Source organism: Lepidothrix coronata, unplaced genomic scaffold (genome assembly GCF_001604755.1).
Source record: "Lepidothrix coronata isolate B3197 unplaced genomic scaffold, Lepidothrix_coronata-1.0 Scaffold61, whole genome shotgun sequence".
Taxonomy (NCBI): Eukaryota; Metazoa; Chordata; class Aves; order Passeriformes; family Pipridae; genus Lepidothrix; species Lepidothrix coronata.
The window spans coordinates 1,685,657-1,807,777 of NW_016690241.1; the positions used below are offsets into that span (position 1 = coordinate 1,685,657).

Consider the following 122,121-nt stretch of genomic DNA (forward strand, 5'->3'; position numbering starts at 1 on the left):
CCACAGATCTCCAGAACATATTAGGAAGCATCTTCCTACAAAAATATTAGAAACTATCTTAAATTGCACACTTCTTGAACCTTAAACTAGCTATGGCTTGATTGATATTTCATTAAATGAATGAGAATGAAAAGTAATTAATTGCAGAGACAGCAAAGTATTTCAGTTTTTAAATTATTAAAAAATCATGGTATTTATAAATTACTGTTTATCTTCTGATCTATGACAGTACACCAAAGTCATAAAATTATCATTTTACCTCTCTCTCTCTCTCTGCCTCAAAGCAATATCAGAGCAAAGCATGACTCAACAAGAATATAGCTGGTAAATATAAATGTCTTCAAAAGAGTGAGTGCCACAGGATGCAAGTAACCTGTTTTCAGAGCACTGACTGAATTATGTTGACTCTATTCTAAAAATTTTCATCTTCATCGAAACATAAAAGAGATGGCTCTTGATACTTTTTGCTTACAGCTGAAAATTGAAAAGAATTGTGAGACATCTCAAAGTTATTTCAGGTTACTGGGATTCCAAAAAGTTCTGAAAACTCATAATTAATTAAAGAGCAATTGAACTCTGAAAAGTGATCGTGTAAAAACAGTAAGCTGAACTCAGAGCATGTATACCTTGTATGTTAAATCTTATTTCTCACACTGTAGGGGTTTGTGGCCTTGCATAAATTACATTCAGTTTACCCTGTCACAGTTTCTAAACAAGAAGCTAAGAGAGAAACAAGAGTGAGAAGGAACAAATTCCTTTTGCCTACCTGACCTGTAAACTCAAGAGCTTCAAAAGATATCCACCACTTCTTTCTCATTAGCACTCTTTAGGGATGCAAGTGGAAATAAAATCACTGATGGGCCTTAAAACTAACTTATTTTCATGGCAAGTGTTGGACTTGTTAGCAACCCTATTTCTGATGGCTCCTATTCAGGCAGTCTCTGTAGGCTTTCATCTTCCTGGGACAATTAACAGAGAAAAGCAAAGAAGACTTTAGATTGCTTTTGCCCAGGCAGTTTTCCAGACTTGCCAAAAATACTTCATAAATCCTTGTTCTTTCCTTCTAACTCATTTGTATACCTGTTTGTTCCTGTCAACGACTGATTAGTGATCAGCTTGATCTGATGTCATTTCCAGCACTGATGTTTGGATTTTGCAGCTTCCCCTCTTTGTGGATATTTGTTGTCGCATTTCCCCCCTGCAGGCATTTTAGTCTTTTGTTTCACTTCAGGGTTTTGTTTCTTTGTGCAATCTTAACTGTAGATTGCTTTTTGGGTTAGGCCCTGTCTGTGCTATTCTCCAGATGGCACCGAGTTGTAAAATGACTAAGACATGACTGGATTATTATACGATTTGGTCCTGTCATGTGTGAGTTGTCTCCAATAATATTGCAAGTGTCTAAGGTGTGTGCAGCAATTGTTGCACGCCAGCACAATTCCTACCTGGCAGTGACAGCTGTTGGCATTACAGCTGATGCCCAATGGCTCTGACAAGGAAGAACAATTCTGAAAAGCTGGAGGGGCTTCGGAAAGGCAAGATGAACAGAGATTTTGGATCCCACCAGTGCACTGGATGTATTTCTCTCAGTCTACGTGTTGGTCTACAGTTCATGGATGGAGTCAGAGAAGCAACCACAGTTTGCACTGCCTGAGAGAGTCTTTTCTAACAGAGAAGAAGGGACCATTACAGAAGTTGGTTCCCCATACTAAATAAGGCTCAAACTTGTTGCTCTTTGCGTGCTACATACTAAAATGCTGCAAGAAGCAATGATCATAGTTCAGCTAGTAGAACATCTGTCTCTGAGTCAGTAATTACTGAGTGTCCCCGCACTGAATTTAGGGGTCATTGGGCTGCTGAATGTGCTGTTCTTGTATGAAATATGAAACAAAAATTCTAATCACTTGTTGGCCATTAAACAACTGATGACAGCTTCCATCAGAGATTCACAACAGCTTTGCTTCTCTAACTGTGCCAGGTAATTACATTCTCTCTACCTAAATGAATTTTCAATTACAGAGAGTACCTTTCTCCTCCAAAGTGTTTAGAAATAATGTTATGCACTGTTAAATTATTGCCCTGTCCCACCTCAGAGGCAGCTCAATTTTAGCACAAGACAAAGAGATCCAGGTTCCTACAAGGATGCTCCACACAAGCATTGGCCTGGCCTTAATTCGGCTACTGGATGCTGCGCTTTCAGACATTGCTGTAGCCTCACCCATCCTGTGCAACCTCAACTGCTGGAAGGAAGAGGCCCTACCGAAATCTGCTCATCACTCTCCCTTTATGAGAGCCTGCAGAGGAGCACAGGCTGTTTGCACCAGCAAGCATAACTCCAGCACAGGCGGAGGGCAGTATGGGGCAATGGTATTTGGCCCACCTGAACTGAAGTGTATGAACTGGGGTTTTTTACAGCCTCAGTTCTGAATTTGATTATTCAGCAACTCAGTTCAGGCACAACTATGTCTACTTGCATTGTGGGAGAGGAAAGGTCATTTTACAAGAACACAGGTACATCTGAATATAAAATTATGCCCCATCTGCAAGCATTATAGCCATTCACAGCTGAAGACAAGTGTTTATCTCCTGAGCAGTGTAATCTACATCTATCTTATGTTACCTAACAGGCTCCCATATTCAGTCTGGAAAAAAATCTCCTATATACATTTTCTAAGGGAGAACACAGAAGAAAGAAACAAGAAATATGACCTGTTTGTTAATATCAGTTGATCATAATAGTACATAGAAACTTCCATGTTTGCTTACAAATCACCATTTTGCAGAGAAATAAATAATTCTTTTTTGAAAATGACCAATGACGACGACTCATGCAAAAAAGCCTTCAAGGTAGATATAAAATTGCTAGAGAATCTGCAATATGCTGCACTCTGCAAGCACAAATCCTTCCTACTTCTGCACACCCGCAGCCATCCCTGTTCAGCAGTTCGCTTTCTGCTGTGCAGTTTTGCCTGCAGATTTAGAACTCCAATCATTTTTACCTCAGATGACCTTGGCCCAGCTTAGACAGCATCCTCCAGATTTGACCCCAATGTAGATCTCACTAAAGGAAAGGGTCTGCTCAGTGTCACTGGGATAATAAGACAAATACCCTTAAAGCCTGTAGCTCTGATCCCCTGGCGATCTGCTTTCAGTAATCAGATTCTGGAAAGCTGTTATTGTATGTCAAGTCGGCACTGTTAAGAGTATAAGAAGTGCAGTGTTGTGAGCCTAACAAAGTGAACTAACTGCAGAGCAGTGGTAATAAATGCCGCCTCAAGCCATCTTTTTGAAGAGGCAAAGGCTTATCAGAACCATATTGAACTCATAGGAAAGGGAGGAAAAATATCAAAAGGCACTTTGAAGTCCTTTTTTTATTTTGTTTTTTTGGCACAGTAAAAGGAGATGAAGGAAAGATGTTCAGAGCCATTAAAGCTGTGGGCATGACGTTAGTTTATTACACAGTTATCTCACAAAACTCTGCTGGGTTCTTTCATGGCTATGAATTTTCACATAATACTGAAATTATTAATTCCTACAGCCTACCATTGTTTCTCATTTCATTTTGAGGGATTTGCTTTTACCAACTGATAAAAAATACTAAAATGGCTTGCTTTCTTAATTACAACAGCAACCCTGAAGACAAGGACACATTATAGGAATATGAATTTGGTGTGGTCTAAATGACAACTCCTTTTTCTGGATTTCACATAAGGGAAGAATCTATGAGGCTGGAGAGGTAGGAAAAAGACTGATACTGTGACATCTAATTTAATAAAGTGAGAGAACAGAATAAGGAGATTTTAAAACCAGTGTTGCAGTGAGTGATGTACATCACTGAGTGATGTACTGTGGAGAAGATTTATAATTTGATCTAAGGTTAAACAGACATGAACAAGCCATATTTTGGCATCATCAGGAAAATAAAGGGTTGGTAACCTTAACTGGAGGTCCCATCAACTTTACTTTCAAATTAAGTCCTTATTTCTTCTAAGCACGATCCTTCCTATAATTTTTTATATGAAAGTACAGACTTTGAGTCTTTCTTTCCCCTTCACAACATAAACCAGCAGCATTTGGAACTGATGGCAGTGTAAAAAAATACAGCATGAGAGAGAGGAATCACATCACTCATCATTACAGACATGGAACTGCCTATTTGCTACATGCACATGCTCTTCAGTTTTCCATACTACTTCTCACTGCTTTAATTGCTGGTCATAAATTAGTTCAAAAATCCATACCATGCTCACTGAAAAAAAGGAGAGAGGAATCAGGGTTCTTCTTTGAGCAGTTGCCACTTGCAAAAAAAACCCAACCAAACCAAACCAAACAAAAACCCCAAACAAATAAACAAAAAGACCACCAAAACACAAAAAACCTTACATGTGCATTATTACTGGCTGGAAGATGCCATCAGTAATAAAACTATTACTCACACACACTAACAGACCTCTGTAGACCAGTCCCTCTGTGTAACCTGATTCCTGCTGAATCTATTGCCCTTGCTTTGCCCAGTCCTAATCACCTAATCACTTTTCTGTCATACCTAACCCCCATGTCCTAGACACATTCTTTCTCTTCTGTTGTCAAAATTTGTTTTGTTTTTTTTTTTGTTTCTTCATGAAAAAGGAAGAATTTGCAGTCTGACTTCACTGCAGAGGGCTAAAGGGCAGCATTAGACATGGCAGAGAAGCTGAGGAAGGCAGCACCAAGAGTACTGAAGATTAAAATAAGTTTATGTGTACAATATTAGAAATTATTGTGTAGGCTTAAGTTTAATTGTAACTTGCTTAGAGTTCAGCATGAGTGGGCCCTGCTCAAAAATCAGCATAGGTGAGCTCTAAATGAACTGCCTTTGTTAACATGAATGGCTAAGCAGGGAAGTAAATAAAGACTGGATATCTTCAGATAAGGGCTGAGACCCTGGAGGGCCCCAAGGTAAGAAAAATGATTGGCCTGCCCACATGAGCATGAAGAAAGAATCCAGTGAAGTGTTAGAAGAACCCAGACCACAAATCGCGATTGGACCAAGAGGCGTGTGAAAGGCGCACGAAGAGCAGGTGCACAGACTGAAGGGGTATAAAGTCTCCAGCATTACTTTGTCCAGGGTCCCTCTCCAGAGGCATACAGCTCAAGCATGTGGGTGTGGTAGCTGCAGTGAGAAAAGGCAGGGACAGGAACTATGGCATCAGAGACCACAGGTAGGGGACATTGCTTTGGAACAGGGTCCATGCCAGGACAAGGACAAGGGCTATAACAACAGGCTGGGAGAGCAAGTGGGTTTATAACCACAGGAATACATTTCATCAAGAACTTTAAACTGAAGCCTGGATCCCCAGACCTCCATATTTCTGTGTTTCTAGCAGTTCATTCTGAACCCTGCAAAGGCTGAGGTGTCTTTCTTGGGTATCTATGATGTAGCAGATATTAAAATGGTAAGAGGCCACTACTGCTTCTGTTTACTCAGGTATCTTAAATAGGAGGATCCCTGCTCTAGATCTAAGGATACCACTTTGCTAGGGACCTAGCTGGAAGCTCGTGTGATATGCGTTAGAATATATTGGAGTTTCATCTTTTAGGCATTGATATGGAAATATACCTGGAAAAAAAAAAGTGTTAAAATTAGGACTCAGCCATTTTTATTTAAAACTTATGAAAAACGATGCCTAAGAATTGAATGATCTTCAGCTGAAAACCTGATTCCTGTTTAGATATGCCACTATATGGCATTGTATATCAGGTTCCAATTGAAGCCAGCATCTTCTAAATTCTCTTTAGCCAAAGGGTTGAGTCAGACTCGACGATCCTTTTGGGTCCTTTCCAACTCAGGATATTTTATGATTCTATGAATCCCAGCGAGCCACAGAACAGCGTGACCTCTGTTCCTCCACATCAGTGATAAAAACCATAGACCTCACAAGAAACAGAGAATGTTCAGGCACTTTGACTAGAGGAGCAAATGGAAGAGTAAAGCATGTGTCAGTAATTATTAATTTCTCTTACTTATGCTCAGTTTGTGATATCTGGATCCTGACCTGTCCTTGACAAGCAATCCTGACTGTAAGTTAACCCAACAGAGACATCTTGCAAACACAAAAAGGACACTGACAGATGAGCTCTGGTGCATCTTGTTTAGCAAGTCTTATGATATCCCTGATGCACAGCTGACAATATTGCTGCAATATCTGGAGTCTTACTTTAAATCCCTAATGAAGGTAGCTTTAAGCAAAGGTGCTGCTCTGTGCGGGGTAGCATGAAGCAGAGGCACACATCCTTCTGTCAGTTCTGTCAGGTGGAAAATCATCCTTAGGAATTAACCAGGCACTTAAAATTAGTAGATGTTTTTTTAACATGACCTACCTTTAGCTTTCTGTTGTCCTTGCCCCACTGTGGGTAACAATACCACCTTCTATCACCATGTTGTCATAAAGAAGAATTCCATTAACATTTGTAGATAAGTCAGTTATGAGAGGGGAAAGCATCAGAGAAAAGGCTGTAGGGAATAGTCTTAATGTATCAGTTCAAGGTACACTATAATGCATATAGATCACCACATTTGGAAAAAGGAATGTTAGTAAATGATGCACAAATGATACACAGGCATTGTGTAACCTCCTAATGAATGAGGAAAGGAAAACCACCACATATGAACACGTAAACTAAAAATACGACATAATGCATTTCTGTACGGAAACGGTATGGAACACTGCTCTTCTGCCACTTCCTAATTCTTTATGACATAACTACATGTATTTTTAATGTAGGGTTTTTTTAGGTAACGTCCTTAGCAAAGATCAGTTTAGACAAGTAACACATTTCTGTGATTCAATTCTAGGAACCAACAAAGACCAAGAGGTTTATACATCTCGCAAACCTTACTCCATAACCAAGGGACATAACTGCAAGAGACTCTGGCTTCCATTATCACCATGTTATAACTAGGTCAGACTAAATAAAGCAGTAGATTCAGATTTTAAAGAGTAGTTACAAATTTAATATGAATGAAGGCTAGATAATGTAGCCAAGTGAGAGAAGGGTCACTGAAAACCCACAACGTAATTTTTTTTTTTTATTTTTCAGATTACAAAGTTGAGTAATAAGCCAGCATAAAGATTCCTGCAATAGTAAAGATATGGCAACAAGGTGCCTAAAGGACCCAAATGAGAAGAAAATGCACTCAGAATTTCATGGGATCAGGCAAACTGAAAAAAAAATAAGATGGTCTAGATAAAATAAGACTACTCACAAGCTTTTCCAAATAGCTGTCATCTGGGAAAAAAAAGGGGTGAGGGTTTGGAAGGAGAACAAATAAATGTATTTGCTAATAAGCAGGAACATAATACAGCACCTACTTCCTTAGCAAACCGAATCAGTATTTTTGCAGTCAGGCACCTTTGGCCTGGAAGGATGAGGGGGTTGTTGACACTTTTAATCTACAATAGGGATAGTTTAAAATGCCCTTAGTTTCAAAAAAGCTGTCAGCACAATTTTGTTTTTCACAATTAACCTGGGCAGAAGTGGCATCATGACTAACAGGGGGAAAAAAAATCTTCTTCAGTCCAGTGTACAAAGCTCTAAAAAACACATCAGGTTGTCTGAAAAATCAATCTCTAAAGTGGTGTGTAAACATGAACGAAAACTGACAAAAGCTTCCTCCACAGTAAGCAGTTTGAAAACAATTGTCACAGAGTCTGATGACATTTAAACCATGAAAAAGCCATGCAAGTCCAGGAACAAAACTGAAAATATGTAGAGGCTTAACTCAAAATCATTAAATCTGGTTATTTCTTGAAGAGAAAACCCCGCTTCGGTAGGCCAAAGTTTGAGTGGTTGCAGTGCTTGGAAATAAAACACTTGGTACAAAACTTAGCTGTGGGGACGTGAAGGTGTCGTGGTTTAAGCCCAGCTGAAAATTAAGCACTGCGCAGCTGCTCACTCAACTCCACTCTCTTTCTCCCCTACCCCGGTGGAATGGCTATGAGAATCAAAAGTAGAATTGGTAGGTTGAGATAAAAACAGTTTAATAATTGAAAACAAAGTACAAATAAAAAAGGCGAATATCCCTTTGGCCAGTTCACATCATCTGTCCTGGCTATGCTCCCTCTCAGCTTCTTTTGGGTACCTTGCCAGTGGCAGAGCATCACACATACACAAAATTCTTAACTTAGGATAAACACGACTTAGCAAAAACCAAAACATCAATCTGTTATCAACAGTACTATCATTCTGAATGAAAAACACAGCACTGTACCAGCTACTGAGAAGCAATTAACTCCATCGCAGCCCAAAACAGTATAGAAAGAAACACCTTGATGGAAGGGGAGAGCACTGTCGCGTTATCAGGCAACTGATGTAACACCATCACCACAGAAGAAATAGCTACCCTCCGCCTGCAGCAGTTAATCTGCTTTCATGCTAGCTTTCACTGCGTTCCATCCCTCCCCCAGCCCCTAGGCCGAGCCCAGAGGCTCAGCCCCGCTCCCGCAGGGCCCTTCTGCCTCCCATGACCCGAGGGCAGACGGTGCCGCGGGGGTGTTTCTGCGGGTCACAGGCTGAGGATTCGCCCGAAGGGACTTGCCTCGGCCCAGACAAAGCCACCGTGCTGCGACTGCCAAGCCCGAGCCTGAGCCCCAAAGCCCGGAGCCGGAGCCGGAGCCCGAGCCCCAGCCCACCGGGCACCTGCGGCCCAACTCCCCCGCCGCCCCCACCCCGCTCCGTCCCTCCCTCCCTGCGCCGGCCCCGCTCGGCTCCCCCGCCCCCGCCCGGCCCGGAGGCGGGGCGGGCTCCGGGCGGTGCCTCCCGCGGCGGGGCGGGGGCTGCTCTTTCCGTCGGTGGCCGCCGCCGCAGCATGAGCGGTCCGGGGCTGCTGGGGCCCGGCGGCGGCGCGGGGCTTCCGCCGCTGCCCAAGAGCCTGAGCGGGCTGCTCAACTCCTCGTCCTCGGGCGGCGGCGGCGGACAGGGCGGGCGCTGGCGGGACCTGGAGCGGCTCTACGCGCAGAAGTCCCGCATCCAGGACGAGCTGAGCGGCGGCGGCCGGGGCTCGCCGCGCCCGCCCAAGCCTCCCAACCTGGACGCGGCGCTGGCCCTGCTCCGCAAGGAGATGGTGAGCGGGGCGGGTCTCGGCGGGGCGGCGGCGGCGGACGTGGCGAGCGGCGCCGGGGGGCGCCGGCACCTCCCCGGGCCGGAAGGGCGCCCCGGCCCCGGTGGGCGCGGGCGGCCCGGACTGGGGCAGCCCCGCGGAGCCCGGCCCGGCCCGGCCGCCGCGGGCGCCGTGAAACGCGGCGGTACCGGCGGCGGGGGAGGGTCGGTGCCGGGGGCGGTGGGGCCGCCCCGGCTGCAGATGGAGAGCCGCTTACCGCGCTCGGCGGCACCCACCGGGAACCGGCATCCACCGGGATCTGGCATCCACGCTACAAGGCTGTCATTAAAAAAAAAAACAAACAAGTGTCGGCACTGATTCGATCAGCCCGAGTGGCTGCGATTAGGCGTAGTTTTCTTCAGGACTCTGTTTTGATCCTGCAACGCGGCGTTATTAGCAGCGAAATTCTTCCAGGCGACCTGGCACACCTTTTGATTAAACACTGATTGGGTGTTGGTGCTTTGCTGGTGCAAGCTGCGGCTGTAATGACTAATAATAGCCTCAGCCTTGCGTGCTGAGGATTCTGAAGAAACAATACAAGAAAGACAAGGACCTGGAGAGGTTCTAGCGGAGGGCCACAAAGGGTCTGTCCCATCTCTTTTATGACACAAGACTGTGGGAGCTGGGCCTGTTTAATCTAGAGCAGAGAAGACTGAGAGGGGATCTCATTAATGCATATAAATATCTCAAAGGAGGTTGTTGAGAGGATGGTGCCAGGCTCTTCTTGATGGTGCCCAGTGACAGGATGAGGAGCAATGTCCATAAACTAAAAGAAGTTCTACCTTAGCATGAGGAAGAACTTCTTTACACTGAGAGTGGCAGAGCACTGGAACAGGCTGCCCAGGGAGGTCATGGAGTCTCCCTGTCTGGAGACAGTCAAAACCCAACTGGACACATTCCTGTGTCTCCTGCTCTAGGTGACCCTGCCTTGGCAGGGGCTTGGGCTAGATGATCTCTAGAGGCCCCTTCCAACCCTAACAATTCTGTGAAGCACATAAAATATGATATAGCCAAAAATCTGCATGGTTCAAGACTTTTTCTCAGGCTAAAAAGGTGTTTGAAAACAAGAAGTTCTGTTGAAAGTCCCTTCTGTGAATTTAGAAGGACAGTGTAGTGTGCTGAGATCTTAGTCTGCCACCAGTGTTTCAACAAGTAGTTTAAACACAGTTAGAGATCATTCTTAGAACTGCGTATTAGAATTGCCAGTTTGCATTGAAGCTCAGGAAGGACGGGTTAGTATCGACTGCTGGGGCTTTCTTCTGCAATGCTGTAGGGGGAAATGAGGACATATGGTCTTAGTCGTCTTAAGCCTTTCCAAAAAAGCAAAGATAACTCCTTATAAAACTCTAATCTATTTTTTTCCTAAGGGGAAATCAAATGAGATGCTTCTCGAAGTCTTTTGACAATTAGACTTCCCCTTTAAACATCCTCTTTAATACTCTGTTATCCTTGATGATAATTTGATAAACTACTTCTGACGAAAAAAATACTTCTGAACACATCAAAGACTTTCAAGACTTTTTATGGCCTGTACAAATTAGAAAGACTCTTGACTACTAATAGGTTGCCTTTCATCAAGAAGGTAATAGCACTTTATTACTGATATTGAACACACTTTCTTGCAGCAGTCAAAGATAGAATTTCTATTGAGTAACGAATTTGCTTTAAATTTTCCATAGTGAGCAAGGAAGAAATGCATAGCAGCATCTTTCCAGCATGATCAAGCAAGTAACTGTGTATATAAGTTTTTAAAGCTGAGAAAGTGATGGACTTGGATACTTTGGAGAAGGAGGGAGGAAAGGAGCGGTCAATTCAGGACTGTGACTCAGGAATGCAAATTGTCTGGTATTAAAAACTTTGGGCTAGTGCTATAATTTTGTCAGGCTTTTGCTACCTCAGGGATCAGACTTGAAAGCTGTGAAGAGCTGGAGCCTGCATTTTTCTCAGTAGACTTCTTGTTTCATTGACACTAGTGCAGCAACAGAAAAATAAGATATTAAACATAACCATTTGGTGTTAAGGCCTGTTACGTTAATTCTGCTGAGCAATTTCTGCCTTGAAGTTTGTGCTTGGCAATCAGTAGAATTGAACTTAACAGAAAGTGCTGAAGTCCTTTATGGGGTTGAAACAGGAATGCTGCTGGTGGAAATGCTCCCACTTTTCCTGGGAAACAAAGATGGTCTGTCTCCAGGTTGAGTTTTTTGGCTCAACTCACTCCTAATTGCTCCTTGAACAGTTTTTCACTGCAGTTTTGTCCATCAAACATTTAGCTCTGAGGCACATCTCTCTGGTGGGTCTCATGTTCACATGTCATAGCGTTAAGTCCAGTTTTCCTAAATCTTGGTTTGCGAAGCCTAGCCATGATGATGATGAAGTCCAGTTTCACAGCATCCTTTCTTACCTGAGGTGAGCAGTTTGTTTAGGTTACAAAGGCAAATGGCGATGGGTAAGAAAAGTAGTGTAGATCTGAGGTGGTGGAAAGGCTTATCTTTAACATCTTGGCAGCTAGCACAGTGTTCCATGTCTTGTCCTAAAGTCCTTGCGGTTAGTCTGTGCTTCATGTTTTGGCTTCATGACCTCACCAAGTAATTTCTGCTGTTCCTCAAAGATGCCGTATCCTCCTTTTCTGAGTTGGAGTGGCATCGTGGTGTATGGGAATTTTTTTTCCTCCTCCTACCTTTATAAAAAGGAGCTGTTAGGATAGTTCAGCAATGTCAATGGAAGATCTTCATGCTAGCTTCTTGTGGTTTTCTTGTGTGCTGAGTGTATCTGTCCTTAGAATTTAGACATGCAAGGAGAGATTTTTGAGGTAAGAGTTCTCATTCTGGGTAAAACAGAGTCTCGTGTTCGGGCTGCAGTAAAGGCTACTAACATTATTTCTTTCTTTTTCGTCTTAACATGGGCTGTGGCAAAAACCTCTGATAAAACTGAGGCTTACTGGGAAGAGCTTGTCAGCTTAACACTTACTTGAAAAATTAGGCAGAAATGGCTGTTTCTTGAAAATGTTAAATTGGGTAGTGGCTTTAATTTACTGCAAGACAAAGCCTAGATTTAATTTGATCTGACTTGTATAGGTGACAATATCAAGTGAACTCTCCATTTTGTTGCCAGAGAGGGAGACTACACTGAGTTAAATGACTGGCTTTGTTTCCCTTTCCAGTGCAACATACTGGTTTTGTAGCTGACATAAAGATGCGGGCTACAAGGTAACCTTTTTTTAATGGTGCTCCAAATGTTTAATTAGCTAATGGAGCTAATACCTGAGAAGTTTGAGGACCAAAATATTAGGTGCTTAAATATAAATCAAGCCTATGCTTCAGTGGCACATGGAAAATACTCTGAAGATTTGCAGTCTACAATATATGTCCTTGTCTCACTTCTGCTTTAGTTTTGCTGCTTTCAAGTAGTGTGCTATATTGCACTAGACAGAACTGGTCTTGTCAAGATGCTATGTATGTCAATAGAGAAAAGAAAATTAGAGTAGAAATACTTAGCCAGGAAGTGGAAAACCAGTTAGAGTCCTATTTAAAACTTTTACTCCTGGCCGTTTCAAACAAAAACAGAGTGCCTGTGATATGTGAGAGAGAAAGATGGTGTCAAAGACATGCAGTGTTTCTGGAAAAATACCTCTCTTGCATAATGACAAATATAGACTTTATTCATTTATCTGTAATTCTGCTGGTGGGAGTGAATTGCTTATTGGAAGTTAAGCACGGTGTTGTGATACAGCAACATTTTTAAGAACGCTTGGCATATGTTCTGCACTATTGCATCACATTGTTCCTTGTTCTTTTGTCCAGTTTATCCCATGTAAACGAGGTGTCTGTCACCTTAAAAGATGAATTTTACTTCCATATTTCATAACTGTTCAAGGTGGAAAAAAGCTTGAACCTCTTGTTTAGCAACAAAAGATATATAGCATTACACTGCCAGTAAACAAACAATTGTAATAATGATTGTTTGTTTATTTCTTTGAATTCTTCCCCCTTCAGGTTGGCCTTCGGCAGCTGGATATGTCATTGCTGTGTCAGCTGTATTCCCTGTATGAATCAATTCAAGAATACAAAGGTGCCTGCCAAGCTGACTCTAATGCAGACTGCTCATACGCCCTGGAAAATGGATTTTTTGATGAAGAGGAGGAATACTTCTAGAAGCAGAAAGATTGACCTCCAGGCTGACTGAACTGAGGTTCTTTTGTCCTTCTTTCCCTGTAACACACCTCAGCAAGAACAACTGGAATCTGGATCCCTCTTCCTGAGGAGGAAGACTCAGCTATCCCAAGTTGTGTTAAATTCACTTATTTTAACAGGCTGTCAGTACAAGTTACTCATGCAAATACCACTTGAGGAAAGTGCTGTACTCTTAACTTTTGAAGAGTCCTCAGACATGCTTGACAAGAGTTTTCAATTTAATTTGCAAGGTGGGTGTTTTCAACTTACAAGCATTGGTAGCTTATAACTGGAATTTTAGTTGTAGAAAACAACAGTGACTTCCTGAGTTGTAATAACTTAGTAAGGGGGCAGGGAAGCCTCTGCTGTGATGTAAATAGCTATAGGTGGTGGGTTTTTTTAGGGGGGAGGTCAGTGATATTGATAAATGCATTTTGAACAGGCATCTGGATGCACGCACATCCTCAGCACTACTAAGCTAGTTCTGCTCTTACCGGCTGCATCCAGTTTTGTACTGGGTGGATTGTTTACACAGTTTAAATTTTTTTTTCTCCTTAGGCTAATTTATTCTTAGCTTACAAGCTGTACATGTGATAGTGAATGTTATCAGCAGGGGTTTTTTTTCTGTTGATCTAATTCACTTTCTTGGTACTGCCACTTGGCGTTAACTTTTATACTATTCTCTGGATATCTTGCATCTGCATAGCTCTTTGACCTGCTAAACACTGTTCTGAAATGGTTTGCTTAGCTTTTACTGTACTGCATAGTAAAAGCACAGATTCAAACATAGTCTGTCTGCCACTATGTGGCTTGGAGTAACGTGAACTCTTGTGCAAGTGTTCTTGATCATATGAAGATTAAGGAAACCTCTCATATGACACAATGGGACAAATTGCAATATTTTATACTGGGTGAACTTTGTTTCTGTAAGGTAGACAACAGCTCTTTTTAAAAATGCAAAATAAGTATTTTGAACACATTGCATATGTTAAAACTTTTTATACTAACTTGTTCTTTGAAGTATAACTTATTTTTGTTTTCAGAATTTACTAAAGCACTTAGTTAAGTTGTTATTATTTCATAGTGTGTACACGTAATGCTTAATCAGCTGAGAGTTGCCAACTATGTGAGTCTTCACCCTTCTCTATTTTAAGTAAAATCAACTCCCAATGCGATTTTCATTTCTTAACTTTAATTCTAAAGATTGCTGTAGAGCACAGTGCCTGAATCCTGACACAAGCTAATAATTAAGGGCTTCAATCTCAAAGAGTTTTTGCATGGTTCATGTCTGGTATGTGTACATTTTGCAGGAAGAATTGGAGATCACATTCTGGGGTACCTCCTCTCTTAGTTTTTAGCAGAGGCTAGGATGTTGCAGTGATAAAAGCCAAGAGACTTCTAGGGTGCTTTCCCTCTAAAACTGGCTTATTGCAGTGGAATTCAAAGGCCACAAGAGTAAAGACTGTGCTGTAATTGTGTATGTGTACGAGTTCTTAATCTAGTCTGTGGTGATGGTTGGATTTTTTTTTAATGTTAATTCTGGTCTAATTACTTCACTCACACAAAACTAAACTGAATGATAGGGAAAACACAGATAATCCAGATAGCTACATCTGTACTTAAAAAAGTTGTGTCCCTATGTGTGTATACATGTACATGTACACACATATACACAACTTTATGCTTTGACTAAAGAATGTATCAGCTTTTAATATAATTTGCTGTGCTTTTGGTATTTACATGAGGCTTTTTCTAGTTTGTTGAAGTACTGCTATTTTCTTGCTCTTTCTCCAAAAATAAAAAGCATGATGTTTAGCATAACTTTTTAATGTTGTGTGTATTTTAATTTACCTTTTCAGTGAATCCAAACCCTACCCCCTTTCCCAACCCTCCCATAAGAAAACTAGGACTAGTCATCACCCCTGGACCAAAGCAAGCAATTTTTAAGTTACAGTGGAAAAGGTTCTACCTACCTATATTCGGAATGGAATTTCCTACTGCTCTATCTTAATTGGATTTTACTTGTTTCTGAATTCAACAGAGAAAATTCTGTCTCTACTACTAGAATTAATGATTCTGTATTACAGATCTTTAGAGAATGCCACTCATTAATAGACTCACTGGTGAGAATAGACTTCAGCAAAATTCACAGTACTTTCTCTTACATAAACTTAAAAAGCAAAAGGATTTATCATGCTTGTGATTTGGGCAACATGGAATGTTTAGCTGGTATTCCCTGTACCAAGGGAAGCATAAAAGTCTTAAGGCATCACTCCACAACTTCTGGACTGGAAAACAGCATAGATTACTAGGACTTGCAAAGTTTTCAGCACCTTGTCCCTTTTAATAACACCATCTTGCATGGGAGAGAAGTTGCAGTCTATATTCCTAAGGCAAATTCAAATGCCATGAAGGCTGGCTAGCCAGATGAAGGTTTTAAAAAGAAGAAATTTGTTATTAAGTCTATAAGCAGTTGTTCCAGAGGCAGATTTCCATGCCTGGTGTTGCAGTTTTGCGTTGTATCTCCTTACCGCATTATAATAGCACAGAGCAGGGAAATTGCTCTGAAAGAGGTGTGCGGTGGGAAAGCACAGCTTAAGTTCTGAGTAATTGTTACATGTTTCAAGTTACGAGCTTCAAGTCAGAGTTTGGCTTTGTGCGTGATGGAACAAAGCTGTGTTACTACAAAAGCTTGCGACCCTTGGTCCAAACCACATACCAACACACCTTTCCCATTTTTACTCCATAACCTCACTTTGTCTTACACGTAACTTTTTAAGGTATCTTTTAAGGGTATAACGAAAGAACCTCTTATTCCCTACCCAGTGAACACTGCAGAACTCTTCCAGTCCCACACAGCACAGCCAGTAATGAGCAAGCCCAGGAAAAGACGGTTTTACAAGGAAAGAAGGGCAGTCAGACTCCTCCTGCGCAGAGCTGGAAAACAATTATTGAGTACAGCAGTTCAAAAGGCAATCTGCCATGGGTAACTCTTCACTGGCCTTTCTCCAAAGGGCCTACAGATGTGGTAAAGCAGTTAGAAACAATTGCTAGGTCTCCATTAGCTGTATTTGAGGTTGGGGTTTTGTTTGTTTGTTTGTTTTTAACAGCATACCACCCTCATTCTATTGCTATGACAACTGCAGAGTCATGCTGCCATAATTACATTACAATCTAGTCTCCTGGAAGTAGTCTACAAAAAGAGAAGAGTCTGGAAGAAGTGCTCTACTCTGGAGAAAGTAGGTGCCAAAAAACACAGGTGGCTGATACCATGGCAGACATAACCGGTGAGCATTTAGGTTCAGCTCCAGGTGAATTCACTGTCAGTCCTATTGATTTTCGTGGGGATGGACTTCCAAGCAGGGATCTTTTCCCAAAATCAGAACTGCTGTTTTTTGTCTTGTTTATTTCCATGACCGTGAAAGAGCTGCATGCTATCTCTACTATGATACAAGAGAGACTCAAATACGCACTAAAAATCTACTACTAAAAGGTACTGCTTTAGTGCAGTGAAACACAGTAGGCGATCATAAGAATAACTTGTAACAGTTGTAATAGTGTTGCTTCAAAGAAAGAGTTTTCCGATAAAGGTAGGGCTAAATTGCACTCTGAGTAGTTTGGATGCTTGCTGAAGTTGAGTTTTTAATACAATATTTAGTGTATTTGTGTGAAATTGGAAGACTAGGAGAAGGATGCAAAAATTATTATAGTATTTGTAATTAATTTAGTTTCTAATCATAGGTAACTACATCATTTTACATGACCTTTAAAATAAGTTGATTTTTAAAACTATGTTTACAATTTCTTGTAAATAAGACATTTTGCAAAATTTTAAATGCAAAAAAGAGAGTAGCAAAGCCCCCAGCATCTTTATGAAAAAGTTGATCCACTTGGTATCTATTGACAAACCTAAGGTTTTTGTCATGTTTAGCCTACATCCTAAGGAAAGAATGCTTATGCAGTAACTCTGTCCAGGCATTTTCTGTCAGTCTGTTTGCTATAGACTAGATCTGATAGGACAGAAGTTGGAGAGTTGCTCTGTTTTTACAAACCTTGTAAAAATTTGGAGCTGGAGAAGGAGAGAGACTCACTGCTCCTTCCATGGACAGGATGACAGCACTTTTGGTTTCTATTTGGCCACCAAGCTTCTAGAAAGCGAAGGCTGTGTGGTCAGGCAGCTGCTGACAGCACTGCAGTAGCCAGGGCACATGCTGTGTCTTCCTCAGTGCTGGGTGTTAGCGGGCAGTGTGGGAAGGAGGTGAGTCTTCAGCACATCTTTTGGCCCTTGAGGATGAGAACTAGGGATACGGCAAGGGACCCCAGGAAGATCCCTGATGTTGCCTTCAGGACTAAATGGGATGCTGGAAGGGGAGTGTTATGGGAAGGGATATCACAGTTTCTGGAGGCTGGTGCTTGGCACAGTCTGGTAGGAGATGCTGAGATCCTGGGACACGAATTAAGATCCCATGTTTCATTAGTTCTGCTGCTGACAGCTTGGGAGAGTTTTCATGTCCCTTTTCAACCTGTTTTATGCTGCTTGTCATGTATTTTTAACGTGGCAGTCATTTGTTGCAGGTACATGCTTTTGCTTAACTGGAAAGAATGTGTTTTATTTGCTGTGCTGCCTAGCTAAAGCCATTCATTTTGATTGAGGAATGAGATTGCTCTGAGGGCAAAGGGAACTGATTCTCCCACTGTGGTGTTCAGCTGACTGCTGGAGAGGAATATGAAATGGGAGGATTAATCAGGTACATGTCAAAGGGAACCCTATCAACAGGTCTTTTCTCCAGTGTCAGTTCTGTGTCCTTCAGCCACTTAGAAAGAATTTACTCTTGTTTTTGTGATGCCTGCCTGTAGAAGATACATTACCACAGCAGCCTGAGGTTCATGTTCCGTTTCGTATACCAACTTCACTTTCTCAGAAAACTCCTCAGAAGTACATTTTTCCATCCATTGTTATCTTTGGTTTATTTGAAGTTGCTATATTTACCTCTAGACAACACTGTGCGACCTAAGGAAATAACTTGTTTGTTCTCTTAGCAAAGTAGTTAAAAGGTTTTTCTTATTTGAAAAGTCATCTTCAATTGATTTAAAAATTTCCTGGGAATTTCAAAGCTCCCTGTTGTGCTAGATCTTCCTAACTGCCTGTTCTATGATCCTGGTGACTCAAACTCTGCAGGTAGCTTTACAAACACCAGGGTTGTGCTGTGGCTCAAAGAACTTGGGGGATCTATGCAGATGTGGTCTGTGCAGAGAGACAAGCTCTCCTGAGCTGAGAAGGTCTGGAAGAGCAGAAGTAGCCTCACCGAATCCAGATATGCTCCAGGGCATATTAATGTGGATTGTGAGGCTGGATGTGTGCTGGACTGGCATCTGCAGCTTGTGGGGCAATTGTGCCTTGTAAGGAATGAAGAGGATTAGCAAGGGGTTCTCACTCAGATGACCTGTAGTGAGTTTGGCTATTTGGTTTTAAATGACAGTGGAGCTTTGGAGGGGATGAATATTCACTGCAGAAGTCTCTTTCCTTTAGTTTTTTGGCCCTCTTTCTTTCATCCTTTCTATTTGGGAAACTTAATTAGATGAATGTGGAAACAACCAGCTCTGAGTAATGAAGACCACATCTGATTTCAGAGGAATGTGCTTTTAGCAGGAGAATTTACATTTTTCAGATAAGGTTGGTATGCAATCTAAAAAGACAAAGCCATTTGCTATTGAAATACACAGACTTGTGACTATTTCATCTCTTCTCTGAACTGTTGCCACAGGTTTTAAATGCATTTGTGCTAAGACATTATTAAGATAATGTCATCAAGAGAATGTAGTCTTTCAGAATTCCTCAATTTAATACAGGAGGAGAAATCATATGCAAATCATGGATTATTAGAATTTAGTGACCAAAGCAGACTGTTTGGAATTGTTAGCACATAGCAAGTTCAGTCCTGTGTCAAAACACTGCCTTAAATTCATGTTAGCAGTTCAATCCTCCTTGCAGTGCTAACTATTCTCTTTCAGAAATCACAAGCATTTCTTCCACGAGTCAGAAATCTCCCTGTGATTATCTGATTAGACACATGAGTAAGAGTTCGTGAGAGCCTTTTGGCTCAGGATACCAGGCACTGTCACAAACAATAAAGTTGCCTGTCTGAGCCCTACCAGCTCTTGCTTAAACTCTTCTGACTTGTCAAACAGCAGAACCATTTTAAGTCATTTACAAGAAGGCAATGTAATAAGGTTGTTACTTCAGTTATAAAAGCACCTGGATGACAAGGACATTTTATTGTTTTTTTTTTCTCTCAGTTCAACCCTTTACAGTATCTTTGGTTTAACTGATTCTGGATTTTAATGAAGAGCTGTAGCACTTATTATTTCTATTGAAAACCCTCATGGATATTGGAAAGCTCAAGCATGCAGAGGTGAGCTAACAGGAAGTGATGCAAAATTTTGAACAGGTAAAGTACAAGCTTAAACAGGACCACATTTTAACTTGTTCCATTACTACTAAATAACATCACAGGCTGTTTGTATCATGGAGTAAAATTATTTTTTTATATGCTATGTTACACAAAAGGTAAATGACTGAAATATTAAAATAATTTGTTATAGGGGAAGGACATTTTATCAGAATCAGCTGAAAGAAAAATGATACATCAAATTAGAGTGAAAATTAATTTATCTTAGTACTAGAACATCAAAGCCGTGTTACTGTTTGGTTTTTTTTATCCTATATGAACACAGTATGTCTATATTCTCTCCAAGGGTCTTGATATTCCTTTTTCTTCTGTTAGTATTGTACAAAGCATACACAACCTTGGATTGTATATTTGAATTACCCTTGCTCTTTCTGACTGATACTTAGTCAGAAGTGCTCAGCTTGGAGAAGCATTTCCTTAAATACCTTGGATCATAAAATATAAGCTGTAGAGAGAACAGGATATATAGCACCTATTCACTGTATAGTTTATTCCTCTATTTGTGTGCATTTTTAGAAGAGGAAAGATAGTTATGAACAGAGTTCTAGTGTATTTTGGAGACCATCATTGCACAGTTGCTTGCATAAAGGATTAAACCTTAAGGATAAATGAGAGAAGTATACATTTGCAGTAATCTCTGTGGGGAAGAAGGAATTCTGTTTTATGCATTTCTTTTATCCTGTCTCATGTCCTTTTTTATAGGATTTGCTTGAGGTCTGAGTTCTCATATGTAAATAGGTTTGTCTTGTCTCCAGTGCTTTATGTGGGTACACAATAGGACTTTTTTCCACTTATCACTAGCCAGTCATTCAAAAAGTCCTTTCTGTTACTGTTGCAAATGTAGGTCTGTTCTAGGCTTTCAATGTCCCTTCTTCTCATAGAGAATAAATACTCTTTTCTGTGCTTTCAAATGCGGGTGTGTATGGGCAGAACACATCAATCAGTATGAGAGAAACCAAGCTTATCTCGCTATTACCACAGATATTAATTTGTGTAAGCATCTGCTTGAAAGTATGCTGACTATGAAAATTTACAATTTCTTTTGCGAATTAGGAGTTTGTACAGATGAGTTTATTTTCCAGCAACAGATAATTCACCATGCCCATTCTCTCATTCTCTGTATTAAAGGCTTTCATTTGTAGGCAGTAATCATATTTTTGTTTCAGCTTAATGGTGTGTAAAGCAGTGTGTATGTCCTTACAAGAAGCCTGCAGTAGATGTGAAGAGGTACAGGCTGCCTTATTTAAAACTCTTAAATGCTTTGTGGTCTTGCAGCCAAGGAATTTGTCTGATGGATTTTCATTTTGCTGGCTTAGCAAGGCTGTTGCAGGGGTTAGCAGGGAATTGGAAGCATGCAACTTGGAGGATAAAAGTAGAGGACACTTTCTAAAGATCAAGTCACCATCTTCACAATGGATTCCTCAAGTAAAATCTTATATTTTCACAAAATCATATGGCTCGAATAAATAGTCATAGTTGAAAAATAACTGGGCATCAAATTGCCACTGCATGCAGTAAGAGCTGACAGGTCTCCTAATTTAGGAAAGGAAGCTTAAGTTTGGTCTCTCAGAGCCAGGATCTCTGCCTGCCAGTGAGAACATCTGTCAGGAGTGCCTATCCATCCCAGCGGCTGGCGGAAGGACCAGATGACCTCTGAGTTCACTTCTAGCCCTGTCTGATTATGTGAAAACAAAACTGTTCCCAAGGGAGTGGCAGAGGCAGCTGCCAGCTCAGGACAAAGAGCTGAGCCTTCAGCAGCAGCTGCTGCAAGGAGTTTAGAGGAGACAGCACTTTCCAATATAATGGCATGAAATGACAGATGGCACCTTCCACCCTGCCATTATGGTGAGGAAGGATCTGCGTGAGAGAGCTTCCTGTTTTGCCATCTATTGGGACATGTTGTAGAGGATTAGAAACACCTCTCTGAACTTTCTATCAAAGTGCTTGTGCAGCTGAATTAGATTAGAATCACCACGATGGCATTTTGTTAAATGAAAGTAGCTGAGTAACAATGAGGGAAGAGAGCTGTGGTCTCTACATGTTTCTGATGCTGTTTTATCAGGGGCATGACTCTTTTATTTAAGCTGATACAATCTGTCCTGTTGCGCAGTAATCAAGCTATTGTGGGGAGAAGGTGCCTTTCTCCCAGGTGGCCTTTTCTTTCAGTGTAGGACCTTTAAACAGGCAGAAGCTGTGCTATTTCATACATAGATAAGGCAGAAAATGCACAGGCTGTAAGAACAGGATTGACCTTCCCTCTCCTTCCATCTACACACACACATCATTTAGATAAATTGCACAATTCATTTGACCAGGAAAGTTTTTTAGGGAAAAATCCACTTAAAATGAAAGAAGTGTAAAAATACATTTGAAAAGATGTGTTTTAATACAAACTAACTGTTGTCATGTGGTTGTGTAAAGAAATGAATACCTGCCATTGTGTTCATCCACACCAAAGTTAATATGCTTCTCTAAAGAAAAGGTTTTGAATAATCTGTCCACCATTCCTGAAAAAATTCTTCATGAACCATCAGTATTTTATTTTCCCTTTGCTCTCTCCCAGGACAAAATGAGTAAGAGATGGATTGTGCTTTGCTTACTGTGCAACCCATCAGCCATTTTCACACTAATAAATAGAGAAACGTTCTTTTAGGGAAAGAGAGATTCCTGTTGTTGGAAAGATATATTAGGAGTAGGGTCAATGTAATACATTCCTTAGCCTGTAAAATCAAGCCATTTTTTCTGGTGCTGGTATGTGGCACATTATTATCAGTGGATGCTCTCAATGGAAAATGTTTTCTTCCTAGTTATTACTAGACTTCTGTTGGCTTTTGATTTCTAGTGATCAAAAGAACCCTGTAGTCCTACTGAGAGAAAGAGATGCTATCTCTGCTGTAGCCGACATGATATACATGTGGCTTTGAAAGTTAGAACCAAAGCTTTATACTGGAAGTGAAACACCAAAGAAAGGATCAAAGTTTAGGAGTGATGCATGTATGACAGCATCAGATGGGCTGCAGCATGCCTGGCAGGGAATCACGATAAAGGTAACACCCACAGATGCTTAGAGAGTGAATTAGCAGTTCTGAGGAAAGAGTGCAAGGTGAGTAGAAGTGCTTCTATGTTGCTGAGGTTTTGTTTTCCTGTTTAAGTTTGTGCAATATTATTGAATTTATTTACTTTAAAGGTACCAATGGTTTGTAATTTTAATTTTATGCAAGATCTACCAGTGCTTTCTACCTCAACCGCTTAGACTGTCAAATAAGGCACCTTAATGTTTCTTTCAGATAGCTGAAAGTAAGATCAGTTAATGTGCCAGCTCCCTCTCCTCCAAGTTTTTTAACTAATTTCAGATTTATTTTGGCACACAGCAGCTGCAGTAACTTGAAATTCATGATAAGAGATTAATGATTTGCTGTATATATTCCTAAAAGTCTTCAGATGTGTATGTTATAGAACCGTGTGCCAGCAAGGGTCAGAATTAAAGCTTCCCTTAGTATAACAAAGATTTAAACATGTCACCTTTAATATTCACACTCTCTGGCTCCTGGCATATCTGTTTCATATCTGACATTCGTGGTGTTGACTGACTCCCAACAACCTGCAGCTGAAAGGACTTAAAGCTTTTCATCTTTCTAAGCAGACATGAACAAATTAATCCGCCCCCAAATCCTGTGATGGTGGACATACAATCATTTTATGGAGCCACGTACATGACTTGCTCAAGGTCACCTGCCGTTGTTGGACTTAACAGCCAGGATTAGGATTCAGGTCTTAATTCAGGTCCCCAGTCCTCTGCTCAGATAGCTATGGCACGCACTTCTGTGCAGCTTATGGACAATACTTCTTTTGCCTAAAAATGTCCTCAGAGTTACAGTTAGAGGTTGTAAGAAATCAAGGAGGTCATCTGGATTTATTGCAGCAGCAGCCAGCACAGGTATAAACTCTGTGTGTTCACACTCTTATGCTACAATGTAAGGGAATTTAGATCACATTTTTGCCCGGGGAAAAAAACCCAAACAAACCCAAATAATATCATTGGCAGTGCTTCCTAGCTGCTTTGGAGACCTGCCATTTGTCTATGCTCAAAAAAGCTTTACAAAGGTAGGACAGCAGATCACGTTCAGGAAAAAGATTTTACAAAGCTCCTAATGTTCAGGTCTTCCTTCTAGCCACCTCAGTAATACAGTAAGCATTATTGGAAAGACTAAGAAGGTCCAAACAGCTTTATAAGAGGCAGGAGAGAAAATGGGAATCTTGTTATATACAGCTTTCTGCAAATTGTAAATGCAGAAACCTGTGTTTCAAATTAATTCAGCAACAAAAATCCTATTGATTTTTAGCAGTAGAGGAATGCATTCATTCTGTGTTTTGCCACGTGAATTTTCTCAGAGCTCAGCAAGGCTATTCAGAATAATCCCAGCTTGCAGGACTGTTTAGGTCTTAAAGAGATGTTGCCCTGAAATAATTTGCATTTTATAGCTTTCATGGTTCGTGTATTGAATTGACCTTGATACTGTCACCAAAACAAATATTTTGTGACCCGTTTTTCATCACTAATTTCATTCTGACATTTCTCTAAACTGAAAATGGATGTTCATTTTTAAATCTGTGATTTTACAAAACAAAAATTAATCAAAGAGTGCCTGTATGTTCCTTCCAGTTTTGAAAGCAATAGTGCTTTACTTTTCAACTCCAGATGGCACTGCGGTGCTTAACACCACCCCGCTGGGGAGGGCTGCTGGAATGCAAAAGCAGGCAAGCCCCTGAAAAACAAGGGGTTGCTTGTTTTATGAGAAATCAGCTAAGAGTTTTTCCATGCAGATGTCCTATTTTGCTTTCAGTTCAGTGAAGACTGGGCTAACAAATGGCAGCTTATATGCCTGAGATAGGATTTGTGGAAGAAAGGACTTGCTTGTCTGTACTTGCAGGAGGTCACAAGGGTAGTAGCCCTTGCCTGCACCAGCAAAGCCTAATGCAGCCCACAATACTGCCAAATGAAGGGAGAAGCTCTGCTGTTGCACAGCGCTTTGTATTCATGGTGACTAATCCTATCGCTGTATAACTGGTAATTCTGCTTTATAAAAATGTATTTTCAAGGCTGGACTGCAAACCATTGAAGTAACGAGGTTACTAATATCTTTTCTAGGGAAAGCTGTAGACTTTACTGCTTGGAAGACATCCTTTGCCATGTCATGGCATCACCTGACTATTACAAAAATGTCTACAATAAATAATATTCTTCCTTCATGTTCATCCATTGTAAACCGGGGAATAGGATGTTCAGATATTTGCTAAATGATACACTCACACGCGTCTATACTGCATCTTTTCTTACATATTTTTCTACAGATTCTATCCCCTTAGTTTTATAGCCATTTTAATTTTGTAGAAGTCTACCAGACTCCTGTCTTCTCTTTTAATGCTTCCCAGCTTTCACTGTAATTCTCAGTTTTGCAAAGAAAAATTCCTAAATGCTTGTTACATGACCTATGGACCCAGATGAAGTTCCCAGCTCCCACTGCGCAATCACTAAACCATTGCTCAACCCAAGTCTCAGTAACATCACTGGTTCTTCTGTGCATTTCATATAACAGAGTTCTGGAATTTGCTCCATAGGCCATGATATCCTGTTCAGTTCCAAGCAAAACTCAAAGAATTTACATGGGTTCATTTGCAGTATGTTGTATTTTTAACTGAAGTAAATCCTTTCCCATTAGTTAATGAAGCAACTGAAGACATATAGAAAGGGCAGGCAATTTGTCATACATCTTCCAGCACGGATGACTGTTTCATTACAAAAAGTTTATGGAAAAGAGATGAGCTCGTAAGACAAAAAAGAATAAAAGCGAGAGAGATATGACTGTTTAAAACAGGCAGGACCTTAAAATAGTCTTGGTTCTCTCTGAAGGACCATATGGAACACTTTTCCAAAAGCATAAAAAGTGCACACACCTGCCCCCACACACAGAGGGTGTCCTTAAGCTCCCCCTAGAGTTATAAATTATTAGTGTATTTGCCATGTTAGTTCTGGTAAATGAGTAGCTCTAACACCAAACAATCCTGAATGTCCTACATTACTAACGATGCCTCTGAAGACTGAGAACCTGTACCACACCTGCTTTTGTTCCATAGCTCTGTAGCTCTTAATTGTCTTCTCCCCCTCAAAGTTGTGTAAGGACAGTGGTGGCTCCTGACAGCATAGCTGATATGTTATCAGCCTGTGTGACACAACAGATAAACGTTTCTTCTTTCAGAGCGTGTTCATGTCCTTTCTAGGTCTTCTGAATAAAACTCAGATGTCCTGAAATAAATTCTTTTAAATTCAAAATAAACTTTAATTTAAGAACACTGTCTCCAAGTAAAATTTATATACATTGTATTTATAATTTTGCTGCTGACAAGGTAACATTTACATGTAGTAACTTGCATTACTCACACTTAAATAGGATCCACTCAGCATTAGACTGAAACCAGTGCCAGAGCAAATATCTGAAAAAAAACCCCTTTTGTGTATAACCATGACACATATGATGAAAACAAAAAAATATAAATATCTAACCTAATAAGAACAAACCAAAGCACCGTTGTTACATCATTAGAAAAACAGGATTGGCAGTAGAAACGATGTACATTTTCTGAAGAGACATACAGAGTTGTGGTGGGTTGACCCTGTCTGGATATCAATAAAGCCACTCTATCACTTGCCTCCTCAGCTGCGCAGGAAGAGAAAATGTAAGGAAAGGCTCATGAGTCAAGATAAGGACAGGGAGAGATCACTCACCAGTTACTTCATGGACAAAACAGACTCAACTTTGGGAAACTAGTTTAATTTATTACCAATCAAGAGTCTCACATACTTTAAAAGGCTGCAATTTGGGGTTTTTTGCTTTCTCTTACATGCCCAGGAAGCTATAAAGTGTAACACAAATGACACAAGTGCTGTCAGCCTCTGACCTAATAAAACAGAATCAGCAACCATTTGCTTTTCTGACCAAATAACTTATATAGCACAGGCAGTTGCATCAGACAAACATGTTTGATGTCTTCTATGGTCATAATCCAGACTTACTCTAAACCTGTTGGGAATTAGCTTGTTGCAAAACGTTTTTGATTCATTTTGCAAAACAGAGACCGGAGACAGTATCTGAGGAAAACGAAGAATGGAAGTAATATCTATGGATAGTGCAGCCTTCCAGAACTGAAGTAGGAGAATTAAACATTGGATGGAACGTAATGGAAACTGGTTTGCACAAAAGAAGTGGGTTTGTGTCCTAATTACTGTCCGGTGGAAACTCATTCTGCCAGCTCCTTTGTGGGCCATCTTCCCCTCTCTTTGCTTGCTGATGAAAAGGGTGCAAAACTTTGTTTCTTCACTAATTTAGGCCTAAACATTTTTGTTCATTTGTTTGTTTTTTTAAAGTACTACTCTGTTGCTGAACAGCCTAATATTTCACTTTTTGCTTCTGCTAAACCTGCTGCCAGATGAGGGCTGGGTGTGTGGGATGTGACTTAATATTAAATGCAGAAGTAGCGGTATCCTGAACAACCATGTATGTAGGGGATCAGAGTTCTTTTACTCTCTTTTCAGCTTTCAAAACAAAGCAGCAGCATTTATGAGATCACAGAAAATTTCAAGCCAGTTACAACTATCGTTCCTAGAGATTACTCTAGAACTAGATATTTTATTATTTTGGAGTGTTACATAAACATTCCGGAAAATGCTCTTCATTTTCCCACTGAAGTTTTATTGTGCAATACTTGCCTTTTCTCTAATAAACTGTTTGCACATGTTCACTTGTTTCTTTGAAAATCTGGTTTTGTGGAAATATAAATTTTAGCTTTTACATTTTTCCACTGCTTCCCTTCCTCTTAAGGGGACAATTCATCCTCCTCTTAATGCCAAAATGCAGTGATTGGTAGAAGTGCTGGGTTTTTTAAGTGTATCTGTTTTCTAACAGCCATAGCTATGCAGGCAGATTTATAAAATTATTAGGATGGCGACACGTTCCTATTTTTAATGAGAAAATAAACAAGCTAAGGCTGAAGTTTTATGGCTCATCACAGTAAAGAGCTAAACTTCTGAAGTTTCTCATTTTAACTCATTCTGAAACTGTCTAAACTCACCCAAGTTTTTGTTATCTATCACCTTTTTTATCATTATGAAAACAGTGTCTTTAGAGCCTGCTGGCAGAGATCATTCTTAGAAAATGATAATTATAGTGTTGGTATTTCTTCATATCTGGGCTGACCATTTCACACATCCCATCCCATTTTCTGGAACAAGCAGACCACACCATTTTCCAAAATTAATCCAAAGAAGATGGCAAACCAAGGGAGTATTCGATTCAAGTTCAATGTAACTGCAAAAGAAAACAGAACAAATTTATCACATACCATTTAAGAACATCATAGAAACCATGTGAGAATTCATATTCATTTGCATGTATAAGAAATCACACAGATCTGCATTCCAAAGCCATGCATAAAATTAACATGAAATTTTGATTTTCCAGAAACTCCAAGAATTCTATTTTATGTTTTAATGATTCATGATGAATTGTCTCAAATTCTAATTATGGATCTAATGGATATAACACAGCATATACAAAGGGATAATAGTGAGATGAGGTGCTTTTTCTTTTTTTAATAAAGTTTTTTGTTTCAATCACTTTCTATTAAAGTCTAAAGTTTTAAGCTAGATCTATCAGTCACATCTCTGATATTGATTAAAAATATAGAAAGAATAATGACTTCTGTAACACCTGCAGTCTCTCACACACATTCTATACACATAAAAATAAAAAAAGCAAAAATGTACCTCTAATTGCCTGAGAGTTTGATATCAAGACAAACACTTTTATAAACGCAAGGCACAAAGGTGTGTAGTCATGTTCCCAAATAACAGCTGGGATTAGCAAAAGCTTTCCATAGGTGGACAACAGCAGTGCTTTGAGAAGTAAAATGAAGTCAGACTTTCTTTTCAGCATTTCAGGTGTCATCCACCATAAGGTAATAAAAATGCCAATGAAAAATGAAGTTTGTTCTAAAAGGGAATAAAAGGAGTTGGAAAGAGAGAATGAAGAACAAAATCAATACTTGTCTTCTTTGAAAAGGTCACCAGCAATGAACCCTTTTCATCCAGCATAAGAAAAAATACTAAGGTGAAAACACCATTGAGCTACTAGACTTTTTTTGACACCATATTCCTGTGTTATGGTGGAATTAATGCAGATGTCAAAGACCCTCTCATAACAACTGTAATAGATGAGTTACTACTGAAAAATGAGTTCAACATTTTTACTGACATGTTATAGGCAACATTAGACAATATATGATTTAAATTAAACTCTGAATGTCTAAGAGAAATACTAGTTTTAATCTGCAAGTTTGATGTAAACACTATCACCTGAAAAGTATGAGAATAAATGCATTAACCAACATAAAGCAAAAACCCTCTCCTGCCCTCAAATGTAGTCTTAGAGCACAGATGTGTTTACTCTTTACTGGTCTGTATTTTTGCACATTTGTTTAAAAAAACCCCAAACCAACAGATACAGCTTTTTCCAATTGTTTACTTTTGTAAGGCTCCTTAATGTTGTATCACCTTAATGAATAATAAACCTTGAAGTCCACATCAAATATGGAATAAGGCTGACACCTACATTAATCTTCAAACTATATCAATAGATTAAGGCAAAGATTTCTGAATATTGCCACTTTTCAGTGTTTTCATATCTAATGCTAATCATACCAGTCTGAACTGTAATCAGGATCAAAACAGGCATTTAATTAAATGAAGGCAAATTTGAGAGCATGTGTGTAATAGTGTAAGCATACAGGGTTTGACATAACATTGATTCTGTATGTATTTTTGCAATATGGGCTTGAAAGACTGATGAAGATTTGCAATGCTTAAAAAGTAGACAGTGACATATCATCAATCTTACCTAAAGAAGCTATGCCAAACATTCTATAAAAATCCCATTCTTTGGCATATCTGATTAAGTCATCAGGATCTGTATTTTGGCTTGAATCCTGTAGCTGCAACCACCTGATATAAGCTTCACAGAGCAAACAAAATATGCAGAGCTTTCCATGAATCTAGTAAATGAACAAATAATAAAAGCATTAGTATTGAAGCAGCATAAATTAAAGCATTAGTATGAAATCGGTATTTAAAATATATTTCAACATCTTTACACAAACAAGCTCCATAGGTTTATTATTTTTCTTTAGAATATAATCAAAACTACTTCCGTTGAATCACTAGTTTAGCACATCATCCTTTTAATATCAGTTACGTCAACAGACAAATTACAACGTAGAAAACTGCATGAATAGTTCAATATAGAAGAATGTATACAACTGTGGTTTCTAAAGTCTGATCCATACTTTTCTAAAATTGGGAAGGCTGTTTCATCTACGAATGCAAAACCAAAATTGTGCCAGCTAGGAGAATTATACTATCCAAAATTCCAGTTTAAGGGCAACTCTCCCATTTGGCAAACTCGTTTATATAGCCTTGTTTTTCATTGGGACAATCTCCATTAGAAGAAACTAGTAGTGTAGTTATACCAAAATATTTCTTAGTTAGTAAAGGGTGAGGCGCCAAAAATAAATGGAGCAATACAACCAAACAAAAATATCCTCTGAAATGACTGCAAAAATGATGTTGTGAGGGCCCAAAGTTAGCATGTTTCCACATTAAACAGCTTATAAACTGTGTGTATGTGAGGTGATTTCTGATTTCATAGAGATTTAAAGGCATAAATGAAATTTCTGTGCATGGATTCTATTTTTTCCATTAGAGGTGAGTTATGCCAATTGCATGTACATGCCCAGGCTTAGCTAGTTTAAAATTCAACTCGATTTATTTGAATAGATGACATTTCCACAGATAGAACAGTTCTTCCAGAACCCTCACAGTAAACATCATTACCAGTCCCAGAAACACCAAATTAATAAAAAATATTCAGTGAGATTTATGCTTGAGAGATGAGGTGAGTATATATATCAACATTGCTTAAACTGGACTGGCTAAGAGGCATCAACATGAACCCAGCACACACTTATGCTTGGATAGTTTGCTCTAGATTAGCTGCCCTCTCCTGGGAAATCAATCCTTACAGTAAAACTACACAATTCTGTCAGAAAGTATACACCTGTACACTACAGCCTGGCCAGCCCAACTAAGTTGATTATGTAACTCTGCATCAACAACATTTGAATCTTTTGCTGTAGCTTTGAGAGCATGGTTAATTAATCAGGAAGAAACTCATGAGAAATTAGTACAGTAGGTTTAATTGCCACAGTATTGTTAATATGGTATGTTCTACTCCTATAGCTCACTTCAGAAAGAATTGTTTCCAATTGTTTCTAATTTGAAATTAGATCTTTCTCTTACAATGTAATTTAGCACATCATCCTTTTAACATCAATTAATGTGATAGGCAAACTGGGGGGTTTAGAGAACCGTATGAACAGTTCTATACAGTTCCTTCTCTTCAATGGGTAAACTGACTGCTGTATTTGCTGGTACTGTGACATCACTACTGTGAAGACAGAAACTGTCTTAGTAACAGCTGGAACTTGAGATTTCATGTGTTCTATTTATGATATAACTGGTTCAGCTTGCTGAAATCTGTGGAAGGGCAGGAGAAGAACAATCTCTAAAATTTTATAACTATTACAATCAACTTACAAATCTAAATATATTTTTAACCAAAAAAGTCACAAAGTAGGGGCAGAGCAACTTACATTTATCTTTGTATTGAAAAGAATGTGCCTGTATGCTTGTGCTTTACATAAGACAGCATTAATCAAGATGATAACAGGATCATACTCAATATATTTGTCCACAGGTTTCTGGCAGGATTTCTGAAAGTTAAAAATCAAGAATTAGGGAAAAAAAATAGAAAGCAATAGTTTATGAAATGTTCCTATAATCTTAGCACAACTGCATAAATCCAAACTAGCTATTCAATTCTTTTTAGTCTTTCCTTAATTTTCAATACCTTTTGAATCCATGAAGAAAAATTGCTTCCCCTCTCTTGATACTGCAGTTGACACACAGACTTCCCGTATAAAACATAAAGGTACACTATCGATTTTTACAGGATTCAGATTAACACTGATTATAAACTATGTGAGCATGGACTTAGTTATCATTTTGTGCTCCACAGATGCAAAAAATAAACTACCTTCCCAAGACTCAAGAAATGCACCAGTATCTTGTTAAAGGTTAACTTATCATGCCTCATCTACTGGGTATTTCGTTTGGGTTATTTTTGGTAATTTTTTGGAAAGAAAACTAATTTCCTCTATCACTTCCTTCTTTTCAGAGATGCTTTATCCTCCTATCCTACCTTCTTCTTCCTTTCAAGAAGACAGTAAATGTTTTTTGTTGTTGCATTGTTATTCCATACTGTTGTCTGGATGTTTCAACTGATTTCCCATTATTGAACAAATATCAATATATTCAGAATACTGATAATGTAGTTTTCATACACAGCTATAACCAAAGAGTCAGAAGGTGCCACTAAACAGTGGTAGGACATTAGACCATTACTTCTTCAATACATTTTCTGGTTGCTCCTGTTCCTGCTGGAGAGGTTATTTCACCCAGACCACTGCGAACTGCTTGTCATCAACCTCCTCCTGCTTTACTGAACTACCTGCACAGCTGATCACTCCTTGAGTTAAATGAGAAGGGATAACAAAAGGCTGATACACTGTGAGCAGGAAGGTTAAATAATAGTCTTACAAAAGGCTCACCTAGCAGACCTGAGGGGAGAAATAACTTTTAGCAGAGAGCTGAGGAGCAGCAGCAACCACTTCAGCTCAAACAAGTGCACTTGCAGAAGGGTGCTTGCCTGCAGGTCAGCTTTCTCCTGCTCCCGATCCTCCAGTTTGGCTTCTTGTCTCCTCCAACCTGTCCTCAGCTAATCCTGCTCCCCTGGGCCTTGGCATTAGTTGCCATGCTCAGAGTACAACAGTCCTAGAAATGATCTCTATTTCCATTTTAATGAGTGGATGGCTGTGCGCTGCCAGAAGGACATGTATGCACACCACTTTCTGAAATGCTGAACGGTCAAAAATGCAGCATCAGACAGCACACACCTACAGACAAACTACCAGGAAAGGAAAAAGAGTTTTTTCAGTTTTATAGATTCCTTATGTCTATGGTACAAACAGCAACTAAATATCACGCAGCTGCTAGCTCACTTTTCCCCCAATAGGATGAGGATGAGAATCAGAAAAAGGTGAAATGCATGGGTTGCAATAGGAACAGTTTAATAATTGAAATAAAGTAAAATATAGTAATAATAGTAATGAAATGGAAGATAAGAATAGAGAGAGAGATAAGACCCAAGAGAAAAAAGTGCTGCACAATACAATTTCTTACCACCCACTGATTGAAGCCCAGCCTGTCCCTGAGCAGTGATTAGTCCCTCCCAGCCAACTCCCCTCAGTTTATATACTGGGCATGACATTCTACGGTATGGAGTATCCCTTTGGTCAGTTTGGATCAGCTGTCCTGGCCATGCTCTCTCCCAGCTTCTTGTGCACCTGCTGGCTGGCAGAGCATAGGAAACTGAAAAGTTCTTGATGTGGGGTAACTACTGAGCAACAACTAACACAGCAGAGTGTTATCAGCATTATTCTCATACTGAATCTAAAACACGGCACTGTACCAGCTACTAGGAATAAAATTAAATCAGCCAAAACCAAGAAGTGTCCAAAGTTAATTTTGCCTTGCTATTTAACAGAATTATTATTGTAGAATCTGAGAATGCAAAATTTCATCAGCAAATTGACTCAAAAGTCCAACATCTATATCAAGAAAAACATCCAAACAAATGCATAAATTGAATAGAATGTCTAGGGAATATTACAACCACTAATCAGTGTTTCTTGGTCCACTTCAAGGAAAAATTCAATTCATTTGGATTAAAAAAGAAAATACAGTGTATGACAGTACACAAGTTAGATATAATGAATTCAAAAACTGACTCAATTAACCAAGAGTTTGATAGGTCTAAAATTAAAGTGAGTGAGATGGAAGAAAGGACATAATTAACAGAAGACCACAGCTACAGGATTTAATAGAGTGAAAAAGAAATTGCCCCTTTAATTAAAGGCAGTGTCCTGCTTCATTTCTTTCTACTGGGAAATCATGAACAGATATTTTTATACGTGGTAATTTACATATGTCAAATCTCTGGGTTGATGTATCATGGAAAAGTCCAATTTTTCTAATAGGTTTATTCACACAAGCACTGGACAAGTCCATACAAAATGAGATTATTCTTCAACACAATGAGTGTCATAAAGGTTAGAGGAAGGATATCTGACATACCCTTGGATTTATTATGCTCTCAAATTCTCCTACAACAGAACATTTTTTGACCAGGATCAAAAATCTTTCTGAGTAAAGAATGGTATTTTCAATCGGAGGATCCCAACTGAACACTGATCAAAAAATGTGCAGTTAAGAGGTACTGCAAAACTTTCACTGACAGCTGACATGAATTTTAGACCATTAAAACATATCAGACCAACCCTCTGGGCAAAACCAGTGATACAGAAATTCTACTGCAGATACGTAAGGAGATTGCTACAAATGAATACACAAATAATGGTGTCTTCTGCCCCACAGTTTCTGGCAGCCAAATATGAAATCATCTGCAGCTATAAAAATCACATTTAATTTAGTATTTCTGTCTTCTAGAGCTAGATGAGAACCCTATTCTTAATATATTTTATATTCCCAGTTTACTTTATTTCTATCTGAATCTCTGTTGTAAGATGGAAAAGTCCTTTGTGCATATCCAGCCACCTAGCCAGCATGAGCTCATCCAGGGATTTGTGAGACCTACAAACCACCTCTGCTGCAAAAGACTTGCGTACGCACTGCCACAGACTAATTGGACAAGATGATGTTTGCTATACCGATAGAATATCACAGAATTAACATGCCCTCTAGGATGAATTTTTCTCCAGACCTGGCCTTCTTGATTATTTTTCTGGCTATACTACTAAAACATCTGACGCTAACCTTAAATGCCTAGGAAGGAAACCTGTGACTAGAGCCTGACTTCAGAAATCAGTGCGAGCAAGGGCTGATGCAGTTTAAGTACACATAGGTTTAACCAGATAGTTTTATCTAGTTAAAGTAATGTAACTTTATTGACACTGATAACCACTAATACTGTCAGAGAATATTGGTATGAGCAACTCAGCTCTGGAGAACTGCTTGCACACTTACTTTTAAGAATTCAGTCAGGCAATTTAGAGTGAACTGGAACGCTGGTGCTCACGTCTCATTCCCAGCTGCAGTTCTGCACAGCTGTAGTCAATGGCCTGGGCAGCATGAGTGAAAAAGGCCATTCTTTAACAAACCTGAGCTTTTTCAGTCTTCTCTGGGCTTTCTTGAAGAAATGCCTCAGTTATCATAACCAGTTCTAAAGCGATAGAAGTAACTGGATTTCTCTATGCTTTCAGCCATTTTTCAATTTCTTCCTTAAATATGTAACTGACATCAGAAACAGGAAGTAACTGGTATTTTTTCTTGAAAAAATAGACATTACTTTGACTAAAAGGTATTTTCAGATTATGTTGCAGAAGAGGAAAGGTTAAAGCTGACACCATAAATTCTATTTATACATCTTCTGACTTTGTAAATTTAAGGAAAATTACAAGAGTTTGATACTGACACATGAAAGTCCAACAGATACCATGGTCCCCTAAAAAAGAGTGTTGAAAGTATTTCAATATTCTAATAAATTTAAATGGGTATTAGTTTAGGAACTGTTTGACTAACCAAATATTTAGGAATATTTGACTGTGCTTGTCCATTGTTTCAAAATAAAAAAAAAAAGCTTCCATTTTCACAGTTTAGAAATTTACTTAGTTTCTTTTCAAAAAATAAGCTAGTACAACCACGTTCTTCATAGCATAGTAGATCAGATTCTTTTTGATCAAAGCAATCCAAAACATTTAGGGAAAGCAATATATATTTTAACATCTGAGTTGTATTACGTATAACCAAAAAAAGTACTCATACGTAAAATTACTGATATGTAATTCTAATGTTTATGACCTTTTATAAAACACTACTCAAAAGACATAATTCTTCTTTGTTCATCAAAGATGAAAACTTGCAAACAGCGTTCACAAATGTATGCCCAATACAATAAAGTGTACAAATATTTGAGAAAATACCTACTGTCTCTGAAGGATAAAGTTCCTAAACATTACTTTTTTGGAGTCCAAGCTCCATCCTGATATAAAAATACCAGGAAAACCACACCAGGAATAGGTTTGCAAATCTCTGGACATTAGAAACATCAGTGAAACAGCTTCATTTTAGTTTGACAAAAATATGCTACAATTTTTTGCTGGACTATACATACAGCAAATTTTAATAACATTTACATAAATCTGACATGAACATAGGTCTATTTACATAGGTTCACAGGGCAAATTAGCACAGAGCCATCCTCTTGTGAGGGTGCCCTTAATCCCAATTGCCCCCTTAAACAGTAAAATGTAATTAGCTGTGCTGCTTTCAGGAGAGGGTTCTTTATTAAGGATGCAATTAAGTGTCATAATAGGCTGAAAAATGAAACAGCCTGGTTTCAGATGCATTCCATTTCAGAAAACAAATTAAAAATATTCTTTTATAATTTTTTCCTACATGACACATTTTCCAGTAGAGCTGGTCTGTAAATAGTTATGTAAAATTCGCATACTTTATTTTCCAGGATGATCTTTGTACTCTTGACAGATTTGTTACCTTACCATATAAATGCTTTGCATTCAAAGCATTTACAGTCTCTCCACCTTGCTGCAATAAAAGAGCTTTTCAATTATTTTTTAATTGCAGAAAAGCTAAATGAAGTGTGCACTACTCAGGCAATTTGGCTTTCTTATTACAAAACACAAGGGGGATCCTGACTGAGCTCTACATATTGCAATGAATAATTTTTTCCCCTTTGTTAGAGTCTGGAATGATTTTAACAATTTATTTTTAAATACAACAACATATATATAATTGAAAACCAAATTTTAAAAAAGTTTGCATGCTTTTCCTTCTATTTCTGAGAAAGTGAAGTTTGCTAATTTCCTTCCATATTCATTGCACTTTGCAGAACTTATTCTAGGTTATCCGAATGTGTTCCCACCCCCTGCCCCAGCATTAATATTACAGTAGCAATGTTATCTGAGCAGTATTTTTTTCTAACTCTTCTTAGTGGTTGGTTTGTAATATATTCAGTGAAGATTTGCTGTATTATTTACAGATGAATTAAGTTTTAAGCATTTCAAAATAATTAACAAAAACCTTACCTAGAAAGAACCACATAGGCTTACTTTCACCATCACTTCTCATTTAGAATAGGGTAAGCATCAGTACGTTCACAGATTAGGACTAAAACCAGACCCATGAGCTGAAAAGTGACAGCCAAATGTCACCTTCATTGGAGGCAATCCTAACATGTCTGCACATCCCTACACCCTCTCCTGCCACTCCCCAGTTTTCATGCTGAGAAAAACGTATATTAAACAGGTCTTCCCGAGGAGGTGAGTTTGCTCAGAATTTTATTATCTCTTTTTAGGTGCCTTTAAGTTCTTTTTAAGGAGCAACAGTCCACCTGTCTCTTGTAATGGCACTTCCACAGCCAAGGATACATAGGATGAGAAAAAGGTTCATCCACTAAATGTGAATCTTGAGCAAGAATGAATGTGCAATGCCAGAGGTCTGGGCTAGGCATCTGCTGAAACTGGTTTTGATTAAACAAAACAGATATAAAAAGAAGTTATGGAACTTGAGGAATTTGTAGTAGTTAGCGATCTTGCAGAGCTCTTAACAAAATATATGTCCTTTCCAACCCAAGCTTCATGGTACTGTCCGGAGTTCTATGTTTTACAGAAGAAGGTTCCTTTAGTTTCTTCAGTATCCATTGCAAATTTATTCCCAGAGTGGATAGTAACACTTGTGAGGTCTTTAATGCTTGCCCATGTTAAAATTACAATACGGAGTTCAAAGAAACTTTTAATTATATTAAGAGCAATAACAAATGCTGCAGGTACTAAACAGAAGCAACATTAGGCTGAATTTCCAAATTGTACTCTAATATTGTGAGCTGGAAACACATATTCCCTAATGGAAGCTTTTATTATTTACCTCTGGAAAAAATTCCTTCTTTACTTCAACAAATTAGTAGCAGAATACAAAATTGTGGCATTTTGCTTAGATATTCAAATTTAAATCTTCCACAGGATAATCACATCCAGATCAGGTTAAACACATCCTAGAAATAAATGTAGGGCAAACAGAAGATGCAGTTGGGAGAATTTAGCTTCTTCAACCTTGAGATGATGTTCTAAAAAGTGTTGAATGACAGGGTCATCCTGAGAATGGCAAAGACCTTTTCAGATGCAGATCTATTAATTTATCAAGGATAACTTTAAACTAGCACTGGGCCAAGTCTGTAGGTCAGTATAAAACAGTGATGATCTTGACAGTGTTCTGCTTGTTTCTAATTTTCTGGGGCCCTTTATTTTACTTACCATATGGAACAAATATCGGGTTGTTGGTTGTTTTTTCCCATAATGTGTCAGTATTTTCAGGTACTACTTGAAAATGGGAATGAAACACAAGTGGTTTTTAACAAAAAAAACACCATTGGCCTCACTTTGAGTATCACTATACAATCTTTCTATGAACTTTTCATTTTTTCTTTCTTATGCTCCAATGGAGTAGCTGTACTCAATGCTCTCACTCCACAGAGACAGACGAAAACTGTTCTCAGGCTGAATGATCACATCTTCTAATCTCACCTCAGACCTTCAATTTTTCTTAAATACCTTTAGCTTTTTGTAAGTTTTTAGAGGCCTCCACTCTAAGTTTTATACCTACTTGATATAATGGTGTTTCATGCTGATAAGTGAGATCTACATACATTCTGAAGTGAAGCCTTCTAAGCTATCGTTATTTTCAGGTTAGATTCATAATCAGGAAGATTCATAACACTGACAAAGTCCTTATAACTCTCCCTGTGAAAGTTTGTGAAGGGTATCAAATGACATTCCGTACTTTACTATCTTTTGTTGTCAGCAGCACAGCCTTGCCTGCATGGAGTAGAATGTCTGCAGAGAGTTAGTACAGTGACAAAACTATCCTTACAGATTAAAAGGAAAAAGTAAAACAAGAACTGCTGTATTAGAAACCATGAGGTCTTGGTAGATGGAGACAAACAGTGGTGCTTTCCTGCAATGCACAGATAAAACTGAATTCAAATCTGCTCACTTAAAGGAATCTTTTGATCTTGGCAATCCTCTAATTCTCATCTCCACTTTATAAACCATGAGGTAACATGTTTCTTACTCAAGGGTTTTCGTATTGCCTGTTCCTCATGAGCTCCTACTTTCAGCACTTCCTGGGTGGCCAGAAATTGAGAGAAAATCTTAAAAATGATATGACAAGCACCACATACAAGCTGCTAGGTAACTAGTAACTAGGACTGGAACTGACTGTGGTAACCCACAACATAGCCAGAGGGAAAAGACTGGTAGGAGTAAGTGAAAAATGTTACGTATCTGGACTGGCACGAAGAAAGGTAGACAGGATTCCAAGTTGCTAGGAGTGTGTGATTCTTTGCTTTCTTTTCCTCTGTTCGTTACTCTTTTTGTATGAGTCTGGCAGCTGCGATGAATACAGCAAATGGGACTTAAGTCTTTGACTCTATGTGGGATGCCACAGCTCCAGAAGACCAAGATCTTTGGCCCTCAAATGGTTGAACGCTAAGAGGAATGAGTGCCATCTACTGGCTCCCAGTTTGCCTTAGAGATTATCATTGCCAAATTAATAAACATAACTGATGACCTAGGTTTACAGGATGTGCTAAATCATTCCAGAGGAGGGCCACAAAGGTGATGAGAGGGCTGGAGCACCTCTCCTATGAAGGGAGGCTGAGAAAGTTGGGGTTGTTCAGTTGGAGAAGAGAAGGCTCCAGGAAGACCCTATAAGCAGCTTTCCAGTAGCTAAAGAGAGCCTACAAGAAATGTGGAGAGGGACTTTTCACAACTACATGTAATGATATGACAAGTGAGAATGGCTTTAAACTGAAAGAGGGTAGAGTTAGAAATTCCTTCCTGTGAGGGTGGTAAGGTACTGGCACAGGTTTCCCAGAGAAACTGTAGATGCCCCATACCTGGAAGTGTTCAAGGCCAAGTTGGATGGGGCTCTGAGCAACCTGGTCTAGTGGAAGGTGTCCCTGCCCTTGGCAGGGGCTTTGGAACTAGATGATCTTTAAGCTCCCTTCCAACCCAAAACATTCTATGATCCTATTATACGGCTGCAGGCACAAGGTTTATACTTGTTCTTTTGTATCCAATTTGTCCTTGATTTCAAATACTAGTGTGAGATTCCAGATGAAAGAGCTCCAAAGAAAACAATTTACATTTTTATCATGTACCAATGATGAATTTCACCATGATTTGACCACCAACAATCTGATGCAGATCATATCCACTACTGAGCATGATACATTATCCTAACACAAGAAAAGCAATTAAAAATCAATTTTTCCTTGTAGTGTGCATGTCTAAAGCCAGCAGAAATCCATTTCTATTACTTTGTTTGCCTTTTACCTAAGAAAACTACTGATCTCACCAGTTTTTGAAAAGTCAGAGATTTTTTGTCTATGTTTTCAGCTGCTTTACGCTCTACAGAAACGAGCCATATAAAGTGACTGCTGGGTTGGGAAAAGAGAAAGACATGAATCAGCTCTTTCTACTATAATCAGTGATTTGTACATACCTTGTTTCCACAGCTGCTTCTTGGTAACAAAAGCTGAGATCTAATACGTATCCCTTTCAACCTGAGGTAGGCCAGTTTACATTTCCCCAAATGTAAACTGCCCACAGAAGTCAATCTACAATCTCTGCTTTTGATCTAGGAAGTGTCTGAATGACTCAAAGTTAAAAAACTGTAAAGGAATTCATCACAGATTTCATACAAAGCGTTTTGGTCATCTGTTATGTTCATAGCTTCATGGTTTGTAAATTAATGCATCTTCTATCAGCATTCGCAAAATGCCAAGGGCTTCAAAACCAGAGGGAACAACCACAAAGGAAATTTGAATGATACACAGCTAATTCCTTAGAAAATATTCAACAACTCGTTCAAGCACCGGGTTTCCTCTATTTTAGAGAGACCAGACAGGATGTTATGAAACAAAGTCACAGATAAAATCAAAGGCTTAGTCAAGTTGTATTTGCAGATCTCTCCATTCCATTTTTTTCCCCATACTTAGCTTCCTAAGTGATCCAATTTTTTACATGCTACCAAAAAAAGTAGAAAAAAAAGTAAAAACTGACACCAGAGACACGTCTACACAAACCCTATCAAAAGTTGAAAACAGTAACTTAGAAATACTTGAAAACACTGCTGAAAAAGGTAATTTTTTTTTGCTGCCACTGCAAAATCTCAAAAAAATCATAGGAGACACTAAAAGAGAAAATAGCTATTTTAACATTTTGAAAAGACTGTGAAAAAAAATAACAGAACTGTGAGAGGCAGAGTGGGAAGGGAGAGCAGTAAATAGCCTAGAACATGCTGGTGCCATTTCAGAAAGCTGGGTAAGTAATACAGAAGTCCTTGTCTGTACATTCACAGAATCATAAAACATCCTGAGTTGGATAGGACCCACAAGAATCACTGAAGTCCAACTCCTGGCACTGCACAGGACCATCCCCAAGAATCACACTATGTGCCTTAGAGTGTTGTCCAAATGCTTCTTGAACTCTGTCAGGCTTGGTGCTGTGACCACTTCCCTGGGGAGCCTTTGCAGTGCGCAACCAACCTCTTCACGAGGGTGAAGAACCTTCTTCTAATATCCAACCTAAACCTCCCCTGACACAAATTCATTCCTTCGAGTCCTGTCACTGGCCACCACAGAGAAGAGATCAGTGCCTGCCCCTCTGCTTCCCCTCATCAGGAAGCTGTAGACTGCAATGAAGTCTCCTCTCCAGATCCTTCACTATCTTTGTTGACCTCCTTTGGACGCTCTCTAACAGCTTTATATCTTTCTTACATTGCAGTGCCCAAAACTGCACACAATATTCAAGGTGAGGCCACACCAGTGCAGAGCAGAGCAGGACAATCCTCTCCCTCGACTGGCTGGCGATGCTTTGCCTGATGTCCCCATGACACAGTTGGCCCTCCTGGCTGTTAGGGCACTGCTGACTCATATTCAGCTTGCCACTGACCAGGTCCCTTTGAATAATCATCAGTCAGACCGTGACATTTAGGTCCAATGGTATGGGAGCTATGTCCAACCACATAGCCATGCTCAGATTCACCCTTCAGCAAGAGCCAAGCCAAGCACACACAGCAGCAGACCCACTGCATGCCCTGTACAGGAATGCAAAGGACAGTCGGGACAGTGCTACCACGCAGGTGCTCTTGAGGAACTGGAGAAAATGACACTGGGAAGCGGGGCAGATGTAAGACCTACAGAATCACAGAATGGGTCAGGTTGGAAGGGACCACCGTGCGTCATCTGGTTCAACCTCCCTGCTCTGGTAGGGTCATCCTAGAGCACATGGCATAGGATTGCATCCAGATGGTTCCTAAATATCTCCAATGAGGGAGATGCCACAACCTCTCTGAACAATCTGTTCCAGTGCTTGGTCGCCTGCACAGTAAAGAGGTTGGTTCTTCCTCATATCCAGGTGGAACTTCCTGTGCATCAGTTTCTGCCCATTGCCTCTTGTCCTATTGGTTGGGACCACTGAGAAGACCACCTGGCTCCATCCTCTGGGCACCCTTCCTTTAGATACATACATACATTGATGAGGTCCCCTCTCAATCATCTCTTCTCAAGGCTGAACAGGCCCAGCTTTCTCAGCCTTTCCTCATAAGACACCAGGATTCAGGGAAAACGGCCACAACGCCGCCAGCAGGGGGCGCCCCAAGGGACGGCAGCGCGCTTGCAGGCGGGGCCTCCACCACGTGCCACCACCTCCGGGCGTCGGAGCCTCCCACGCGCATCCTTCCCTATCCTTCCCGCCCCGCCCCGCCCCGCTCCGCCCCGCCGCCCTGGGCGCGACTTGACTCACGCAGATGGAGATGCGGAGCACCCCGCGCCGGTAGTCCCGGTACAGCTCCGCCGCCTCCCCGTTGCACTCGATGCAGCGGTAGGCACCGAGCGCCGCCATGGCGCGCGACAGCACCTCTCAGCGCTCCCAAACCGCCGCCTCACTTCCGCGTTCGGGGGCGAAGCCGAGCCGGACCGCGCCGCCCTGCATTTCGGGAGTTGTAGTTCTCTCGCCATGGACGCCGGCTGGGGCGCTCCGGCGGAGAACTCCATGTCCCAGGGGGCAACGCGGCGGCGGCCCCGCGGGAGGGGCGGTGGGGGCTCCCCGTGTCCCCGGCGGCGGCAGCGCGCATGAGCACTGTGAAGATGGCACCTGCCGGCGGGGTGGCGCGGGGTCTGTGGGTGCCGGTGGCTCTGCTGGCCCTGGTGGCTCGGGCCGCTCTCGCCCTCACCGAGCGCTACCCGGCGCTGTCCCTGCTCCAGCAGGAGCGGCACCGCCAGCACCACGGCCCCGCAGGGGAGTGGGCGGAGCAGTACTCGGCCGAGTGCGGTGAGTCTGGGGCGTCGCCGCGGTGACCGCCCGCAGTGTCGGGTCGGCGGTGACGGAGCCGCTGGACTGGCGGTGGGAGGCGGTGGGGTGATGGTGGTGGGCGGCCCGGGGCGGTGCGGGGTTCAGGCGGCCCCTCGGCTGTGCGCGCCGGTGCCGCTGAGCTGACTCATCCCGGAGCATCTCCCGTGCGAGCGGCACCCCCGAGCAGCGCGGAGCGGGGGCTGCGGCACCGGGCACAGGGAAGGCTCTCACCCCTTGGACGGAGAAACTGTACGGCGTGTGGTACCACATTGGAGGATTCCTGCTGCCCCACTCACCTCCCGAGCCTGGCAGCTGGACTCTGCCTGCTTTTTAATCCCTGCACTCGGGAGCGTGGGGACATGCCAGCACCTTGTGCTCACTGAGTTTCTTAGTATCAGAAAGACAAGGAGAGGGTCCAGTGGAGGCCCACAGAGATGATTAGGGGTCTGGAGCATCTCTCTTATGAGGAGACACTGAGGAAGCTGGGCCTGTTTAGTCTAGAGAAGAGAAGACTGAGAGGGGATCTCATTAATGTATTTCAATATCTCAAAGGTGGGTGCCAAGAGGGTGGTGCCAGGCTCTTTTCAGCAGTGCCTAGCAGCAGGACAAGAAGGAATGGCTGTAAACTAAAACAAGCAGAAGTTCCACCTCAACATGAGGAAGAACTTTTTGTTGAGGGTGGCAGAGCACTGGAATAGGTTGCCCAGAGAGGCCATGGTTTCTCCCTGTCTGGAGACATTCAAAGCCCATCTGGACTTGTTCCTGTGTCACCTGCTCTAGTGACCCTGTCTTGGCGGGGAAGTTGGACTAAATGATCCCCGGAGGTCCCTTTCAACCCTAAGAATTCTGTGGTTCTATAAGTTGGATGTGGCTTGATTTATTTTCGGCCACAGTTACATGTGTTTTACTGGTGAACTGGGTGCTTCTCTTTATGAGAAGTTTGGGTAGCAGGTCTTCTGGTCTTTTTCAAGTTAATTAATGGCTTGTAATACAGGCACAGTTAAAACTATTTTTATGTGTTTCAATATCTTTTGCATCAGAAGCATGTGGCTTAATCTCTTGTGATCATTGATTGTGAGCATGGTCTGAATGGACCGTACAAAAATGCCAGTCTGAATCAAAATGTACACGTAGTACAGATGAAGAAAAAGGTTTATCAATTAATTGGAATGTAGACACTAAATTACATATAGGAGAATAATCAGTAATGTGTCATGACTTCTTAGCTGTCAGCACCATTTTATGATTTTCCCCCCTTTATTTCATGAAGCCCGTGCTCACATCAACAGTTCCTGTGGTCCTTAAGAACTAATATACAACTAGTGTAATCCACTTGAATTACAGATTTTGTAGAAATACCTTGTTATGTATTTGCTGCATCTGTGCTTTTTCCTTCCCCCCCCCCGCCCTTTGCGTGTGTACTTTTGTCTTCACATTATATAGTTCTTTGGTTAGTTTTTATCATTGTTTTTTTTTGGGGGGTGTGGGTGGCTGCAGTGGCTGAGAGCCACAGAATGTAAACACTGAATCAGATTGTGAAAGTTATCTCAGATAACCATTGCTACACTTTATTCAAGTTTAAGCATAAAGCCAAGAAGACTTTCACCCAGTGTTGAGATCAAAATCTGTACACCATACAAGTTAATAAATGACAAAGCACTTGATTACATCTGTTAGTAAACTTGACGTGAATGATTGACTCAGGATACTCCTTCAGAAGTGTATATGGAAGATTAGATTTTGATTTCATGGTGGATGTTGTTTTAAAGAGACCAGTGTATCTGGGATTGATACCAGGAATTCTGCTGAAATCATCAGGTATCTCAGGTGCTTTGCATGCACTGATAATAAAATAGCCCTTAATTACAAAACAATATATATATATAATGGCCAGTCTTCGCGAGCGAAGATTTGGGAAAGGTCATTAACCCTTCGAGCCTGCGCAGTGGATTTTTTAGGTGAGACACAGCTTGCGCTGAACTGAGCCCACCCTTTAATCCTGAGGTTCATCTGCCGGGGCAGAGTGAAACTCGGACAGTGGCAGTGAGGGTCTCAGAACGTAGGTTTGTTTAGAGTGACCTTCTCTTAGATGGATTGCCTCATAGGCCCTCACAGGGCTAACGAGCTCCATCTGCCCGGGGGGCCGGGAATCGAACCCAGGTCGCAGCGGTGAGAGTCCTGCACCCTAACCACTAGACCACCAGAGGCCATACTTATCTTGAAATAGCTGTGTACCAATTCACTTCTTGCTATTTAAATAGCATGACTAAATAAATTGCTCGTTATAAAATTCCTTTTAGCTCTTGGTCTTTTGTTTCAGTACAACTTTCGCAGAAGCTGAGATTCTTTTTGTTTCAAGTACTTGAGGTCCCGGGTAATTTCTCTGGTTGATATTTCTTGTTTTTCATAAAGTTGTTAGTGTGGTACAGTTTTGATTGTATCTGACTTGCAGACAAAGGCAGATCCATTCTTCTCTGTGAGTAAAGCAGTTTGTTGCCCCCAAAACTGCAAGATATTAGGAGTCCTTTCCGCACTATAGCTTGTAACAGGTAGGCTGTTCTTATTCCCTGCCACCTTATTAAAAAATTCCATCACTGAATTTTTGCTTTTGTGCAGAACACTATTGTGGAGGTAGGCCATACCTGCACCTCTTTGTTTTGGTTTCTAAAGTGAAAATTACTCTGTGAGTCTGCAGCCAAAACTCTTAACTGTCACTGATTTATGAGCACCAACAAGGAAAAAGTAACATGTTAATAATGCTGCCATAGCACAGGAGGGTTTGGCCAACGTGAGGAACAAAGGGCAGTGTTGAAACCTCCTGCTGTCTTTTTGAAAACTATGGGTGGTGAGCCACTGTTCTCACAGGACTTTCTGACTTTATACTTTGACCTTCTGCTTTTTAGCACTCTTACTGCTGTTGTAAAACTTCTACTGGTTATCATTTATGGCTCAACATAGTTCCAAGTTCCTATTTACAGGAAATGATTTTAGATGCTATTTTGACTTCTCTTTATAAGGAGACTGTTTCTTTTTCTCTTTTAGCTCTGTGATTGTGAGAAATAGGGAATTAACTAACTGCAGTCCTTAAGAAGTCAAAGAGCACACTGCCCCCAGCCTTTCAAACTAAGCTTCAAGCTTATATTTACAAACATTAGGGGAGATGATAAAATTTGGTATTTGTGGCATGGATTCAAAGAGATAATACTGTATATCTGCTTTTTCTTGTTTACTCTTGAAATATTTCAAGATAATAGAAGCTTTAGGACCTGAAGATTTAGAGGTACCAATTCTGCAATTAAAGCACCATATAGAGGAAGTAGTGACTTCTATAGTATATCAGTCTGGGAGGATTGTTGATTTTTTTTATTACTTGTTTATTTGGTGTCTTAAACTTTTTCTCAACAAGCTGTGTTTGACTTTTTATAGGTTTGAATCAATCCTACCCTTTTTGTAATGCCCTTCTTATTAGCGTACCTGTGGGGACCTTGGTATATGGTCAGTCAATTACAGTCTACTATTCTGGCTGCTTTTTAGTCTTTGTGTCTCTGTTTTCTGAATCTCCAACAGCAGCTCTTTCCCTGCCTCTGTACAGTCCATTGCATTTATTTCCTCTCTGGGATTGCAATGATAATTTTATTTATTATTATTATTATTTATTTATTATTTATAATATTATTTATTTATTATTTATTATTTCCAGACAATGGAATCATAATGCTAAAAGGGGACATGTCTACCCCAAAGTTTTGTTATTTGCTTCCAACATCCTCCTTTTTTTACCTCCACCCCCTTTTTTAGTACCTTTTTTAATTTTTAAATTATTTTTAGCCAAAAACAGAAGCACAAGTAGACAGAAAACTAACTATATAAAAGCAGTCATGTAAACTATTGCTTCCCTGGCTGTGTGGATGTAGTGCTGTGAGCACAATGCACTTCACGAAAATTTTGCCCACTGGAGTGCCCAGTGGGGAAGCTGTTTAGCTGAACATGAGGAGATGTGAGATGTGATAATAGAACACACATGTAAGGTATTCCTAAAGGTATTTTCTTTCTTTTCCCCCAGACTCATCATTTTTGCACTTCCATGAATCGGAGTGTGACATAGGAGGGTCGTCGTCTTGTGAATCTATGCTTTCTCTGAACACAGAGAAAATTCTGGTATGCTATCAAGAATATAACCTACAGAACAATTTTAATAGATTGTTGAAGTTGCATATCACTTTTGCTCCTTAACCAGTTAGAATGAAGTTCAGGGAAGTAACTACAAATAGAATCTATTAATCAGTAGATGTAGGTGCCCAAAAGACTTAAGTATGAATGAACTCATGTTGCTCATAAAAGTATTACTTTGTAGTGCTCCATCTCGAGTCTGTAGGGCTGTCAGCTAATTGAGACTGATGTTTTCACTGAAAGCTAACCTTCACCTCAATTAGTCAACTGATTAATTGTTTGCATTTAGGGGTGCAGGGGCTATGCCTGAAATAGGGGAAGGTGCATTATTTTTTACCCAGATTAGCTTCCTGAGTTTTACCACAAAATGTGTATAATTGCAGGAATAATGACTTGCAATCACTACAGAAATAACATTGTGCAAAGACAAGAGTTAGAGGCTTCAGGCCATATTTCTCTAAATGTAATGTAGACATGGCATGTGGGGAATATTCTAACAGAAGAAGAGCATTTCTTGGTAGAGAGACTTCAAGAGGATTATCTTGTAATTTGAGTTTTCTTGCAACACTGCTGTTAGCCTTTTGATCTTGAACAAATATAATCTTCAGTCTACATCAGAACACAGGTTTGATGTTACTTCTTCAGTCCAGTGTCGTCAGAGGTATTGAAAATCTTGAAATAATTCCCATATGAATATATAAAGAAGCCTTGGCAAATTTGTAGGAATTATTGGCTATAGGGGAGCATGGAAACAAAATTGTAATTGGAAACAACTTCTCCAAAGGTGGCATTTGGAAATAAAACTACTCTACAGCAAATCCACCAAACCAATTATTTAATTTGAATATTCTCCTTAGACATTACTTCATTAGATATTGGCCAGATCTTCTGTCTAGTCTAGTCCAACAGCAGCAGCAATTCTTTCTAAAGCAGTGAAATGTATATTAGTTTGTAAGACATTTCCCTGTTACAAAAAAAGAAAAGTTATTTTAAAGAGAGCAACAATTCAATCTACTGGGGTCTGGTGATGTGATGAAAATTCTTCTCCCATTTCTTGAAGGCAGCATGACTCACAGATTTTGCATGTAGAGTTGCAGAATGTCTAATCTGTACCTGAATTCAGAGTTTGTTGAAGAAGGATTTCTTTCTCTGCCACCCCAAGAACCAACCACTGTTCTGTTATTCTGTAATGACAAAAGAGGCAAGGTAGTGGAACTTCTCTTGCTGTCACATGCATGCCTGTAATCCATAGGAAATTACTGTAATGCCAGATTCTACTACTTGTAGCTTATTTTCCAATACCCAGTGTGGAATTATGCTATATCTTTGTCTGCGGACAAAGAAGTGTAGACTTTTTTTGTGAATCCGCCAAGGAAGAGGTTATACTTCAGTAAAAAGGTTGTGGAGTTTTTTCCTACTGTTAAGACAATTATAGAACAATAATGTTTTGCAGAATTAAGTGTTAAAGATCACTTTCTGAATTAGGGTTTCTGGAAATTACTCAAAGGCCATTGATGATATAAAAAGGTTGTGTTTCAAAGACTGTGTGATTTGTAAATGTGTATGGACTGCAACATAGATTTATTTTACTTGTTGTTATACCTGTTGAACACTGCTCATTCTTGTGCTGGCTTTTAATTACTTTTTTCTAAAAGGAGAAGAACTTTTCCATTCTGTTACTGTAGCAGTGCAGCAGTAGGTGGAGTAACAATTTGCAGAGTGTTATGGTGTAATGTAGAGCTCATACATTATCTTTTATTGCAGTAAAAAACAAAGTTTGTAAAATCCATTTGCTAATCATTCATACCCTCCAAAATGCTCCAGTTTTTAGAGCAGACCAAACTTTCTTCTCGTTATTAGATGGCATGGGGTAGAAAATGTGAAATGGGATTTGACCAGTTACTTTTGCACCTTGTAGATAAGTGAAATATCTGTTTTGTGGACACAAGTAACGTGGCTACTTTTGATTAGACAGGCAAAAAAACATGAAAAGAAGACAGTAGAGAAGCTGTTTAGTTGAAGCAAAAGAAGAGAACTGAACAGAGAGAGAAGTTATTTTTCCCCCTTCTTGTTTCGTAAAACAGTTTGAAAGATGTATTAATGACACGAATATTTTTTATTTTTCTAGCATAAACTGCTCTCGTAGGCTTACAACTGTCTATGGAAAATACTTGTGAAAATGAACAGAGTAGAGTAATTCTATATTTCTGAGGGGTTGTCTTGAACAGTATTGGTTTCTGTAGGTGCATTATTTAGGGAACAGGCATCCTAGATGAGGCTACAATTGGCTGAACAAAGTCTAAAACTGATAGAAAGTAATTGTTAAAAGGACAGGCTCTTTCATATGGCATTGTGAAGTTACACTTTTCTGTATTGATGGAGTGATACTCTTTTCAGTGTTTATTTTCAATGTTTTACTGTTCTGCAGTATCCTTCCCTTTGGAGGAGACAAAGGAATAATTAATGGAGTAAAGAGTATGAACTTTCATATGAAATAGCATGTGTCTTAGAAAGACTTCCAAAACTTCATGTTAAACAGATGTAATACAGAAACATCAGCCACTGGTAAAATGCTGACAATGTTCTTTCATCTGAAAGGTTTGGTTAGCCTTATGTTAGAGAGGATAACAGCAGTATCTGACTGAAGAGTAGTTTCTCTCCCTATGGAAGACTAGGAATGAATTTGTATTGTTACCTTAATGCAACCACATTAGTCTTAACTTTGCTATTTAAGGCATTCTCTTAAGGATTTCAGACATGGATTTTCTATTAAATTCTTTATTGTTGTTTGCTGAATACTTAAAAAACATGATGTTTTACAGAGCCAAGCGAAGTTGCTTGCAGAGCAAAAACGATTTCCATTTGCTACTGATAATGACAACACAAATGAAGAATTGGGTAAGATACCTTATATAAGGTTTGTGCAAGTGAATGATGTGCTGATTATTAGTACAACATTTTGAAAATAAACTGATTATTCCTTATAGATGCATTAACTTTAAAGTGTTCCAATAAGTCTGAAAATACAGTGAGTTTTCCCTGGTCATACAAAGAAAATACTTATCTTGCTAAAAATCTTTCCTGCTTTGTGCAATAGAATTTTTCACCACGTCTTCTTAAGCAGATGTTCAAAAAGCATTTTGATAAATCCTTTTAAACAGGCTCAGCTACTTCCTGCTTTCCTTTTACTGTTGTTATTGATGACTAAAACTAATAAAACATCCAGAAAATTTTACCAATTCAATGTGCTTTTTCTCAAATATAGATCTTGGATCTGTCTTCCCCTCTCCACACCTTCTACCTATCAACACTTATAGGCAACAGGAAGGCTTTTTGAATTACATCCTAGGCTGCTACCTGACGTTTGTTTTTAATGCACAGTCAGTGTAAAAAAAAAGAAGATATTTCAAATAAAACAACAGGAAATACTTTTCTCAAAGGACTTAAGGAAGGAGTTACTTGCACTGCTTTTCCAAACTGGTATCCTGTGTAGGAAGCAGCGGTATTGTGAGACAGCATAGAGATTTTTGAGAATGTATGTCAAGGCAGGCAGCAGACAATCTTTTATATAAGAGTGAAGGGAGACTTTTTTCCTGTCTAATGAACTAAAAACAATTAAGTAGTTTTTTTCCTAACATAATTTCTGCCTTCACAGATTTATCCAGAAAAATTTGAGAGCTTAATCTTTTTTCGTATTCCTCTTGTACCTAACTACGTTCCTAGAATCCTGCAAGGAATACCAAACTTCTGTTCAGCTGAAAATATCTGATGCTTTTAGCAACTGTTCTGTAGACTTGGAAAACTATGCCAGAAGGTCTCTGTCCTCATGTTTGGCATGTAGGCTGGCACCTACCTACCCACTTTATTCCAAGTATGTCATAGTGGAGCCTGGGTCCTTCTTCTTTGTGCGTGTTACTTTTAACTGTTCTGAGGAAAAGTAGTGGAAATATACGGGGCATTCCAAAGCAATGTTGGTATCCAAATACTTTGGCTAATGGACCATTTTTAACCCTGTGATTTTTCACAATACTGTACTTACTTGCATTTTTGTAATATTTAATTAAAGATGAAAAAATAAAAGAAAAAATTAAAAAGAAGCTGATATTGTATCAGCTACTAGCTATCAACCACTTGCCATAGTTTTACATAGTGTATGATCCCCTGCATTTTGCCGAGTGTCTTGGATAAACAAAATTAAGTAATTATGAGCAGGACAATTGAGTGACAATATGAGTCTTCTTTATCTTGCTTCCTCCACTTTTTTGAGTTAATTTTATTTTACATGCCAGCTTTTCTGTGTTCTGGGATTGAATCCTAAGATGATACTAATAACTGTATAGTCTTGGAGGAGAATGAAATGAGGAAAATTCAAGAGCTCTTCAACCTGTTGTTCGCTCTGCCAATTTTTTTCCCTTTTTTGGCAATGCTATGTATTTGTACCAAGTAAAGCTTTTTATGTATCGAGGAAAGAGCTTATATTTCACACAAATATTTCCTTCTGCATAATAGAAATGCTCTGAGAATGAGACAAGCTCTGAATTAAATACATTTCTTATTTCTTTCCTATAACTTTTTCCCTCCTTTAATGAACAGTTCTTAGCAACACTGCCAAAATAATGTGGCTCTGCCTGCACAAAAGAGAAGTGTCTGTGTCCTATTAAAAATACCTTTATTCTAGCTGACTTGTCTCTTCTCGTGTTTGAATAAATAATTAAGCTAACAGGTGCCTCTTCCATTCTTTGGATGACTGCTAAAACACATTATTAAGTAACGAGAAAGGTGAATCCTTGCTCTTAGTTCCACTGCCAGCTGTTTGAAAAAACTGCCTGGGGAAAAGTTTCGTTAATTTTCATAGCTCTGGTCTTCAAGATACTTGGATTTTGTGGGCAGTGTAAACAGAGCTTTATCCAGAGTTAAGAACTGCAAGAGATTAAAACATGCAAAATGAAACAATCTTGAGATATTCAGCTGTCAGAACTGAACTTCAGTCATGGAAGTACCACTGCAGCTTTCCAGTCTTGTGATTCGACTGTATTTTTGTATCTTGTGGAGATTACAGGAACATGTTTCTAAAACAGTGGTCTGTTTCTTTTTCAAACACTTGGCTTCTACTTCAAAGTGGGTGGATATGCAAGATCTTTAAGGCTTTCCATAATTATAACATAGGTAAAGACACTGTAGTTTTTCAGTCTCATTTTTATAAATATTGGAATCAGTTTAGCTGAGGTATTTCTAGTTAATTCAAATGAAGGAATAACTTACTATGAGCTAATAAGGTTTAGCAAAATGTGTACAAAAAAGGAAAGTTCTCTAATGGAATTATCCAAAAAAAAGTTAGTCAGTGGTAGCCAAGCTGACTCTGAATTGAGAAAACATGAATTGGCTACTGAATTGGAATCATGGTACCTTTCCTGATCCTAAGTACTTTGGTAGCAAACAGAGACTCTTTCCTGAAAAACCTGTAAAAATGAGAAAAAAGCCACAAAACCCCAAAACAATTCTGAAGAGCACAGTGTGAATTGAGTAAATAATGAATACTATGTAATGGTCAAGGGAAGTCATATAATTTTGGTGGAGTTCAGGAATCTTCTGACTACTTTAATCTTCAGTGCAATGTAGGAACTTATATTAAATACAACCATTGTAAAATATATTAAAAACAAAGATTTTTTTTTTTTTACTGTTTTATTTACTTTTGTAATGTTTTGTTAGCAATTGCTTACGTGTTGATTGGCAACGGCTTGTATGATGAAGCTATACGACATTTTTCAACAATGCTGCAGGTAAGTTTTCTGTTTGGACCCCTAAAAAATAACTTTATCCATTTCAACGTAGGGCTTTTACTGAAACAAATATTCAATTAAGGATTTTAAAATGAGAGTAATTATTCTACTATTTGCTCATTTTTTTTCCCATCCAAACATAAGCTTAGTCTTAGAACTGAGTGATCAGTATCTTGGTTATTTGGTGAGTATTTTCCTGATCTGTAGAAATAAAGTTTTCATGTCGCTTCGAAAAAAAGTCTTGCGTTTTTAGCAACCTGACCTCTGCAAAGCTCAGGTTCCTTGATTGGCCTCTTAATCTGTAGGCTGAGATATTTTAATGTGGATTTTTTGGGGTGACCGCATGTTGCCAGTAACATCTGTCAGAAAAAAACCCTGACAGTGTGTGTGGCAAGTAATGCATTGCTTTCATGATGATAAATGATTTTGTATGATGGGTTTATCCTTTTTCAATGATAAGCATTTGATTAGCTTAATATATAAATAAAACATAACTGATACTTCAACATTGTGGGGTTTTTCCTGATAAAATCTTGAAGAAGGTTTTTTTCCAAGATAAAGAATTCAAAATCTTCTGCAGTTAAGTAGGAGGTAGTCACTTTTAAAACAAAACCAGCCCCAACAGTTTATAAGCTTCAACTAAAGCTGATATACTGTATTTTTATGGCTAAAAACCTGAGACTGCCAGAAGCATGGACCTATTTTTTCGTCTAAACTGGGTGAAGTACACAAATGCAAGCTGAAAGCAATACTGCAAATAATAGCATGTGTTTCTTCTAAAATGTCACATGGCTCATACTTAAATTGAGTGGAAGTGTGGCAATTTAATGGAATTATTCCTGGGAATTTATCTGAGGACCAAAATATATTTTTTCTCGTGTGCTTTTGTTTTTGTTTGTTTCATTGTTTGAAATAGGTGTTCAGTGATCTCTGATTTGTTTTTAATGTGAGGATTTTTTTTTTACCCTAATGAGAAATCCTACTTCCAACATCACTGCATTTACATATTGTTTCCTGTCTTTATTCAGAAGAAAACTTAATATGAAGATAAGCAAGATACAGTGACTATAGCAAGATATTGTGAGAAGTGTGTATCTAATAGAGTACCTCTGCAATGCACACATCTCAGTTTAAATTAATATGATGCTCATAGTATGCCTGAAAAGCTAAGTGGTCATGATTGTTCACTCTGTCTTCTATAAGGCAATTTTAAACACAAATGAAGTGAGTATTTAGAACATTTAATAATAAAACAGCTTTGCTTAGCCATGATGTTAGAAGTAGGAAGTTACCTGATGTTGGTGTTGGCAAGTGTAGACTTGGAATCAGCTCACCTCTGGCGAGCTGCCACCATTGGTATGCCATGTATTCTGTTGTTTTGTCAATGGAAGAGCTTATTTCCTGGGAGTGAGTTTGTTTCTTGGCAGTTTTCCCAGTTAAGACCAGGCCTGCGCTACAAATTTTTGTAGCACAGTTGTGTTGATTGCAGGTGTGAAGATGATGTGATTCCCAACTGGTTTTCAGGAAAGCTGACTGCATAGGCTTTGTTCTGTTGAGAAAACAGTTTTGCTGTGTAGTTCTCGAAATTTGAATGGGAAACTGTGGTTGGAGTAAATAGCATTAAACAAGAAGAGTAAATTCACTATGTAAGATGCATCCCCCTTAAATTCCGAAGTAGGAAAGTCATGAACTTAAATCTAACTCAAGGCAGGTTGGTTTGAATTTTGCAGAACTATTTTGGTAGAATACCTCTGGTTTTAGTTGCTGCATGAATATAAATTTCATCAAGATGTCACAATATCCTGTGTCCAAATTTTAAATCTCAAATTTAAATTACATACAATATAAGCTTTGAATGGCTGAATTGTATGGTTGTAATCAGTTCAGTGACATTAGACAAGTTATATAATTGCCAGTAAGGTTACAACTAGTGAAGTTGATGTATATATCTTCTGGTAGGTGGTCACTGGCACTATACTATAACTGCACTCTGTTTTGCTTTTTTTACCAGACAAATACTCCAGAACAATTCCATGAAATTGAATTTGAAATTGTGAACATATGAAAGTATAGACTGTGATACAATCAGGTTTTTTGCCTGGCAGCTGTGATTGTTCATTGCTTACTACATTGGATCAGCTAGAATTAAATATGTATTGAAGAAAGATAGCTTTAAAAAACAAAACAAAAACAAAAAAACAACCAAACAAAAAAAAAAAAACAACAAAAAAACCCCAAACAAAACCAAAACAACCCACACCACAACTGAATATTTTATTTGTTTTAAATCTTAACAGGAAGAACCAGAGCTGGTTAGTGCAATTTATGGACGAGGGATAGCATATGGAAAAAAAGGACTACATGTAAGTAGATAATAATTAAATTAGTATCTGACTGAATTATTTGAATCTAAACTATAAGAAAGTCTGTAACAGGAATAGATAGACTGATTAGAACTTGATAAATACACCACAAAGTCTTCGTGCTGTCCTACTTCCATGATGTTGACAGTTTCACTTCATAAAAGTTTTTGTGAGTGACACTTCCAAGACACAAAGGTGGTGTTAAGCACATGGAAAATTTCTGAAAAAGGAGAAAAAGATCAATGAAATCTGATACAGAACTTGCTGTATAACCACTTTGGATTTTTTTTCTAATTAAGTAACTGCTTCCATCCTACAATTTATTGAGGAAAATATAAAAATTTAGATGGGCAAGATGCTGATGGAATCAACCACCAGTACTACTTAGATTAAGTTACAGATAGTGCTGACAAAAACACTGGTGGGTGTGAGTAGTATAACTATGTGTTGGAGTTCATGTGAGAGCTTGAGCCAGCTTTGCAGACAAGAAAGGGACATACGAAGCCATAAATCTAATGTTTATTCTCAGTTATATTAATAAATTATTAGAGGTACAACACAAAGGAGATGTGTACAAATAAAGTTTATTTTCCTTGTTTGTAGCAGATAGGTGTTATTTTTCAGCTATTTGTAGAATACTACATCTTTATGTTAATGTAAACCGATACAGTTTCAGAAACTTAGCCAATCTAGTTGTCCTTCATCATGAGAGTATGTTTATCTAAGTATGCACAGTTGTTCACCTTGTTCATTTTTCTCCTTTTCAGGATATGAAAAATGCTGAACTTGCTCTGTTTGAGCTCAGTAGGGTGATTAGTTTAGAACCAGATCATCCTGAAGTATTTGAACAGCGAGCAGAAGTGAGCATTTTTTGTCTCTTTTCAGACTTTTGGAGAATTTGCAGTTATGTAGTATTTTCAAGTATTTCTTCACTGATTTAATGACTAAAGCTCTTCTCTGCATTCTTCTGTGAATATTCCTCCTTTTTTTTAAAATATATGTATTTGCTCTCACTGTAATTCCTGGAATGTTTTTCAAGTAAAACATAGACCATACAGAGTTACTATAGCCAACAGAATGGCATATATTACGTTTAAATTTTCAGTTTTTAACATACTGTATAGCAAGATCATACATGTTTGGGGTTTTTTTTTGTTATGAAATGAATTCAAATATTGCTTGACCCCTTACTATTTGCACCTACCATCACCTTAGTAAATGTATTATTAGTGCTAGTTGTTAAAATGCCAAACTTATAAAGTATGAGTTTTTAATGAAATGCTTTGGTTTTATATTTGTGCATATAAGTTAAATATCGTTCAGATTCACATATATTTTTTTATTTTGAAAATCAAGTTTTGTTTTGCCAAATTAATTACAGAAGATGGATTTCAAGATGCAGCTTTGTAGACAAATCAAAAGCATAAATGTTAAAGCCAGCATACTGTATAATGATAGCTGCCACAATATTCACAATTTTAATATTTTTAGTGTTAATCTTGATCTAAAAATGTGAAAGGCATTCAAATAATTGGAAAATAGGCCATTTTCCATTGAGAGGAGTGTTTTTTCAAAATTAGCTTTATGAGAGTATTTTGATTACATTTTCATTTGAGTATGTTGAAATAGCTTGAAATGGAGTATTTTGTTTTGGCCAACTTGTTTTTACTTCAGAATACTAGGTTTCTTCAAATGTTATTGGTGGTGTTCATTTACACTGATATATTATAAAAGTGAGAAGTACTGAAATTTATAGTGGATCTTTCCAGCCTATTTTAGCAAATATGGTTACTCTTACAGCTGAACATGGAAAAGAAAAATCTTCATGTTTCTAAAACAAATCTGTTCACTCTGTTTGCTCTAAACTGTGTTGTGGTTTTATACTCTTAGATATTGTCCCCACTAGGACGAATCAGTGAAGCGTTATCTGATCTCACCAAAGCTATTCAGCTACAACCATCAGCACGACTCTACAGGCACAGAGGTACCCTTTACTTCATATCTGAGGTTAGTGGATTTTGGGGATTCTGTTTGGGTTTGGTTGCAAGGATGTTGTTGATTATTTTATTGTTGTTTGTGCCAGTTGTTACTTTTGTTACATTCTTTCCTAATTAGTTAAATAACCCCCAAACAATATAACACCAAAAGCCTTGATTCTCCTGTAGTTGACTTTTTGACAGTTCAGAGGTATTCTTTCAGTATATCATCTGCATATCTGTTTAATGCAGAGAATCAAAGGGAAAATATCTTGCATGCACATTTAAGATTTTTTTGTGTGTTTGAGGAGTAGCATATGGATAAAGATTTTGACTTGATTTATAACCTACAGCATTTAATTAGTATTGATGAACACCAGTCTAAAAAAGAAAAAACTTATCACCAAGGCAGTAAGGGCTCCATATACTTAAAAAAACCCACTTCTCACAACAAACAAACAAAACCCCTACAAAAATGCTAACATCCTATTTTGCTGTGTAATTTTTGTGTTGTTTTTAATACTTTAGTGTAAAACTTTGTCTTCAAGGATTGGGAAAACAGCTATTTAGTATTTACACAATTTATTCTTCTGATTTCACTGTGTTTCCAGCTGTCTTTTTCACTTACTTTACTATGTTCTATGTAGTGGTTGCTGTAAAAGTTGGAGGTGTATTCCTTATTCTTTGATGTTCTGATTAGGAGTTGATAATAATTGCTGCTTAGCACTGAGGCTGACTTCATATATTAAACAAAGTTCTGTAGTTTGCTTTATGAAAATAAAAGCACGTATTCCTCTTTATTTCCTCTGTCATTTAAAATCTGCTTTATCACAGGATTATGCAACAGCCCATGATGATTTTCAGCACTCGTTGGAACTGAACAAAAACCAGCCTATAGCTATGCTTTATAAAGGCTTAACGTTTTTTCACAGAGGACTTTTGAAGGTAAAGCTCTATTAACTAATAGTTCATATAGAACAATACCCTCTATTCGAAATTACTTCCATAAAATAATAGAAATATTATAATTGTTGATATATGTATTTTCTCTCACATAAGGAAGACTTCTTAAGACAAAAGAGTGCAACCAAAATGAAAATGTACCATTGCTGACTGTAATACTTCATCATATGACATGTAAATGCTGCTGGTCTTACTGAACCAGTTGGATGTTAGTAAATCAGTGATAACTGACACGTTTATGGAGTGCTTTGAAAAAAAAAGATGTTTGTATTTGGAACCTCTGCTAATATTTGTATGGTTATGTTCAAAATTTCAAAACGAAGTGGAGATTCTCTAGGTTTTGGGAAGGAGAAACGGATGAAGAGAAAAAATAATTTTAAATTCCTCCTTGAATGAGCTAGAAGGTAATCAAGTAAACTGCTGATAGAGAGGCCTGCATTTATGCATGTTTATTTCAGTTATATCTTGTTTCTGGAATGCTGGTATCTAAACTGAGGGAACAGAGGTGCTCACTCAGTTTTGAAAATCATCAAGGAAGTCAATTCTTCCCATGCTTTTTTTACTTTTTCACCATTTTGTGACTCAAAACTTCTCTATGTTTTAGCTGTAGTAATATTGCACCCTTTTCTTGCTTGTAAAGTATTACAGATACTGCTGCCATTTTTCAGAGGGGAGAGTAATTAGATAAGTTGTTTGAAATCCTCAGTTTGAAAAGTAAAGGTGCAACTGTGTGATTCCTAAATTCCAACAGTGAATTCCAACAATGAAAGCTTTTTTTTAAACCTCTGCTAATAGCTTGAGATTTTAACAGTTGTATGAGGAAATCCTGAAAGAACCCAGAGGACAGCCCAGAACCCCTGAGTTTCGGCCCACTATCTTTCATAGGCAATCACCTCTCTTTGTATTTCCCTTTTTTTTAGCAGTCTACTTCCTCATTTTTTTTAGTACCCAAGCTGGTATTTTTTCCATGCTCTCAGCGTATGCTGTGAGAAGTTCAAGCAGTCATTGAACTTACTGTCTGTATTTTATTGCAGTCACATGAGTTACTTGCTAATAACAGTCTGAATTTCTGATTTTTGATGTAGGCAACAGAGACCCCAGAAAGTGATGGTGAAAATACAGCTGAAAAAAATAATACTGTCTCAATTTGCAAAATAGAAGCAAAGTTTTCTTCTTTCTGATATGCACATCAACACGTTTCTGCATCACCTCCTTTCCCCCAGTTTCTCGCCTCAAAGGAAGTATCTTCCCTCTCTAATATTCAAGTTCAGAGAGATTATGACTGAGTGGCTTTTCATCCACAGTTATACCTTAGCTTCCAGTCAGGTTCAGACTTCTTATAGGAAAGTTGTACATATATTCTGAAAACTGAGATTTGGGGTGAGAGTGGCAGAGTGAAAAGAGATTGTTTTAGGTCACTGCTTTTGGGAATAATCATCTTGGTTTTAAAACTTCTCTAGAGGACATGAGCCTATTAATAATAGGTTAATTTTTATTAATAGGTTAATTAATAAGTAATAATAGTAGGTGATTTTCTTACATTTTTTGTTCAATAGATATTTTTGTGCATGTTGTAGTGCTCAAAATATATTTGATAGTTTTTCTAAATAAGAATTTCTAAGTCTACTGAAGATACTAGCGATTCTTTCCTTACAGCATTTAAATTATTGTACTGTAGGTTTCAAGATACTTTTCAGGCATTCCTTAGTAATACAAAGTAGTTGATTTATTCCGTCCTTAATTCCAAGTCTCAGTATTGCATATGCCAATTTGTATAGCCAGTACGGTTTGAAAAGCTGAGTTCTTAATGAAATTCTTTGAAGAAGATTTCTTTAACCATATGCATATATTTTTAGCTTTTATTTTTATTACATTGTGTTCCTCATAGCAACAGTATGTGCTGTTGTGTGAAGGTGATCACTTACTCTGTAATCCCTCAAGAGTGTTTGCTAACTGTGCAAATAACAAAGAATACAATAAAACAATTAAAAGCAGAGTACCGATTTGAAGGAGACTTTTGGACTCCAAAAATAAGAGGTGTCTTATGAACGAAGAAGGAAGACTGTTAGAAGAGACTGCTTTACCATAGGGAGCTTTGAAAGCCAATTCTGAAGGGATTTCATCTCTGAATTCTATTAAAATGCTAAAAGAACTGCTCATTCCCATGAGATATTAGACTAAGGAATTCCAGCTAAATCTGTAATTACTGTAAAGAATGTTTCAGTATTTCATTTGTTATATGATGATTACTCTGTAGTTTTTGTAATAAATATATGCCTTGTTTGTTTCTTCCAAAGGTTTTGATGAATAACTGTAAATCCATGGCTAGGAATTACTGAGGATGCTGAAATTTAATCAGTGTACTAAGTGGTAAATTATTTTGTTGGTCCCTTTCTGTAGGAAGCCATTGAATCATTCAAAGAAGCTCTGAAGCAGAAAGCAGACTTCATAGATGCGTATAAAAGTCTGGGGCAAGCCTACAGGTAATTGCATTCAGAAGTAGTTTTAAAGTCAGATTTCTATCTGATTGTGTTCTTTTAAATGCACTCTTAAAGTTTTATACACTTGTTACAAAATTATGCAGAATCAAATGTGTATTTGGTAGGTCCTGCAGTTGGTATGGCTATATCAGGATATATTCAATATAAATAATTTCTAGTTTTGCTTTGTATTTTTAATTCAGTCTTCTAACCTCCTAAGGTTAGGTAAATGGCAGTTTTCATTAAGAAAATGTTTTGTTTGTGGACTTGTGCCTGACTTACCACAGTATATAAGTTTAAAACACAATGTAGAATCACTGATTTCCTCGTGAGTTTTTCTGTGATACTTATTGTGGTTTGCAAGTACTTTCAAGGTGCTAAATGATAGTCAGTAATGTAGTCTGAAAGATGAGCAGTTGCTTTCCTACATTTTCAGTAAATGCTTTAACTGTTTTGTTCTGTTTTTTGGATGTGGAACTGCCTCTCTAGTTGGTCAGCTGTTCTACCCTGTGCCCAAGAAACCTTAATCTGAATAAGTTTTATTTTGAAGGAGAGAAAAAGCAAGCCTTAAAATATCTCACTTTGCACTGCATTGTTGTTTTACAAACCAAAAGTTACTTAACCAGAATATCCCTGATCTAATCTGCTAAAATTAAAATCCCTCTCAGTGTCTCATGCCTCTAAAGTTCTCTGATCCTCAGGAAATAATAGAGGCAGGAGTGTAGAGAAACTACCTTTTTTTTTTTTAATTTTTTTTTAAGAACTTAATGTACAAAGTGCAGTTATTGCTGACTCTTCTATAGGCTCAGCAGTTAGAGAAGCCAGAATCTGAATAGAGTATTGTTTTAGTAGCTGAGTACACTGTAACTACTGACTAACTACCATGAGTCTGAATGACTTCCTCCTGAACACTCTGGTCTTAAAACAGGCAGAAATAATAACCTCATTTCTCCAGGGCACAGTTAACTTCAGTTTTAAAGTTCTTCTTTCTAAAATGTTTCATCTTAAGTTCATGCTCTCTTTCTTCTGCATCAAGTAAGTTTTAAATACAATGTGTAAAAATACCTTTTGAAGAATTGTTTTTAAGTGAAAGTAGACAATTTTTAACCTTTTTTGCCTTTCTGTGAAATATGAGTTACAAAATTTTGCCTATTAAATCCTGCTTCAAATGTAGTGACTTTAGTGTTCATGCATTCATTTTGAACCAAAGATCTGTGGTTAATCACTATTCTGCCTAAAAATTCTTCTTGGCAAATGTATTTAAAACTAGTAAATCTTGGGTTGTTTTTTTTTTTTCAAGTATTGCTCTTGTTTGGATTAATTTTGTCTATCATAATTTGATGTGGAAAGAATTTTGTAACCTTAAAGTTAAAGAAGTCAGTATACTGAATTAAAAAGAAATGAAGATAATTTAAATGGTGTACTATTTCTGTTTTAATTTTCTCATGACAGTTTCTCCAAGACTATTTTTACTGTCTGTTTACATGTACAGCTGTCCTGCACATGGAGTAATTTCAGTCAATAAATTTTTAGTTAGTTTCAGTTTTCAAACACCATATGCTTTCTTCTTAATCAGCATTTAAGTAGTTAGGAAATTTTAAAAATGTGTTTATACTAAGAAGACCTGTCAAAGGTAGTGCTTTCCAAGGATGCTTTCTGTGGAAGTTTTATTTATTTTAGTTTCTGAAGAAATGCCATAGGTATGTGTTTTTACAGTTTTATGTCTGCTGAGGATTGTGAAGATTTGTGGTCTTGTGGGGTTGTATTTCAGAGCACATATTTCTGGGAGTCAAAACTTTGTGCAGCTGTTCTGTTATTACCACAGAAGAATAGTTGCAAAATTACTGCTTTTGTTATAGAAATTTTCTGTTCGTACTGTGTTTCTCTTCAATGATACCCCCTTTGGGCACATTAAGGCAACCTTTAACAAGTAATTTTGTTGTCATTGTTGCCTTCTATATTTTTCACTTTCCACTTTATGGAATCACCTAGAGAGCTTGGCAACTTTGATGCTGCTACAGAGAACTTCCAGAAGGCTTTACTGCTAAATCAAAATCATGTTCAGACGCTACAGCTCAAAGGAATGATGCTTTATCATCATGGCAGTTTAGATGAAGCACTAAAGAATTTTAAGGTAAGCAGGCCCTAAGTAAATACCAAATTAAAATGTTTTAACAAGGACTTGTATTCAGTGAGTGTAATAAAATATACAAATTTCGAAGTTTTTCTTTCTGAATATGTTTGTGCATTTAAATGAAAATTATTTTTGGTGAAGTCTGTCGTAAATGATGTATAAAACTTTACAGTTTTTAATTAAAAATGGAATTTTGATTAAACTAAGATCGTTTCTCTAACTGTTCTATGTATGTCTAAAACCAATCTCTGGTTGAAATGTTTTATGTATTTTTTTTTTAAACTGGTAATTGTGTTCTTGCTAATATTTAAGTTCTAGTTGAAACCTAAAGCTTTTTCATATCTAGTGAAAAATGAAATGCACTAGTCTTTGGAATTTTAAATGTAAAATAAGTTTCAATGTTTATCTAATTTTTCTGGAGTATTTTCTTTTGAAAAATTCAGAATATGTTGCGATTGACTGAGCTTGCAAAAAATGTGCCTGTTGCCATAGGTAAACAAAGTCTTGCCTATCTCTGTTGGCATTAAATAACTACCTCATTTTGTAGATAGAACAATAAAGGCACATTTTAATTGTATGTCGATATCCTTAAAACAAGGAGTGAAATAAGATGTAGAAACTATTCCATCCCTTTATAAATGAGTCTATGTTAATCGGAAGAACACTTTATGTGCATATTAAATATTCACGTGATATAATTTGTAGGTACTGGTGTAATTAAAAAGATACTTCAACTTCCAAGACAGAGATGTGGACATAGGGTAAATAGCTGACTACCATAGAAGTGTACTTATGTATGAAGTAGTGAAGAGATGAATGGAAGAAATGGCACTATATATATATATATATAAAAATAGCCAAAAATGACATTACTAATACTGTCAGGAGAATATTTTTTCTAATTTCATCTAGCTAACATTGACACTTCTGTAGTGCTAATGTTGTTAGAGCAAATATGATCTGTCTTCATAACAATTAAAGTGTGCAAAGCACATTTGCACTGGCAGGGGGTTATTTTCCCTTTAATAAAGCTGAAAATATTTTTTCTTACATTTGCTCGCAGTTTAAGTGCTCAGCATCACTTGAAAGAAAATAGTGATGGAAGTGGATTTTAATAATCAGGAAATCTTTTCAGGTGGTCTTCTGACCAGACAGGTTAGATTATTTGAAGATAATCTTTCTCTCTCTTGATTTATGGGTATTTTGTTCCTTTAATCTCCTAGAGATGTCTACAGCTAGAACCATACAATGAAGTGTGCCAGTACATGAAAGGTCTTAGCCATGTTGCAATGGGGCAGTTTTATGAAGGCATAAAAGCTCAGACCAAAGTTATGTTAAATGATCCACTCCCAGGACAGAAGGCCAGCCCAGAATATCTGAAAGTGAAATACCTCCGAGGTAAATTGGAATTCTGGATTTTTAAATTTTCCTCAATGCTTCAAGAACCTTAAAAGTGCAAGCTTGCTTGTAGTTCTAGCCATTTTAAAGAAACCAGTGTGTATTCTCATGAGCACCGTTGATTATGTATGTTAAAAAAAATGAAATACACGGGTTCTTATTGTTCGTATCGTTAAAAACTAGGACCAAAAATGAAATACACGTTTCTGTATAATGGTAAAGCATATTGTAATGGTTAGTTGAAAAAGACTAATTTCTGTTTTGGAAATTGGCTAATAGCAAAATGATATTACCTAAAAATAATGACTTATTAAAGTCATGTTGTTTAACTGACAAACATATAATCTGATTACTCGTTTTGTGTAATGACATAAGTAGATTGATTATGCAGATAGTATTTAATTTTATTTCTTTCCTCCAGAGTATTCTAGGTATTTGCACGCACATTTGGATACTCCTCTTACAGAGTATAATACTGACATAGATCTTCCTGGAAATTTTAAGGACCACTGGGCCAAAAATCTTCCTTTTCTTATAGAAAATTATGAAGAACAACCAGGGTTACAGCCACATATAAAGTGAGAATTTTTTTTTTAAACCTACTCTAAATGTGATTTGTTTTCTTTCAGTTTGACTTTTTAAAGTGCCATTCTGAGACACTCACAGCATAAATATTTAATATTGTATGAAAGTACAATTCCACTGAGTGTTTAAATCCTTTAGTAGATCGTAAGAGTTGGTTTATCTCATAAAAGAGGAACAATTAATATTAGGATGATTTTCTTCACTTCTGTCTTTACATAATAATATTCACATATTGTTCTTTCATATTCTATGGCCTTACTGATTAACTCTTCTATTTTTTTTCTTGGAATTTATGTTAAGACATAAGTCTGAGATGCTCAGTGTAGTGTAATGTAGTACCCTTATTACAGTTTCTTGTTGTGTGTTATGTTTTTATTTTGTTATAGATGTAATTTCTAGATACTATATCTTTAATGGCAGCTGGGTTTTGCTGGGTTTCACTGGGAAAACATTCTCCAGAGTGACTTAGATAACCAGTATTTTAGGAGGAGGGTAACGTCAGTCAACAAAGCAGGGGATTTATTAAAAAATTATTAAATTTATTCAAAATTATGTAACTAAAGAAAAGATAGCAATTTCTCCTGCTGTAAAACAGTTTTGAGATATATTATCCTGTATTCACTTTGTCTATGTAAAAACATTGCTCCATTAAAAATTTCTGACTTTTGTGTATGTGGAATAGTATCCACCTTTTTAGCACAAGAAGCTTTTACGGAATTATGGGATAAGTTAACGGAATAAGACTTCCAGGGTCTATACATATCCTTTTCTTATGTAGTTATAAGTTAATCAGGATGAGTGTAACAGTGAAGAATAATGTGTTACCTGTGAACTTTATTTAGTATCACTTATTATGAGCAAATCTGAAGGTGAAATACTGGTTGCGACAGTAATAAGATTTGCTTAATAATAAGATCTCAGTAAGACTGAATTAATTTGAGGTATTGAGAGTAACTGTGTATGTTCAGTAGGCTGGGAGGTGGAATGAGTGTTCTTTATACTGCTTTTAAGTGTTTCTCACACAAATACTATTGATTTGTAAAACACAGATTAGTTTGTCTAATGCTTCCAGGACTTTTGTTGCCAAGTTAAGTCTGATGTGTGTTTTTCTCCTCTGTAAGAGATGTGTTATTTCAGAATTTTGAAAGCTATAAGCCTGATGTGCAAGAGCTGATATGTGTAGCTGATCATCTGGGTTCAATGATGCAGTATGAGACACCAGGATTTCTTCCAAATAAAAGAATACATAGAGGTATACTGAAAATTCTCTGTAAATTTGAGTGGGGAAAAAAAATCAATGTGGTAATAATTGAATGCTATACCTTTTGCTATCTGCAAATTAGTTTTATGCTCTGTTTAAAAAGTTTAAAATTAAAATAGTCATTATGTCAGCAGTTTCTTGACCTAGCTGAGGACTGGAAGTCATGATCTTCCAGAGTTTATTGATGTTGTCAATTCTTTTCCCGTAAATACATTGCTTTTCTTCTTCAGTTTTCCTATCTGTACAAAAATGAGTGGCTCTAATTGGTTTTCTGTTTCTCTTGTTGATCCCTCCCTTCTCTTCCCTCACCTCAGCAATGGGATTGGCCACTCTAGAAGTAATGCAAGCTGTGCAGCGGACTTGGGCAAACTCAAAAGTTCGGATGAATGGGAAAACCAGACTGATGCAGTGGAGAGATATGTTTGATATTGCTGTAAAGTGGCGAAGGTAATGGTGAAAGAGCCTTATACTGTTGTAATAATGATGCATGCTCCAGCTAACCAAAGGGCTAAAGTCATGGAGGAGAAAATGAACACTTGCTACCATTCTGTAACTAGAAGATGTTCTGGTAGAAGACAAGGATGGTTTAGGTACAAGGAGCGCGCTTCTGAAAATACTCCATTTTTCTATAAAGGAGGGAAAGAGTTGGGAACAGCTTTTGCCGGTTGAAGCAAAGCTGTGAAAGACAGGATCCATTGCAGTTAAGGCAAACAAAAACTAAGAATTTCAAACTCCGGTAACGTAAAATGTTTGAATTGTATGGTTTTCATAAGAAAAAACCTGTGTTTCAATAAAACGTTCTTTTTTGTGATCTGTGAATTCTACTTTTTGCCTGAAATTGTTCTGTCTGTGAAGAAAGCTTTATTAAAAGTACTACATGGAGTGAAATACGTGCCAGTGTTAATGTTCTTTGTCTTTGTAGGATAGCTGACCCTGACCAGCCTGTGCTTTGGTTGGACCAAATGCCTGCCCGAAGCCTTAGCAGAGGTTTCAATAATCACATTAACTTAATCAGGTATGAGAGTTTTACCAAACAGCATTCCCACACTCACTAAAGGATTGTACCAAAACTTACCATCTGTTCATGAAAGAGCATCTTACAGTATTGAATTTATATATGCTTATTGTTTTACTTTTATATTTATTTTATGTTTTCCAATGAAACATTTGGGGGTTGTGCACCTCAAATTTTCCCTTGGGATATTTCCTCTTTTTCCTGGATTTCACTTGTACAACTGAGTTATAGCAAGATCTAACAAGGATCCAGAATACACATATTTTTATGTGCTGTTTTTAATTCCCAAATTACTTTAAATGTAAAAATTTGATTAGGTTCGTCATAGCTGTAATTTTTTCAAATGCTGCTTCTCAAAAGCAGTGGCATTGGTATTGAAACAATGCTGTTCATTAGCTTTAATACCAACTTAGAGTGGAGAGGAAAAACGTAGTTCTCTTAGTTGTTTTCAGAGCAGGTCAAAGTAAAGCAAAAATGACAAAATCAGTAAACATTGAAAGGTAACAGTTGCACTTTCAAATAAAGGAAAAGTTTAAAAGATTCAACCACTGTTGTACGTTCCATCTTCTCCCATGCTGCAAGACATGTAGTCATGACAAAGAGACTCGATGTGGCAGCATCACTGTCAATCACAGGAGCAGAGTGTGTTTGTGTAAGTAAATATGTAGCCAGGTTTCATCTTATTCCACCCCCTCATGGGAAATACTTTGATCTGTCATTCTCCTTTTATCTCTTTCTTCTCTGAGAAGCTTTATTGAAAAAGGAGGGTAAGGGAAACAAAGCCTTCTCAAGAATTATTTCAGGCAGAGAAAAACAGTGATATTCTAATGTTCACATGCAGATGCAAATGAGAATTTTTCCTTGCTCTTCCTTCCACTCTGTGAAATGGACCCTAGCAGCTTCTGGTTTACTTCATAGAGTGGTTAATGTAGCATTAAACTCCAGTGCAGATCAGTAGTTGCCTTGCAGGATGTGCTGCTTCTTGAACAGTCTTATGCTAAGACTTCTCTCTTCCTTCAAGCCAAGTGTGACGTTTGGGCTTCAACCCACGTTCATCTTTGCTGTTGCTGCGTTTCTCTCTTCTCACACATACGATGCAGCAGAAACCACAACCATCTGTACTTTGAGACAGGGATCCATTCTATAGCTCATCTCTTTCTTCCTGGTTTTATTTTTAAATGAGGGAGTAAAAGCTTAATTTCTAGGTGATCTGTGCTGGCAGAAAGGCATTCATGTAACAACATTTAATTAACATCCTGAACATAACGTTGAACATTTAATCTGGGGAAATTTGTCCTTGTACAAGATCTCTGTGTCAGGAACTCTGTTTTGCAGTGGCCAAACACTTTACTTGTTTTCATTTCGTCAGAGAATAGTAGCAAAACTCATGATGTACTGTTCCAGCTGTTTTGATAATTTTATAGAAATCTAAAATAAACTTCATGATCATTCAGAATTGTAGGCCCACAGTGAATCTAATTCTAACCTTTTGGTTTTGGCTCAGCCTTGGATTTTGGGGATCTCATCAGCATTTTGGTTGTGCTTTTTTAATAGCTAGGTAGTGGTTCTCTGAAAATTATTGACTTGGCACCTTTTTGGAAGAAACAATAGATTTGAAGCAGCGTAATTACTGCTGCCTTAGGAGTTGATCATACTTTAGTACTGTATAGTGATTGCATTCTTTTCGATTCTGGAAACCCGTGCTTGTTTGATTATTCTCCATCCCAGGCAATAGCTGCTTTCCTTGGTCAGTTTTCTGTTGTGATTTGTTTCTTTTGGATTCCATCTCGATGATTTCAAGATGATGTGAGAGTTAAAAGAAATGAATATATTATGTGGTAATGGGGATTTTCTTAAATTTATTATACTTTTGAAGCATGTTCTAGTTCAGTATGATTTCTAAATCACAATCTCATTTTAATGAATTATGCAGATTTGTATAATCTCCTTCTTACATTACTCAGCTTGTAAAATGACTGCTGATTGAAGATACTAATATGCTACAGAGCTAACACCTTTTTGTTGATAATTAAGATAACTTTATGGTCTTTTCCCTATCTTTCAGGAATATATATTTTGCTTTATATTTGGGTTATGATTTGAAAGTTATTCTGACACCTGTATGACTAAGGCTGAGTTCTTTCTGTAGAATGGCTACCCAAAAACCAGGTGTAACAATAGATTTAGGCTGACAAATAGCAGACTTCATAGTTATTTTGTATACAAAGATAAAAGGTGTTCAGTCAAGAAGTGTAACAATATCAGTTGGGTGTTTTTCTAGTACTTGTAACACATCTAGTCACATTGAGCTGAAGTTGTATCTAGGTTTTATTTGGTCTGAATTGTACAGCAGGAATTTCTGTGGACAAAAATATTTGGATTAGATATCTGCTAGCATAACCTTTTTCTTTACTCAGAATTCTTTGCACCAGAAGTCCATTATTGTTCAGTGATTCCTGTCAAGTGAGTCTTGTCATGGTGCACTAGCATTCACTGTCTGCTGAATTAATTTTTTTTTCTTTTCCAGAATGGCAGAATGTTTGGAGTGTGTCAGAAAACAAATACTTTTTTTTTGTTGGTTTTGAGTCAATTTGGGGACCATTTTATAAAGATATTTAAGAAACATCTTACACTTCACGATGTTTCACAGGCTTTCAGATCTTAATGTACTCAAGATACAAATGTATCAGCTGTCACTTCCTTTGTTGACCTATAGGCAAGGGCAACTTTGGCTTATCTCCTTCTGGCTTAAATGATCAAAGCTAGCAAGTTTCATTTAAAGTAGAGAAACATTTTTGAAAGCTTAAGCTGTTTTTATAGGCAAAGCAAGGATTTGGGATCAGCTAAACATTAATGATATACTTAATGTTTTTATAAAAAAAGGACACTCTGGAACACTTCGACTTTTGAAATCTTGGTGGTAGTGTTTAGTAAACAAGGAGAAAGAGTAGAAATAAACACAAATCACTTTTGACTACCCACCAAAAGTCTTTCTTGGTACTACAGCTTCTAGTTGGCCTGATAGAATGATAGGTCTGGTTTGGATGTATTTTCCAAGATGACACTAAAGGAAAATCCAGTTCCTTATACTGACACGCTACTGCCTGTTGTACACTTTTTTTTTTTTAAATACAGATGGAAAATGATGGGACGTACAACAAGGGCAAATTATGTATATAGATTTGTCTTCATCCTTCCACTTTCCCTACCTCCCTTTCCTATTTGCAGATATGTGTATGTGTTCTAGTTCTGTTCAATTTTTAAAGACTGATTCCGCTGATTTTCTGAGACTAGGCCTACTAAGGTGTGAGACTGTTGAGTGAGACATTAGATAGGGACTTAAGCTGCCAAAAATCGCTTAGAGTGGAAAAAAAAGGCTAGATGTACACACCTTCCTGTGATTGACAGTGGTTTTGCTTCCTCAGAGAGCGATAACGTTTGCTTTATAAAATCTTGTTTTGTAGACTGGGAGAAGAGGAAGGACTCCTACAAATGCAATAAGGGTATGTAATTTTTCCTCTCAGAGTGGTTATAATCCTAACAGGTTTCTACCACACTTTAATATAAATTTCTTTTCCTTAGTAGTCCAAGGGAGAAAGCAACACCTTTTTAATGCTTTTGTTTTACAGTTACTACTTGTCGCTGTTAAGAGTCAAAGCAAAATTACTTCAATAAAGAGGGACATAGGTGAATAAGGAAAAATGTATGTTGACTGTCGGAGCAGATCAACATATCTGTTGCTAAATATGTAAACTGGAGAGTGTTGGTTCTCTAAATAAATGCACAGATTGGGAATTCTTTTCTAATTCTGCAATCTACGAGTCTAGGGAAGATTATATTGTTGTGCAAATTGATATTTATCATATAAATAAGATGTACTGGAATTGGGTACATTGAAAACAGGGAGATATGTATTGAAATGTAGTTTATCAGAGAACAACAATAGTAATGATACATGAGATTTTCTAAGTTCACTATGTAATCTATATTTAAAATGGGGGATTGACAAATGACCACATAGATAAAACTCTAGTTCATTCCTTTTATTAACAGAGCATCTATGCATAAAATTCTGTCAAGTATTAATGAATAATATTTGTGTTTTAGCCCCGGAATGTTGAGTTGAAAAACAAGTCTTCAAAAAAAGCTTTTCTCTTCTTTGTAGGGGGCAGGTCATTAACATGCGGTACCTGGAATACTTTGAGAAAATTCTTCATTTTATCAAAGACCGGATCCTTGTTTATCACGGGTAAATTACTGATTTTTTTTTTTTTCCCAGCTTCACTCCCCTGGTAATACTGATCTGAAATTTATATCATAGTCATTTGAGAAAGTCTGAGAGATTTTTTTTTCCTTAATTTTAGGAAGTTCTAATTTTCTTAGTTATCTATAGAGATAATTATTTCCTATTAAAGGTGCAAAATGCTATTTTTTGCTACCTTAAGAAACTTAAACTAATAGGAAAAAAACCATTGTGCATTACAGTGTACTTAGAAACTAACGACTGTTTTGAATTTGTAGCCACAGTTTTGTCACGATCTATTTTCTCAGTTCTTTCTAAGTATATGATTTATTAAAGATGTTTGGTTTCCTTCTAGTAGTTTTAAATGAGCAGAGAATCTTTACTATGTGTTACGTAGATGGGTTGGTAGATGTTGTCCTGGAACTGAAGGCAGTTACAGAATTTTGAATAAAAGAATGTGACAAAAAGTAATGTGAAAATTGATATTGGCATCTATTTCAAACTTCTTTAAGTTTTTTATGAGCAAAAATGACTGTCCCATCTCTTGGCTTAGTATTCTGATAACATTAAAAACTAAGAAACCCTTTTAGCTTTAAACCCTCTATTTCTTCTTTGGCCTTGTAACCCATATTAAATATGGAGCTCTATTTTTCAATCTCATTATTCTACTTAAATATAAAAAAATTAAAGTGCATAAAATCTTTATAACTATTGAAAACATCTAAGTTTTAGAAAATCTATGATAGTTGCTGAAAGTACATAAGTTCTGTAGTTCCTGGGAAGTCTATCCTCTATTGGGAGTAAGTTTGTTAAGTTTGTTCAGAGTAAGCCAGCAGCCTTTGACCTTAAACCAGAGAAATTTGTGCTGTGATTTTTAAAATAATTCTGTTCTTAAAATCTGAGTGTACACTAATTAGTAAATATTAAAACAGTAATTCAACAGGTTTCTTCATGGTCCAGCTGTGTGTGCATCTGGACTATTTACTTGCCTTTGAGGCTACAGAGATGCACATAGTTTGTGAAGAATATTTTTAACATTAACTCTATTCTTTTCCATCTTCCCTTATCTAGAAGCCCCTGTCTACACACACTCATGCAAACATTCTTTAATGCTTTAGAGTAAGATAGAGTAGTAAATTAGAGTAAGATAAACCTGAAGACTGAAGTTGAGGTTTGAAGCTGAAAAAAATTAATTGAGCTGATATAGGAGATTACTTTTTGAAAAATAGGAGACTATGTGGCCAAGTATAAAGGAATTAATCTTCAGAAAAGAAATAATTAACTTTCAATAACTTACTTCACTATGGCTAATTAAGTTAAAAATAGGTGAATTTCCAGAAGTGCTATGTGTTCAACTGTTGTATTCCATATTTAATTTTTTTCCAGTGCTAATAATCCAAAAGGACTGTTAGAGGTGCGAGAAGCTTTGGAAAAGGTACATAAAGTAGAAGATCTTCTTCCTATAATGAAGGTAAATTAAAGAAAAAATTGAAAATATGATAAAAATAATAAAATGTGTTCTGGGAGATATGCAGTTCCTCAGAATAAAACCACTGTGTGTAAACTTAAAATGAGTAAGTGGAAACACTAGCTCAGCTTATTCCAAATCTGCAGTATGAAGGGTTGGACCTTCCCTTTGATATATGCAGGTGGGTGATGTGTATTTGAAATCCTTGGCCTAACTGCGAACTGGTAACAAAATTATGGGGAAACAAATTGTTGAATGTAATTCTTTGAAGTCAACCTTCTCAACCAAGAGGGTTTGTGAACAGATTCACCACAATGGACTCACTGTATGCCTGTGCAGTAGGAAGGAAAAAAATTGAACTAAGTATCTGAAAGATTAAAAACATGGAAGCTCTTTTTTCTTTAGGTTCATTGGTGCAGGTTGGTATGTGATGGGACTGGCAGGGGGAAATGGGGGAACAGTTGCCCGTAGCGACTGGTAGCTGAAATGAAATACTGGAATAATGTTCTTGAGCTTTGGAAGACTTGTCTGAAAAGGATTGGAGAAACTTGCAGGTTTTCTTGATGGTGGTATTTGTAGAAAGGTCTTGGATATATGACCTGCAAAATTATTTATACTCTTATCTCAAATTCAGTTTTATTACCCTTGAGCTGGGTTTAACTAAAAAGTTTTCTCACTCTCCCCCTCTCCTCCAAATTAATCTAGGATGAGCAGCATGTAAATATTTGGGTTTGGGGAATGTTAGAAAATATGTCTTTTTAATGGATTGGACAGGATTTTAGAGCAGAATAAAATTTGGGAAGAAATAAGTCATTCTAAATAGAGACAAACTCATTGCTTTCTTATCATGTGTGTCCACATTGCAGGTTTGTATCTAAGCAGAGTTGGCGGGTTGCCATAAAACAGGGCTCTCTGAAGCTACATTGCAGCTACTGCTGAAAGACTGTCTGGGTTTGGATTTGTTCACGGGAATAGTGCTCGGTCACTTGTGCACTACAGATATCTTTGCAGGAGCTGCATGGCTAAAGCACTAAATTTTTCTATGGGTTTTTGTAGTATGTACTGTGAATATAAGTGACTTCACAGAACATACCATAATTTTGGAGGTCCTTTTTATATTACTGTCTTGTTCTTGCCCTTGAAAGTTGAAGCCAAGTGGATACTAGCTGAACTTAAACAAAAACTTGTGCTGAAGAGGTAGTAGATGTTGGGGTGGATGGACAACTGATTGTTCCGTACTGCCACACAAATGTGCAAGTAGGGCCCTGTAGAGCACCTGATATGGCCACTGTTGAATTGTAGGCCAGAAAAAATGCTATTAATGGAGTTAAAAGTATAGGTTACTCCAAAAGAATGATGAAAATATATAAACATAGTGGACTGTACATTACTTATTTCAAAGTAAATGCCTCAACTGGCAGCAGAAGTTCTTCTGGTTTCCATAACCTGTGCATTTTGATCTGGTTTGAGTCTCCTGTATCCCATTCCAAACTGTATCAAAGTGGAATGCTGTCTCATTAGAGGCTTTTTGTTCCTTTGAAATAAATCCAGGTTCTCTTCAAACAACACATCTGGATCACAAGTTCTGTTAAAATAAATAATTGCCTGAGTAATTCATTCAACACTAGTGCATAATAGTCATTAGCAGTGCCTGTATAAAATGAATGTCTGCTAATAGCGATGTAGTTTGGTTATGTGGATAGCTGGGGAATGCTGTATGTCAAAAGCAGGGCTTCTGGCTTTACTTAAATGCAGTTTTGCCTGGTTTATAGTGCTCTCTGGCTACAGTGTTACTCTTAGACAATGTAGCTTTGTAAAATTCTTAAACCTAGTGATATCTTCCTTCTGATGAGGATAAATATTAATTGAAACTGAATCACAGTTAAGAAACTGTTCCTTTGATTTGTATTCTGGAATCCACACTTAGACTAATGCAGCCACTTCTTACTGTAAACATAAAGTGGGGTCTCAAATTCCTACTTTTGTATTTACATTGTTGCACCAAAAGGTTACTGTCAGCGTGCAACTTGGGGAAAAATCTACACAAGTGGAACTGCTGTGTACGGTTGCTTTTCATAAACAGTGCTGCTTTCTATTCACTATATAGTTATATAGTTGAATGCCAATATGCTTCATTCAGTATTTATGATTTCCATTCAGTAGGAAATAAAGGATAAATGAAATATTGTAGTCAACAGTAACTTTGTCCTGCTCCCTCAGTTTGTTCATTTTCACTTCTGCTCCTTGTATTTTAAGTGTTTGAAAACAATAGCTAGGCAGTCTGCCTCTGTTACCTCTAATATTACACTTTTTCCTTCTGAAAGCAGTTTAACAGTAAAACCAGAGATGGGTTTACCGTGAACACAAAAGTCCCCAGCCTCAAGGATCAAGGGAAAGAATATGATGGATTCACAATTACAATAACAGGAGATAAGTATGTTTGCTATTTTCAGGGGTTTGGGTACACTAAGTAATGATGAGGTATTAACAGTTAATTGTCTGAAATGCCATTTCTGCTTGCATAAAGTGGGCTTTGTTTGTCACTAGTGACATTTTTGTAAATAAATGAAGTGTATTTGTTTGAGAACTTGATTCCTGTTGTGTTCCCTGACAAAAAGGGGATAGGGATAACATTAATGGAGTAGGCCTGTTTGCTTTGATTCTCTAATATATAGCACAAATGCGAAGAAAGACCTTGTTTTTCATCTTAGGCTATAAAATGCCTGAAGGGGAAAAATCTCAAAAATCTCAGTCTTTATCAATATCAAAATACATTTATTCTTGTGAGACCTTGTCTCTTGTGTTGACTGAGAAGTCCTGAATGGAAATTTCTGTGGTCTAAGAATGGAAGAGACTCTTCTATTTGAATTTTTGACCTTTTTTATGTTTATTTTTGAAATGTTTGCAGACCTTCTATCTGCAAATGAAAATTTAAATAGTAACTGAATGTATGAGAATACAGTCAGGGGTCTTTGGGTCACTCTCTGGGTGAGTTAGTAAATTTCTCACTTTATGGATTCTGACTCCTTGTCTTCCTGAAATATGAGCATTACTCTGAAGCTCAGAAGATCTGTCCTACTATTAAATAAAAACTTCATTTTAATTTTAAAAATTTAAAATTCTCTGCATTGGAATTTTTCCCAGAATTTGTGTGCTTTCAATGAGTGGCATGGAAGTCAAACTTCTCTGCTAAGATGTTAATGTATCTCATGGTTTTTCATTTCGCATTGTAAATCATAGGCATATATACAGTGAAATGGCATTAAATGTAAGACCTCACTGTTTTGAGGAAAATATTTTGATGTCAGTAAAATGGTCTTTGTTCTGCACAAACTTTGTTCAGTATCAGTCAGACTGTTTTGATCCACAGTTTGCAACCATGCTTTATAGCAAAACAATTTCATTTTGGTGGTTTAGAAGTTAATGAAACTACACTTTACATACATTCTATACAAAAGTCTTAAGCCCATGAAAATATTTTAAAAATTCATATTTCTTATTTTTTACTCACACTTTAAGTGAAATGCTAATGCTTGTCAAGTATTGTTCAATGGAAATAAAATACTTCATCTGTGATTAGACAGCAATCTTTATGTATCTTCAGACTTACAACACGATGTAACATTTTTAATTCAGTGATTTTTGGAGTTCTTTTAATTAAATGGGAAGCAATGCCCATAATCTTTTGCTTAAGGAAAAATGATGGAAAAAAAGTGATGTGATGTGTAACTGTAGTACATATGTAGCTTACCCTGGATATTAGATTGTGCATCAAGTTCTGTTCAAAAAATGTATCTCCTTTTTTTTTCCATCTGCTTGATAGAGTGGGGAACATATTATTTTCAGTAGAAACTCAGACAACAGAAGAGAGAACACAACTGTATCATGCAGAAATAGATGCACTGTATAAGGACCTAACAGCTAAAGGAAAAATTCTGATTCTGTCTGCAGAGCTGGGGGTAAGACTGTTTTAGTGGAATGATTAATTCATTGGTAAAATCCTAGTATGTTTTTATACTCTCTGTCTAACAGTCACTGTTCTAATAATTTTTGACAGAGTTCTTCAGTAATAAAATTGACTGCTTATTTAAACTTAATTATGGACAATATCATGAGAAGTAACCATAATTCTCTGTTACTTAAAAATTTGCTATGCTTTGCCTGCAGTAATAGACCGTGTCCAGACAAGGTCTCGATATTACAGTGTGCTCCTTTTTTTTGGTTCTTTTTTTTCTTTCTTTTTCCCTCGTTACTTTTTTTATTTTTCTCGTGGGTCTGTGTTCAACTTTTTCACCATCCTTGTAAGTACTGTTTAGGATTTGGCTCATGGTGGCTACATGTAAGATAAGTAACATGAATTCAGGAAAAGCACTAGAATTGTATTTATGTTGATTTGATTTGCCGTGAGAATCTGACAACATTTGAGCTTGTGCTTTTCCTTTTTCGTCCCTTAATACAAAGTAGATGAACTATGTTTCACCTACATTTTAAAGATACAACAAAATAGTTTGTTTAAACATCCTTTAATCAGAATTCAGCTTCTCAGCTTGACATTCTTCACATTTTAAATGGTTCTTTTAAAAAAAAGATAGTAGTAGTACTGTAAGACTTTCAATAAGTGTACCTTTAGAAGGTATTACCTGGCTATTAAATTATCTTTAATTCACTTTTCTTTTTTCTTTTCCTTAGGAAGTAGATGCTGTTTGCAACTTGATCCTGTCACTAGTTTATTACTTCTATAATTTAATGCCACTTTCAAGAGGATCTAGGTTAGTGTTTGTATTCGTTGTGTCTGTTACCTTGGATGCATGTAGTAAAATGTCCGTGTGTTGCTGTATCTTAATGTATTTTTTTAAGTATAAAAAAAGCTCTGGGTTGAGCTATATGTCCTGTACAGTCTCTCCTTTTGTCCTGCCATGACAATGGGAAGTGACTTAGGACTGTTTTAAAAGCTAGTTTGTAATTTCTGATGGTAACTATGCATAGCTTCATGTATTTTTAAAATTTTGAGTAGTCTGTATTTTTAGACTTCAACTCACAGATTGAAAAGTGTCATTTTTAAATTGTAATGCTTGGTTTCCTAATCCATATTGTCTTACCCCACTGTATTCTCACTTAGGAGGCTTTTCTGAAACACGTATTTAAGATGAAATATACTTTGAGTTAACTTATTTTAATAAAATACACTAAAATATTATTTTAGTAATTTATTGCAACTGTTAGGGTCACCAGATGAAACTGTAGTATAAAGTTCCATATGTCACAGAACTCTTTAACTGAGATTCTATTTTAATGCAAACCTCATTACATTGAAGACTATTATGAATTTCTGTTCCACTAAGCACTTAAGATCTTTAAGCTTATTACTAAACACAGTTCATTAAAACAAACAAAAAAAAACAACACAAACCTGAGATTTTTGTTTTATAGTCAGATTTTACATTTATCTTACAGAATGAAAGAATTAACAGAAATTCTGTCTGAGACTCATAATTAAAAAAAAATAAATTAAAAAAAAAGTAACTCAGTAGCTTCACAGTGCCTCTAGCTCTATTGCAGTAGAGTTCATAAACTCTTCTGGGCTGCAGCTAAGCTTCTTGGGAACAGGAGCTTCCTTTGTTTTCAGCTCTGTGGAGTCTTAAGAACTCCAAAGTCTGAAATCATGATTATAGCTAATGTAGAAACAGTAGTTACACTCCATAGGTTCATAACTTCATTTTAGTGGTGTTGGAAGGTAACAGTGATTTCACTTTTTAAGTGTTTTGTGTTTGGTTTTGCTTCTAAAATAACTAAAACATTAGTTTTTACTAGCCTTCTATGAAACAGTACTGTATTCTATTTGTTTTGTAGTTTAACATCATGGAAAGACTTCTACTTCATTTGTTGGTTTTATTTTTAATCTTTTAGTGTGATAGCTTACTCAGTGATCATGGGAGCACTAATGGCAAGTGGAAAAGAAGTGTCAGGGAAAATCCCTAAAGGAAAGGCAAGTATCAAAATATCTCAAAATACAAAAATATTGAAATGCACTGATTCAGCCTTGATGGAGCAAGTAATACTTGTAAGTGTGAGGAAGGAGCTGTAAGATTAAACAGGAATTGCATGCTTGTTTGCTGGAGACGGTTTAGCTGCAACTATAATGTCTGGCAGCCTGAGAGAGTGTTGAAAATTTCATTGCTCTTCTGACAGCAGGTGAGATTTGGAGATAGTATATGCAATAATTTGCGTCAGTGAAATGGTAGCAGTTTGGTCCCACAAGCATTGCATATTTGTAACTGAAGCATTTCTGGTGTGCTGAGCTGTTCTTTTCGGCATTCTTTGAGAAGGGTTCTGAGAATACTTGGGCAGAATTAGTGACGCTTCTGGCACACAGCAGAAATTTTCTGTCTCTGTCACTGTGTTCTAGAGCATTTAGGGCTTGGTAAGTAGAAATGTATTTGCGACTTCTCTTGATTTCTCCTTCCCCTTTGTATTCTGCTTAATTTAGTAAGTCCTAGTTTTTAGTGACTACATTTCAATGTTATACCACCTTGCTCAGTAAAGGGTTTTGTTTTCTTCAGCTCTTGGTCTCTTAGCTGTGTTACCTTTTCAGCATGAAAGGAGTGAGAACACCTCTGTCTCTTTAAACTATTGTCTAAAAAATCAGTAAAATTGCAGTGAGAATCCAAGTTGTTGAAGAAAATATCCTGCATGGATAACTGAAGAAAGGGCGACTTTCCGTTGTGATCTAGAAGGCCCTGAAAACAGTGAGATTTGTGCTTTCAGTACAGTGAACTCCAAGTAGCTTTTAAGAGCAAACTGCCAATTGCTTAGTAGCCAGAAAGCTTCCTTTTCAGTATGCCATTAATCTGGTATCTTCCCCATTCTGCGGGCATTCAAGCTAACCTAAAACACTTATGTGGGTTTCTTAAGCATTTACTTAGGACTTGATAGGGTAGTGTATTTTGCTGACTGAGTTCAGGCAGGCAAGCAGAGTTTCAGGATTTCTGACTTACAGGAACATTTGGGACATCTTTACATTTGAGAGTTTTTCCTGAAACAGAGTGGCTGAATTGGAATAAACGCTTTTTTTTGAAAGTTTTCACCACCTGGAGGAAATTCTTTTCCCCTGTTGAATGAGCTTTTTTGCCAGATTCCTTAGAAGGGCTAAGCTGGTCCTTAGCTTATGACAACATGCATTTTCAGACTGTTCTGAAGTCAAAGATGCACAGTAGTCAAGAGTCCTGTTATTGCCTGGTAGGTCAGGTAGTAGCCACAGCCAGTGTAGCTTCCAGTATTGGTTGTGATGGGGTGTGCAAACCCAGAGAGACGTTTAGTGCTCACTTCCAAACTGATGATGAGGGACAAAGTAGGCTGGGCACAGACTGGTTAGTAAGCTTACTCCTGTCTTACCAAGAATATAGGTAGCATGCTCTTAGAGCTCTTCGTGAAGTTAGAGAACTTAAAAATTCTGTAATTTCTTAATATCTTTTTTATTTTATTGCATTTTCAGCTGGTTGATTTTGAAGCAATGACAGCACCAGGGTCTGAAGCTTTTAGCAAAATAGCAAGGAGTTGGATGAACCTAAAAAGGTAAATATTTTTATTCAGATGGGGAATGGATAAATAAACCATGGAAAACTTTAAATATAAAATTTAATATGCACTAAAAATGTTATTTAGAAATTATGAGTTTAGTAAACAATTCAGTGTTTTTTTTAACACTGTTTAGGAATTGATAAGACAAGATTTGTATTTACACACACAGTAGTGTGTTTCTATTCTAGCAGAGTAGTTAGTAGTCTACATATTCACTTATTGTGAGTGTTATCCTCTGAGAAAATTATCTGGATTAATATTGTCTTTCTTTTGTCCAGCGGTTGATTTTGCCTTTTTATTATTATTTTTTATCATTAGTAAATCTGGCAATGAGTCAACAAAGCAGGGGGCAATTTTGATTTTTTTCATTCTTATGAATCTCTTCAAACTAAATATCAGTCATTTACTTATCCTTTAGTGCTGATTTGATTTGGGGAATAAGTGTTTTCAAAGTAGATGAACATTTTGAATATACAGAATTACATTACTTAGTATAGCTGCGTGGCTTTTGTGCAATGCTTAAAAATTTTGATTTGCATATGAATTGATTTTTGAATACTGAATACATTGACAAGGAACTAATACTATGAATCTGCTGCATTTGATTTGTCCCTTAGTGGTTATTCCCGATACAAAATCTAAAAATCAAAGACAACACCAGTTCTGGTATCCTTCAAGTTGGTGTCAAGACACTTACAGGGTTCTGAGAGAATTGGCCGATGTCCTTAACAGGGCCATCTGTAATCTCAGAAAGGTGGTGCACATCAGGGAACATTCTTGCTGATTGCAGGAAAGGAAATCTTGCATTCATCTTCAGGAAGGCCAAAAGGACAGCCTAGCGAAATTGTAGGCTGGTGAGCTTCATTTTGGTCCATGGGAAAGCCATGAAATGCATTTCATATACACTTCAGCGTATATGAAGGAGAAGGTGACAGAAAACAGTCAACATGAGCTTACCAAATGTCGTGTGACTCAATATGATTGTTCTCTGATAGAAACCGACTGGATTTGGGGATGACAAGAGAGCAATCAATGTTGTTTATTTTTACTTCAGCAAGGAGTCCCACAATACTCTCATGTCAAGATCACACATTATGGTCTGGATGAATGGACAGCTAGATGGATTAAAAAGCTGTTTGGATAATCCCATTTAGGGGGTATTCAGCTGGAGTAAAGACTATGATAAACTGGAGCAAATTCAGTAAGATGGCCAGGGGGCTGGAGCACAACCCTTAACAGGAGAGAGTTGGGCTTGTTCAGCCTGGAGAAGAGGAGGCTTTGACCTAACAGCAGCTTTGCAGTACCTCTGAGAAAATGGAGCCAGGCAGTGCTTGGTGAGAGGACAAAAGACAATGTGCTTTAGTTTAGACTGAGCATAATCTTTTCATTCTCAAGGTAGTCAAGCAGTGGAACAGACTGCCCAAAGACGCTGTGCATTCTTCATCCCTGGGGATTTTCAAGATCTGACAGGATAAAGCCCAACACCCTGGTCTGACTACTCAGTTGATATTGTTTTGAGCAGGATGTTAGATCACAGACCTCCTGCAGTCTGGTCCAACCTGAGTTATTCTGAGAGCCTGAGGAACTCTGCAGCTGCTCTTAGTGCCAAATAGTGCATACTGATTAGTGTTGTTTAACTTCATTATCAGGGGTTCTCAGCCTGGTGAGTTTCACTAGAATGTAAAATTCCTTCCTAAATGAAGAAGGCTATTAAGAAGACTCAAGGACATCTTTGTCAAACTCAGGCTAAAAATCTACTTGTAAATGAGTCAAATTCAGTCTTCATTAAGGAGTGACATTTTTAAACTACAGAGTAGCAAGTATTGTTTTTTATTGTAAGTAGCCTGCACAAATATTGTGACATGTTTGTCTTGGAAATATAAAATATTTATGGTTCCCATAATTTTCTACTGTAAATCTCCAAACTTATGTACCCTACTTCTTTATTAATCTTCTGTTCATGTTGGTTTTGGGTTTTGGGTTTGGTTTGGGTTTTTTTTAAGACATTACCAAAGAGAAACTTCTCTCTTGAGAGCAAAGTCAGTTTAAGCCATTTCAGTGCTATCCATGTGTTTCCGACTCCCTCAGTTGTACCATTGAAACTTGTATCAAACCACATCAGGGAACTCATTTGTGTTAAAAATAACTTTGCCAAAATAAAAATTTATTTTTAATCAAGACCATTTCATAGCATGGTACCACCTAAAGTATTGCTGGCTCAAGTGAGAGATGTATAATAGGTGAGGAAATGAGCCAGTGGAGAAAGTGCTAAAGTTGGCTTTGCTTGATGCTGAGAAAAACATTTGAAGAACTACAGCCCAAAGGACTTAGTGTAATAATATGAAGGATTTAGTGTAATAATATGAAGGTAATTTACCTGAGTGGCTAATTTGTGGTAGATGAATTGTAGTGGGTACGGTAAATAAGGCTGGAAGACTTAAAGCAATAATTTGTTTCTTTAAGTTCTGCTACTTTTAAAAGCTCTTCCATATAGTCATTGTTTTCATTCTGTATAGTGACTGAGGAGTTACGAGAAGCAAGAGGTGGTTGTGAACAGCAGAGTCTTAGAATCACAGAATCATTAAGGTTGGAAAAGACCACTGAGATCATTGAGTTCCAACTGCTAACCCAGCACCACTGTGTTCATCGCTAGACCATGTCCTCAGGTGCCACATCCACACACCTTTCGAACACTTACAGGGATGATGATTCCATCACTTCTCTGGGCAGCTTATTTCAGTGTCTGACCACCCTTTTGGTGAAGAAATTTTTCCTAATTTCCAGTCTAAACCTTCCCTGGCACAATTTGAGGCCATTTCCTTTGGTCCTGTCACTTGTTACCTGAGAGAAGAGACCAACCCCCACCTTGCTACAACCTTTCAGGTAGTTAGAACAAGTGATAAGGTCTCCCTTGAGCTTCCTTTTCTCCAGGCTAAACATCTCAACTCCCTCAGCTGGTCCTCATAAGACTTGTGCTCCAGACCTTCACTTGTGCTCCATTCCCTTCTCTAGGCACTCTCCAGCACCTCAACGTCCTTCTTGTAGTGAGGGGCTCAAAACTGGCTACAGTACTCGATGTTCGGCCTCACCAGTGCCCAGGGGGATGATCACTGCCCTTTTCCTGCTGGCCACACTGTTCCTGATACAGGCCAGGATGTCACTGGCCTTCTTGGCCACCTGGGCACACTGCTGGCTCATGTTCAGTGGCTGTTGACCAGCACCCCCTGTTTTTCCACCAGGCAGCTTTCTAGTCACTCTGCCCCAAGCCTGTAGCATTGCTTGGGGCTGATTCTTGACTTCAGGTTCCAAATGTGTTGGAGAAGGGGATGAAGTATAAGCTAATGTCTTAACTTTCAGGTAAATCATAGAACTCATCAAAAGATAAATAATTTTGTTGTTGTTTTTTTATCTCTTTCAGTATTTCACCTTCTTACAAGAGCCTACCATCTGTATCAGAGACTTTTCCAACCCTGAGAACAATGATTGAAGTACTAAATACAGACTCATCTCACTGTCTAAAAAAAACTATAGTTGTTGTATAATTTATACAAATAAAAGGCCAAGAGGTACCGCTTCATAAATTATTTTGAATGGCAAATTTTGGTCAAAAGAGTTTGATTTGTTTTTTTTTTTTAATAGAACAAAATTACTTGACTATTTATCACTAGAGTAAAAGGAATCTTTCTGTGACCAGTAACACTGAAGAGGAAAAAAGAAGTAGAATAACTGATTTTTCATATTAAGACTAACAGAAATACAGTAGTTCAGGGCCAAACTGAAGAGCAGTAGGAAACTGGATCACAGTTATGAACCAAACATACTGCAGGTGAAAATTTATTTTAAAAAAAAGGAAAGAAAAATAATCTGTGTTGGAAATGCCACTCTACTACTTCCCATTGTTGTTTTTTTTTTCAAAGCCTCTGACTTCTGCGTGGAAAACTTTGAGCTGTACATATGTGTACATAATGGTGAATACATAGGTATTTCATGTAATGCAGTCCGGGGAAGGAACAGATGTCAGCTTAAAAGAATGGGTTTCAGGGAAACATCATTTGGAAAAAAACCAAACAAATTACACATTTGGAGTTAGGCTCTTGGTGAGTAAATGTCAGAAACTCAGCAATCTCCCTTTCCAAGTACCCATTGGTGGTGGTGGTTGGCAAAAGTTATCAACGGGTTGACAGTATATTGGGAGAGCTAGCTAGGGTTCCTTCAGTTGTTTTTGTTGGATGGGCTTGGCAGCGTTCTGGAAAGGCAGACTTCCTGTAGGGCAGGGCTCTTTCAGTCCAAATAACATGGACCATACTATGAACCAATTTCTGATTGTAATAGTGATTATGATATTTCTGGTGAGTCTTTTCTGAATTATACACATTTTAGCTTGAGCTCCATGACTTCAGAGCTCTTTATCAGGTTAAGTGATTTCAGGAACAGCAAGCAGGTCAAACGTCTGGTTTCCTCAGTAGCTTTGATCAACTTTTTTTTTCCTGCTTGAATATTCAGTATCTCAGAAAAACCACAGAACTGTTTTGTTTTAGATACAGCCTTCAGTTCTGTAATACTGATGGTCAAAACTGTGATTCTGTTGCTGTCATCTTCTACACAAATACTGTATTCTTTACTTAGCTTCTTTCAGTTTTCCAGAGGTTAGGGATTTGTTGGGCACTTGCAAATACCTGGCCTCACCATGTAACATGAGATATACTAAAGTTATTTAGAAGGAAGAGGCAAAAACATCCTGCATACCCCAAAGTGTACCAGTACCAATGATGTAGTTGCATTTCTCTGTTTACAGCACAGTGCAATCTCAATCCCCTCTTTAATGAAGAAAGAAATGCAGCAAAGCATCAAGAATGTTGATACAGGTGACTGATTATAATAGGGTGGATTTATGGAATGGAGAGTCTTTTCTTGATTATTCCACAGAAGTATTTATTGGATTCAAAGGGGGCTCTGTGTGTGTGTGTGTGTGTGTGTGTTTAAGTTTGGGGATGGAAGTGCCATAAAGTAAGTTAGAACTGTGGTGAATACTGACATCCATTATATGAAAAGCCACGTTGGTTTCAAGTTAGATTTCAGTATTTGTTACTTTATTTGCAGAGTAGGACAGCTATGGGCAGCTAGAGGCCTGAGAGTTTCTGTATGAAGGATTTTCATAGAGAGAAAATAAATCCCAGAAGGTGGGTGTGTCTTCATTGGGAAGCAGTGCATCCCACCCAATGTGAGTAGCTCAGTTCCCTCGTGATATGCATTTTAGAGCTTATACGTTTGTCTGCTGGTCTAGTTTATTAACTGGCTGCTCATTGGATATAGCAAGAACATCAGCAATGCAACTTCCAGTTTGGACTTCTATTGGATGAAACTACAGGTATTTTGAAACCTACCCCTCTGCACTGGGAACCAAAATGTGGCAAGTGAAGAAAATGAGAGACTTCCTTCACAACTGTGCTCCCAATTAAAATTAAACCAGTAGTGTGTATGTACTTCTGGGAACTTTTCTTTCGTGAATGTTCATATTCTAGGATTTTATGTTGAAAACAAAACAGTAGGGAAATAACATGCTTTCCTTCCACTTGAAACAAATGTTGCTATGTAGTAACTCTTCTTCTCTAAGAACAGACTCTTAGAGTATTAACTTCTTGCCATGCTGACCTACAGTAGTGTTACCAGACTTGCAAGCACAGCAGAAGTAACATTGTATGAAGCAGATATTTTGTTCAGTGTTTTTAGTCCTGATTCTAGTATGTCTAAGAGTAGCTCTAGAATCTGTTTCAAAATTTGCATGGACTGTACTGGAGCTGCACTGATAATAACATGGTTAGATTTCATTAAAAAAATAGTGACCCAACTTCCAGCCAAGGGTAGAATGATCCAATGTGCAATATCTTGAAGTGTAGAAATCAACATTTGCTTTGCAAATATCAGAAAGCAAATGCTGTGCCCATGTCTAAACGCATTTTCCCTAAAGCCTCTTTTTCTCTTCTCCTGCTTGTTTGCTTGTTAAGTTCAGATACATTGATCAGGGACGTGTAACAGATGAGTGCCCAAAACACAAGGAAATCTAGAAAACTGGGGAAACACCTGTTTGGAATCCAAGTTGTTTGCCATTAGTGAGCAGTAATGCACTTTGTAACATTGCTATGTCTTTGGAAGGATAGGTATAATTTTGAGTAAGTAAAACTCATCAGAAAAAAAAAAAAGGCAGAATTTCCTATGCAGATCTAAGGTTCATTAATCAAGCCATAATAAAAGCAAATTTGACCACTTGTCTGGCTGGTACTAATGAACATGCATTTTAAACTTTCCTGATCAGAATTTCTGTAAAGGACAAAAGTAGGTGTTTCATTCCAAGTAAGGATAAAGGAGGCTTGTCAGTTTTGATTGAAACTATTGGGTTGCTTTCCAGATGTGACAATGGTATTTTTCCACCATTTTGTTGCTTGAGTACCTTCCTCTATCCCACTAGAAATAAGCACTATTTGGTTCTTCTGTTTAAAAGTCCAGAAGTTTCAGAAACCTCTACTAGACTTAATTATGGAGGAAAGGAATTGTTACTTTCTGCCTACCTAATGGAGAAATGGGTACAGTAGCCTGGAAGAGATGCCAAACTTTATGCCTTGATTGTATTCTAATGGTGTGATCTTTCTTTTAAGCCTGTAAGTTTTCTTACACCTTGTGTTACTCATTGAGAAAGGCGAAGTTGGCATTGGCACTTGACCAGACAGTCCTTGGAACTGTAAAATAGGAGGTTTCTTGTTTTAGGGATTAGACCAGAGGAAGTGGAGAAAGGATGGTGGGGAAGAAAAAAATTGCCTGGGCAAACAAAGCATGTACCAAGGTCTGGGTTTCCTTCTCCTCATTTCTTATTCCTGTGACTGACTTCACACCCACCCCCTGATGCCAGAGGAAAAGATTGATGGGACATCAAAGAAGGGTAGGTGTAACATGAATTACACCACTGTGAGCGTGTGTGTGTGTGTACATACGTGTTTCAAAGGCTTGTTTCTCTGGGCGTGATGCAGATGACTAAGAAAGCGAGCTCAAGTCAAGTGCTCTCAAACAAGTTTAACAAACAAAACAGGATTATATAACTGGGCTGGTATGTGATGACTTGGGGAACTAATTACCTCCTAAGAACCAAATATGTGGAAAATCTAATTATCATTTTCCATCCTCTTCTGTGTCATCTTAGACAGCTGGTCTAGCGATATCATTTGAACTCTTAAATGGGAACATTAATATATTGCAGTCCTAACCATTTATCGATTAAGAATAATGTCAAAGAAAGCTTAATGAGGAAAAAAAAATTGGCTAAGCAATGAAAAACCATTAATCTGAATCACAATATTTGTGTGACTGCGTAATCTATTTTGAAGATAGTACAAATTCACATGCAAGTACCTAGGCCAAAAATCAAAATAGATTTAGCCTCACATAAATCATCTGGCATATTTGCCTGTCTTAGGTAAGTTTGCTTTGTTTTTGTGGAAAGAGGAACTATGTGTCCCCACCCCCAGAGACTTTGGACGTCTTTTGTGAGTTTGTGTGGTACCTCTGTGAATGCTTTGCCAAAGTTAGGACTTGTTGCAGGAAAAGAGAGCATTTGTACAGTGAAGGAAGAGACCAGAAAACCTAGTTACTTCAGCCTCTAGGAAATCTGTTTTACCGGTATAACTAATGCTTGCTGCATAGACTTGTTACACTTAGGCTGCAATTTTTTGTATTATCAAAATAATACAGAAGCTTTAGACCATCTTGCTCCCTAAACCTGTTGAGTTGGATAAAATAGCCCATCCCAGGCATCATGTCCCTTCTGACAGCAGCTGCTCACCCTTCTATCGTGTTAAGAAACATGTAATACTTATTTAGAAGTTAGGAAAGGCAGGTTCTTGGTTCTGGCCCACTCTGCCAGCTGAGGCAAGTCGTTTCCTGGTGCTCCTGGCCCTGGCAGCGTGGGAATACTACAACTTGGCTCCTCTGGAAAGAAGGGGAAGGGCTGTGGGAGACGAGCGCTACGGTAGGAGCAGTTGAGGGCAGCGGGGTCCGGTCAGCCCCAGGCTACCGACGGTAATGAGACCGAAGCAAGCCCCGGAGGTGGTTTCCCCACTTCCCTCTGTCCCTGGCCGGCTGCAAGGCAGACGGAGGAAGGTCGGCTCCCCCCATCCGGGAGCGGCGAGCGGCGCCGCGGGGGAGGCGGGCAGGGAATGCCGCCGGCGCTGGGCGTGCGGGGGGCGGGGAGCGCGGGGCGGCGGCCGGGCCTGGCTTTATAGGGAGCGAGGGGAGGCGGCGTCTGCAGGAGGGGAGCGGAGGAGGCGGTTCTCTTCCCATTCCCATTCCCGCCGTGCGAGTGCGGGGTTGGCGGCGGCGGGGTGGCCATGGCGTCCATGGCGGCGGCGATCGCCGCCTCCCGCACGGCGGTGATGAACGGGAACCGGCCGCTGGACGAGCGGGAGCGCAAGCGGTTCAGCTACTTCTCCTCGCTGAGCCCCATGGCGCGCAAGATCATGGCTGAGAAGGAGCGGATCCGCGAGCGCTACGGGCCCGAGTGGGAGCGGCTGCCGCCCCGGCAGCAGGACGAGATCATCGACAAGTGCCTGGTGGAGCCGCACGTCCAGGCCCGCTACGCCGCGCACCGCGGCGCCGCCCGCCCGCCCGCGCCGCCCCCCTCCTACCCCAGCCTGCGCCTCAACACCGGGCAGAAGGTGGTGCGCTTCGGAGACGAGGTACCGCGGGGGCCGCGCCGCGACAGGGCACCGAGGGGAGGGGGCGCCGGCGGGTCTGGGGCGAGCGGCGCTCCCCACCCATGGCTCCGCCGCCCGGGCGGGGCGGCCGCAGCCTTGCCCCAGCTGCCGCTGCTCCTGCTCGCCGGTGCCGCCGGCGCTGGGCTGCAGAGGGTCGCGAGTGTTCCTCGCCGTCGGCATCATCCCCCCTCACTGGGGGGAGTTGTCCCGGTGGTGAGGTTTGTTCCTTTCCCGGCTCCCCGACTTTGCGCGAGGGCGGGATGTTACACCGCGCGCGGGGGGACTCGGTCACACTGTAAAAGCGGGGAAGGCGCCAGCGACGGTAACGCTGGAGTGGGTTTTGCAGAACGGGGACTTGAAGAAGAGGCCAGTTCCAGCTGCCCCGACAGCGGGGCATGGCCCTGGCTGGCGCTGGGCATAGTCCCTTGCTGAAAATAGGCTGTAGGGAATGTTTACATTCAATTAAGTCTCTTCCTTTTTGTTTCTAGTTTTAGACACAGTTAAAAATACAACACTGAAAACATTCCAGCTCTTGGCATGTTTGACACCTTAAAAAAATGCAGCCTGCTCCATGTCACATGCCAGGAAAAACAAGGGTGTGGAAAGATAGATGGCACAAAGTATGGATTTCGAACCTTTTGAGAGCCGTCTATCTAATGGCAAAGCGTGGCAGCCCTTCTGGAAATCCATAGGTATAAGGGTACCCGGTCTGGAGCAGTGGGTCATGTTACCTAGTGCGATCCCTTAAAGAGGAAGGTCTAACAATGCTTGAAGAGACCTGACAGTGCTCTTCAGATACTGTGTCTCTTATTCTGTGTATTGTTTCCCTTTGTTTTCTTTTCTTTTACATTTCTGTATGATTACAGAGCCAGTCTCTTTCCCTATGTTCATATAATAACTTGCAGTGACCTATTGTTAATTAACTCAAGTGGCTTCTACCAGAAAAAAAACCCATAATCTCCTTCTGTATTTGTAATCATCAATCCAATTTAAAGAGAACAGTGCTACTTTTAGCCTCCTCTCCAATATCCCTTGCAATAGGATCTATAGGAAGCATATGAGGCACATTGATTCTGGGCATCATGGTTCCCAAGGAGCTTTGTGCTAGAAGACTGCTCCCTGTGTTTCACCTGTCAGGAAGGTGTGATGTTGTGCCGCGCGCACATCGTATCTAAAGTTAGAGAACACAGGGTCAAACTCAGTTTTGTTTAGTCTGTGATACCCAAAATTCTAGGTAAATATTTAATAGTAATGGTGAAAGAGAGGTATAGAAGAACACAAGACAACAAATTTGATTGTGCAAACAAACTTTGAAGGGAAATTTAAAAGTTAGTTGTGAAAGTTGTGACTGTAAATACGTTCAGCTTTCCCAGTCTCAGAGAGCTCTGGTATGCTTTCTGCTTTGAATTATGTGGATCTGGAAGGAAAGCAAGCGTGTTGTAGGCTGTTGTGCTGTACTGTATGGAAATTATAATTTCCCACTTGACAAAACAGCTAGAGAGTCCATCTGAAATTCAGCAAGCTGTTTTCTTTCCCCTCTTTTCCCCAAATGCAGTTACAAAATGCATAGTATTAGCGTTTCTGTTGCCATTAATCAAAGAATTCATCAAAATACTTGATACGAAGTATTTAATTTTGGAAGCATCCGCCTCAACTGACTTCCTCCTTGACTTCTAAGCAGAAGTTAATATAAATCGCTTCTCTGAAGAAAAGAGATTCCACTCGTTTTGGCATCCTCAATTTCCATTTTAGTTCTTCCAACTGCACTATTGAGCCTTGGAACCTTTCCTGGCTCTTCATCTGATAGCTTCCTCTCCCCTGGCTCCCTTGCTGGCATTCGACCTGATTGTTGGACATTTGCCCTGGCTCACTAATTGTTCCTCCTTGTCCTGCTGTTGCAGAGCTACTGTGGCCAGTCTCTTGCCATTTCAGTTCAGCTTTCCAGGCTTGCAAGTGCTTGGCCTACAGAGCTTTATTATCTTCTTGTCTTCTGGTCTAACAGCTTACTGAGTTGTGCTCCTGCTGTCTTTGTAAGACGTAACTGCTACATGTACTGTGGTCACCCAGCCCTTGCTCAGGGCAATTAGATTGGTCCTGGCTGCTGTCCCTGTCTATCGATGTATGGTATCCAAAGGCAAGGAAATGGAGAGTAGTCTGCATACCTCAGAATCACTTGTTGATTTTGCAGCACTTTCAGTGAGAGTGTTTTGATCTGGTGATGTTCTTGCTGACACCTACTCCAGAGGTTTCAAGTTTCCAGACACAGCTCATCTTCCCTGTTAACTGATGTTGAAATCTGTAGTGATCTACCTGTGCTTGCTTAAGCATGGAAATTTTATCTCTTTCACCTCATGTTCTTTAGAGGTCTAGGGAGAAAGCAAACCAAGGAAGAATGATGAAGATACTGATTTACCCGTCCAGGCCTCTCACCATTTCAGTCCCACTTTCATGCATTTGACCACTTTCATATGGTGGTCCAGAGGATATATGTAGTGGTCTCGTATCTCTGGACAGTTGGTTCCCTCTTTCTCGCTCCCACCATTTCACATATATCTTTTCTAACACCAAATTTATCTCCTGAACTCATAGCCCAGGACTGTAAGTTCTCAAACTATAAGCATCTCTTACATTTTCAAAACACCTTTCAGTATGCTGGCTGTGTGGGAAGGGTGTTAGAGAAAATAGATGTGCGGTAACAGGACCATGGCATCCTGCAGCCATGATCCAGTCATTTTGTAATGTTAGAGCACTGCAGCACCATGTGTGACTCTTAGCAAATGCCTAAAGTCAGCTGAATGCCACTGCTTCTTCTCTTCCATTATCTTATGCTCATTGCAGCATCACCAGCCATGGAGTTAATAACCGAAGCTGTGCAGGCACTGTGAACGCGGGTCCCAAAGACTATTTGTGCCAGGACACCAGAGCTGCTCTTTTAATCTCCCATCTTGCTGTCAAAGAACTGAAGGTATTTTTAAAAGTCTCGAAAAGCTTGATGAAAGAAACTGAAGTACAGGAGTTAGGCTCCTTGATTCCCCAAGCAGCATTTCTCTCAAGCAGAGTTGGATTGGGTGGCACCCAGTTCTGCTTGGCAGTTGTACCTGTGAGCACCACGCTGTCGTGGTGAGGGTGCATGCAAGCACTAACCAGCCATTACGTGTCCACCATCAGCCTCACAGTGTCAAGCTAAGACTTCCTGTTTGAGATGAACCCCAGAATACATCAGCTCAATAGCCTTGATGGGGTTGCAGGACCCAGTATTCTCTAACACCTCCTGCTAGAAAAATCCAACATCCCTTACCTCTCTGTCTTGTTCTGTTTTCTAGAGTTGGCTCGTCTAGGTCGTATTTTTCATCTCTTCTAGGCTGGTAGGGTCATTTAATGACCCCATGAAATAAGTTTTGTTCTGTTTACTGAAGATTGACTCGCTACCATCACACATGAGCCCAGCACCAGGAGATTATTTGTTGCTTCACCACAATTTTCTGTATCTAGACAGTCTAGACCTCTTGACTGAGGGCTTTTGGAGGCTGCGACCTTCAAACAGAGCTTCCTCTTTCCTAACAAGCCTCCAATTACTGGCATTTCTCCATTCATGTCTAATGCCCGCAGCGGTAGAAAAGAAGGTTAACTGAACGGAGGAAAATCTGAAAATAGAAACCAGGATTGAATATGAATGTAATATAAATTGATTATTTTTGAAATGTGTCATAAGTTATGAGAGGAACCAGTGGAAAACCAGAGTGTATAAGAGGCTACCACCCTTTGCCTGCTGTAGTGGTCAGCCTTTGTTAAGCGGCTGGTTTGGTGTTAGTTGGTGCCACTGGATCCTGTTTGATTCAGTGAAAGTTTAGATAGTAGTTTACAACAAGTTCTCACTGTTCTCTTAATACTGTCCCTCTTTATCCATAAGTGTGTGACATACACGTGGATTCAAGGTCTGATTTTTCTTTTTTTAAATTTTTTTTTCTTTAAATGGATATTCAATATTTGAGCAGTATTCAGTAGCTCAAAGAGTTGGACTTGAAATAACTAAATTTTTCATTGAAGTAAATGCCATATGCTTTAAGAAGTAGTAAGCATTTTATGTGGAGCAAAGACAGGTAGGAGACTTCAGTTAGCTTCATTGATCGTCTTTTAATAGGGAAGCTTGACTTATCTACCTGAAGGCAGATATGGTATTTTGTTTTGCTTAGCCTTAAGAACTTTGGCACCAAGAAAAGGATCAACCCTTTTACCTCCCTACTTAAAAATGCCTTAAAGCAACAAATAGTCAATAGAGCAAAAACTTTTATGTTGGGCCTGTTAGAGACTTGTGCTTTTTAAAAAACGAAAAATGCAGGGCAGCTTTTGAGTGCAGTTAAACCCTGAAACCCAGCAAGTCCTGTTCTGATAATACTTCCAAGATGCATTTGTTGGTGGGTTTGTGACTTTCCCACTTACTGACAGCTGTACTGAGCAACAGTCATGTCAGATACGCAGGCATTTTTCTACCAGTGTCTTCCATTTTGAAATTCAGATGCTGTTTTGCAACAAGCTGCCTACATACAGCAAATGTAGTTTGTGATTCTTTATATATTTTGCAGCTGGTTGTTGAAGTCAAGTGTATGACCAGATTTTTGCCTCTCTCTCTCTTTTTTCTTGTCTTTTTCAGCTCTGAAATACGTTGCATGAGGCCCCATTTCTTACAAATAGGTTCTTTCTTTAACACTGGTGAACAAAAGTTTATTTATTTGCCTTCTTTCTGGAAGAAGGCTTTGTTGTGTACTGGAAACAAAAGCTGATCAGATATGGATCTTTCCTAATCTATGTTGATGATAAATAGCCTTGAGGCCTTTTTCTCTAGAATTTTCACTCATAATTCTCTTTTGTTAATATTGAAATAGTTGATTATTTTGCTCCCAGTTTTTTCAAATGTATAAGAATTTGTTTATTCTACGTCAGAGTTATTTCTCATATTTTGTTGATGACAAACATGAATCAGGCACTTCAGGTAGGCAACTAATGAAGTGTAATCTCTGGCTTCTCACTTGTTCCTCTTCATGTCCTCTGTGTGAGGGCACAAGAGGTGGAGGCCACAAACTTCCTTCCCTTCCCTGGCAATGGACAGAACTCGTCAACTGTCTCCTTCATCCTGCCCTGAAGTACACTTCAAATAACCACAGACATCACCTTCTTGAAGGTTTGTATCCTCAAACCATGTCTTTTATTCTTTGCTATGTCCTATGGAAGATCTCTTGAAAGTGGACAGAGCTCCTCAGACTTACTGGCTCTGAGGTGTGCTGGGCTGTGCAGTCCAAGATACAATGAGCCATCCTTTTAAGAAAAACAAATCTATGGTCCTTTTCTTTTAGGGAACTGCTCATGCCTAACAAATGTCTACTAATTCCAGCTTTTGAAATAGTCTATGAAAGTCTTAGATTTTATCTCTAACCTGAACTTTTTAACAACTGGTACCAAAATACTGTTAATTCATTTCAAGAGCTTTTTGTTTACCTATGCTGGAGGTTGAGGTTACAAGTTGAGGTTCCAACAGGTGCAATGATGGTTGAGAAGACATCAGATTCTATGAAATGGGAGACTGACTCGCTTTGCCCTGTAGGTAATGATGTATCCTGCTGCATGATGATCTCATACCTTCACTCTGCCTTCTCCATGCTGCTTTACTATCCCTTTGTGGTCAGTCTCACAACAGTGGTGTCATCACTGAGTTGAGAGTGTGCAGAAAGTATTGGGTGAAGAGGTCCCTCCCGGTGCTGTCTAACTTGCCCCAGATACAGGAAAATAAAGAACTGGATGTCTTGCATCAAGGACAAGGATGGTCTTGGCTTGCACCCAAGTTTAAAACTGGTCCACAGCTGGTTTGCTTGTCCTGTAAATGGCAAGAAGACAGAGCTTCCTTTAAATTCCTAAGGTAAAACCCACTGGCAACTATGCCTACATGTCTGGAGCTTTAAGATGCTGTGACAGCATATAGGAGTGTTACAGTGTTCTCTGAACTTCATTTGTGTCCTTTACTGTTGTGGTTGAAATCAAGTACTGATTTTTCCAGACTCCATGTGGACAGAAGGGTTATAGTCCTGCCTTGTGTGTGAGACTCAATCCAATGGTTGGGTTGTCCCATCTCTCTTCCCTTTCAGACTGTGATTCTTGTCATATGTGCTTCAGAGGCAAATGATATAGTCCTAAAATGAGTTTGAAATAGTTTGATACACCTTCTGTGAGGCATCACACACTGAGTGGTGTGGCATGCCCATGCGGTCAGCAGCACAGTGCAAATACTGATAGATACTAAAAAGCAGACTTTTATTGCCTTTGTTTTCTTTAAATGTTAGTACATCTGAGTATCTGTTTCCTGGAATGAGAGAACCTGGTATTACATTTGTGTTCTTGGCAAAAATTTCCTTTACCAAATTTCCTTTTTGGCCAGAATGTGGGATCCAGCAGAGTCCAGGCTTTTCCTCTTAGATGGTCTCTATCAGCCCAGTTCTTTCTAAGAGCATGGGATCATCCTTATATATACCACAAATGCTTTGCTGCGAGAAACCCTGTGCTTCACAGATGAGTAATAGTTGGAGAATGACATGTTTTCTTGTTTAGGACATGGTTTCAGACATTTTTAATTGTGATCTCATAGCTCTTGGCCAGCAAAATCTGCCTAGGGTGAAATAAGATGGCAAATCAAGAGAATGCTATCAGATGTCTGAGAAATACATTTATATAAAGGCAGAGGTCACAAATAAGAAGAAAAGAGCAGTCATAGTGAGATGTGGGGTTCCTGTGTTGTCTTAAATCACGGTATAGTTCTGTTATTCTCTGAACAGCAGGAGTATGAAAGTCCTGCATGGTTACTCCTGGCCTTTCTCTTTCCATACGGTATTCCAACTCCCATTCCTTTCTTATATACTGGGGTGGCCAAACAGGGATATACTCAGTATGGAAAGTGCCACTCACAGCCTCTACCAACATGACCGTCCAGTGTACCAGTGAGACCCAGCCATGACTAGGAATAGAAATGCAATAGGTTTGTTTTAAGTCTTCAAAAAATATGAAATACAGTAATTTTTTTATTATTTCACTCCTTTTTTCAATGTGGGTCATGTATTTCTGGAGGGCATGCTGTGTATGAAGAGATTATTTAAATTTCTCAAATCGGGATTATTTTCAGAAATATACCTTCTTAAAAGAATTGATTTGAGATTGGGATTTTACTCTATCGATGTCATTTGGCTCTTTCAACACCACTGAATTCTTACTTCAGACCAGCCATCATTGAAGTAGCATGATTATGTGTTTTGTCAGGGCTGGATCCAGCTGTGGCTTGTCCTGATGGCTGCACAGCTGTTTCACTGCCATGTGACTGCCTGGTTGTGCACATGCTCTTCGGTTTGCCAAGGGGAGGAAATGGGACTTTATTTCCCTTTCTCCTTTTCTTTTTTCTGTCCCTGTGTGTTGCTAGTGGCTACCAAAGAAATGCCTAGTAGAAAACTGGAAATATAATACATCTTAAAGCTATTTGTTGAGAAGCCATTTCAAGTAGTTTAGACCGGGTTAAACCTTTGTATATTTTGTAGATTAAATTGGTATAGTATTGATAACCTTCCCCTCAGAGAACTTGCTTTCAGTCAGTCCTAAAATGTAATCAGCGCCATCTTCAAGTAGGGCTTTCACTTTTTAGCAAGTTGTGTGGTAGTGGTTGTTACAGTTCCAGCAGTGTAATGTAATGTCATCTGTATGATGCTTCCCAGCAGGTAAAGTTGTTGTTCTGATTTTTAGTCATTCTTGAATTTTATTTCAGGACATAACTTGGCAAGATGAACACTCAGCTCCATTCTCCTGGGAAACGAAGGTAACTATGCAGTAATTTTACTTTTAATGTTGGTCTGTCATTTTATACTTTTCCTTATGCATTTATGGTCTTCATTTTGATACTCGATAGACTAATATCACCTTTATTCTACAAGAGCTGTGTAAAGTGACTATCCTGCAAATGATACAGAACTGATGTACTTTGATTTACATCAACAGAAACACAAAATGGGACTTCATGAACTAAGTTTCTGGCTTCAAGTGCAGGTGTAAAACTGATTAATTACAAATTATTTAATTTTTCATTGCAAACTTTTTAATCAACTTTCCATGTTTATCAGATATTGTATAAAACATAACCATATTTCACTTTGGCAGTCAGGCGTAAACTGGCTAGGAAATGGGGTGAGAAAGTTGCAGGTATCTAGTAACTTGATTGGATTTTTTTCTTAAGGCCTGTCTTATGCTTCATCTTTTTATTATGACCTAGAATGTTGTCCTACAACAAATGTAATGAAACTTGTTGACCTGAGGCTATGATACAAGCATTATGTTATTACATCTCCAAAAGGCACCTCCTTCAAAAAAGAATGTGGTGGGTTTTTTTTTCTTTCTGTGGTGGTTCGGTTTGGGAGTTGTTGTGTTGCTGTTTTTCACCTCTCACTTTACTGCTGGTATTTTGTTAAAGTATTATTTACGATGGGATTCTCATATACCTAACATGGAGCCAGAGTTCTCCATCTTTCTGAACATGCAGTTTGAGGAAATATGGTTGTACCATGTTTGTGGTGGAAAATCAAGCTTAATTCTTCTTGTTGAAGAAATTCTGGGAGCAAAACCACAGCTCATTGCCTTTCTCAGCTGTGTATGGGGAACATATTAATTTAATCATACATTTCAGACTTTGTGTTCTCTGTCAGAGAAAGCTGCTTCTGCCCTATTCCCTGTTTTTATTTTGTTTTGGCTTGGGTTTTTTTTTGCCCTTGAACTATGTAGATAATCATGTATGAGCTTATGAATATAATCTTAGCCTAATGCAGAGTAATTATTTGGAAATGCCAGTGAACACTAAATTAATTTGGTTGACCCTTGCCCTCCCTGCTCAAGGTCACTGCCTGTAGCCAGCACCCCATCTGTGCTTTGCAGAAGCTGATTAACCTCTAACTTGATGTGGCTCCTGGGTCCTGGCAGCCTACAGTGCCGTGGTTTAAGAGAAACCAATGCCAGTCTTCACTTGCCTTAAAATTCCCTTATAAGCTGTGATGGTTCAGGAACCAGTGGAAAATTTCCTGCAGTGGAAGCTTGATAGCTCAGGCAAGTCCTCCTGTCTTTCAGAACCTTTAGAAGAAACAGCCACTGGCTCTTAGTATAATATCAGAGGTTTTTTAACATGAGTGTACTTGGGTGAAGCTGCCAAGAAAGGAAAAGCTGTGAGAAAAGTGTGGACCTCATTGACAATAAGGTGTAATAAATCATATGCTGGAGACAGCATTGTTGTGTCTCCTCTATTTTTCGGTATGAATCAAAAAACTCAGGTTTGGGAACGTGGCAGCTGTAATCATATTTTTATGTTCTGTCTTGATAATACTTTGTAAGTTCTGAATACTTGAACTTCCTGGAGGATAATGCTTCGTGTAATGTGCTGACTGGTGATCCAAATTGAGATGCATCTGCATTTGAATGGATTTTCTCTTTAATTGATACTCTTTTTCTTTTTAATGCTTGTATGTCTAGTGAAGGATTTTTGAACCCAACCTGTGGTTTATCACTTACTGATTAATATTATTTCTACTGTCCTCCTACTGTTTCAAAATGAGGGACCCAAGTGGATAGATGAACTAGTTTCATCCTTTACTGTAATGAATGGAGGATCATAGAATGATATGGGACCACCCGTGTGCCTGCTGAAAAGAAGTGAGGTGGGGAGGAGGTTGCTTTAGAAGTAGTTATCATGGCTGATGAAGCTGTGCTTCCCTCTCCCCCGCTCCCTGCTTGCTGACCAGGGATAAAAGCTGTGCCTCAGCTGTAGGTTGAAAAGTTGCCTGACCTTTTTCTCTAGCAAAACTCTAGGGAATCCATTTTGTCTGGCTTTACAGGGTGTGGGTTGATTGGTTTCTGTGGGTGCTTCATTTTGGTTTTAATTCGGTACCTCATATTGTATCAGTCTGTCAGCCAAATCCTTCAGCTGCTGAGTCTTCCTTTTCTAAAGGTGGAGATCTTGCTTCATGCTTACTCTTAGATCTCTTCCCTAACCAGTACTTTAATAAGGTGATACTGGAAGGCAATTTTCCCATGAGGTACCAGCTGAGGAAAAAGTATCCTTGCTGAACTGGTCCCACGTGAGGAAACCTGAATGAGCTGTTCAGTAAGGTTGATGTGTTGTAATGCACGTGCGATGTCTTGTGAGCCAAATCTGTTCCTCCAGTTATTTAAGGCCATCAGGCTCTTTCCATTCCATGAGCTCTATCCCGTGAAGGGTTAGTCTTTCCACAATATTCTTTCCCCTGATCTCACTTTAATGCCTTCAATGTGCATGAATGTGCTCTGTTTTACCCAAGGAAAGTAATGTGGCTTTTGTAGAGCAAAATAAAGATGTAAATAAGTAAAACCACTAGGCTTTTTTTTTTTTTTTTAACAGTGAGACTCAGAAAAATAAAACAGCAAAATCAGTATTTGTAACTAACATGAGGGAAACTAAGAGGGTAATGAGAAGAGTAGAGAGCATGTACTCTCCCAAGATGAAGCCTCTCAGGTGTTACAGTGATGCCAGTGGGGATTCTAGGTAAGGATAGGGGATTCTAGGGGATTAGGTAAGGATAAATTTTTCTTATAGGAGCTAGTGCAATGGATTCCCTAATTCCATGGCTGTCAAACTTACCCAGAGGAGAGTACTAAATTGCGGTCATTTTGGGCAGAACATTGTTGAAGGGCTTGATAACTTCACTTGTGTCAAAAATAAGCTTTCTGTGTTCTCATTTTAAACACAAATGTGAGATATGGCTTAAGTCATCTTATCACAGCAAACACTTGCATGAGTGTCTCCACTATTTTTAGCGGTTTGATGTGTATTTCTTGTCTTACCTTTTTATTTTTAAATCCTCAAACAAATCAAAGTAGAAATACCATGTAAATTGCTGAGTTAGCTGTTTGACAGCATTAAAAATAATATTTTTAGTAGATAATGATATCACTTCTCGGAAGGAAAACTACTTGGGAAGCAATGAGTTCTCTTGGCACTGCAAATAGGCTGACATTTTAAAACCAGAGATTGAATTGGAGGGAGTGATTTGGTTCATGGGTGGAGCCCTCATGGACATAATGTCTTGAAATGTGGGTTACATTTTTAAATGGAGCTCTAGCCAGGTTTATGAATTCAGGGCGTTCTATTTATGGCTTCAGGTTTACGTGAGATGAAAGACGACATTTTGGCTGAGTTTAGCCTTTGAGGTTTCTTGGTTTGTTTGAAGTAAAAATTCAGTGAAACTCAGCATGGACCTCAAGATATAAATGGAAAACAAGAATCATGCCTGCGTTTGGAAATAAAATTTCTCTGCAACTCTTCCTGAACTGAGAACTTCGTGGGTTTTGTGGTTTTGGTTTGTTTGTTTGTTTTTTTAATAATTTAATAATGGGCAGAAAATATCATTTCAGTCTGCCACCTCAGTTAACACACTGATTGCACTGAGCAGCATGGGAGTAAGTTGGAATCTATTTCTAATTCATGCTATTAATGAAAACAGGTTTTATTCCAAATGCTTGAAATTGACACATGCATATCTAAAAATTTGTTTTTCTTGATACAGGTAGAATAATTGCCAGCTCTCTTCTATTTTCCACAGACCATCAGCTATTTGTTGAAAAGAAAAGCCTTCACTGTGTGTTTAAAACAAACAAACCAACCAAAAAAAGCAAAACAAGGAAGTGTCAAGCTTCAATCCCTTCAATAATCTGTTTTCTGCCTCCATGTCTGAATTCCCTAATTATATTGCTACAGAAGTGATCTAATCCTAGCAATGATTTAGGAAGAGAAAAATTGCACTTATAAAGAAACATGGTTTGCAAACTGTTTCCCTTATCTAAAACTAAAAGACAGACTTCAGTATCCTTCTTCATACAAGTCCTAGTTGTGGAGGATTTTGTTTTGTTTTAAATAGGAAAAAAGTTCAAGAAAAGAGTTTTTTCCTTCCTTTGCTTAGCAGCCTGATATTATAATTGTTTGTTATAAACTATAATTTGGTGTAATTATTTTTGCCAAGCAGCCATAATGGCAGTGCTTCCTTGGAAGGAAAAAAGCGTGATCCCTGAGGTTTTGGGATTAGCCTTCCCTTTAAAACACATTTAAAACACGCTGCTGTAAGACCACTGTTGACTATTAGTTCTTGAGCAAAAAAAACCCAACTTGTGGTAATAGAAACTATGTGCAATGTTTATTTTATTCTACATGGCCAAGTGTTCTCAGCTGAGGATTCAGTTACCTGCATCACTCTTTAGACAGTTGTTTTTGGGCATAAAACCGGGCATGTACCAGATACTGTCAGCATCAGCTGGCTCAAGCTAGATGGTAGCAGTGGCAGACTAGAATGCAGTTCATATCACCAAAGAGTATATAATGTAATTTCCTCCAGAGATCCATGCTATATATGTTTGGCATTGTCTTTCTGTAGGGACTAAAATTACTTAGATTGGTTTTGAGTACTTGGCTCTATTTTTTTGCCCTTGCAATTTGCCTCTGCTGACCTAACGATTTCCTTCTGACTGAAAAGATCCTAAAAACACCCACGATGTGCACAGGAGATAAAGCAAAAACTGCAACTACTTTGAGTCCCATATTTATTTTGGTTTTGTCCATTCAGCAAAGCAAAGTCATCTTCTAAATCTTTTTAAAGTTGGCTTTCTTACCTCTGCATTTATTAGTCTGTGCTTAAAACAAGTTGCTTTTGACAGTGTTTCTGCAGTTTTTTCTCAACAATTTGGATTTTTCAGCCTGCCAAGGAAAACAATTTGTTTTGGCTGTATTTGCGTGACTGCTTAGTAAAATACTACACATTCCTGATGAGTGAATAAGATGCTTAAAAAGTTCCTGGGTTCTTTGTGGTCATCTTGTTTTTAATATAGACTTATGAACTGAGACCTGATTTCATACAGTATTATTAAATCATGACATTCTCAGTGTGTGGTGCCTCTCTTTCAGAATACATTGTTTCTCATGAGTATATACAGCCACTAGTATGATTTGGTGGATTATTGCTGCCTTGAGACTGAAGCTTAGTCTAAATTTTTTAATCCAATAAACAAAAGTCCTAAATACCTTAATATCATCTTTTTAAGGAAAGATGGACATACAACTAAAAACTGCAATTTATACTATTATTCATATTTATTATTCAGAAAAATGATCAAGACAGGGCAGCCTTTATTTGAACCCTTGCAGTGGTTTGGGACCAGAGGGATAAGACCAAAAAGAACACAGACTTCCAGGTTTACTCTGCCTCAAAATACTTCTTAGTGCATGCTTTCACATGCTCTCTCTCCCCCCTCTCTCTTAATGTGTTGAGAAAGATTTGCTCTTGCAACATCTTGAAAATACTACTGCTGTTAATAGCTTTTATTTGAATTCCAATAACTTCTAGAAATTGCAGTTGGGACCTCACTAGCCTGTCTGTAAACTCTTGAGAGTTTCTGGGCTGAATAGTTCCCAGAAATACAATTTGGACAAAGGGTAGGAAAAAGAAAATAATTTTATTTTATTCCTTAGATAGAGAATTATAAGTACAGAAACTGCAGCTCATTTAAAGTCATACAAAATCTATGAAAGCAGTGGGGGACTGAAGCCCTGTCTCTAGAATCCCAAACGGTGCCTAAATGACAATTCACTTTTGATCATGAAATCATATCCCAGTGTTCAGTGTTTGCTTCCCCAAGGTGGCAGCTAGTAGAGTGCCACAGGCACCCTTCCACTGCTGAATGCTACGTATGCCAGTGCAGCTCACAGCAACTCTGCCTCAGCCTGAGGAAAGCGAGCGCACACTGTGACCCTTGACAGGCGAGCTGCTGCCCTAATATTGACTGGGGCCAGGAGAGATGCTATTCTCATGGTTGGCAAACCTTAAGGAAAAGGAAATGGTTTTTTTTTTAAGGGGGTAACTGTCTTTTAAATATTGTTTCCTTTTTTCTCCTGCTGACGCAACCAATTGCCAATTTGCAATCTGATGTAAAAAACTGAGAGCAGAACACTAATTAAAATCACATTTGTAGTGTCTAGTGACTCATTAGAGTGTTCAGCACTATTCATTACTTAGATGTCAGCATAGGGTGTTTCACACATGAGTCTTCTCCATCTCTGTGTGAAATTATCTTCCTACTTATGATGCTGTTCTGTTATTTGGTTTGTTTTATCTTGCGGGGGAGGGTGTTTTATTGCCAATTTTTTTACTTGAAAGATACTGCCTATTAATCATTTTCTTTCATTAGCTTAGGGGCTTAGTTGTGTTAAGTAACCTCAAAAGTCAAATAGAAGCATTATATATTTCAAGGAATACAGAATATCTTGCGGCTGGTCCACAGAAGTTCTTGGCTTCTTGAGCTAAATGCTAGAAGCAGAATTATACATCTGACCTCACGGAGCTGTATTTACATCATGCTGAGATGCAGTGCTTTCAGAACCTGTCAGGGTAGTCTTATCTTCTTTACCTTCCTTGTGGGAGAACGCAAACTCCTGAAGAAATATTTTCATTTGGATTATTCCATGTCAGATTATGAACTGTTTGATCTCCAAAGCATACCATGATACAAGTATGCAATCTTAAATGTCAGGTGGCCCTGTCTTCTAAAATGGAAAGGTACACTCCATGATCTCCATACTAAGAGGACAAAAAGGACATCTTCTTCAGAACATGCATCCATGAGCAGGTTGGAAAGGCACAACTGCTTGAAGTTGTGCTGCAGTGTCACACTCTAGAAGCGATGTGCCACTTCCAAACCAGACCTCTGAGTTGATATTTGGAGCCATAAAAAAGAACATAAAATATATCTTTAGCTCCACAGTCCAAGAACTTCTCAGGAGGCCTGGCTTTGCTTGTCTGTCTTACTGACATTGAAATGCAGAGCCATCTTGTTGGTTTACTTTTTCTAATTTTTGTTCTAACAGACCCCTGCTTCCCTTCCGTCGGTGTTTTTTTGGGTTTTATTTCCAACACTGTCCTGGTGGATCTGGGGTTGTGATAGCCTCTCTGCCCTCTGGGCACTGACCTTCCCTCTCTCTTGGGCTGGAGGGTGAAGGAATCATTCTACTGAAAGTGACTCCTGCTGTGGTGGCCTTTAGCTACTGTCATCCCTAGTGTGAGCCCTGGGACAGTCTACTCAGAAGGCAGCTGACTGCTGAAGGATAAAAAGTAGCACTGTTTTAATTCCTACATGACAAGTCGTACACAATTTAGGCTTTCCAAGATGGAATTTTTTTTTAATCTGTCTTTTATTTTTCCTTTTGGATAGTAGAGAAGTGCAGGTCTATTTTATATTGTGTTATGGGTTTTTTAAGCTGGAATTTTATCAGTTCTAAAGTCGTAAAGCGTCTTAACTTCAGGGTGATAAATCGCTATTCAGTACTGCTGCCAAATGAGCTTAGGCAAATAAATCCCTATATTTTAATGTAAGGAATGGCAGTCACTGTAAATAATCCTCAACACCAGTGCATCTATAATTTGTTTATGCAAAATTTATCTAAGGATAAATCTTCTGCGCTTAGGTTTACGTCATGACTTTTGTTGAAAAAAAAAATTGGAGCACCACGGTTTTCGTCTTAGTTTTTTGCACGGGTGTTGAGCTGTTTGGTAAGAGTTGTGTGTATCCTTGCACTCACCTTACTCTAGCTGAGCTATAATTATTTCCAGCTTATTTATGTTCTGCATCTTTTGATAACAGTATATTCTTAGTGAAAACATGGAGCTTGGTGCTTCCTTGCCTATAACCTTGGAAAACTAATATATCTAATTCTTTAGAAAGGTCAGAAGTAAGTCCATGAGTCAAATTATGTGTAGGCAGCTGCTGACTGTTTAAAAAAAATTGTTTTATAAATAATCAGTTGCTGGGTTAACAGTTGCTCTTTGATGAGAAGTTTCAGAATATTAACTACTACTCGTGTGAGACCTGCTAGAACTAAGTCCCTTTGAACTTAACATGCACAATAATGTAGGACTCGAGATCAAACATTTCTAGTGAAAATGATATGCAACTGGGACTTGTTTTAGAATCAGGCCCATACATACTATTGCAGTTTTATTCAGAAAGGCTGGGTAATGAAGTAGAATGGGAAAAAACATCACAAATCTGTAATGAACTTCTAAAGTATCTATTAACCATTTGCAGGAAAAGTTACAGCTCGTCTGAGTTTTTTCAAATCCACTCAGGCAACAGCATAGCTGTAACAGTAAATGCAATTTTTATATTTTTTTTGCATTATTTGTTCCATTTTACAAACAAAAGTCTAGACATTAGGTTGTTCTTTCCTGGCACTTGCTATGGTGCTGTCTGTGCTCCTAAAGATGGTTACATGTTTCTCAGAGTGAAATAAGGCTTAACTTTTATTAGCCTAAAGAGTGTGCAACTAGTTGACAATCATTTTACTGAAGTGGTGGTAAGTAAAATGAACATTTTGAAGTACTGTTAGCTTTCAGGTGACTTTTGCAAGATCTGTATCATGCATTAACTGTGGACACTTGCTTCCTTGACCCAGTGTTACCTATCAGAAATGACTAGCTATTTGCACTGCAAGTAAAAACAAAACAAGGTTCTGGAATAGGTGAAGAACTGGTCCTGCTGGAGATGTTTCTTTTCCTTCAGAGGTGCATTAGAATTGTAAAATGACTTGCCTGTGCATACCCACTACATCTAACCCTTTATCTTGGAAGTAGGTGGAATTGTAGCCAACTATTTCAAAGGCTGTAGTGGAAGATTGTCTTTTAAACTACACTGTAAAGCTTTTTTTGCTTAATATTTTCATGTAAAACATCTATGATTTTCAAAATACATCTGCAGCTGTTCTGATGTTTTAGTGTCGCTCTTCTAATGTTTTAGTGGTGTGCATGCACTGAGTAACTCGAATATGATTGCCTGATTGCTTTCTCTGACTAATCTGCAGCAGGTCTAGGACTTTTATATTTGCTTGCACTTCAGACTTTTAAAAATTATTATTTTTATGAAACTACAAAAATAGACATTTATTGAGAAAATAAGTTAGCTTTGCTGTGTACCTGTTGTCTGGGAGTTGCCTCACTGTGGGCAAAGGTGTTACCTATATGCATCAAGGTCGGAAGGTCAAAACTATCATCGCGAGAGGCTTTGAAATACTGTTTTTCTTTAACCCTTAACAGAGTCAGATGGAGTTCAGCGTTGCATCTCTATCCATACAAGAACAAGGTGGTGCCCAGATGCAAAATGAACAGAGGCAGCCTGTTAAAGCAGCACCTGGCGTCCAAGTCCCTAAATCTTCTCAGGCCAATAAGACCCCTGGCTCTGATGGGTTGATAGCACCCAGAAAGGAAGAGGAGTCCTCTTTCTGGAAGATAAATGCAGAGCGCTCAAAGTTTGAAGGAGACAAGTCTGAGTTCCAGTCCCTGACCCCCAGCCAGATCAAGTCCATGGAGAAAGGAGAGAAACCTCTTCCCTCTTTTTACAGACAAGAGTCTACTCCAAAGGAGATGACAAAAGCTGAGAAGCCGAGCATAACTAAACCAGAGAAGTCTGTTGCCCCCAGCCTACCTTCCGTATCTCTCGAATGGGAGAAACCTCGACCTTCTCAACTCCCCACTAGTTCTCTAGATGACTTCTTTCTTCCTGACCCACCACAGGATCTGGCATCATCTAGGACAAACAAGGAAGATACTGATGGGACTATACTTACAGACCCACAAATGCCTGGACAGGTAAGTACTGCTATATCCACTGTCCTTAGATTTAAAAACTGTATAGTACATTAAAATCTGAGAGGGCCACTCTCAAAGATCGGGGACTCCATAAAGCTTGATGGCTTTTTATCTTTCAAATGTGAAGGAGTCTATTTAACCTTTTGTTTAAAAGTTTAACACATTAACTTGAATTAAATATTTTTTAACACATAGGATAAAGGCATAATTTAAATATAACACCAGAAATGCTGACAAGGCACCCAGTGGCTAATTGACAGCAAGCTACCTAGTAACATGCTATATAAAGTAAAAGAGGTTGTGCGGGTTTCTTTTGGTTGAGTGTGGGGTTTTTTTGTTTGGTTGGTTTGGTTTGTTTTTAGTTTTTTTTGAAACAGCAAAACACTTAATGGAAAGAATAAATTTTTAACTTGAAAAGTAGATAAGCTGGAGTCTAGGCTGGGATACTTTATTGGTACACACAGCATAGTAGTGAATGGTGAACTAGTTTCTCAGATGTTTCAGGCAGTAGCCTGACAGCCACTTCCCAGTGCTTTGTCCCAGGCAGCTGGGCTGCTTTCAAATGTGTTTTCTCTTAAAATCCAAAATAGAAATAGAGTGAGCTTCCAGAATTAGCTTTCTGAATGTTTTTTTAATAAAAAAACCCAAACAACCCAACAACAAAAAATAACCTTAAGCAGCTCAATAGCCAATTGAAGCTATTTTAAAAGCAGATGCTGAGATGCTGATCTGTGAGAAAAGAAAGGGATCAGCAGGATATGACATAATGAAGGAAAGAAAAGAAAGAGATCTGAAGCCTGAAAACTGTGAAGTAGGGAAGAGGAGCGGTTCTTCAAACAGAGCTGCGCTGTTCTGTTTGTAATCTATGGCATCACTCTGGCAATAGCCTGACACATTACTGTACATCTTCAGCACATGGCATAACTTTTTCTCTACTATATTTTCCAAACTGTGATTGTTTAAATTCTGAACAAGATTATGTAAGGTCAGAAAGATACAGAATGAGGTAGCTTGTCGCAAGAGAAGTGGCAGCACTTAGGAGAGAACAATACTTAAGCCACTTCAGTATTTGAAGCCCTATGATTAGTTATTTTTTTCTGAAGCTAAGAGATAATGCTTATTGAGCTGTTCTGCTGCAAATTGTGACCATGGTAGTCCTCTAATTTAATTAAAGGCTTTAACTTGTTTTCCTACAAATTAATGATTTGCTAGTTTTAATTCCTTTGGGAATTTTTTCAAGCTAACTGAAACAGTTTGATAAGCCTGATTTTTCTCTCCGTGGAAAAACACACCCCCCATGTCAAAATGGGAACAGAGTAGCAGAGAATTTTATGTATTATAGAATTTTCTTCCTTTCCTCTCCTCTGAATTTTCTTCCCTGTTCTGGGAAGCCATGCTCTGGGAAGATAATGCAGAGACTCACCTGTGCCTTTTGAATACTTTTCCTGAACACTAAAATCACTTCAAATGTCATGGCTAAGAGTGAAACACTACAGGAGGGAGCATGTTCTTGATAGCCTAGTAAATAACTTGTCATCAAAGTTTAAACTGTGTAGTTTCCTGGAAACAACCGACTATAATTGCAACAGACAATCTGTTGAATTAGTGATGCTTCTCTTCTGTGTTTGTTTCATTCTCTGCAATTCCCACTCTAGTCTAAAAGATTGATCTTTATGAATTTTTCCATAAGGAGAAAAATAAGTTTTTGACTGCAGCCCATGAAAAGAATTTTATTTTTATCTGCAATTGCCTTTAAATGGCCATTGTGAGTATTTTTCCATGTCTGGCATTTTATGGTGTAGGTATTTAGGTGTCTAGAGCAAGGCAAAGACCTTGAAATATTGACAGACAACATTTTAAATTTTATTTTGTAGATAGGCAGTCAAATACTGAGTTTGTAATACCATAATTAACAACTACATATTATTTCTTTTTTTTTTTTTCCCTTCCAGACTAGTACAAGCAATGTTATCTTGAAGACTGGCTTTGATTTTCTGGACAACTGGTAAAAGATACTTCAAAACAGATCAAACCAATTTTGAGGAAGGAGTGGAATACCTTTCTCCTTGTATGTTAATTTACTAGAATTTGTGTCTTTTTCTAGAAGTAACTTTCAAACTCTTAAATGTTGCCTTTGTATAAACTTTTGTAACACCATATTCAGTTTTGTTTTTTAAACAGTGATAGAAGTGTGGTTTCATTTGGATATTTTTTTAATATCTCTTAAAATTTTTGGTAGCTACTGTATTGAGAGAATGGGAGAAGTTACCATACACATATTAAAGAAACACAAATGAGAGTTTCTGTATCCTACAAATGGAACCTGCAGGACCAGATTGCTGTTTTCAATCAAAACCTTGCTAGCATGGCTTGTAAGAAATAGTGTTGCACGTGCAGTGGTTCCAAGTAAGAAAATCATTCCATACTTCAGATAGCTAGCAAAAGTAGTATGAAAAACAAACATACAGAATTCCATTGAATTATAGATTTTGTTTTGTTTGAAAGTTACTTTTGTACCACTTATTGAAAACACTTTTCTTCTGAAGAGGGCAAAGGCATTGCCAAAATGATTGGTCCAAAGAAGCACTGTGTTTGTACCCTACAAATCTGCTATAATAACATAAGAGTGTTAGAAAAATGATATGTGGAAATGACAGGTGTTTCTGCTCTCTGGATTAAAGACTTGGGGGTGGGTAGAGGGGACTGGAACAACAACTAATGAATTGGCGAAATTCTTCAGGGAACACAAGCCTAACAATTTCACTGCCTCCTTACTAGAGCATAACTCTTCATAATACTAGTGCTGGAACTACAGCACTGGAGAATTTCTGGAGTGTAGATTACCTTTATGTCAGGAAACCACTATGTTTATGGGAGGTCATAGCAGCGTAAGGCTTTTTTGTTTTTAAGCAGCTTATCGTCTCAAGGACTCATCAACTTTGGTGCTTTTTCCTCCTTGTGGGTACATTCTCTTTAGTGTTCAACATCTGGGTTACATTTGTTCCTGAGGTGCAGAGAGGCATCTCAAGGTGGCCCTCAGCAGTCTTGCCTCCAGTTCTGCTTTTGAATGATCTTTGGTGTTTAAAATGTAGAGAACAAGAGTAGCTGTCATTTGAATCTGTCGTCTCTGAAATGCAGCATGATTTACACACTGATTCTCACTGTGTTTACCTCACCTTGAAGCCTTAATTCCCCTACGCACAGCCAGTGACTGGTCTGCTCCAATGCCAAAGGTTTGACTTTTCCCTTTACCTCAGCAATAGTCCCATAGCATTTGTTTGGGGTAGAAGGCAAAACACAGGGCTCTAATGGGTCCCAGCCAAGGCTATAAGAAGGTCACCATCTCCTAGACCATAGTTGTGCTAGGCTTCTCATGGATTAGCACTTGACATTTGGTTTGGTGCCAGGGGCAGTTACATGTGCAGAATTGGATGCAGCAGGACTTTTTTCTACCTGTTACAGGAAGAGTTTGAAATGTCCTGGAAGAATCTTTACCTCTAATTGGTGTGCTGCTTTCTCTGAACAAACAGTGTGCTGATAGAGCATTAAAACTTACTTGTTGATCAAGGAAAATGCTGTAAGTATGTCTCTCCTTCCACTCCTCCTCGAACCCCTCACTCCCCAAAAAAATTGAACCACCAAGGCCAAACCTTCCAATTTTTCTAGTGTTTTCTTAAGTGGTTTCTTAGCTAAAGGGGAAGATTGCCACAGAGTGGAAGTCATTGAATAGTCTTATTTACAGACTTCTGAAAGCATATTTACATTCTTCCTGAGTTGTACAAACTCCTGTAATTCATGGATATTATCTCTGCATTCAGCAGTTCAGAAAGTACTCGTTGTTACCATCCTAGACTTTTCTGCTGTTTTTTAATTAGCTGCAGTTTTTTAGCATTTGCTACAAGCATCCAGCACTAATATAGCTTAGAACAACTTTAGCACAAATTCTTTAGGTGTATAATTAGCATTGACTCGCACCTTTTTTCAAAGCTGACAAATGTTAATCTTGGGGTTTACAGTTACCAGTGAATCTAGTTTTCTGTACATTGAGCTGCTGAAAAGTTCTAAATCCAAAATGAAGATGCAAATTCTAATCTTCTTGTGATTTGGGGAGATCTGAAAATGAAGTCTTCTACTGTTGAGGAGTGTTACATTAAATCTCTGCTAAATACCTTAAAGCTTCTTAGGGAAGAACCTTGACTGCCTGTCTCTTCCATTGGCTAACTCGACCCTAAGACACATTGGGACCAGCTGGTAGAACATGCTGCAGAACTTTTTACTTATCCTGGTAGATTTTTCCTGTGCTTAACAAGAGTTGATGCTCCTTCTTTCTTGAATATGTTTTTATTAAACATTCTTACAAAAAAATTGTACTTGGTCACATTTTATATTAACAGTGTTTTAATAAAGTCACTTTAAATAAAACGTTTGAGGCTGTTGTGGTGCTCTGTGCGATGTCCCATATACTCTGCTTTCGTCAGTGCCATTGGAGTTGTTTGTGGCATCTTGAATCTTCCTGAGAGGCTGCCAAGAATGATTTGATCTAGAACTTACAAGCTGAATTTTTTAGGTCAGGAAAAAAGAAATCAACACGCTTCAGCTATTTTTTCAAGGTGTTAAGTGAATCTTTTGGGAAACTATCCTTGCTTTACTATTTCATCTGACAGCTGGGGACAAGGTGAGATTTTGGAAAGACTAAAATCTACTTGTACTTCACTGTAATAGACTTAAACCTAACACACACTCCCCCCTCAATATCTTCAGGTAATCCAAAGCAGTATCTGGATCATTACTGCAGGTGCAATTTGAAAACTCATATCGTGGTTTAGCCCCAGCTGTCAACTAAACACCACACAGCTGTTTCTTCACTTCCTCAAGCAGGATGGGGGAGCGAATGGGTTATGTGTGGGTTTTAAAAGCATGTCACAAAAAGGAAGGTGCTAGCAGAGGCCACTGGGTAGTCTCACTTTCTGCCTTTCGTCCTATGATGCAAGTTCTCAAAGTGTAAGAAAGCGAAATGTGCAGCTACAAGAATAGTTTTTCTTCTGCTTGCTCACATCTACAAAAATGTATTTTGAAAAACAATTTGGTTTACACTTGGGCTGAATTTCCAACAACAACTAAAAAGGCATTTGAAGAAGAATTTGGTTTGGAAAGACTCGACAGCCAATTAAGGGGTGGTATTCCAACTATATTTAGGATCTGGCCTACACATAGTTTGCTTCAATCTTGTCTAAGCTCCATCTCAACTTTTTAAAAGTTCTCTCTAATAAAGGCAAATCCACAGCATCTGGGCACTGTCTTGGCACAAGGAGTCAGCAGGTCTCATTACTGAGTGAAGACTTGTAAAGGCAGAGTAGAAAAGACACTTTGGCTGCCTGTCAAAGGATAGCGATTGTTTTATTTATTGGTGACTTTAGCCATCATTGCTGAGGGTGCTCAGACAGCACAGGGCTGTCTTTGAGGTCATGGCTGTGGGTATGGGAGCAGCATCCAGCAGGCAGAGTCCTGTTGATCACTTGGCAACAGCATCCCCCAAAGAGCTCATAAGTAATTTCCCTGAGATACAAACCTGACTTTGTAGGTGTTATTTACAGACAAGGCCCCAGGCTTTGCTGTCCAGGTTTGCTCATGACCCACTTAATTCAGTATGTTCATGTTACCGTGAGGACAAAACCATAATTTGGCTGTCCTATGTGTGAGTTAATGAGCTAATGCCTCTACAGAGCAGGTAAGCCAGGCACAGCCAATTCTTCTCAACAGAGTGCTTTCTGTGTTTCTTTTGGAGGTCTCTGTTACTGTCCCCTTTCCTCAAGTGGGCTTTACCCCTCAACATAAATGTAGCCAAGTAGTTCACTACAAAGAGCTACATCTTCATCTGACCTCCCACCATCTGGGGAGCCTTGACAGCACCTCAAGTCAATGAATGTGGGGTGGGAGATGATCACAAGATCTGTTTGAATCCCTGATTTGCAGTTCCGCAGTGGTACTGGGGACTGCACCCAAAAGATGCTGATCTGAGACCAAGTTTATTCCATAAATGGAGCAGAGAAGAAAACCTCACCATCTCATCCTTCTCCTTCAACAGATCCTTTGGTTTCCTAAGATTTCCTTACCAGGGTCATTGCTCCTTCCTGTTCTTTTAGCTGTTCATACTGAAGATGACAAGGGAGAGGGTGCAGCTCATCTTGTTTCTCACCAGCAGCCTGATTTTCTTTCCAGGACAAGTTCATAGCACAGTAAAGGTATATTCTACTAGGGCAACTATTGGAGTGAACAATCAGGCCTGGCTGAAGAATGGCAACCATGTCTCTACTCATTTTCAACCCAACACTTTACTTTTAAAGCTTACCATTTTTCTGTAAGCATCAGTGTGGATTTTACTCTGAATGTCTTCTGGTGCAAAAGATTCCATTAGGCAACCTCTAAATCACAGCATTTATGAGCTCTGCTGCCTAATGGCTACGAAACTTGGACCTCATACAGGACCAAGATACAGGCTTAAATGCTCTTGGCAGGTCAGGACCTTACTGGGATGCCAACAAATCAAAAGGCATGTAACTGCCCTGAAAATAGCTTACTGTAGCTTTCCTGTAATGCCTGTCTCCAAAACGAATAAGGGAATGGAACAAAAAATTGATGGGGGAAGGAAAGAGTCTTCTGTGATTTTTGGACAGTTCAACTTCAGTGATCTACCAGAGGTTTCTACAAGGGCCTGACCTCAGCCCTAGTTTCTCTTCTTACCAGAAGTGTAAAGAGTGTCAGTGACCTTGAAGTTCAGTGGGTCATTTGTCTCTTGAGCTTGTTCTCTGAAGCCTGATAACCAGAGCTGAAGGTAGTCTTTGAAAATCTCCCACTTGTAATAGGTGCTAATTATGTTATGAGGATTGTTTTTGTTGCTGTAAAATGACAGCTGCTGTGAAAAGATGTGGTGGCAGGGTGCTGGGAGAAGAAGAAAAGGTGACGGAAGAAGGAACAAAGTTCAGATGGGAGGAGAAAATTCACTGTGTGGGTCCTCTCCACCCTGGCATTTCCAAGCTATGTGAGCTGAAGCACTGGCTCCACTAAGCTTGGTGGCAAAATTTATTCTGCCTTGGAGGAAGCCCGGACTTTATTACAGCTGTTTGTTATTAAAAGCTTGACTGAACATCCTGCTCTCCTTGCCACATTTTTCAGAGCTTACATCTGCCAAGAAAGAAACTTCTGATGTGTGCCTATAAGCTTATGTTTAAGAAACCCTGCTCTGGCCCGAGTGTTGTACTGATCCCTTTCGGTTCTACCGCTGTTTGGCTGCAGCTCAGTTCCTCCAAGGCATAGAATACTGCAAATTTTGTGGTCAGTAATTACAGCTTTTTTTTTAACATCTCCATCCTGGAGAAACTGAGCTGCTGTCAGTGATTTAGGGCACCTAGGAGGGCACCTAGAAGCTCCCACCAGGCTGGCAGCAGTGCAGGCAGTGACCAGTGACCTGCGGTCTGAGACACACTGAGCTGGCTCCAGAAACTGTCTGGCCAAAGTCACTGCAAAAGTACCAAGAGGTGAGAGTTTCTTGGCCCACTGTCCTGCCAACACAGGAGTACTGCTTCTTGCTTGTCCTCTGTTTCATCCTCTCTGGCTCTCATCTCACCAAGACAATAGTTTTGCTGTCATGAAATGTCATGAAGTGTTTTATTAGTGAGAAAATGTGAAGTTGCAAGACATTTTAATAACATAGCTAGGCATCAGGGACTTTCTTTCACTGGGCCACACCTGGTATGTTAAATTACATGAAGATCCTGGCTGCTTTTCCTCCAGAAACCTCAAAAGGAGTTGAGAAAGGGGGGAAAAAATCCCAGATCAAGTAATTCTGAGTGCCCAACCTTTGGTCAAGTTGTACCATATCTCTACCATCAGCCTTAACACAAGCTTTGAGTCAACCCACTAACTTTGGTGTCAAATCAACTGACTCTATGGAAATCCCAGAACAGTTCCAAGGAAGCTTTTCATCACTAGGATTTCTCCAGTAACATCTCAGGAGCACCGATGACTAGGAACAAGCTTAGCAAAGAGCAAAGTACCCTCCTATATGTTCTTTCCACCTGCTGGTTCAAAACCAGTCCTGGCTGGGAGCAAGCAAGTCTTGCTTATGAGTTAGATGAACCAGCTTCTACACTGTAACCACATGCAGTTCCGTGTCTCTGATGAATCTGGCACCTCTCTTCCAGGAATGACATTCATTCTCCCCATTCCCAACATGGCATGAATGTGCCAAAGCACCAAGCCAGGTCCCTCAGACCTACAGCCAGTGATGGAGACCTCTCCCTGCCCAGACAGTCACTGGTCTAGGTCACTCCTAGTAGACAGCTGTCTATTTTGGGCTATCCAGGCTCTCCAGGGCTCAAGGAGAGGGTTGATGTTGATGGACAGAGCAGGAACCAAGAGCTGGCAAGGTGGGCACTAGCTTGCCAGCCTCCAGCCCAGCCTGCTCCCTGGACTTGCCCTTTTAAAGGAAGTTTTCCCCTCCCAGGCTGCCAGGTGACTCCCCGGCAGTACAGATTGTTATTGCAGCAGCAGCTTAGCAAAAGGCCCCGTGCCAGGACAGGACACTTTTTCTTAGAGGCTGTCAGTAGGTCATAAGCCAGGCACCAGAGCCCACCTGCAGCCCACTGGTGCCATCCTTGACCTTTAGTGCAGAAAACTTTTCATTTTGAGCTGTTACTGGCTCCCCAGTTTTCTGCCTTACCCCCAAAGCCCCCACCCCTGCATCAAGCACTTCGGTGGAGAGGCCACAGGAAGGCTTCACCAGTACAGCAAAGTCTCCTAAAACTCTCAGTTTAAACCCTCCTGTGCAAGCTTCTCACATATGCCTGGAAAATCAGGCACAGAAGTATTTGCAAAGCATGGACATTAAGAGACCACTGGATTTTTGTGGGCATTCTTCAAATATGTTATTTTCGTCTCTCCCTACATCTTTTTTTTTTTATTCCCTAAAGGGTCCAGAGCCCTACGATGTTCAGAGCCAGCTCTCAGTCCCTCTGCTGGCATCAGCCCAACTGCCAGGTCACCAGCTTCCCTCCACTTTTTCCTCACACTGAAGCCCAGCTCTTTTCTCACTCCATTCCCTGAAGCCAAATGACTTTCACCAGTGTAGAGCCAGAAGAGTAGATGGAAAAACTGGGTTGTGATGGTAATGTCCTGGTAAGGCAAGTTACATGAAGATAAAAAACATCAAGAGTGGCTTCTGAATCTGGTCTCACAGGTTTTACCCAGCAGTTGGTGACCTCAGTTACAGAGGACTTCAACTGACATGAAAAAAATCCAAATCCCGACTCCTTTCAACTGTACAGATTCAGTTAAAATCCATAAAAACAACAGCACTGAGTCCTTTTTATTTCATTTGCAATGAGTCCCTCAGGGCATTACTTTTGCTAGAAATGCCATTAGCATTTACAGTTAAGTTCACTGGGAGGCTCTTCTGGTTTTAATTATATAGCCCTTATAATGCTTCCTCTGGCACTCTCTTAGTATGGAAAAAATGAGCCTAGGATGTAGAAAGATAAAAAAGCTATTAATTCTAGGGCTAACAATGCCAGATCAGTATAGTTACAAACAGATTCTTCTCTGTAACCCAGCCCAAACAGCTGGCTTTCAGTGTTCAGATAGCAATGCACCAAATATGACAAAAATGTCTTTATCTGGGAAAGCTAATTTTAGACACTTTTTTTTTTTGGCCAGGCAGTAGAAATACTTAGAGAAGAAATTATTAAATTTGCAATTAAAAAAATGTTTTTGTAGGATATATTGCTCCCAGTGTTTCAGAAGCAACCTCCCCGCTACATCCATCACAGGGACACTGGAGTGGTTGCTCAGCTATGCTGCTGCACCCAGCCAGCAGCACCCATCCATCCTGTCCCTTCTGCAGCTTCTCCCTGTCCCTGTAACACTACCAGCTGACAGACCATGAGGGACCAGAGCTCTCTCTCTGGGTACTCCTAGGACAGGCAGCCCAGACTGCCCAGCACTCCGCAGAAACACCTGGACTTCAGGGAAGTTGCATTTGCCAGTGGCTTCCATGGAGCTGTGAGAGGTGATTGCCACTACCCACGGTGTCTCAGCTTCCAGACCAGCACTCACCCCACATCCTCACCCACCTTGGAGAGACGAAGGTCAAGCACTGAACCAGTGAAGGAGCAAAACAGGTTCCTGCCTCACAAAAGGGGAAGATCCAGCACTTCAGAGCTTCCCTCTGCCTCAAGATAGGGCTGAGATATTTCACAGTTTGAATGAAAAAAAAAAGGACCCAACTGCTCCAGCATCCTCCTGACACTCGGGTGATGGAGCTCAGTCTCTGCTGTGCTCTTGCAGCTGAGCTACCTGTTCATGGCTGAGACACTCCAAACCCACCCCAGTGAGGGCAGTGACTCTCTTGAAACAAGAGGACCAGATTCCTGCTGTCAGACTGGCTCAAAAAGAGTGGGCAAGACATGCAAATGCATTCACCACATAGTTTTGTAAGGAGAGTGATTATAACACAAAGAAAGAGGGAAAGCACATGGCAGGTAAACAACTTGTTACTGGAGAGGTGCACTGAAAGATTTTTAATTGACCCAGAGCTCCTCTGTTTAAAAATTCATGGGCTTCAAGTTACTCTTGTCACATGTAAAATTGCTTTTGAGTTTAACAGCCTCAGCACTTGCAACCAACTACCCACAGAATGTGGCCAGTTCAAAACCCCTCACGAGCGGCTGATCCATTTTTGTGTAATGTTTCCATGCCCTTGCAGGAGACAGCACAACTCAAAATCAGTGGTAGTTGTAGGAAAGGTGCATTCACACTCCTGAAGAACACCAAGTGTCAACAGGATGTGAACTAGTATATACATGTATTTTCAAACTCAAGAAACTGGGGCTTAGAAATGCTCACTCTTAATAACAGCAACTGAAACATTGAAAGTCTGCCAGTGGTTCTGCCTTCAGCAAAACTCCAAGGATGAGAGTCAGCTCCATCTGTCACATTGTTTCCAAAACAGACAGACTGTGGCATAGCCCAGCTCTTTACTGTCCCTTTTGGCAGTAGTGCTGGGCTTCCACCCTGAAGCACCTCCTCTTGCTCCAGTGTGGAAGGGGTGATTGGGAATGGAAGCCATGGACAGCCAAACTGCAGAGATTGAGGCAATGCTTGTAGTACACCTCTGCTCAAGTCTTCGTCTGCAAACTCGGCACGACCTCAGATTGCTAGCTTCATCTAGAGAAGCCCTTACAGGTTGTCCTGAAGGGATGCTGGTCATGTGGGTGTGTAAAGCACATACAAGCCTAAGGACAGTAACACTGACATTTATTGTCATCTTTTGAGGACCAGCTAGATAAAGGCCTGTGAATTAGATTTTTTACATATGAAATAGAAAATGAAATTAGAATATGAAAACTTCCTGCCCAAAGCGATTGCTAATAACCATGGTAAAGACAACGTGCTCATGGCCCTCATGGCCCATCTCAGCCCCAGTGAGATGGTGATGTCAGTCTTCCCCTTCCCAAATTACTCGCAGCCACAGTTCTTCGCTGCGAAGAGCCAAGAGAGCACCCGTGCCTCAGCCGACTGTATGAGGTGTAGCCTAGTAAATGAACTTGCCAATTTTATTATTACAGGACATCATTTGTTCCAGTGTTGAAGTTATTCCAGAGAACTTTTCTGCACTGAAATCCTTCAGATATTCTCTTGATAATGCAAAGTACATCAAGACTCCTGTTGTGAGACTTCCAGTGAAAGCAGTGGGCTCTGATCTTGGCATCACCTCCAGCCGGATGCCAGCACACAGCTCAAAGCATCATTTTAACCACCCGAAAAGCTGCAAAAAACATCAGCTGAAGTCACTTCGAAGCAGCCTCATGGTGGGAAGTGCAAGAAATAGACCTTTGTAAGTCACTTGAGGTGGTGGCAAAGATGTCTTTCTGGACGTTAGATGAAGGTACAGGCAGAATAAATGTCCCCATGCAGTGATAGGCTCCTGTCGGCACCTGCACAGGAATACTGCTGTGGTGTGAAATTGTGGCTGGCCAGTTTACCACTAGCAACCCAAAAGCATTTCCCACACTGAGGTGTCCTGCAGAAGTGGCACCCACTGGTATGCAATAAAGGCAAGTCTTTGCTGGACGAATTCATTCTCAGTACAGTTTATGGAGAAACGTAAATTCAAAATACACTTAAAAACAGAAAAGGTGGCCCCAGTTGCCAAACACACCTGAGAAAGATATTCCTATAGCCCTCAGGTGTTTCAGGACACTCACACATAGTGGGAACAGAGTTGATGAGGGATCTGGCACATCCCATCTGTGCATATGTGGTGGCCCTTTTTTGAGGAGGGCTTCCAAGCTCTCAGCAAGGGAACAGGGACCCTCTCTCCCTGATATCTCTATGCACTGTGTTGCTGGCAGGTGATTGCTGACCTGAAATGGAAATGTGTTCCAGCTTGGAAAACAGGGGCTTATTCTGCCTCCAAGGGAAGGCAGACTCGGCATTTCACCCATGCTTGTGCTGATGGCTGACATAAAGAGAAGTAGCACCTCCAAAATGCCTGTCATGGTGTGCACATGGGCCAGCTTTGGAGCCACTGTTGGATGCACTTCCTAGTCATGGATCTATAGCTTTTTATTTTTAACCTCCTTTGCAAACACAGCTAAATATCCTGCCCCTTGCCCAGAGACACTAACAAGGTTTCTCCACTAATGATGTCCCACTGAAGGTCAGTTTTGCAGCTTTCACAGCAATCTACAGAGCAGATCCCCTTGGCTCAGGGGAGCACTGCTGGGCTCTGAGAGTTACTCCACTGCAGAGTATGTCACCCTGGTGTGACAGCTGGCAGGGCCAGCTGGAGCATCGTGCACTGACAATGCCAAAGTGTAACTGGCACATCTAATTTTAGCCTCCAGAGCCCTGAAAGCCCTCTTGAGTTGCCACATACCTTGATAAATCATTTAAGTCAATGCTGCCTGGCCTAAAGCTGGCTTTCAGATGGGAAAGGCTAACTGCTGAATGTTAAAAGGAATTGTTAATATTTTTAACATTTTTTACTGGAGCTAAAGGTGTCTGCCTTCAATAGTTACCCAGGGTGTCTGAGGCTTGTAGGGACTGAGAATTAAGGGAGACACAAAGAAGAGGCAAAAATGCCTGGGATATTTTCGTTGTGCTGTCTGATGCAAACTTGACTGAGAAGAAATCTACATGTGCAATGTATATGCAGGTTGAAAGCTAAAAGCATGGAAAAAAGCAACAAATACCTGCAGGGTGCAGAGCATTCTTCAGGTCTACGGATGGAGGCCAGGAAAGCAGGTTCCTTGTTTCAAGAAGACCAAGCACCTTCTAGAGGCGTTCACCACTTATACAGCAAAGGGACCAACTGGAAAAAAAAAGCATCTTACTGTGAGTTCTGTATTCACTGTTGCCTGCTTGGCCCAGCCACTTGGCTAATATTCAGAGGTTTGAAGTCAGGCTCCCATTTAGAGGCAAAACAAGTGGTGCAAGATTGATAGGTCTTTGTCATGACAGGGTTTGTTACACCGGCCACAGGGGGCTCTTCCTTACAGCCGCCTCACCAGGGTTCCCATGTGGATACACACATACATGCCTATGTCTTTCCCTTCAGAGGTCTATAAAACACATAGGAAATTTTTTGCCTGCCCTGTTATGGAGTATTTGGAGAAACAGAATTTTGCCCTTGGGACAGAGGTGAGTCTGTGACTACAGGCAATTGTCTGTGCAGAGCAGGCTTGGGGGTTTGGTACAGTTTCCCAGTTAACTGTGAAATTGGATAATCCATGCATGGAGAACCAAAGGTTGGTTGTCAATACCTGCAGGGGACGAGCTGCGTCACTACTGGGGTTTGTTACTGAAGCCTTGTATAGAAGCTGTCCTACATGTAGATGAAAATACGTGTGTGTGTGTGTGTGTGTGTGTGTGTGTGTGTGTGTGTGTGCATATACAATTATTTATATTACATATTTTATAAAATGTATATAAACCTAACTTAGCACACATATTGATATGCCTCTGAAGCAATAGATTTTGATATCTCCCTCCCTTGTTTGTGCATCTGAGAGGTGCCCAAAAGCAGAGGCTACAGAGAGGAAAGAAATACTGCTCACTTAAACAATGCAGCATTAGAAAACCAATGTTAGTTCTTCAAAGGTCTCAACGACAAAATTCCCACTCTTGGGGTAGTTTGGTGTTAATGCTTTTCAAGAACTGGTTGTTAGTGATCAGGAGACTACTAAATTAACAACTTTGGAGAGTTAATTGACCAAACACTCTCAATCATTTATTAGGGAAGGAAATCCCTGCCTGTAAACAAAGCCAGCATAGGATTATTCCATGTCAGGAGCAGTAACAACACATCAAGACATTCACAAAACATGAGTTAGGGCCACTAAAATTATCAACAGGGTTTAGACTTCAAAAATAATAAATTGGGATTGATCTTTATTTGTATTCCATTTTCTGAAGCCTTAAGGCCTGCTCAAATGCCATTTTATAGATATTCTCTGTAATCACAAAAGCTGAAAGTTCCAGTAAAAAAGCTGACAAATTCACTTTCTCAGAGGCTTCTGGAGAAGATGAAATTCTATGTCACTGACAGCACAACTGTAAAGGATGCCAGCAGAAGGGAGCAGCACATTTGCTCCCTAGTGGTCTAGGCAAGCTATATTCCACCCAGTTAAGCCAGACTTGCAATGAAATGTTTGCAGACTGCAGTGCGAGCTGCTGAGGGAGCCATCACTGTCTCCTTGCAGACTCACCATCCCACACTCAGTTTC

The 122,121-nt window shown here is 39.1% G+C and overlaps 4 protein-coding genes and 2 long non-coding RNA genes across 12 annotated transcripts; 5 read left to right on the forward strand and 1 right to left on the reverse strand.

Moving 5' to 3' along the window:
* Positions 1 to 6,426: 6,426 nt before the first annotated feature.
* On the forward strand, positions 6,427 to 7,684 carry LOC108498579. Its single transcript, XR_001875224.1, has 3 exons — positions 6,427 to 6,523; positions 6,833 to 6,939; positions 7,078 to 7,684. It is a non-coding gene; the product is annotated as an uncharacterized LOC108498579 (long non-coding RNA).
* A 1,120-nt stretch (positions 7,685 to 8,804) lies between these two features.
* On the forward strand, positions 8,805 to 15,126 carry FAM89A (family with sequence similarity 89 member A). The gene is made up of 2 exons (XM_017817436.1): positions 8,805 to 9,100; positions 13,129 to 15,126. The coding sequence occupies exons 1-2, from the start codon at positions 8,846 to 8,848 to the stop codon at positions 13,285 to 13,287; spliced, it is 414 nt and encodes a 137-aa protein (XP_017672925.1). The 5' UTR covers positions 8,805 to 8,845; the 3' UTR covers positions 13,288 to 15,126.
* Positions 15,127 to 16,440: 1,314 nt separating this feature from the next.
* On the forward strand, positions 16,441 to 26,262 carry LOC108498646. The gene is made up of 3 exons (XR_001875253.1): positions 16,441 to 16,592; positions 19,603 to 19,718; positions 24,925 to 26,262. It is a non-coding gene; the product is annotated as an uncharacterized LOC108498646 (long non-coding RNA).
* Positions 26,262 to 43,047, reverse strand: ARV1 (ARV1 homolog, fatty acid homeostasis modulator). Of its 4 annotated transcripts, none has more exons than XM_017817596.1 (6): positions 42,906 to 43,018; positions 38,352 to 38,417; positions 31,536 to 31,655; positions 29,726 to 29,879; positions 28,597 to 28,821; positions 26,262 to 28,138 (listed from the first exon to the last, which is right to left on the reverse strand). In XM_017817596.1, the coding sequence occupies exons 2-6, from the start codon at positions 38,352 to 38,354 to the stop codon at positions 28,032 to 28,034; spliced, it is 609 nt and encodes a 202-aa protein (XP_017673085.1). In that variant the 5' UTR covers positions 38,355 to 38,417; positions 42,906 to 43,018; the 3' UTR covers positions 26,262 to 28,031. The 4 variants fall into 4 exon arrangements, with proteins under 4 accessions (XP_017673085.1, XP_017673083.1, XP_017673082.1 ...); XM_017817594.1 differs by lacking the exon at positions 42,906 to 43,018 and adding an exon at positions 42,631 to 42,651 and having other exon boundaries at positions 38,352 to 38,414; XM_017817593.1 differs by lacking the exon at positions 38,352 to 38,417 and having other exon boundaries at positions 42,906 to 43,047.
* A 187-nt stretch (positions 43,048 to 43,234) lies between these two features.
* On the forward strand, positions 43,235 to 84,483 carry TTC13 (tetratricopeptide repeat domain 13). 4 transcript variants are annotated; one of them, XM_017817571.1, is made up of 23 exons: positions 43,235 to 43,433; positions 47,518 to 47,612; positions 50,447 to 50,522; positions 53,337 to 53,407; positions 55,705 to 55,770; positions 56,538 to 56,630; positions 57,661 to 57,777; positions 58,581 to 58,691; positions 61,110 to 61,192; positions 63,182 to 63,323; positions 64,547 to 64,721; positions 65,143 to 65,299; positions 66,428 to 66,558; positions 66,882 to 67,014; positions 67,490 to 67,582; positions 71,748 to 71,831; positions 73,212 to 73,296; positions 75,618 to 75,727; positions 77,117 to 77,252; positions 77,983 to 78,062; positions 79,201 to 79,279; positions 80,786 to 80,865; positions 84,290 to 84,483. In XM_017817571.1, exons 1-23 carry the CDS (start codon positions 43,235 to 43,237, stop codon positions 84,411 to 84,413), a joined length of 2,520 nt encoding a protein of 839 aa, XP_017673060.1. In that variant the 3' UTR covers positions 84,414 to 84,483. The 4 variants fall into 4 exon arrangements, with proteins under 4 accessions (XP_017673060.1, XP_017673061.1, XP_017673062.1 ...); XM_017817572.1 differs by having other exon boundaries at positions 43,240 to 43,433; positions 75,621 to 75,727; XM_017817573.1 differs by lacking the exon at positions 43,235 to 43,433 and adding an exon at positions 45,142 to 45,281.
* A 4,689-nt stretch (positions 84,484 to 89,172) lies between these two features.
* CUNH1orf198 (chromosome unknown C1orf198 homolog) lies at positions 89,173 to 111,760 on the forward strand. The gene is made up of 4 exons (XM_017817622.1): positions 89,173 to 89,594; positions 97,408 to 97,458; positions 106,787 to 107,338; positions 109,291 to 111,760. Exons 1-4 carry the CDS (start codon positions 89,247 to 89,249, stop codon positions 109,345 to 109,347), a joined length of 1,008 nt encoding a protein of 335 aa, XP_017673111.1. The 5' UTR covers positions 89,173 to 89,246; the 3' UTR covers positions 109,348 to 111,760.
* Positions 111,761 to 122,121: the final 10,361 nt, after the last annotated feature.

Excerpts from the sequence above, each read along its gene's own strand:
- FAM89A (XM_017817436.1), top strand. The coding sequence starts at position 8,846 with ATGAGCGGTCCGGGGCTGCTGGGGCCCGGCGGCGGCGCGGGGCTTCCG. Across the intron at positions 9,101-13,128 it reads CCCTGCTCCGCAAGGAGATG|GTTGGCCTTCGGCAGCTGGA; the intron begins GTGAGCGGGGCG and ends TTCCCCCTTCAG.
- CUNH1orf198 (XM_017817622.1), top strand. The coding sequence starts at position 89,247 with ATGGCGTCCATGGCGGCGGCGATCGCCGCCTCCCGCACGGCGGTGATG. Across the intron at positions 89,595-97,407 it reads TGGTGCGCTTCGGAGACGAG|GACATAACTTGGCAAGATGA; the intron begins GTACCGCGGGGG and ends ATTTTATTTCAG. Across the intron at positions 107,339-109,290 it reads ACCCACAAATGCCTGGACAG|ACTAGTACAAGCAATGTTAT; the intron begins GTAAGTACTGCT and ends TTTCCCTTCCAG.
- TTC13 (XM_017817571.1), top strand. The coding sequence starts at position 43,235 with ATGAGCACTGTGAAGATGGCACCTGCCGGCGGGGTGGCGCGGGGTCTG. Across the intron at positions 43,434-47,517 it reads GCAGTACTCGGCCGAGTGCG|ACTCATCATTTTTGCACTTC; the intron begins GTGAGTCTGGGG and ends CTTTTCCCCCAG. Across the intron at positions 64,722-65,142 it reads GAAAGTGAAATACCTCCGAG|AGTATTCTAGGTATTTGCAC; the intron begins GTAAATTGGAAT and ends TCTTTCCTCCAG.
- ARV1 (XM_017817593.1), bottom strand. The coding sequence starts at position 43,004 with ATGGCGGCGCTCGGTGCCTACCGCTGCATCGAGTGCAACGGGGAGGCG. Across the intron at positions 31,656-42,905 it reads TGCTCCGCATCTCCATCTGC|AAATCCTGCCAGAAACCTGT; the intron begins GTGAGTCAAGTC and ends TTTAACTTTCAG. Across the intron at positions 28,822-29,725 it reads GTTTGGCATAGCTTCTTTAG|AACAAACTTCATTTTTCATT; the intron begins GTAAGATTGATG and ends ATTCCCTTTTAG.